The sequence below is a fragment of the Helicoverpa armigera genome, chromosome 24 (genome assembly GCF_030705265.1).
Source record: "Helicoverpa armigera isolate CAAS_96S chromosome 24, ASM3070526v1, whole genome shotgun sequence".
Classification (NCBI taxonomy): domain Eukaryota; kingdom Metazoa; phylum Arthropoda; class Insecta; order Lepidoptera; family Noctuidae; genus Helicoverpa; species Helicoverpa armigera.
Genome location: NC_087143.1, coordinates 3,491,850 through 3,636,028, shown reverse-complemented (window position 1 = coordinate 3,636,028; position 144,179 = coordinate 3,491,850). Strand labels below are relative to the sequence as shown.

Genomic DNA, 144,179 nt, shown 5'->3' with positions numbered 1-144,179 from the left:
ACCAGTCTTACCCAAGGGATATCAGGTTGACCAGGTAACTGAGTTGAGGAGATCAGATAGGCAGTCGCTGCTTGTAAAATATATTGTAATATATCATGCCCATACGTAAAAACTATACCTGAAAACTAATATAACTCCGCTATTGTATGCTTACTAATACCGTTGATGATAAAAGGCTCAAAAGTAACTAGGTCGGCAGTTTAAAACTTTCATCCACCCAGTCTTAACACTTCAAGGAAGACTGATTCGCCTGATAATACCCGCGAATGGAGGCAATTAAGTTGTTTAAGAAATATTAAGGTGAGGAAAGGTGAAATTTTGAGTTAAGAGTAAGTTACGATATTTCGTTTCGTATAGCATATTATAAACATGATTGTTATTTCGTTTTTGTGCTTTATATAAATAAACTAAAAAACTGCTCGCTTGTTTAGCCCTTTCACCATAAAATGCTGGGCTTCTAATCGTTGAGTCACAACAGTTTTTTTTGAAACATTTGGCACAAGACCATGTGTTGTGCCCTCCAAGGCACGGGCTTATTAATCACCAACCACCAGACTGTCGGTTGCTCTGTGAAAATTTCTTATAACCCACACAACGATTAGGCACAACTCAGCAATTGAAGTCGCACTATGCCAACTCTACTTTACTCTAATCGCACTATGTCAACTAGACCAACGAGGCAGTCTATACTTATAGATTAATAACTCCTCAAAGTCATAATCTAAAATGACAATATTCAAACTAGGTACCTCAAGATTAACGATACCCAATTTAACCTAAATAAGGTCACTTAAATCTAGGCCATTCAAAGACTGGATCTAGACTAATGTCTGTATTGAAAGTAAAATAGCTGTTTTCGGTGTAAGCATAATGATAATTTTCTTCGTGCCTGGTGCCGGGGCTATAAAATATCTTTTGTGAATGTTATAATGGATAAGTTGATACTGGAAGTGGTTTTGTTCGCATTTGAATTATTTGAGTCAATTGTGATGCTAAAAATAGTTACCTACATGTAGGTTTGTTCCCTGTTGCACTTTAAAATCGCAAAAAATCGCCTGGTTATTTAAAGCATATATAAAATGATCGCAATAAAAATGCAGCTCTTATATTGTTTACAATGATATTTAAAAATGTAGGTAAGATACATGTTGCAAAATAATGACACAAAATCCTAAAATAATGTATTTTAGAATTAGTTTCGAGAAAAAAAAAATCTTCTATCTAACTCAGATTGCTCATAACTTGTCTAAGTAAAGGAATATTTTAAAAAACATTATACGTAGGTAGATATAACATGAAAAGTGTCTACCTAAAAAGCTTTTTATTTAACATCTCTATTTTCAGAACCGAAGAAACCATTCACAGATCAAAAGTCAACATCCCGTCAGCTATCAATGTCTTCTAGATCATCATAAATCAAATGCCTATTACTTACTCAGGTACATAAGAAATAGATCTACATTTTTTATAGACAGTATACAATAATATTTTATTGAGTATTCTCGCATTCAAAGCACGTAAATCAATCACTTTGACACATCTAGCAAAGTATTTTCACCTGAACTTTCTGGGGCGATGTTCTATGAAAAATATATTTAACAATAGGCGCCGAGCTGGTTCCTGTTCTGATTTATGACTGTAATACAAAAGCTATTTATTATCAGCTTCCTATAAAATTGAACTGAATATTATTTTAGAATTTTTGTTTGACTATAATGGGGAATATTTGACGTGAGCCAATAAAAGAAGTTTTGAATTCGGGTTTTATTTACGAACTGTTTTGTATTGACGTGTAAATTGTTCTGTGATGCTTTTATATGAAGCTTGTAAATAATGTTGCCCTAGTTTTCTTACAATGTGATATGATGTAGAGTGGAAGTAGATTCACTTTTCACCTTTTATAATATGCTTTAATTCAAGCAAACTATTTTTGATCAGTAAGTATAAAACATACCTTATTTTTTGTTGCGTAGGCATGTTAGATAATTTATTTAGATGAATTTATAGATAAAAAGTACATATATTAAGCACAAACGAAAGGACACAATAAAAAATAAGAAACCTTCATAAGAAGAACTAGTACATACGTTTGTTGGCTTCAAAGGTAAGGAATATGCTAGTTTTAATCCGAGAGCGCAGAGTAGTTCCCAAGAGACGCAGTTTAAACCACCGATGGAAACCAGTATTCGAAAAGTAGAAAACCACCCTAACACGAGCCATTACGTCACTAGTCCCACATTCACGCGAGTTATAAATTATTATCACGTAGTATGTTCCAAAGTTTTACAAAGAAGATTTTCGGCAACTTTAGATTGAGACGTAGGGAGGTCATTACTAAAAGTACTCACACACTGGACACTTTTTAGTCGGCTGACTTTTTAGTTTGATCGGAGGTTTGATAAGTACGTAGATGTGAACTTTATAAGTAGGAAATGATCGGATATTGACCGATAACAGATCGACAAAAAAGTTGTAGTGGTCTGGTGGGTAAAGAATCAACCTCTCAAGTATGAGATATGGGCTCGATTCCATGCCGGGTAAGTACCACTGCAACTTTTCTAAGTTTGTATGTAGAGGTACTTTCTAAGTATATCTTGTACACCAATGACTGTGTTTCGGATGGCACGTTAAACTGTAGGTCCCGGTTGTCATTGAACATCCTTTGCAGTCGTTACGGATAGTTAGAAACCAGTAAGTGGCACCAGTCTAACCAAGGGGTATTGGGTTGCCCGGGTAACTGGGGTTGAGGAGATCAGATAGGCAGCTCCTTGTAAAACACTACACTCAGCTGCATCTAAATAGGCTGGATGCCAATCCCAACATGGGAAGAGGCTCGGTAGATGATGCCCAGGCCAACTGTCGGCCAACTATTTAGTCTGCCATCTGCCGATAGACTAAGTTTGCAAGATTGGATTATCAGTACACGTCACTTGAAGTATGTTATCTTGTTCCAATAGTTGCGTAGTGTAGTGGATGTGTTGGATTTATCTTTTGGGGGAAAAGGCCTTCGTAGAATACAAGTTTTACACGAGGTAAATGACGTGGAACTTGATTTTTGTGTTCACTTTGCAGGTTTCTGAAGATGTGATACCCTTTAAGTGTATTATACTGTCATATTTTTTATACTTTTAGATAAAGAATTGGTGGTACCAAAGTTGCACGCCCATGTCCGATAAAAAGGTGATTGATTTTTGTAGGAGAAAAACAGATCGCACAGATGAAAATAATGCAACACACACGTTCTACAAAAAGCCGATTAGAATGTCCTACAAAAGGTCTGACGTGGACGATAAGCCTAAGTTAATGCAAGAGAAAATCGTGCTTTAATCGCAGTGTTTCATGAACCGACTTACGAACGTAAGTCCGGTGTAAGTACTTTGGCCATGTGACACCCAGGCACTACATTCATGTTCTTGTTTTATAGCAAATGTTTTTTGGCATTATACTTTAAAGCAAAACAATTCCTCGAACACATTAAACAGGGATGTGTCCAAAGAATGCTTCAAGAAAAATCTGCTACCAATTCCGTGAAAATACTTAACTCTTGTTCCACCTTCCCATACATTTCGTAAGTAGCTGTAAATCTCAGGACTGTGACCTGGAGATCCGGGTTCAACCTTTGGCACAGAAGGCACGCTCTCTTGTGCCTTGTGCCAAATCATAGCGTAACATGGCCGTAAATTATGTCTTTGTATGAGTACATGCGAAATTTAGTGCTGGTCTATTATCAAACATAGTAGGTGCTTTCTAGGATTCAAGGAATTGAACGGATTTTATTTGAGTTTAAATGATCATTGGATCATTGTATTTTGGAACGTTAAAACAGCGATTTCACACCAGTGGATTTTCTTCCCGATATTTCCGCGTGACATCGTTCGGTACTTCCTAAGGACGGTGTCACACGAATAATAACATGAGCGACTAAAAACAATTGACAATTACCTGTGTGAGACATTTCTTGCAAGCGGATTTTTGTCGAGAGCAGCAAAACCGTTTGTATACACGCAGCAATTTCATAACATATTGAATAATATTAATCTCAACACTTGTTCAAAGTGGACTAACGATTTCTAACTATAAGTGCGAAGCTTCAGTCAGACATATATAAAGTACCAACATAGACTTTTAGACCTGTGAAAGCTAGCTCCAAATTTGTCAAGAACATCTAGAAACGGCTTACCTGGCAAGTTAAAGGGTGACTTATTAAAACTTTCTAAGTGTGTCTTGTGTCTACGTTGTGAATTCCAGTAAGTTCGAGAGAAATCCTAAGGCCAGCAACTTAAACAAAACCCGAAACTGCTGAAAACTCTAAATAAGCGTAGACCGATAACTTGGGCTGTTTTACTAGAGAAAAACTTCTAAAGAAGCACACCTCTTTTATGTATATTATTTGTACAAACTTTTAGTTCTATTTTGATTTATAAGAGAGCTATATGACAAGGCTAGCTTTCGCCAGCGGTTTTATCCGCGTCACGCAGGAACTACTCCGCGCACCTGGATAAAAGTAGGCTACAGTTTCCTCATTAAATTATGGGCTTTCTAACTTAAAACACTTTTTAAATCAATCAAGTAATGCTTGCGATAAGTGCGTTCAAGCAAACAAAGTCTTCAACTTTCTTATATTAGTATAGATTTCAGTCTCAAATCACGCATGTGAACAAATAAGACAAAGGCCCAAATCACCCCAAAATGTAGTCCCAAAATCGATAAATTAACAGCGCATAAATTAAGTAGGTACTATGTGACTCGAACAGGCATCTGATAGCAGCAAATCGAATTTGACTCGCATTGGTGTCCAGGCCTGGCACTTACCAGCCCAATTAATATCGGGCCAAATGCAAATTCAATATATCTCTTGGCTCGAACCAATCGAGTCGAGCTTTCACGACTGATATTAGACATTAGTAGTGGTTTATTAGCGTTTTATTGAATCAGTTTTCATAAGCTTATTTATTTTTAATAAAATGGTTTATGCGCTGCGGTTTTCATAGTGGTCGCTATAATGAAGTTACTTTTATTTTATGAGGCTTTATAAGTTTTCTTTCCCAATCTTTATCTCGTATCAAGCTTTTTGGAGTTCTCGATTACTTTTAAAGTACCTTCTTGACTTGAATACCTTATTATCGAGGTAAAATTGTAGTAGCCAGAAAAATGTATAACTTGACCCAAATTTTTAAATAGATAAATAGAATATGCGTCCAAAATGAATTACCTGATATTATTATACGAGTACTAGCAAGCGTAGCGTAGGACGACCACCAACAAGGTGGACAGACTACCTTATAAAGGTCGCCGGAAGACGCTGGATGCTGGTCGCCTCCAACAGGTATCTGTGGAGATCTAAGGGGGAGGCCTATGTTCAGCAGTGGACGTCCTATGGCTGTGATGATGATGATACGAGGACACTTTTTTATGGGCTATCATCAAATGACTCGCTGTGGGTGCAGCGTGAGGGAGTGTCAGACTCTCACTGACTAAAATCCATCATGTTCCTTCTTAAGCCCCTTATGTACTAGCTTCTAGATCAGACCAAATACTTCTCAAAAATCTCACAATTATGTTACAAAAATAATAGAATATGAGTACAACAATCAATACATTACCTTACCACGTTACCTTAACCCTCCATCGCTCGTCACGGCTCAAGCATTGAATTGCGTTGAACGTTCAGTAATCGCGCTGCGGTTTGCGGCCTCCTGCCATTTCAGGGTTAGATGATGGATAAGTGGTTTGATCAGGTAAGATTGTTATGGTGTTGTAAATATTGTATAGTACTGACTGCAAAGGGAACGATGATTTTGACTTAAGTGGACTAGTCTATACTTCCCAGCAAAAACACATGGGAAGTGGTGAAGGGCGGGCGTTTTGGTGGCTGTCTTTTGTTTTTGACGTTCGAAAAGTGCTGATTTATCAGCCTAATTTGAATAAACGTTTTTGTGTTTGAGTTTGAGCTTGTATACTATTACTTTATTTAATACTAGCCGGCCTATATTACTCGCCGATAATGTAGCTTTTTTATTATACTTTAAAGGCTCCGTAACTGAACCAATTAAAAAAATATTTCACTGTTGGAAAGCTGGACTATTTCTGAGTAACATAGGCTACATATATTATGTACGGGTACGGGGAGAAGGTCCTCCGAAACGTGAGCGAAACTGCGGGAAACACCTAGTCTATATTAATATTATAAGCTAATACTATAAGCAATATATTCCTATAACCTCAGAGAATTTCAAGACTTAAACTAAAATGTTACGACACATATTCATATGATATCATTAGCCTAATCCACTTCACCGCGCCAGTTCTATAATATTAGTGAAACTGCCCCAGATTCGTAGCAGAATACCCTCAAAATGGCGGAACGGAAATTTAGATAGGTATTAAATTCATAAATTAGGGTGTCGTTTAATTTTATATTAATTTGTAAGTTAAATGTGGTTAGTACTTTGTGGTGGTGTAAATTGAGTTACATAGTATCTAATTACTTACATTTTAAAATTTTGTAAGAACTTGTGTCAATTAGGGGATTACATTTAGTTTTTTCTTTTTCGGTATAACTAAAATAAATAAAAAAATACTTTATCAAAGCTGCCAGTTTTCTAATGACAGGAAAGTGGAGGAGTACATTGACCTTAAAAAATCTCAATTTAAGTACATTTTGTAAATTTTAATCATCAATAGCCTCAAATACGTAATTTTTCTTTCCAAACTTCTTCTAGCAACAAAAGATTGGTTGACAACCAGTTGCAACCAGTTTCACGCGTGTAACACAAAAACACATCACGTTGTAGCAACATGTTACAACATGGCCGTATGACGCCACTTTCATCATCATCATCATCATCATCATCAGCCTATCGCAGTCCACTGCTGGACATAGGCCTCTCCAAGTGCACGCCACTTTAAAAGGTCACAAATACTTACAACCTTTTTTCTGTACGTTCAAAAATCATCTATTATTCATTTCTAAAAACCAACTCTCAAATTGCTTTTAAGTCTTACCATAGCATCACCAACTTTCAAAGCTACCATCTTGCGACAAAAGATTGGTTGACAACCAGTTGCAACCGGTTTCATGTGTGTAACACAAAAACACATCACGTTGTAGCAACATGCTACAACATGGCCGTATGACGCCAATGTGCTACACTTTAAAACGTGGCAAACACTTACAAGCTCTTGTTTCGGACGTTCCAAAATCTATGCAGTTTGAAGTTGGCGGCTAACATTGTTGGTTAAAGAATGTAGGAAAATATTATCACATTTTTTTTTCATATTCGCGTGAATTACAGAGTATTTGGGGTAGTTTGAGACTAAGTTCAGTGTCACAAGGTCACTCTTAGATCTGTATTTTCCTACATAAAAGCTGATAAGAAATTAACACCTTTCAACAACGGCTTAAGGCTAGCTATTTGATTCAATGGCTATTTCGACCAGTTGCCTGCGAAATAGGCCTACAAAACTGTTCGGACCATGACATAGTAATTTTGATCAAAAGTTAAAATGTAATACTGCAATTTGCACTAAATGCAACATTTTCAATTCACAATCGGGCCATTTCCATCTCAACTAAGTCTATTACATAAAAAAAAACATTTAAAATTCTTCATCAAAACCCTTCAATAAAAAACATCGTACTTATCGAAACATCGAAATCACGACGTCACACATTTCAGCCTTTAATTCTGCACCATTTCCCATTCACTCAGCTTTCTTTACCGGATTGACAAGTCAAATAACGCGACGACACCTGTGAGCGGAGAGTTGCGGAATCAAATGGAGTATTTGTATGGCCTTTGACACAAAGGTTCAGGCGGATACTTTCTTCCAGTTGGTATCGAGCTTTCGATGTCATGAAGTGATATTTTTTTTGAGTGTGAAATATGTCTTCTCGAGGATCGGAAATATGGTGTGAAAATTTTGTGTAAAGTAATGTAAAACAAAATCCGTCTTTACAATGTTGTATTATGTAAAGATAACTGAATTTTAAGTGAAGATATGAGTGTTCTTCCAGGGCTGCGGGATTGTTCGAATGAGTTACCGAGGCCCTGGCCTAGGACGGAACACGACGGTTTTTAGTCAGTACGAGTCTGACACCCCTCACCGCTGCTAACCCACAGCGGGAGGAGTCATTTGATGATTATTGACGTCCGCGTCGTTAAAAAAAATATATGAGTGCTATTTAAGTTGTAGAATAAAATTAAGAACGTTACGAACGAAACGAACGAAATACTTTTAAGTCTGTCTAAAGGTTATGTAAATAAACCGAGTATTGTGTGTTAATTAGTTCAGGCGGCCATAAAACGGTGTTCTTCTAATATAAAGCGTTAAGTGAATATAATTTTATCGTAAGCAAGTTTGTTGAAAGTGCTTGTTTTATTTAAATAAGTTTAAATAAGAAGTTCTTTCTTGAAATTAGGTATGAAGTTTCTTCTTGAATAGTCGCAGATTTGTTATTCGTTTAGTTATTTAGACGTGTGAACATATTTTTATTTTACTTTGAACATTCATACGATACATTAAAATTTTTTGACACAAAAATATGCATTGCCGTCCAACGTGCCGTTGTCGCAGAATTTGAAAACGTTTTATATTCTCTGATTTTTGTAAATTTTTCTTACTACTATTTCCAGCTTTATCAATATTTAAGTCGTCGTTGTTTCAATGCGCTTAACTTTCCATTACATTAGAACCTACAGAAATAGAAAACCTATTTCCGACCTTTCTATAAATAAAAGATCCATTACTTATTGAGGTAATTCTGAAACAAATATAACTATAATAAGACGTTAAAGTCTCAATGTTTCCTCAATACAAAACGAAAATCTATATTTAAAAAGCTATTAAATGATCAGAGAATCTTCTAAAGGAATAAAATCTATGTCGTTTTGTACTAAACCCACATACATTTAACTATGTAGTAATAGATGAAACAATGGATCCATTCGAGTCCCTAAGGAAGAACCTTGTTGGTACTGTACTACGGTTGTGAGCAAAAAGGGCACAACTACAACTATTACTACTTATTCTAAACTGACTTCATGAATAAGAGGTACGATTTGACCGCTTGCTTATAGTTGAGTTCTTTGAGATTTTTAGTCTTTAAACGGATTAGATAGACTTATAAATGCAAGGTATTTATTTATGCATGTATCTCTTCAAATTTTCTTTTTTTCATTTATTTAAGCTAAACCGTTTGCAACTTCCATTGGTTTATTATTTACTAGCTTCCGCCAGCGGCTTCGCACGCGTGGTGTGTTGATAAAAAGTACCCTATGGGTTAATCCAGGGTATCACCTAACTACATATCAAATTTTAACCAAATCGATCTAACCGTTTTTGCGTGAAATAAAACAAACATACCATAAATACCCAAAAACTTTCACATTTAGGTATAATATAAGTAGGATGTACCTACTAGGCATGATTAGTGTTAGGTAAATACGTTTAAAAAAATCATGTCCTGTATAATCTAGTATTTTAATGTGTCTAGGTTATGGTAGAAAAATTATATGATACCTAATATCAAAATTGTAAAGATGATGCTTATGCCCTTTTCGCTAACGATCGTGAATACTACATAGATACTCGTATATTGCAAGGTAAGGTATACGTAAATTAATCAAGCCCTACACGATTAGATTAACCATCCGCCCTAGGGGAAGGTGTTTTATATACCTTTCTATATGTATAAGTTCGTTACCTTATTTAATTTAATTTTCTAGTCTTTTATCAGTGTTATGTACTGTTGATGTTTATAAGCCTTATATAAGATTTTTATATTTTAAGAGACAGTAAATACTTAAGTCGCAGATAATAAAATGGCTAATAGAAGTTTGGTTACATAATATAGTCACAGTTTAATTGTATGAGGGGAATGTTAATCATTCTTTCATAAAAATTGAGTAGATTTTAGCGTAGCTTTTCGGTTATTAAAGGCTCATGTATCAGTATAAACTTATATACTATTTTTATCTAAATGTGATAATTAATCTCACTAAGAAACGAGTAAAACTGCGTACAATAGCTTTTTCATAATAAGAGGGGATCAATATAATAACTACAGGTTAAGCATAGGCCTAAAAAGCCAAAGAACGAAAGAAAGACCTCTAGCTTTAAGACACTTTTCTTTGATCAGATCATTCGTATCGATAAACTAAAGTAAAACTTTTGTTGACTGAAATTCACAGTCGACATTTCAATTTGTAATTGAAAACCTAGAAGAAGGATTTACGTTTTAATTCGGAATTCTGTGACGTAATAAAACATTCCTTGGATAAATCTTTAGAGTTTTTCCCTGTTTCTAATTTATAGTATTAATCTAGTTTTTGAGATTCTATTCCGACTTTTAACACAAGTGACAGTTAAATTAATCTGCTGCACCGTAACTAAGTTATGAAACAATTAGGACGTAATTAATTTTCGTAATTTCAACAGAGGTTTTTAAATGTGTAAAAATATTTTACCCTTTTGACAACTACTAAAGATGTAAAAATGACAGCTGGGATCTATTCACATATTATATCCATGGTGCCAAGCGTTATTTAACCTGTTATCAATCGACATGGGCAGTTAGTACTTAGCCAAGGTCTAAGTCATGTAATTAAATAAGCAAGAATCCTAATTAAGCTTAAAGTCAGACTTGGACCCTTTTTAAAGTCGCCTCTAGAAAGGTTCTTCATGATCCCAAATAAAAAGCATCCTTTGCCTGAAAATTTAATTAAAATCAGGTCGTTATTGACCAATGACCATTTTGCCGTGATAAAGGCAAGTAAGTTCCTGAGTAATTATAAGTAAGGATATTCAAGAAAATATGTTACATCATAAATGCTTTTTTAGATAGGATAATTTGCCTCATTTATTCAAATTATGTAACTAAATCAGAAGCATGCATAAGTCCGCAAAAAGCGTAAGACACTTACCTACTTCCCTACCATTCAAAAATTCAGAAGGGATTAAAAAAAACTTAAATACCTACTAAACACATTCAAAGAAGACCATCCAATTCTTCAACCCAAACCATATTTCATTTACAATGACAACACACGAAAAAAAAGTCGTTCAAACCAAATGCTCACTCCTACTTTAATAGATTTTACACTTGAGGGGGTAATGGAAACCAATTTCGAAAGACCCCTGGCTAACTTAGCATCTGTCTTCTTTATTGGGATTTATCTTTGAACCAGTGAGGAGAATAGTTTCTTCTTACAGTGGCCGTGTTTAATAACGATCAGGAGGTCTTGTCAAGCAGTCCGGGAGTATAATGGACGAACTTGGACGAAACTTAGATCATCAATAACTGATGGGATAAAGTTTGAAGGAAATTTTTACTAATAATAGAGAGTAGGTGTGATGGCTTCATATTTCTTTTGTCTGATAATAGTTGAGGTTCAAATGGTTGAAGGAATTATTTAAATGTGGGTTCTTTTTACGCGTTAATGATTTACAGGCGTATTATTTCCTGTGTTACCCAATAGCCAAAAGCGTGCCATATATTGTGAATGTAATAAATAAAGACCCCTGTTTGTCCATCTGCACATATGTTAGCGATAAACTCAAAACCTGCAGCACGGATTTTCATGCTGTTTTCAAAAACATTGAAAGGATTTTCATGAGGAACGTTTTGGGTTCAATTTCTGTCCGTGCAAGCTGAGATGGCCATTGATAAAAACCAAAATTTTGTTTTGCTAATTTGGGTCACAAAGTAATCTGAAAAAAATATTTGAACAAGAACTGTTACCGAACACAAAACCATTTGTAAGGTCACACCCGAACAAATAATACTAAAATACGTAGAAACGATAACATTTGATCCCAAAGAACATTTTGGCCACTAACACCAAGAAGTGTGTCATTTTTCACATTTTATAGTCTGTGGAGAGCAGAAACTGTCAATATTAATATAGGGTTAGTGCATTATACGACTTGTTATGTCAGCACCAAGGAGAACAAAAGACTAGCGGAGACGTCATAACGGAAAATCTTCGAAGAAAGTAGCGCGCCAAAATGCGAGTATTCCGGGGACGAGAAACTTTACTGTGTCTGCCCATATAATGTAACTGTTCTCATTTAAGGAGATCAGCCAGCTGCGCAGGACATAATATTATAGTGCACAAGCATTTGCGCAGACACAGGTGCACTCCCTTTTCTTTCACTCTCATAACCCGATGGGACGGCAATCCGTCACGACCGGAAAGAGATCAGGCGCAGGACCGACATTTACGTGCTCTCCGATGCACGGGTGAATCAATCACCAACTTCCAGACTACGGGCTGCCTTGTGAAAGTTTAAGAAAAACCCACAATGCGATTTCGGCCCGACCCGGGAATCGAACCCGAGACCTCAAGCACAGCAGCCGCGCTTGCGACCTCTAAACCAACGAGGCAGTCAAACTCGCCCTTATTTGGAACCCGCATTTTTTTTGTACTGAAGATAGTTGACAGATGTCCCAAAGAATCCGAACTCTTCATTAGTTCACTCGTAACTGATTGCTTTAGTCATGCTCACCGTACATATTTGACGTCGCAGTAGGCGTCTGACCTACCTGCCTTGTAGCATCTCCGTTCATCCTTCCTTACTCCGTAGTAAGCCCATATACTGACCCATATACCGACCCATATAGCCGTTTGCTTAAGTGGGTACACAAACTAACTTGCTCTTAGTCTGTGGGCAGTTTGTAATATTCTGCCTAAATCAATTTGGTTTTAAGTTTCCTTTAGTAAATTGATTTTCGTGGTACGCACTTTAGTTTTAGTTTAGTCTAGTTTTGATTTCTGACATTTACGCGATTATTAGACATTTGAATAAACTACTTTTACAGATTTTATCGTAAAAGTTTTTAGTCTCGATTTGATAATAATTTGTATGATTCGGAGAAAGAGTATTATGAGACAGAAATATAGCCTCCTACAGATTTGATGGTATTGATATTATATTGAAGAAAGAGTATTATGTTATATTTGGTACAGCCTTCTCTCTTCCTGTATCATAAATAGAATACGACGTATTCTTTTTTCGTCGTAACTGAAACAAAAATTACTTTAAAAAAATTAATTTTATGCCGTAGTTTAGATAACGAGTGTATGTATATTTTCTTGAGTTTAACATCTAAAGAATCGGATCATTCAAAAAAGCATCAGACCGACTGAAGACTGAACTTCTTAAAAAAATTTTGCTAACCATTGGGTCAACTGCCAGCCGACTGTTTAAGCTGCAGTTTCAATGTGTACAAAAAGTAAAATACTACAGACAAACAGACCTATTGACCTCGATATATCACTGCATTTCCCGAACCCTTGTTACTTTATCTTCGAAAAGGACTACAAAAGGTCGTCCTGAATAATAAAGTAGAAAATAAAAGTTTTCGCCTTCACAACGTAGCTGAGAACTTGCGAATGAATATGTTATATCTTCTTCATGATTAGTATAGTTATCGGCACGAATCTTGAGCTCTGACCTCCACCTGCGCAGAAGTAATTTATTGGGTCCCTTTTGTGGTATGAAGTGAGGCGCGGGGGCGGGCTAAAGCAGTGATTGGCCCGCAGTGCATCGCGTCATAGCCGTCACTCGGGATTGGTTCTTTGCTAATAAATCACTTCTGCGCAGATGTAGGTTTGCGAGTGCTGCGAGTTTTCACCAGAGTCCCGAAGGAACAAGGCCTGCCGGGGCTGCGGGATTGTTCGAAAGAGATACCGCGGCCCTGGTACATAAAAGGCCTACGACGGAACACGACGGTTTTTAGTCAGTAAGAGTCTGACACTCCCTCACCGCTGCTAACCCACAGCGGGAGGGGTCATTTGATGATTTTTGACGTCGATAAAAAAGTCTTCATAAGGAACATAGGCTATATTTTAAGTATGAAGTAGTTACTTAAAATATAGCCTATGTTACCGAATAAAATGTTACTATAGTATAACTTATAGTACTTATAGTATAACTTCCCAAAAGTGAAAGAATCATTCTAAAATCTACTAAGTTACAGTCTATTTTTACATACTACTGAATTTAGTAATGTCATGAAAATGCCTCTGAATTACATAATAACGTTTTTCAGATTCTTATAAATAAATAATCATAAGCAGAGTTCTGTTCTATGTTTGTGTTTATATTGTGCCTCGTTTATTCTTATTTTTTCTTAGGTACAAACACTTAAAGTCTACATCGAATAAAATATTCATAACTGCTTAAGCTAGCTTTTAGTAACAAAAATCTGTAAAACTCAAAACTTTGTTATTACAAGCATTTTATTTCTAATGTGTAACAGAGTACCTGTACACTGCGAACTTTTAGTAGGCCGATATTTTGTTTGAACTCATAAATATGTATGAAGATGAATAGTAGTACGCGCATTACAAAGATCAGGTATTTAGCCGGAACAGTCCTACCGAAAACTTTGATTGGATTCAAGATTTTCTTTAAACAAAATTTTACCGAAAATCCAATTATTATCGGCCTACTGTTTAGTCTGTAGTGTGCTCTTAAAGAAAAATATTTAAATAAGAAACCTAGAAAATGGCAAGCTCTATTTTACAATTATTAGGTCATTAGAATTCACTTGAGAGCTCTTTAAGTAGCTCTTAAAAGAGCAGACCTACTTAAGACTAATTGACTTTCTAAGATCAATCACCGACACAAAAAATTTAGGACTAAAATTACCAAAAAAATTGAAACAAAAACTAAAGAGCAACATAATTAATTATCATGTACTTACAGGCTGGATAGAAGGTCAAAATCTAAACTGATATTAGTAGTAATAGTACCTAATAAAATAATAAAAGTACAAGTATAGTAATTTTATTATTTTATTAGGTACTAGATTGGTATCATCATCGGCAAGGATATTATTGAGCCCTGACCTTCACCTGCGCAGAAGGGATTTATTAGTTTATTGCCATAAGTGTACAGTGCGCAAAGCGATCCCCACTCTTCTGCCGAGAGCTCATTATCCGTGCCGATAAGTATATAAAGCTGAAGATTATTTTCAATTGTTTGAAGGCGCTAATCTCAGAAACCACTAGGTCGACTGCATTTTTTCAGTGTTAGACAGCACATAAATCGAGGAAGTCTAAAGGCAAATTTTAACCGGTTACGGGAGATAGTTCTTTCAGGATATGAGTAAAACCGCAGGGCACAACTAGTGATATCCTAAGATCAAAACTTGGATAACAAGAGACGATCACTTGAATGGCTGTTCGGAAAAGTTTTTTCATTAGCTACTTACTCCTCTTCGCGAAGTCAGGATATTGTATGATTCATAGTAATTGGTTTTTGTTGTAATCGTGGAGAACAAAATTACTAGCGAAGATGTCATAACGCAAAATCGCCTAAGAAACTAGCTCATCAAAATTCAGGTGTTCGGGGGACGAGGAACGTTACTAGCTTCGCCCTTAAATGCCTTCTATGGAACCGACCCACTTATTCAAAATAAAATCAGTGATCAGTCAAGACCAATTTAGTATTAATTTGACAAGGAATCCGAACGTCTCGTTAGTTCTAGTAACTGATCACGCCTACCGGACGTCCCTTGACCTACAAGAGGCCTGACCTACCTTCATTACGGCATCTCCACTGTCTTTCCTTCCTCCGTGGTGTTTGTAATAATCTATACGAATAAAGTCGTAAAAACCAATGACTAGGCTGTACTTACGACCTTATGAAAGTATGATAATCTGAGTATTTTATTCTCAGTTTGATGGAAGAACTTATATCGGCTTTTGCGGATGATTGTAATTATTTTGATTGACTTTTATTTATTGGGTAAGTACCTACTATAATAATTTGTTTTATGTTTGTTGTCTTTCAATCACAAGTGAATCTTTTTATGTACTTACAATGTTATTTTTACCCTTGATGTCTTTCACTATTGTAACTGATCTATGTCGTAGGGGATCTTTTATATGTTAATAAGAACTTCTGTAGTAGTTACACAGCAAAATTACAGATATAATTCACATTTGGTATACACATGCTGTCAATATTTTTAAAACAAATCTGTCATACTGGTTATAGGTGTATAAGGTGTACCTATATCTTGCAAGAATTATAACATTGTATTTAAGACAAGTATTAGTATTCAAGCTATCCTCACATTATAATATTTTCTGTTTCCTCCCATAAGATATGCGGAACTAGCGAATATTGTTACCATTTTTAACCGAGCACTTACGTTTATATTTGCTTTGGAGTGGTGCCATAAAAAACCTAACGTTTCACGAGTATGTAAATTGTCCTATGCATGTTAACAATACCACTCAACCATAGCCATGGAGAGAATAAAATCCAGAGATACCATAAGGCAGGTAGGTCAGGCGCCTTCTTCTAGGTCAACTACAAGACGAGTCTATCAAAACGATCTGTTTCTAGAAAGCTAACGAGGTGTTCCGGTACATTGAGACATGTGCCAAGATTCGTGTTGATAGGTGATCACATTTTTAAAAAAATATGGGCTGGTTCCAAAGAAGGCAATGAGACCGCGGCTAGTAACGTAACGCACTTTGGCGACGTTACTTTCTTAGGATATTTTCCATTACCTATGATATCTCCGGGTGTCATTTTGTTCTCCATGACTATGGTCTACAAAACAAAACAGTAATGGAATATCACGACTTAATTCCCGAAAGAGGTAAGTAGAGATGAACCTTCAATATACTCTGAATTTGTCGGTAATTGTATGTCTCATGGGACTGCTAGTTTGAGCTCGAATGAAAACAAATTCACAATTTTGGGTATTGGGTAGCTACTGAGAAATATAGGTTAATGTTTATTCGGTGAAATTAATATCGGTGATACTCAAAAGTAATAAAACGTAGTCAAATTATTATTTGGACTACCGCAAACCAAGTAGGTTCATTCTCAAAACAAGTAAAAGATTTTTTTTATGTAAAAGATGATTCCTTAGCTAAGCATTATTAAGTGCATGTTGTCAGGACATACAGTGGGTTGCCAAATTATTAGGGACAGTTACAAATACACGGTATTGGTAAAGTATTTGGTTAAAATTAATTATAAAAACACACTTTTTGACATAGTAAAAGCTTTAATATGATAACACAACTATTTAAGAATGATATAAAAAATATTTAAGAATAAAATAACAAAAATAAAAATTTATAAATAAATAAATGTACATGCAGAAAAATTAGTTAATATTTTGTGACGTTGCCTTTCGCCTCAATGACTGCTGCTATACGCCTGGGCATACTTTCTATGCAGTTTTTTGCACTTTCTTTTATTTTGGATTATGGTGCCACACATTAATAAGCTTTTCGATCAGTCTAACCTTGGTGATTATGTTCTCCTTGGCTATTTCAGCCTTGGTGATCTCCCATAGATTTTCTATGGGGTTCATGTCAGGTGAATTTCCAGGCCAAGGCAGTACTGGGATGTTGTGGTCTGCCAGGAACTTGGTTATGCTCCTGGCTTTATGGCATGGTGCTGAATCGTGCATAAACATGAATTCTTCACCGTCTGGAAACCATTCTTCAAGTGTGGGCAACAGGCGAGTTTGTAAAACTTGCTTGTACTGGTCTTGTTTCATGGTTCCCTGAACGATGTAGAGGCGCCCAACCCCTTTGGCACTTATGACAGACCACACCATTACCTTAACTGGGTGTTCTACCCTCTCAACAATGCAGTCAGGGTGGTATTTTTCACCTGGGCGTCGTCGCACAAAGCTGCTCTTGTCGGCTAAAATCTCAAAGGATGACTCATCTGAGAAACACACCTGAAAAAAAAATTTAAGTTGTTTATATTTTTTATTTATGCGTTCTTAATTTAGTCAACTATAAATATGGACCCTATCTGACCTTACTCCAGTCCTCGATTGTCTTATGCCGGTGCTCACGAGCCCAGGCTAGACGCTTCTTTTTCATGGCCTCTGTCAGCCTGGGTTTCTTAGCGGGACGATGTCCTGTCAGGCCTTCCTCTGCTAACCTACGCTGCACAGTTCTCTTGGATATCATTATTCCAGACTCCTGAACCATCTGGGTTAATAATCCAGCACTTTTTTTCCTGTTATCTAAACAGATATCGCGTATTTTCCGGTCAGTACGTGGAGTTGTGATGCGCTTTCGTCCGCAATGACCTTTTCTTTGAGGTGTTATTGGCTGATCCAGGTCCAAAGAAATTTTTATTTTGTTGACTGCTGACTTAGAAACACCAGCGATATCTGCTATCTGTCTTTGAGAGTGCTTGGTGTGTTGCAGAAGTGTTTTAATTTCGCTTTTCTTTTTTGGAGTCAAATCACAACCTCTACCCATGCTGAAAGGCAAAAAAAATATGAAAAAAATAAAAATATTGCAATATGTGCACGTAAAATGAAATTTCATGAATATTAAATAGTAATACTTACATTTAAAATAATTTTCAGGCACTAATACTGAAATATTTTTTGTTTAAAATTTTAAATTCGTCTTTCAGTAGCACACGTCTCCAGCAAACTGTAGCACTCACTTAATTTAAAAAATTGTAGAAAATAATCCAACCATCGAAATCTCAAAAACCACTTATAATATAAAGAGTAAAGAACAGGCAAACATAAATAAAACATTTTTGTAACACCTACACCACTCAAAACTGCAGTCAAGTGCATCCAACGTGAGAAATCGACAAAAAACGTAAGTGTCCCTAATAATTTGGCAACCCACTGTATATGAAGCGGTAGCGGTAAGGTTTCTTCTTTGAATTTACAATAATTCATCGTACGAACATCGCATACATTTCAAAGGAACCAATATAAAATTTTCGAAACCTCCAACCGAAATCCGCGAAAACAAAACATTTACAAAATATGAAATTACGCGCATGTTCGAGCGAAAATTACAACATTCTTATGAGAAATACCGATAATAAATTCTCTATAACCGGGCAAACTGTTCGGTTTTATCATGAGAGGGCGAAAGGCTCAAATATGTCGGCCTATCGACATTATAAGGCCGAAAGGGTTGTGCCAACCTAACCCACATTTGTTAACAAGAAAATACTATCACGGAGCCCTATCTCAATATACTTTTTAGGAACATCTGTTATAAGTAGCCCAAAGGCTTTATACAACACTTTCAACTTTGTATTACAAATTCTTGAAATTTCCCAAAATTCGTTGCTCAATTTTATTGGTAATTGTATCGACTTTGTACTAAGTTTCAAAGTTGTTTCAGTATTTTTTTAACTCCTTGTTCGAATTATGTAATTAGAGTTTTTTAGGAATAAAAATGAATAACGACTTTATGTTAGACTTGAATAAACTGAATCTGTCTATTGCTTTAGGTCGAATAATTCCTTCACTTCAGACTACCGATTCTTTTTTGTTTGTTTGGGCCCATAATCAGTACGGATATGTAAGATGATGCGCAAAGTATAACAATCAGGTGCCGGTCGAAGCAGGAGACCTTAATGTCCAATGGCACGGAAATATGACAGGAGCGGGGAAATATCAACTAAGTATAGTAACGACAATTTTATGTGCTTTTTGAAGTACTGAGGAGTCTGTGATATGAATAGAAAACTGCCACTGATAAAACAAGAATGACCACAAGACCACAACAAACGCTATTAATACAAATAAAATTGATCCCTGCGGTTTTAAAATTGAGGGTTTCAAGGACGCAAGTCCCTTGGCAGTGATTTAAATCGAAAGCATTTACTAAATGCAAATAACGGAGGTCCCCCCAACGATTTACGTAGGCAATTTGTGGCAGGTAACTACTTAAGACAATTCCACGGAACAATGCGATAGTAACAAAAGCAATAAATTAATTAAATTGAATTTCTAAAAACAATTACAAGTCAATTGAAACACGAAATTGTAATGTAAACACGAAATTGTAAACTCTGAATCGCGATTTCAGACAACAATAGGAGCTAAAGGTGAGGCCCAAAATTATGAGGTTTGTTGTTATTCCAAATTGTTTCCGATTTTGTGCTGAAAATTGCCCCTAACTTTAGAAAATCTGAGTAGAACGGAGATTAATGTTCCGAGTTTTGCTAACTAGCGGCACGGGTTGGGCGGAATTTTTTTGTCCAGTTGTAAAAGGTTAGGCCACTATGTTAAATGAAAGGCTGGGATCCGTAAAAACTGGTTGAGTGAACATTTTGTTTATAAAGCAAATTGAGGATTTAGTTCTTCTCCATAATCTACGACCTGTGTGGAATTTGGGCTTGATGAAAAATATACAGAGATATTTTTTGTGGAAGACAATTTGGGTCGTAGTTAAAAATGAAAACATCCTTTTGGATAAAGTTACGTTGTAAAATATTGTTAGTTGATAGCCTTAAATAAAAATACCGTGTTAATTATTATACTAGGTAGCTCCCTCGGGATGCAGGTGGAACCGCAGAGAGCACCCAGTTAACTTGTAAATATTAATAAAGTTCTTCAATATTAAAATTTACTTATACATATAAAGATATAACATAAGTAATCTTTTACATATTTCAATTCACTACTCTGGATCAATCCAATAATACCTACTAACTTTAACAATACCAAAGTGAAACAGAGTTATATAATTTTTTATTTAATTAATGTAGTCAAATATAGCTCAAAGCGAATTTTGACGTGGGTCCCTCAAATCGTGATTGGGTATAAAAATGTATATTTTTGTTCCTAACAGGTAGAGAGTTTAATTAAGCCTCTGTATGTCAGACTTTTGTAGGATTATGCATACAAATAAATTGGTTCTCATTCTATCATTCGTATTTTTATCAGTTGGATAAGCTTCAAGCAAACATTTGTTGGTCTGTGGATAGGTGATCGACCATCTTGTTATAGCTATTATGCCATAACGAGTTCCTCCGTATTTCGGAAAGCACTATTAAACTGTAGGCTGTCATTAGGACATCTTTGGCAGTTGTTACGGGTAGTCAGAAGCCAGAAAATCTGACATCTGGTCTTAACGGTGGGAAAGGGCTATAAAAGATGCTGATATGTCCTTATCAATATTATAATATTGAGATAAGATGGACTACCTAGTATTAATCTGTTTGGGATGTAGTTCCCTCAATGTGGAAGAATACGCAGGCGAAATCTAACCATATACTACCTCTACTTGTGAAAAGTCAGTTTAGTTCACTAGTTTCCAAAACAAAAACTTTCCTATTTATAGAACAAAAAACGAATATTCAATTACCGTTTCAACTTCACAAACAACAGTAGACTTGTCTAATACAATGTATAACACAGAATAATTTGCGTTTTGATTACACGATACAATTTAATTTAACCTCAATCAGAACAGACCAGGTCCAAAGGCCCTTATAGCGTTACAATAAGGTTGAAAATCGTTAAGCAAAATATTTTGAAGATGTAAAAATCTGTATTGATTGTCATTTAATGTCGATGTCGCGTGATCGAGTGAAGGTTATGTCAATTTGTACTCAGTTTGCACTTTGGTATATTCCTGGTATGGACAGTTGGATTAGATACTATAATATTACTGAATGCTTTTTGTTATTGTAGGTTCCGGCGTGTCATTTGAATGAACATCTTTGGCAGTCGTGATGGGTAATCTGGAGCCAGTAAGTGAGTAAGTCCAACCAGTCTTACCTAGGGGTATTGGGTTGGGTTGGGTAACAGGGTTAAGGAGGTCAGATAGGCCGTGGCTCCTTTTAAAACACTGGTACTCAGATGCATTCAGTTAGACTCCGATAGATTCGGATGCCGACCCCAACATAGTTGAGAAAAGACTAGGCAGACGATGATGAAGTTTAAGCACAGATTACTTAATAGTAACTACGGTTTCAATAGAAAATTATTTACTCATGTGAAAATTTAATTTGGCCAATGTTTTTTAAGAATTTCTTGAAAATCTTCATTGATATTATTCATGAGTTTCCAGCTATTTTATAAAACCAACACTGTTTATAACAATAAATAATACGTTTCTGTGTTTATGGGGTAAACGATTGCAATCTTTGGAAAACAATTTATTTAAACAAATCTGTTTGAAAATTATGCATAAAATTATTGTTAAACAAAACCGTTGTAGGTATATTTATTATTCGTCAAAAACGGAATTAACCATTTTCTTTAAGAAATAATTATGTTAGTCATTTTATTGCGTATATTGTGTATCAGTAGGTATTGTTTCGGGATACAGTTAAGAAAATTGAAAACTACACCATAAATTCAATCCATCAAATCAAAACCCACCGAAAACATATTATGAGCCATTTTATAAAAATGTTTACGACTCCTGTCGCCAAAGCTGTGACAGCAAAAGAATTTTTAATATAACCGTCGACTTTTAATATTTTTGGTGCTATGAAAATCTAGAACAAATGCTTAAGTAAGATTCTTTCGGGCAATTTCGTTCGTCGCTTTCAAATATTGGCTGAATGCACATTGTGGGGACTGGCTTCAATGGTTGAAATTCTAGATAAAAGGAGGTGGGAAAATGTATGAAAACCGGGGCCCGATTCTGGTAATTTTAGTTAAGAAACATTCGATTCACATTGACGACTGCGATCCAATCCCGACCCGACTACGATTGAAGCGTATGTGGCATTCCGCTATTTTTTCTTTGAAATAAACGTTTTTATCCTTTTCTGTCATTCAATAATGAATCATTTTGTCTGCAAAATGATTTACGGTTGCAATATGATTGTAGAGCAAACTACCATATAGACCAAAATCACTAAATTAGCAGACCAATCGCAAACCAATCGTTGGAATACGATTGGTCTTACATTAGTAGCAGAATGCCCGATATGGTTAAAACTGCTATTGCGAGTTTATTGCGATTCAATTTCTATACAATTTTGCCATTATTAACTTAGGAGAATCGGGCCCCTGGAGTAACTTAGGTACTACCTAGTAGGTGGATGTAGGTGACCGGTTTTGAAACTTCCCGATAGATTTGTCAGCATTCCGTAAGGACACATTCTATCGGAAAAATGTGGATTTTCAACGTAAGTATTTGTAAGTGGTCGTTTTGGAGAATACATGGATAAAGGATGGCGGTATTGCAGCGGGCTTATTTTGGAGATATTTTTAGTTTTAGCTCCTGTGTTTGTATTTTACCCTACAATAAAATTATGATACAAAGAAAATCTAGAGCTTGAAAAAGGATACAATTAGTATATTTTTATCTGGGAAGTAAATCCTTCAGGACGTGGGTAGAAGAACGGGATACAAGTAGTTTGTAATAAAATGACGCTAAATAGGACAATACCTTTCGTTTCGAAGAAGTAATTTATCACTACATAGTATAAAACAAAGTCGCTTTCTCTGTCCCTATATCCCTATGTATGCTTAAATCTGTAAAACTATGCAAAAGATTAAGATGCGGTTTCTTTTATATGTGGTTGAAGAGGAAGGTTTATATTATAAAAACATCCAGCGCCAAAGCGAAGCCGGGGCGGGTCGCCAGTTAAAAACAATGTAAGAATACAGAGAGTGGTATCTCATATCGTTCTTTTGCTAAGAAACCACCAAACAACAAATATCACTTTTCTATACACAACTTTTTTTTTAACGACGTCAAAAATCGTCAAATTACCCCTCCCGCTGTGGGTTAGCAGCGGTGAGGGAGTGCCAGACTCTTACTGACTAAAAACCGTCGTGTTCCGTCATAGGCCTTTTATGTACCAGGGCCGCGGTATCTCTTTCGAACAACCCGCAGTTCTATTCACAACTGCAGTTGATACCAAATCGTTTATCATTACCGCGACTACCCAAGGTTAATATAATTGTCATGTGTTGGATTAAAGCCTTAGACCAGCCTGTAATCAGTAGTTTAAACATTAATTAATTTAACTGGAAGGAATCCATTGATTGCTTGTTGACATAATGATTACGCTAAGTAGATTTGATTTGATTGTCATTATACCTATTGGTGATAGTTATTTATATATCTATTGTTGTATGTGTTTAATGTATTTGATTGTCACGCTATATTTAGGGTTGTTTGGCACGAGGTAGACTAGACACGTTTATGGAATGATCTAAATATGAAACTGTAGCAGCCTTTATATCGTCCCACTGCTGGGCACAGGCCTCTTCACAAATGGAGAAGGATTGATCTGGTACTTAAAAACTTATGTTGTATTCACATGCTAAAAAGAATGTTTCATTTAGCTCTTAATATCTCCTTTAGGTATATTCTCCTTGCTGTTTCACTCGTCTATAGGAAGCTACTTACCGACCCCATAAAATTTTATTCTAATGAAAAAAGCTACATTTCTGATAAGAACCTACTCCAAAATCCATTCAGTTGTGTTTGTGTGAGTGCAAGCCATCCATAGATCTGCCGTCCTTTTAACTTTAATACCTAATAGTTTACAGTGATATTTTACCATATTATTATTAGTTTTAAAACAGCATTAAATATTATCACAAATTAAATAACATCACCTTCATTTTACTCAATAAACACTTGTCCCTTTCAATTGCTTAGGAATAGTTTAATGCAATGTATATCACTTCTGCGAATACAATATTCCTATACACTACGAATAGAAAATAATAAAGTTCTACCTAGAAAACCTAAGAAGTTCTTCTAGGAAGCCTGACTGAACGGTTCGTAGAAAACTGCCATCTCTAAAAGCTTAGGTGTGAAGTAAATGCTGTATTATGACCCAGTAAACTTTAAGCAGACATGATGAGATATGAAGGAAAGTAAATTAAATAATATGTTTTGTTTATGTACAGTATTTTATTTTTAGTTCTGTATAAAGATAAGTAGTTTAAGTTTGTGTACATAGTGTGTACATATTTACTCATCATTAATAAAAGCTACAATTAAATAACATTGATACTTAACTGATTTTCTGAATTCACTGTGAAAGCACCTTTTCTGTTCAGTATTTCCTAAAATCTGTACTACTTTTTATCTGGGTACGCGAAGTTGTTAACAAGGAAGAAGCGGGAATCGGGTGAAACTGCTAGCTGTCATTATTTATACAAAAAATGTCATTAAGGACCTTTGTGCTCGAAGGACCATTGTTATCTAATTGAGGGCGAGTTGTATTATTAAACTATAATGATAACCAAACCATAACATGCCTTCTATGTGCCCCCATTGGTCAAATCGCCGATTTGGTAACTGATTTTCAGTTGTTTGGTATCGTTACAGTTAAATGGTGCAACCCACCGTAAGTTAGTAGTCCTGAACTCAGACTCATCTTAATTAGTATTATTTAAACCTCTCCTATGTATAATGTTGTTTGCTCTGCAAACATTGTTAAACGTGAAAAGTCAACGAAACATGTAGCACCTCGCTATTTTCATTTCAAACAACTGACACCCAAATATGAGAGTACGTAACTAGTTAACGTTGGTGTATGAATGAGACAAGGCATTGAAGATGGATTTATTGATTTCCAATAATAGTGTAATTTCAGATATGTATTTATTATATTGCCCGCTTTACAATCCAAGAGTTATTATTACCTAGTCAATATTTTTTTGGAGGCTTAAGTTTTTTTTTTTTACAATGATAAAATTCTACTACGATCCCCTGTCTCGGGTCGGTGGAGTGCTAAAGACTAACGTATGCCATATTGAAGTATCTTATACCTTCTTGTAACCACTACCAACACACACAGATTGTCCCAATTAGCCGAAATACCTAACTAATTTTATGAATTATACTTATTTAACTGATTTACATGGCTAGAGATACGGTGTCACTGTCTAGAGATCTTAAATACCTTGTACTATTAATACCCAAAGTTCTCAGTGTACCCATATGAACTCTTGACCCAATTGCTAACAACCTTCGCGACGGTTTCTCGTCTGACCACTCAGAACTATACAACACAAACTCAATTAGACGCCGCCATTATGACTAGGTCTTAAATCGAGACCAATTTGTTGAAGAATATAGTGTTTTAGACCTTTACATGAGACTATGGAATGCCTCGGGTGGTGATTGCTTGAGTTGTGTGTAATCCTGTAATAATGTATTTTTAAGATTTTGTAAGTCACTGCTTATATCAGGAAAGTAGCTTAGGTACATAAGCGTACCGATGCAGGTAAAACTAACACTCTCAGAATTTTTCAAATCGGCAATTAGTTTCTAAGATGCAGAAACGCTTTAGGTAGTAGAAACAAAGCCTTCAGCTTTATATCTAATATTTTATGTAAAAGTATTGATATATGATCAAGATGCTTTTTTATCACAGTATCAGTATCTGTGAGACGATTTCGACTTGTCTTACCTTTGGTGGATCTTAACGTATGGAGACGAAATAGGAGCAATTGGAATGTGTAGGCTATACACAGCAGTAGAACAATACATGGTAAGATAAAAACAAACCCTGCACCTTCGACCAGGACTTAATTGGAAGGCATTTAATTGGGTGCTACGTTATTAATTGGCTCTCTGCCCAGTTAAAAATAACAGCATAGAAAAATCCCAAAACGCTTTTAGGGATCGCATCTATCCCAATCGATCAGTCACGCGGTATGAAACTTGACAAATTGTACAATCAATTAAAGTCAGCCACTGAAACGTTACTTAAAGAAAAAACTTTAAAAGTAACTTGTACAAGAATTCGAGGTAATTAATCTTGAAAGGCTTATAAAAAGGCCTCGCAAAAAGTTAAAAAGAATGCAGGTTTATTTGTAGTTGTAATGTTATTCATATTACGTGTGTTTTTTCATACATCCACGTTAAAAGTACCCGTACACAACAGTCGGCCGGTAGTTAATCTGGCGATGGCTGGCAAAAAAATTAAATACTTTTCTTAGAAAATATTGATTCAAATCAAAGTTTTCAGTCGGTCTGATACCGGCTAAATATCTGATCTTTGTAATGTACGTACAACCGTTCATCCTCATACTGATTGAAGCGCTCAAACAAGCTATTGGTCAACTAAAAGTTTGCAGTGTGCTGGAAAGCTCTAAATCTTAAGAATTCAACATAATTAATCTTGAAAAGCTTATAAAAAGGCCTTCATCATCATCATCTCAGCCATAGGACGTCCACTGCTGAACATAGGCCTCCTCCTTAGATTTCTACAGATACCTGTTGGAGGCGACCTGCATCCAGCGTCTTCCGACAAAAAAAGGGCCCTGCAAAAAGTCCAGAAAATGCAGCTTTATTTATTTGTAGTTGTAATGTTATTCATACTTATTACGTGTGTTTTCTTCATGAATGCACATTCAGTGTATGTTTTGTTTCTCAAAGAACTTATAATGAGGCATAAGTTGTGCCTCGAGGCGAGGCGAACTGCGTTTAACACTGTTCCTTTCAGTCCTTTGACTGCTTAACATCCACCTGAAATCTTTAGTCACGACAAACGCAAAAAGACGTCATTGGTATTAAAAGTGATAAAATTTTGAAGTACATTCACATCAAAAATGATGGTGTATTATTTCTATATTAAAACTACAATGATAAAAACTTTTGTTTATACAATTAGACAATTAATGATTCAACAAAAATATGAGTCAGCAAGTTTAATGTTTTAAATGTTTTGCATCGTTTGGAAATATTAAAATTAAACCTATTTCATTTTCACTTACACACAAAAATAAAATATCAACATTCAAACATTCTAAACATTCACCAACAGATATTTCGCACCAAGAAATACCAAAATAAACTCATATTCCACATTGAACTTCCTCTCGATTTGATTTCCGCATTCGCCTCGCTTTCGCCTCGCTTTTGCCTCAAACCCACGGAGTAAAGTAGGAAACGGAGATGCCATAATGCAGGTAGGTCAGGCGCCTTCTTCTAGGTCAAATAGGTTGGGCATGACTAAAACGATCAGTTGCGAGTGAACTAACGAGTCATTCGGGTTCCTTGCGAGATCTATCAACGATTTTTGATGTAACAAAAAATGGTCGGGTCCAAAGAAGGCGTATAAGGGCGAAGACAGTAACGTTCCTCGTCTCCTGCACGCCCGCATTTCGGGACGCTACTTTCTTAAGAAATTATCCGTTATGTCACCTTTTTTATAGGAAATCATCAAAAGACCATTTCCTCTGCGGGTTAGCAGCGTGAGGGCGTGTCAGACTCTTACTTACTAAAAACCGTCGTGTTCCGTCGTGGGGCTTTTATGTACCAGGGCCGCGGTAACTCTTTTAATGGCACCTCCGCTAGTGATTTCGTTCTCCATGCTCAAGCCTCTCTTACTCGTCTCTGAGTTAGACACATGATTGACGTTCGGCCTGTGGTGTTATCGTCAAAGTTACTGGTATTGCATGCGGTTAACGCTTGAACGTTTGCAACGACGGTTTTCGGCACTGCATTCTGAGAATGAAGAAATTGTTGAAGGAAGTTTGGTTAAGTTTTGGGTGTTATTTTGATGGTTATTTTGCCAGGTAAGTACATCTTTTTTGTGAGAAATAATCAAATCCTGCTATGAGTGCAGTGTGTGAAACTCATACTGACTAAAATTCGCCATGTTCTTTCTTAAGCCCTTTATGTACTAGGGCCGCGGTAACTCTTTGGAACAATCCCGAAGCCCCAGCAGGCTTTGGTCCTCGTGTTTGTTGACTCTTCAAAAGGTATATGATACTTAAGATAAAGGTTTTATTTGCGCTTTTATCATTTATTACTTCACTGTCAATGTCATAAAATTTTGATCATATTTTAATTATAACCAACGACAAAAAATTGGTCACTAAAAACAATATTCAACAATCCGACACATGAAACAATGTTTCCGAAACACGATAGGTATAGTTCCAACTTTATTATTCCAAGTATTAAATTCGTACACTTTTGGACAATTTACACCTACCTCCGACAGTACATTACATAAATTATAGCCATAAATATAAAAGCATTTAGCATTTTACATTAATTCGAACGAACGAAATAAACGAACCATACATACTGGTAGCTACCTGAATGGGAAATTGTTTAAAATATTCGCGAGCAATTCAATGAATTTTGCAGTCATAAAGGTTTTTGGGACCGTCGACAACATAAGTCTACCGTTTTGACGCTTGACTTGCGTAAGCCTAATTTCAAGTTTCTGGGAAGCTGGCTCGAGACGAAATTGAAATTCGTACTTATATTTCTCTATTTATTAAATAGAAATTCTATGTTATTATATTCGAAAATATACGTTAAAGTCACACATCAGAGAGTTCATATTTTGCGTAAAAATGGTTGGTTTTTGAATAAGCCTTCACGATGTTTGAAACCACTTTTACGAAAATAAAGTTTAAATAAATACAATTTTCATTTTCATTTGAATATAAAAATAAACGGAAATATTACGTAAACCGTTGACATTAAATAAAATGCCGTCAACTTTTTTATAAAAATATCTGCTGATTTTTATTTACTCTGTCGCTGTCAGTTCACAATAAATAATTGTGTGAAAAAACTTTTGCTGTCACCTGTACTAACGAACAATATAAGTGCTGAATAAAACACATTGACATACATACACTCGACAATGGACAGTTAAATTCTTTGGTATGTGTATGTGAATATTTTACAAGGATTTTCTACGCTTATGGATTTTTATTTTTTTCTGAACGAGGTGATGTCAAAAATTGCTATGCAATAATTACGGTAAAATCCGATATAATTCAATGTCGTATAGTCGTCGAAGGAGTATAGATGGGTTTTCAAGAAACAACATGATTTTTTTCCTTTCCGTCTCTAAAACACATAATATGGGTATGTAGGTATCATTATATCATCTTGGTACAATCTATAGGTATAGGTAGGTAGGTCACACGTCAACACAGTTTACATACAAAGACGAGCTTAACCTAGAATTGGGTTCTCTAACAGCCAACCTTACGGTGACACTGATTCGACAGGGGTAGAGTACTTTTGTTACTTGTATTGCCTAGGAACGTAGAAAAAATAATTGACAAATAGTAACACATACATAGACGAAGTCATCATTTCCCGAGCCTTTTCCCTCCTATGTCCGAGTCAGCTTCGAGTGTAACCGTATGCGGCTGAGTAAAAGTATTTCACAAGTAGCGACTGCCTATCTGACCTCCTCAACCCAGTTACCGGGACACCCCTTGGTTAGGCTGGTGTCAGACATACTGGCTTCTGACTACCCGTAACGACTGCCAAGGATGTTCAATGACAGCCGGGACCTACAGTTTAATGTGCCATCCGAAACACAGTCATTGGTGTCCAAGATATACTTAGAAATTACATACAAACCTAGAAAAGTTGCATTGGTAACAGGCAATAATCGAGGTAGCAGGAGAAACCTAGTATAAAATATAGTGTATTTTTCCTGAGCTGCAAAGTCGGGTTATGTTATGGTTAGGTTGAAATTTAAATCTCAAGCCTCTACCAAGGATGAAAGGTAGTCATGAATATAAATAGCTTTTGCTATGGGACCAACTCTGAAATATTGAAATTACAGCCATATAAAACTTTGCCTGTTCTAGGCAGACAAGTTAATACGTAACTTCTATTTATATTGACATTGCCTTATTTTGTGTTTTTCAATACGAAATGAAGAAGAATACAATCTGTAAATAAGTAATGACTGCAAAAGTTGGGTATTTTTAATAGGTTTATCACTAGGTAACTGACTCATTACAGATATTTTTGTTTTAAGTATCAAAACTGTTTACACAGACTACATGATCAATTGTTATAGAATTTTATTGCTAAAATTCACATTTCTTACAAAACATAAGGTTAATGTCCTTGTTATTTCATTTGAAATGTATCCCACTTGCACCACACCTCTTTGACAGACTGTACCAACACAGGAATCTGTAACCCAAAAACCTTGTATCTTGAAAATAAACACAAACCTACTTCTTATGACATCCTTCTTAAAACAATTGCTCTTTCAAGCTTATTATACCTCTATACATACATATGAACCACGGGTAATTTGAACTTGATACCTCCTCTCAATCCTATAAAAAATCTCAAACAGGTAGGAAAGCCTGAAAAACCGGGTCTTTTTCCGTATCAGTGAAAACGAATTGACAATAAAGACGGCTTTACGATTCGCTTGTAGGTGCTACTAAGGTTCTAGAAGTCATTTTTATTTCACTTTACACCTGAGAACATATCGTGTCGATATGTTTGGGGAGAGTTTGACATAGTACATTGGAAATTCGTTTTTTATAGTTTCTGAACGTAGCTCCTAAATATCGTTAAATGAATGCGATAAAACCGACGTTCATTGGGTCTACTCCTATAATTTTTAAACTTTTTTTCATCTTAATAAGCTCGTTCTTAAACCACTATCTCAACTGATGGTAAGCAATTATAATCAAGCAAAGGTAAAACACGTTTGCCTAAAAATAACCTATTCACTCTTGATTTGAAGACTCCCATTATGTATCCTGTCATAACTTTTTTTTTTATATTGACATTATTTAAAACATACCTTTTACGAGATGATAAATCTAAGCAAAATAAAAAACAGCCGTATAAAGCCAGTTCTATACATATATAAACTTAATAAAGAGGGTATGGCTACTACTTTGCCTAAGAGGGTATGTTACCGCACTGTTTGAGTTATCCAGCCCTTACGTTACAAACCAAATCTGTTACTAAATTGGTTTGACCTACATACAAGAAGCTTTTCCATGTAACCGACCTTTTTAGATTAAATATCGTACAAAATTAAAATGTAATTTTTGACCTTGACATTTCACATATGACAAAAGGTCAAGGTCAAAAAAGAATGATCTTATTTGATATGAAAATGAATGGCATTCACCTCACATTTGTGTTCCTAATTATTTGAAGAAAAACAAGGAAAATACAGGTGTTATTTCCGTACGGTTTTCCGCCTTTTGTAATGAACTCAGCACTGACCTAATTGTATTAATTATCCTGGTAGGTAAAGGTCATTTCGTACATAGAAAAGTGGGACCATTGATAAATGTGGATTAGATTAAAGACCCAATTTTCATGAATAAAACACGTGGACGGTTCTTTTACCTTTCAATTAATTTGATATTTAGTAGTTTTTTATCAATGTTCAGTTATAAAAAAAAACATTAAACACAATATTCAAGCACATATGAGCCTATTATAATACCTACTAGGGAATAAAATGAGTATCATGATTTTACTCTTACCGTTTCAAACATCAACACAAGCTGCAGATTGCAATCACAAACTGGTCTACCCAAAAAAAAATTATCAAACTTGAAAACACTAAAAGACAGCGGCAGTACCTATCTACTTTAAAACAAGAAAGACTTACATGAAACAAGTTAAATGAGAAAACTTTGAAAGCGTAAAGTACACGTTAATACATTAACAAACATTTTGAAGCTCAATTACATCTGAAGGGTAAGCGTTATAAACTTCACTACAGTTGGAGGCAATTTGTTAGATAATTTTTAACCGAGTTACAAATTAGATGGTATCAAGTTGATGTGAATATGTGTTTAGTTGGTTGCCTTTTGGACTTGCGACTACTTAGAAGGAGGATTTTTAGTATATATATTTTTTTTAATTAACACTTTCCTAGTGAATAACTTTTCTATAGATTTGAAACTGGATCCAAAAATCTTCAGTTTTCAATAGTAAGGGATGCGCGTTTGCGCTTCACCAACCCAACTGGATCATTGTAAACTGTCCCATTCCTTGTTATTGTTGCGACACTCGAAATAAAAATTATTTTGAATCACCTCTCCTTTATGCCTAAGTACGTGAGTTCAAGTCTTTTTCTTTTATCGCAGGATTCTTTCTTGTGTGTGATTCTATGTTATTGGTATTCGCTATGGAATGATAATACTTAGTCTAGTTCTCCGTGTTTTGAAAGGCACGTTAAATTGATGTATCCCAGCTGTCATTTGAACATCTTTGGCAGTCGTTACAGGTAGTCAGATAGAAAATCTGTAATCAGTCTTATAAAGGGGCTTCGGGTGGCCCGGGTAACTACGATGTTGATGACGTCATATAGGCAACGGTTCCATGTACATAAAGAACTAGTACTCAGCTACATGCAGGCAGTTAGACATGAAGCCTACCTCAATTTGGGTAGGAAAAGGCTAGGCAGATGATGCATAGGTACTTGGTCTCATTTCAAGAATGATAATATACTAGCTTCTGCCCGCGACTTCGTTCGCGTGAAGTATATCCTGAATAAATTTTATTTCTTGTAATAAAAACTAACCTATGTTCTTTCTCAAGTTCCAAACTATATCTGTACCAAATTTCACATAAATCGGTTCAGTAGTTTAGGCGTGAACAAAAGACAAACAGACAGAGTTACTCTCGCATTTATAATATTAGTTTCGATATCGAGAATACTTACAAACCATGAATCAAGTTCAGTTCTTCAAGCTTTTTGTTGCTTATCAAATTTTAAACTTAAAATCAAATAAATACATGCTAAACCTACAAAAACCATCAGCAAAAAGCTTGTTCTAAACCTCCACCATTGTACCAGTCTGACCTTAGCACAAGCAAAGCTTTGTGTACACAAATATTATAGGCCACCTTCCTCAATGGGGCACTTTCCAACCAAAAATGACTTCTTTTGTCGTCAACAACAATACATGATTTATTGGGCAACGTCATCAGGTTGGCCTCAAAGGTTTCTAATATAGACTATGTATGATAGAACAGATTGGACTGCTGTTTGGTTCGCAATTTGTGATTGCAATTTAGTTTCTGTACCTAACTTTGTCATATCGTTAAGGAAGGAAAAATTTACACACATTTTGGACATAGATCAATTAAAAAATGACCTTGAATTTTTTTAGTTACATTAATTCAGTGTCTTCGCAGATTTATCATCTCTCGCTTTTTCTCTCTTCTTGAACATTTTATTTTTATAATTGATTGACGTATGTGTAAGTGCGAGTGACCTTGAAACTAGTATTAAAGAAGGTGAGCAATGTATAATGTTAGATGTTAAATAGTTTTATTTTATCTCAATATTTAAATATCTTTAAAGACTCAGAATTGTAATAAAGAACTTATCTTAGATAAACTGTTTTTATCCAATATATAGATCTTCAAATCAAATTCTTGGCAAAAAAGGACGAATATTTCTTTTAAGGTACAGGTTTTAGGCTCATCCTACTTATTTGAATTTGCGTATCCTGATGTAATTATAATTATGTTCGCAATTCGATAAATTTGCTTTAAAGGAAGGAAAAGATAATTTGGAAATTAATTTATTTTCAAATCTTTATTTAGGTACCTAAATTACGCGTCACGTGGTTCTAGAAATTACTAACTGGGTTTCGAGGAAAACAACTCGTAACAAAATAATATTTTTGGAATAAGTAAGTATTTCCTTATGAATTCCATTAAAATAACATTTATAAACGTAATGTATAATACATTTTTTTTTCGTTTCAACGAAACTTGACATCCTCCTATTTTATAAGACTGTTTCTTGTTAGCGAATTTTGTCATTATTCTAGGAAAGAAATGTACTTACATAATAACGAATGTACTTAGAATAAGATATACTTTGTAGCATACATTACAATGTTAAATATCGTGTGTCGCGTCTACACCTAATTACTCTTTGACAGTTACTAGCTACTGACTACTTAAAATGCTAAATAGTTGGCCTCAATATTTAATAATTTACAAGGTAAGAAAATTCTAGTAGACAGTCTCAATAATTTACAAGGCCTTAAGAAGTAAAATTAATATAATTATACACTGAAACATCTATAAAAGTAATTAAATTCTGTAGACGAACAATAAAATTAATTCTTGAAAAATATTTTTACTTGAATTTTCTATTAAAAGAGCAGCGCGACAGTCGTCCTATATCATCATCATCATCATCATCAACCTATCGCAGTCCACTGCTGGACATAGGCCTCTCCAAGTGCACGCCACTGAGATCGTCGTCCTATATAAAACACTGATACTCTGATGCTTTCGGTGAGAATGGAAGCCGACCCCAACATAGTTGAGATAAGGCTTAATACCTTGGTGAATGTGACCCAAACCAACACAGCCAAATATCGTCCAATAAAAATCATACATTTTATAACGTTTTAATAGATCAATCATTAACCTGAACAAGATCAACCATAATTTAAAAAAAACATACCTTTTCAAATCCACATCACCCACACATTCAGATCAAATCCTATTGTTCCCTTTGAACATTCGTTATAAAATACATTTTCATACGTAATCAACCCTGAAAGCCCAAGGTCAGACGTACTGGCTAATCCCCTATAGATTTACCCAATGTGTAAATTCATGCTGTATTAATTAATGCATAACTGGACCTTTTGACCTGATAACTTTAGATAATTAAAACAGATAAAATATTTTTGTGTAGACGGTCAATATTTTCAGATAAATTGATGTGAAGGTTAAGATATAGTTGCGTGGATGGTACCCCGTGACCACGGTCGGTGCCGGTCGAAACGTAATGTGTAGATAAAAGTAATAATAATTATTATAATAATCGTATTTAAGTCTCGATTGTTCATAAATGTAGGTATATAGGTATGTGTACAAATCGCGAATGTTTAAAAACCATCGTTATATCGAAACACCTCTGTAACTTATCGGACATTGTTATTACATTTTCCTAGTCTTTGTTAGTATACCTGTTCTATTAAAATTAGTATTTTGATAGTATTATTAATAACGGTCAAGTATTTTTGTATGCCACTATGCTCTACTTTCTTTGCAAAAAGGAAATAACTGCAAATTTTGTATCAAATCTATGTATTACACAATGCAGTATGTAAGTACGAATTTCGTATTGATATTGACATTTTTACCCGACCTAATTTGACCATCCAACAATCCTTCTAAAAGCAAAACCAAACTCAATCACGTCCTAACACATAAAACTTGTTCTATAAAAGATAAACGAAGGGAAGAAATTCAATTTGATATTTGTCGGCAAATGAGTCGAGTTCAAAGAGACGCAATCATGAACCGTTGCCGCTGAACGAAGTGCCATACACAGTTCTGATGAGTTCAAAGCTAAGTTTAATACTGAGTTTGTGAGGAAATATTAGTTGAGTGGTCTGTGCATTTCCCAATTATTTATATAAAAATAATACTATACATATATCAAACGTAACATTTGATTTATTTGTTTGGTAGCTGGCCTTCATCAAACTTAATATCGTGCTTCAGGACATGAGCCTTTTTTCAAGTAGAAAAATAATAAGCGTTAATTGCATACATGCTCAAGATGGATCAATTGACGATTTCAGACTTTTAGTCTAGGTATCCTCCATATGTTTTCCTTCAGCTTTACTAAGTCTTTGGTGTCCAAGATTTTACAATATATTTTTTGAGTAAGATTTAATAACATTAACATGTCAAGTAGAAGCTTAATATTACTTACAAAAGTTACTGTGGTACTTGCTTGATAAAAAAATCGTGTACGCTCTTACTGGAACTGCCTTCAGTATTGAAATTTCGTGAAACAACGCAATTTTAGTTCTAACACTATTTTCATCCCTTATTCGTCATCATATAACTTCTATTTCAGACTTCCTCGTTCAAAACTGTAATAAAACGTTCCATGTCACGCAACAAACGAACCAAAATAGAATCTCTTCGCACAAAATCTTTCAAAGCTCTTCCTTAATACGTCCTCACTTTGTTTATGTTTGTCTGTCCATCAATAAAAGGTTAGTATCTATCTTTACTCGTTTCGTCACTCGTTTTACGATATTTAATAGCTCTTAAAATTAAACGAACCAAACAGGATTCAAGTTGGATTGTCTTTTTATGGTTTTGTAATAAATTTAGGTTGAAGCGATTAAGTTGTAAAAAGTTTTCAACGGCCTTCGTAAGGCGGATCTCACACTGCTGCACTAATGAATGACGCTTTGACGCGCGGGCGTTCACATAAAATTAACTGGTAATGTCAATGAAACCATGCGAATGTGTTTATTGATTAACTGATACAAAAAATCTTCTTGAATTTTAAACATTGCTTTCGCAATAGCTTATGGTTGGATTGAAAAAAAAAACTAATTTATAAGTCACATTTAATAAATAAAATAATATACGTCGTATAACATATGTACATACATGGTTTATACGTTTAGTACCATTCTCATATTATAACTCCAATAGGAGAAGTCATAGAATTGTGAAGAAGCACCGCCGCAATAATAATTATATATTCTGTAACTAGGGCTACATTACTCGCTAGGCAGAGCAATGCATCTAAGAAAAAGACTCGCTCAAAAAACGCGCGTGACAGTCTGAGATCCCCCTAAAACGTAGAATGTATCATTACCCCCATAAACTTGTTGGTGAAGTTATAAAATAAACTGCTTTGGTAAGTAAATGTGAAGGTTTACGTTTCCAAGAGATTCGGATATTTCCCGAAGTGTTTGGTTTGCTCTTCAGTCTGAGCATCGGGTTGCCACTTCAAATAAATGTCAATTGAACTTTTAAATGCAGATTTGGTTTAACTTGTCTCAAGTTGAGTGAAGAGGCTTTTCAACATCTCGTTAAATGGTACTTTTTTTACAGCTTTTCGTTGTTTTAGTTTTTCAGTGGTTAAATAATTATTTAAAAGTTCCTTGAAAGTTGTACATACCTCATCATCTGTCTAGCTTTTTCCCAACTAAGTATGGATCAGTTTCCAGTTTAACCAGCTGCAGCTGAATATGACTGAGTGACTGTCTGTCTGACCTCCTCAACCCAGTTACCCGGGTAACCCCTTGGTAAGATATATTGTCAGACTTATGAATTATGTACAGATGTATGTCAGACTTCGAGCTAAGTAGCTAGAAATGACATGACTTACATCCTGTTATATACCAGTAAATAATACAGATCGAACTACAATTACTTGTATGAAAAGAAAAAAAACAAACATTGGTTTAAGAGCTTTACATAACACAAACTAACATCTATTTCAGTAGCCAATTCACAGGAAACACCCACTATAATCAAACACCACACAAATCAAGCAATAACACAAATTACGCACCCTGTATTACACCACTATTTATTTTAATTGTCAAATTGACACTCACTAATGAACCGGTGTAAACCCGTAGCAAGTGCTACGTTCGCTACGAATTGCTACGCGTTGCTACGCCGTAGCAATTACGAGCACGTCATGCGTTTATTTCACACGTTATGAAATACCTAATTAATGTCGTGTTTTATATTAAAATGGTGTTTGCAATACGTGGGTATTGTTTGTAGTAATTAGAGTGTTAACACTTATTTTATTGTATATGTAACTGATACTAGTTATTAAATTATCTGCCTAGCCTTTTCTCATAAAATAACTGGGTATTTGACGTGAGACAACAGTCTATTTGATCTCCTCAGCTCTGTCATAAGAACAACTCCTGGGAAGGACCAGATGTAAAACTTTCTGATTTCTGACTCTTGGCTTCTGTCAACAGCCAATGGTCTAGAAATTACCTTCATCCATTACCCAATATTTGATGTGCTTTTCAAAGCAAGTAGGTATAAATGGTCACCCATCCACAGAACGACCGTGCTAAATGTAGCTTAACCTGCGATCAATCAAACCATGTATCTGTAAAGCAACGAGCGTTAAAAATGTAATAAGTTTTCGGTTGAAAATAACCTTGCCTTTTAGAAACTAGGTTGGGGTTATTCTAGTAAATCAATCAATATCTTACAAAGAATTGCTTCAACCTTCAGCCCTTAAATAGTAAACTACTTAACAACTTAAAGTACGGCAATCAATTCATTTCTATTTGCCTATAAAATGTACTATGAATCGGTTAATTTGTTTCAAATTGGTCCATTTGATAGTCATCTATGCAATTATATCAATTAAATGATAGAACATAATGAATGTGTTATTTTGCTAATTTATTTGTAATGGGTTATTAAAAATTATTCAAACTTATAAACAGTCCTATTCATCCAAACATAAATATGTTCATTTAACATTGCTACATTCACCCTTTATCAAAGCTACCGTTGTAGGTTTGTATGTACTTTCTAAGTATATCTTGGACACCATTGACTGTGTTTCGGGAGCACGTTAAACTGTAGGTCCCGGCTGCCATTGAAAATCCTTGGCAGTTGTTACGTGTAGTTTAGTCAAAAACCAGTAAGTCTGACACCAGTCTTATCAAGGGGTATTGGGTTAACCCGGTAACTGGGTTGAGGAGGTCAGGGAAGCAATCGCTTCTTGTAAATCATCATGTAATCTGCATCTAGTTAGCCTGCTAGCCGACCCCAACATAGTTGTCAAAAGGCTCGGGAGTTGACAAGATGATGACACTCACCATCTATGCAAGAATCAGCCTTAAAAGTCTTAACCACCCTATCTATACTAATATTATAAAGCTGAAGAGTTTGTTTGTTTGAACGCGCTAATCTCAGGAACTACTGGTCCGATTTGAAAATTTCTTTCCAGTGTTAGATAGCCCATTTATCGAGGAAGGCTATATATAGGCTACTTTTTATCCCGGTACGGGAAGTAGTTCCTCATAAAACTCATCAATATCCATAAACTATAATCTTCCTTATCGATCTATAAAACCAAGCAAGTTCCTACAAAATAAACTAAACGCTAAACAATTTGTTTCGAACATAAACCACGTAACTTGAACTGCGACAAAAGTTAGTAACTGATAACATGAACTTGCATAGTTTTCTATAAGTTCTTAAAAGCGTACTTTGTACTTACCGCTATAACTTTAGCAGTTAACTGGAGTGTAACCGTATTGTATGATGGTTTATGAAGTTGAAAAACCGGTGAATTATGATGACTTTCTTCCTCTTCTTGTAGGTTTTCAAAATAATTTACTCATTGAAAAAAAGTAGATTTCCAAAATGATGTAGATAGATTTTGAAAAATATCTGATCATAATTTTTATTACCAAGCCATAAAACATTTTAAATCACGTTGACAATCATAGTGTGCATTTTGTTGCATCTTATTAAAAAAAATGTTAGCATTTTGTCATGGTTTTTTTAAACTTGTGTTATACAGACACAGGTAATTTTGTTTTAAAGCACAATTGATCTATCCTTAGAACTGTCACAATTAATATAACGTAAAATACCCATTAAAACATGTAACTACTTAAACAACTTAACTTAAACAACATCATCATCCTCCTGTCCTTATTTCTTTTTGGAATCAGCACAACATTTCATCATATTCCATGTCTTGTTCTACCATAGTTTTCTGTCCTACACCATCACACAATTAACATTATTTCCATCCAAATTATCTTTCACACAAACTCTGGTAGTTATCTCGATACCTATCACAAACACAAAACAACTCTCGATTCAACGAACAAAATTAAATCGAATGGCAACTTTAATCAGAGCTAGTGCACCTAGTAATGGGTTTGACCGCAAAACAGGTGCTCTTTAAGGCAAATTACTGGTTGAACATAATGGAAGATTATCGGTTCGGGCCGACCGCAATGGGACGCGAATCACCGCAACAGTATTGTGCGAATGTACACTACAACAGTATGGTATATAATATTAGGTATATTAGGTGGTAGTGTTGCGTATGGTTTTGGTCGCTTTCAGAGTCCATTGGTGCATAGTAGAATACAATATGTGGTCTTTAATCACAGGTGTGTAGGTATGTTTGTAACTTCTTCACACGCAAAAACGGATGAACAGACTTTGATGAAGGTGTACAATAATTTAGTAAACACATTGGGTACGTATATGCAATTTTTTTCTGGGTTAGGGAAATAATTACCTAATTAATTGAGTGAAACCGCTGGCAGGAGCTCAGTATGATATGGTCAAAATTACTAACTGGAAGCTAGTCTATACTAATATAATAAAGGGGACACATTTTTTGTCTGTTTGTACCCTAACGGCCCAGAAATTACTGAACTGATTTAAATAAATCATTCACTGTTGGTAAGCCACACTCTTCACGCGTAACATAGGCTATATTTTATCCCGATATGGGAAAACAGATGGTACCAATAGGTTTGTAGATCAATATCTTCTAAAAAGAACCAATATACACTGAAAGCTTTTCAAGTAGGTCTCAACACGACTCTCATTTAATTATGCAGCCGAGAGCTAATTGTGTTACTTGCTGTCCAATGCAATTGGACTCCTTGATCACATTCACAAGGCTAATTAAAAAAAAAGCCGGTAAAATGTACCGTACAATTTGATACATTTTAAGCAAAGGAAAAGAAGATTTATGAGCTTCGATTTAAGGTCTTAATTGGAGTGAAACTGATATTGGCGTGTTTTAGATGTTTAGCTGTAGAACTGAAGTAAAACAAATGAGCGTGAATGGTAATTGATCGATTTTTGTCTTCTTGAAAATTGAATACCAGTATCAAGTTACAAATAAAAGAAATTATATTAATGCTGCAGGAAGTGTTAGTACTTAGTGTCTTGAATTGGTCTTCTTCACAGCTGAGTAACATTGTTTCACTCGGAGCCTCTGCCTATCTGACCTCCTCAATTTGGTTGCCTGGATAACCCGGTACCCCTTGGTAAGAATAAGACTAGACGTACTGGCGTATTCATTGTCTATTATTTAAGGTTTTTATTGTCAAACTAGCTTCTGTCAGCGGTTTCACCCGCATCCCGTAGGAGCCTCTGCACGAACCCGGACAAAAAGTAGCTTATAGCCTTCTTCGATAAATGGGCCATCTAACACTGAAAGAATTTTTCAAATCGGACCAGTAGTTCCTGAGATTAGCGCGTTCAAACAAACAAACAAACTCTTCAGCTTTATAATATTAGTATAGATTGAATCCCGTTAGTTGACTTTTCGTTGACATGATAATAGAAGACCTAAAAAGCCCTGATGATTAAAACTATGCTTTATTATTATACATTATCCTTTTATCACGTATTTTGTTTATTATATAACAAAACAAAGCGACATAACATTAATCAGAATACCATAACAATAATCCTATACAATCTCTCACACGCGCTTCCACAATATTGAATTTACAAACGTATTAACAACAATAATAAATAGTCGCTGTGAATTCTATAAATAGATAGAACAAAGGGATAGTGGCAAATATTAATATGTAAATTGAATTTAGTAGCATATTTTAAAAAGCTAGTATTATATTTTCCAATATACATTTATTCATAGAATTAAAAGCTCCTGGCTAATTCAAAGCTTTGATATTTTTTTTGTGTTTTCGTTAATTCATGTGTTCTCAGAGCGCTTATCTCAAAAACTAAGTATTGATAAGAAAAGCTCAATTATTACATTATGAAATGTATTTATCAATCAGATCGATGTACAATACCTAATTTTAAGATATCCTGACTCAGAAACCTTACACCAATCCTGAATTGATGAATCTTTAAATTCTTAAAACCTTCAACAGTTTGTATTAAGGGACAAAAACAACAGAAATAAAACAATCAAACTTGGCACGTTAAATTCAAAATCGTTATTTATTCTTAATTTCAAATGACAGATAATTACAGTTTCTTATACATCACTTACTTACATACATAAGAATATATTTCACATTATTTTTATTTACATTTAACATTATTGTACTCAATTGGTATACTTTTTTATTAATTTTTATTTATCAACCTTGATAATTTTTTACTTTTTTTTTCAGCTGTAGGTATGAAATATTTGAAATAATATGAAATTATTTTACATACATAGTGGTTATTAGCAGTGATTACAAAATATATAAAATTTTGTTGGTACATAATATTAATATAATATAATTACTTTAAAAGCCAATGTTACCGATATTATTAGGCTAATAAAATATAATGTCATGATAATATTTGTTATTGTGAATTCATAAATGGATATCATTTGTAATAAAGTGTACAAATATAATTACAGTTTAAACAAAGCAATATTTGTACATTTCGTTAAAATCTATTGTCATTATTTGATTTGTTGAACATGTTTGAAAACATAGTTTTTTTAAATGCTTGTTATAATAAATGATACGGTTCTCGCCAAGAGCCTGAGAAAGGACATAGGCTACTTTTTAGCTAGTTCCCGAAACGAATACTCCAGAGAAAGCGAGAAACAGATGATATATATTTTCTTCATAAAAGAGACACATATATTACACAAAGCAACATAATAAATAAAGTGCAGTAAACGCGCTATTTCCTTCTCGAATGTGTCCGGAGAGGGCTGTAAACGTCATCATAATAGTCGGACAGTTTCTACCGTATTAATAATTAATACGTATTCGTTGTAAGTACAATTGTACTTACTAGAAAGTACCGTTTATATTCATATTGCATCAGGAGTAAAAGCTTCTAAACCAATAACTTAAAAGTAAAAATAAGTCTAGAATTAACCCATCTTGAACGACGGGTTAAGTGTTGACAAAATTATATTTCCCAATGATTTTTAAATGCAGCATGGGATGATTTTTGGTAGAAAAGTCGATTGTGTTCAGCAAAATATGACAATATCATCCCATATCGTCATCTCAGGGTGAAAACCTTAGAAAGTCATTTTTGTTCTATACTTCGCATTTTCAGGAAGATAACGTCACAAAGCACATCCTATTGACATATAAAACATATGTTTTATCCACAATACAGTAACAACCATCATAACAGATATGAAAACGCTTCAGTCATCTCTCATTCAAGTAAACACACAAGAAATTACAAAAGAATATAATAACTTAGTTCGTCCGACTTGTAAGGAGAAAAAATCTCATAAGAGTATTGCTTTTCGCTTCAACAAGAGTACCCACAAACTGCTAACTAAACAGTCAGCCGACAGTTTGTTGTCCCGATAGTGGCCAAATTATTGTTTAAAAAAAATCTTATTTCTAACCAAGGTTTTCACTCGGTCTAATGCCGGCTAAATACCTGATCTTTGTAATGCGCATACTACCATTTACCGTCCCATCGGCATCGGGCACTTGTGTCTGCGCAAATGCTTGTGCACTATAATATGTCCTGCGCAGCTGGCTGACCTCCTTATATGAGAACAGCCGCCGTAGCTGATAATAGGCTAGGAGGACATCACTGCCATTCGTCTTCATAATGATTTATGAGCCCAAACAAACTATCGGCCGCCTAAAAGTTTGTAGTGTGCGGGTACTCTTAGACTTTCGTCTCCCGCTGTGGTCCTGGTATTTCCTTTTACGTATTATTAACGTTTCTGATATTAATATTCGACTTGTAATGGAGATACTTACTTTTATGTTCGTCAATTCTTCGTGAATCAAAAGACGTGATTATTTATGTAAGGACTAGTTTGAGCCTGTATCTTAACGTATAGGCTTGCTTATCATTCTACTGTTGTGACTTAAATTTTGGGACAAATTAAGAAAAATACAATTATAAAAAGTATGTGCTTGAGCCTATAAAACGAGTTGCTTAAAAAAAGCAGTATTTCATTAAAATAACTGACATACTTGTACATAGTTACTTTGGGGGAAACCAGCATAATTATATTTCCAAAATTAATGTAACAAGATTCAAATAACTTAAGTGGTATCAGTTAACGCATTCTGCATAACCTCAATTTCAGAAGTTGTTAAAATGTTGATACGACATGGCATATTGCCAATTCATTGCATAGCTATAGGTACGACGGTATCTGATTCTACGAATTGGCTAAACATTTACATATTGGCATTTGGCTTCAAAATAAATACTTAAAGTCAACTATATTGAACGGTTTAAAAAAATTGTTATGAAAAGCATTTATAAGGACAGTCCGTCTTAACATTAATATTCTCATTTGTTTTCTCATAGAACAAATTGTCACTCAAGCTAAGAACGCTTTTATATTTTTAACCAACCCAAGTCCTTAATTAAAAACCCTAGCAATTTAGGACTCCTTTGAACAGAACTTAACAATATTCAAATACCTACAGCTGAAAACAATTAACATCAGAGAGTATTGTTTATACACAGAAAATTAGTTACAATTATACATACTACTTTTAATACAAGTGACGTTATCCAAACTCCTGATGATTTTGTACTGAGAGCATCCTTAGAGCAAAGAGTACCACCAGTAGATGTACGATTAGGTGAGTTTGGGAAGAGGCCCCTGATGAATTATTGCCGTGTTGCATCGCTGCTGGAGTTTCACCTGTTAACAAAGGAAATAATAATACTAAAAAACAATGTAAAAATGAATTAGTAAGGTCTTGATAAGGTTGTTGATTTTGATCAAAACAAAAAGAAGTCCGGGCTGGTAAATCGCGTTGAGGAGTTATCAAAATTGTTTGAGAAAAGGTGTTTAATATAAAGGATTAAACACCAAGAAACTTAAATTCAATAAATAAAACTTCATCTAACAATTCAAAAGAAAATCTATCCGATGTATTATCACTATTCTCAGCTCTCGAACGTAATACGGAAAGCACTTCTTCTAAGTATTTTAAACTCACAACTTCATTCGACTGTATGGCTTAAAAGTCTTCATCTTTCGAACACAGTTCAATATCAGAATCCTATTTCATAACTATAGCTTCTCCTTTTAAAACTTATCTAGAATCTATCAGTCACGTTCCATCTTTATCTACCAGCCGAATTTCAATTTGCTCACTTCAAAAGGGGAGATTATTGATTTACTTTATAGAATCATTGAATAAATTTTAGCTTCAGAGTCGAAATAAAAATTAATATAATTTTAATTTAAGCGGGAGTTTGGATTCAGTGGAGATATTTCTGTTTCTAATTGACCTAGAAATTATACTGGGATCTTTCATTTATCATGCTCCTATATTTTCTCGTGAGAATAGTATTCATCTATTTACAATTTCTAAGGTTATTTAGTTCTCTACGCCGCAAACTAATTACATTCTAATCTTTATTCAAAGTGTCTTTACACGGCTCAAGTAACTTAACAGCTTGAAGAACAAAACAAATGACAATAAAGCAATTATCCTGCCAGAGTAAACAACAAAAACTTTGTAATTATTAAGTGCCTAATTTATCCACAGAAGAATTGGGTGTACATTAAACTTGGCTAATTTTTCACGTTTTTACGAGGCTCTTAAAGAATTAAGGCCTTCCACCAAATCTAATTAAGGAAAAGGACTTTGTTTCTGTGACTGTATTCTGTCTCGAAATGTCATTTTACCTTTGTTTGTCTATTACATTATATTCATTAGCTTTTGTAGCAACGTCTCCTAAATCTTGTAAAGGCATTGTAGCAAAAACAAAATTCTCTTCACAAAATGAATTTATGCCAAGTATTTAATCAACTTTAGGATATTCGCTATTTGGGTTATTGAATAAAATTCCTGGTGGTCCAAGTTATGTTTTTAAAGATATTTTTGGCTAAATTAAATGTTAATTTTGCAAATATTCCAGATTCTAAAATAGAATCTTTCGAAAATTGAAACTAAACAATCCGTAAAATGTTTTTTGGAGAATTTTCCGTTTCTGAATTTTCCTTGTCCGTCAATGTATAATACTTTACACGTTCTAAAATAATGTTATTACGAAACGGCTTTACAATTTAACATAAGATTTTTCCTGTTTTCTAAAACAGCTCAATGATCAAAGATCCTTCCTCATATTTCTATAATTTTAATTTGATTTTTATTAACAGACTTCCTTGACTAAAGACACCGAATAACCAACGAAAACGAAATTAAAATTCAGTATCCACGCTACTTACGATGTAATCAAATAGATTTTTTCATGTCTCATCTTATAAAGGACTATAATCTTTAAATCTGTTACGCTAATGTCTGTTTACAAAGATCCCATCTCCGCTTACTGCACAGGCGGAAAATTGAATAGGAGCTATAATGTCTATACTTTTGGATACACAATCTTCTGTACCTAGTGTTAGGTATATTATTCAATCTATTTGTGGGTTAGGTTTAGCTTGCTCGTTTAAAAGCTTACGTTGCTCAAACGACGTCCATTGATAGGTTTCTCCTTCCAATGCTTTTGTTGAACCTTTTGTGTGCCCAGATTGAGTTTCTTAGAAACGTGTGGACCTGTACCTTTAAAATATTGTACCTCTACAATCCATGTTAATACAAGTAATGTTTTGTTTGCAGCTTGTTCGGTAAGGAATGAAAACAAATAGATACGTTTAATGTTGTTATTATCTGTTATTCTCGGATCATGGAACTCAGGTTTCGTGTTTGCTTAGTTTATGTGCGCTCGTGTTATTTTATTTGTATTGTCAATGTCAATAAAATGATCCGATGAATGCTGGCTTTTCAATTCGAATGTTTTATGTAGTTCATCGTTTATTTTTGTTTAAAAATACTCTGTAGTTTATCCAGCCAGTCCATTTTTAGGGTTCCGTAGCCAAAATGGCAAAAACGGAACCCTTATAGTTTCGTCATGTCCGTCTGTCCGTCTGTCCGTCTGTCCGTCTGTCCGTCTGTCACAGCCGATTTACTCGGAAACTATAAGTACTACAGTGATGAAATTTGATGGGAATATGTGTTGTATGAACCGCTACAAAAATATGACACTAAATAGTAAAAAAAAGAATTGGGGGTGGGGCCCCCCATACATGTAACTGAGGGATGAAATTTTTTTTTTCGATGTACATACCCGTGTGGGGTATCAATGGAAAGGTCTTTTAAAATGATATAAAGTTTTCTAAAAAACATTTTTCTTAAAGTGAACGGTTTTTGAGATATCAGCTCTCAAAGTCGTAAAAAGTATGTCCCCCCCCTCTATTTTTATAACTACGGGGTATAAAATTCTAAAAAAAATAGAGGTGATGCATGCTAATTAACTCTTTCAACGATTTTTGGTTTGATCAAAGTATCTCTTATAGTTTTTGAGATAGGTTGATTTAACTGTAATTTACGGAACCCTTCGTGCACGAGTCCGACTCGCACTTGGCCGGTTTTTAATCAAAAATGTTATGAGTATTGTTTTAATCTGCACGTTGAGTAGGCGTGGTTATTTTATTTTATTAAAAACAAATATTTGCACATTGTGTCGGTTTTTAACTTTTTTTTTTTAGTAACAAATAACGGGGTTTTGTTCTGTTGGTAGTAAAACATATGAAGATGATGAAGATAATATAACAATATACTTACTTTGTACAACATGAACAGTCACCGAAGCAGCTTTAGCATTAGCTGGTACACAGGTGTAGTTGCCAGCGTGACGTGGTTCTGCCTTGCCAATGACCAGCTCACTGGTTTGACGCCCATTGTGGACACTTACGCCATCTGTGTAAAAGAAAATAAATGTTAAGTCAGTAATAACACTAAGGGTGAGTTGCACCACTACTACTAAACTATAACCAGCCGTACACTTGCCGCTCATTAGTCAAATCGACGATTTGATAACTGAAAACTGTTCGTTTACTGTTGAAGTTGAATGATGTAACAGCTTATGTATAGTGTCAACTGGGTTGAGGAAGTCATACTGACTACTTATTGCTCCTAGTAAAGTATTGGTACTCAGTTGCATCTGAATAGTTCGATCCGAAAATCCGACCACAATATAGATCTTAAAAGGTTGGGCAGAGATAATTGTAATGTCATCAATAATATAGGTAATAGTACAATTGATGAGTTATGTTACCGTTAGAATATTACATAGGGTAAGTCATCAATAAGCATACCCTATGTGGTCGTTTTTGTGTTAATGGTAATGGTTTAGTGTAATGTCTGTGTATAATCATATTACTATTCTCACAATTACTATTCTCACAAAAGTTCCAGCCTTTTTTATTATCCCACTGCTGGGCTGCGGCCTCCTCTCACACGGAGAAGGATTGAGCGTTAATCACCACGCTTGCTCAATGTGGGTTGGGTCAAAAATGCAAAACGCGCTAAAACTGCAGAAAGTTTTTACACTCCCCAGTCTTTATCAAATTTCCAAAACCCTTTATTAAGAAATCTATCCCTCATACAAAAGGGAGATACATATTGCACAAATCATCCACGAACCATAAATTAATTAACATCATATTTGCCAGTTATTCAGTCAGACAATCATAATCATAGTACTCAGGAAAGACATCCACGTTTCCATTTGATCGGTAAACAAGAAGCTGCCCAAGGTTGTAGGGTACTAAATAAACATTTTCCTTAAGAATACTCGCGCACACTGGATACTTTTAGTCGGCCGATAGAAGAATAACCGGTAACCGTTGGGGTAAATGAGTTCTAGAGTGGAGACCACGCCTCGGCAAACGAGTGTAGGACGTCCTCAGGCACGGTGGAGTGATGACTTGTGCAAGACGGCTGGCAGGAGCTGGATGCGAGAAGCCGAAAATAGATCTCAGTGGCGTGCACTTGGAAGGCCTATGTCCAGCAGTGGACTGCTATAGGCTGATGATGATGATGATTATAGAAGAATAGTAGTTAGCACATTACAAAGATCAGATATTTAGCCGGTATAAGATCGACTGAAAACTTTGATTGGAATCAACATTTTCTTGGTCTTCTTTTATTTGGTCAAAAATTAAGCATTGCCATCCAACGTGGCAATGCTGTCAGCCTCTTGGGTATACTCCCACTGGGCAGCGATGAAAAGGAATTTTTTGATGCGATTTTGTAATTATTATTTGTTTTAAGCTGGTTAGGTATATAGATAAGTTTAAGAGAATATTTTTTATATTTTCTTTAAAAAATAATTTTTGACAACTATCGGGTCAACTATCAGCCGACTTTTTAGTCTGCAGTTTGCGGATGGATACTCTAAGTAAACAATATTATAATAGAAAGAACAACTTCTTCAATATTTCTGAATAAAAAATATGTGTTTTGATATTATCTGTACAAACATTCATTGTCGTTTGTTTACAACTTATGGCCGAGTTTTAGCTGTTTTCGGTGAAGATCAATATTTGTATTGTCACTAGTTTATGTCCTTGACTTTGTCTGACTTTGGGATTCTAAATACGAGCGTTTCTTTAACATTTCGGTAGGTACATGTTATATGTAGCTGTGAGCCATTTTTTATTCATATCCGTTGAGTATTTTTTGCTCGAAATCGTAGCGTTATAATCCGTCCTGAAAAAGAGTGAAATGAAATAAAAGTTTCATAAATAAAACAGTGGGAAGTAAGGACATTTAGGTCACTCTGATATTCTAGATCGTGATATAGATCTGTCTATCTAACCATAAAAAAGTTTTTTATTCAATTTGGTTTTAGAAGTATCTATATTTTTGTTATGGTTTTATAACTATTGACAGTACTATTCTCTTTAATAACAATGGCATCGGAGGCTGTTCTCTTAAACCCAGAATTTACCGCGATTTTCGACCCGACCCGCATCAAACCCGAGACCTCATGCGCAGCAATCGCGCTTGCAACCACCAGACAGACATCAGAAAGCATTTCTATTATTACCACAGTATCGCTCCCACAACCATAACTTTTATGTCTCAATGGCAAACCAGCCAATAATCAAATCTGAATCATAAATTATTTATTTCTCCAGCCTCCACTCTCGAGATTGAAATAAGACAACTGCGTGCTCTTGCGTCCACTTCGAGATCTCCTCGCAAATTAGGTCAGCACTTCACAATCCTTTTGTTTACCATTCGCTGGAATTCTCTAGAAGTTCTCGAGAAAAAGCCTCCGCGACAACGGATGTTGAATATTACTCTGGGCTTTATAAAAGTAGTCCGAGGTTTTCATGTATTTGCTATTGAAATAGTTGTGTGCGAGCAAAACCTTTTTGTTGTCAACTGGTTTTGTTTTGCGTTACTTTTTGTAAGGATTACCTAGGTTTGTTTGAATCTTTGTATTCATTTACAAAGTAATAAGATTGTACAACATAACATACTTACAGACTTTTTAGGGTTTTAATATGGGATATGTTGAGAAGTTCATTTATTAGTTTCGATGCTGTATTTATAATCAAACCACCTTATTGATTCGAGATTATGTACAGAGAATTACCGTGAGTAAACTTAGATAATTCGCACACGAACATACACAAATGATTTCAAATCGATTCTCCGCGCGGTCGGGCGGATGTTTGTGTAAGAACAACATTAGATCTGTCTCACCGCGTACCGCGGCGGAGCGCGGTGTCATTTGTTAAATACCTTATTGGTATAATATGTTGTTCTTTCTAAGTTTCAATAATCATTTAATATGGTCATAACAATATCTCAACAATTACAGCCTTTTCTCCAACTATTAACCGTCCAAAATTCATTCTCCAAAGCTATCACTAAGGCATTAAAACGAATAAGATGCCCTACAATAAATCCATTTCTACTTCCCTGCATCGCTTGGGAAATAAGGTAGGTACTATTATCCTTTTGTACATTTCTTTAGCTGTACCCACCTGACTACTAACGAAGTACGAGCCCTCTGGGATTACCTCAGCTTATAGCTTTGTAAAGAGTTCTCCAAAATGGCCGACCGATTGTAAAAAGTAGTGTTTTTCAGATATTTTGTGGATCCAGTTATTGGATTTTAATTAATTCTTCGTTTTCGGTTCGGTGGATTTTTTTGGTTTTAACGGCACTTGGTTTATTGGGAATTTTTGGTGTAAAAATTTAAAAGGTTCATTTAAAAGCTTTGAAATATTTATCAAAGTTACTGGCTCTAGCTGTTTAGGTATTTTCCAAATTGGACACGTGGAATTGTTATACGTGAAAGTTTATGGGTATAGATAATTACAAAATTTCGGTCGTTAGTCGGCTGACAGTCGGTTCGAACTCGTAAATCAGTATGGAAAGGAATATTAGTACGCACATAACAACGATTAAGTATTTGGCCAGTATCAAACTGACTTTGAAAAAAATATTTTTTATCCCATCCCATCCCATTAACCATCGGGCTGTCTGTTTAGTCGTGGATAGTAGGATTCTAACTCAAAACCTTCTTCTTCCTCCTGCCCTGTTCCTTGGTTTTGTAAACCAAGACCTATTTACTGATTTAACGCAACAGTGCGCCAATAAATCGCAAAAACCAGTACCTACTGCGTATAAAAACCCAGTGTACTTACTATAGTACAGTTGAAAAACATCTCAATAAGTGTTTCGTTTTAAGCAGAACCTATGCGAAACTCGTTCAGAAACTCGAAGTAGAAATAGCACTTATTACAATTCCACTTAAAAAGGAACGGGTTAACTTTTTATTCGTATTCGCTTGTTTATTATAGTTGCAGATGGAAATATGGTAAGTTTTAATTGAGTGCATACTGCATACGTACCGAGTTTTTTCTCGTACTGTTTTTTTTTTTATTTATTTAGAACGGCTTTGCCGATTTTTATAGAGGAGCAGAATTTTGTTGAGTTTTTGAGTAGTAATAAAAGTAAAAAATTTAGGAATTTGTTTGTTTAAAGGCAATATTTTGAACATAAATCAGTAGTTCTTTAGATTAAAATTATTTTCATTTAATACAGTCAAAGGAAGTAAGAGATGTGAATCATTTTGAAGAATAAAAATGTAAGGCAATTACATAAAAATATTTTAAAGCTGGCTTTAAAATGTACAGTATTTATTTTTGTACAAAATACATATCATGCTTGCCTATTAGTTTTTAAATTCAAATTCGTTAAAATTGAAACAAGAACCAAATTCGAGAGGTACTTTCAGCTGCGCTATTTTATTTAACTTATGCTCATATTTTTTTATGATGGTTTATTTTCAGCAATGTATTGATAGAAGATAAAATCATAATCCACCTAGGCTTTTCCCAAGTATATTGGGGTATTCTCCTTGTCTTATCGGAGGTACCTGTGTACCAGTGTGTTTTATCTCCTCAACCCAGTTACTCGGACAACGCTGTGCCTGTCGGTTAGACTGGTTGTCAGTCTTTCTCCTACCCACTTTTGACTACCCGTAACAATTGCCGAAGATGTTCAAACGCTAGATGATGAAAATAAATCGATGACAAAAATGAATTAAATCACACAAATGATAGATGTATGAAAATGAAAGACATCGAATACTCACTTAAATCATAGTTAATCATCCTGTTCTCGAAATACCAGAAGACGTAAGATGGAGGCTCCGTGGACCTCTTGACCACACAGACGAGCCTCAACATAGAACCTTCGTGGATTATCTTCTCTGATTCCCCCACTATCTCCGCGTAAGCCGCTGTTGGAAAAAGTTCGTGTTAGTTTAAATGGATCGATAGAATATATTTTGAAGTGTTAAAAGAAGTGGTAATGGGCGTAGATAATGTTGGGGTTTCTGTCTTGCGTAAATAAATGAACCAGTTTCTGGTTTGCAAACTGGTGTACGTAGGTGTACCTATATAGTTTCTACGATGTTATTTGATTAAAGATGATGAATCAATCATTGAAGCTCATTTTCCAAATACCATTCCATATTTATTTCTTTTATTGATATATTTATCTTTATATTGTCATCATATTATTATGTCAGTTTTCTCTATACATAACCTCTGATGTGTTCTAACCTTAGATAAAACAATTTCACACCAAGACAAACCCAAAAACATTAACATACATAAGCTCATTGTCATAATCACATTGAAAATAACGACAGTATAATGAAAAGGGTGAAGGCACATGAGTCATTATAAACATAGCGCTCTTAATATAGCGACGGTCTTAACCTAGTTTTGTAGTCCCAGCACTTCTTGCGGCAGAAAAATGAACAAATATGCTACAAGCTTCTTACGTAAAATATGGTGATAAAACAATGCATTTTGTCTTTTGATATAGAATTAAGATTTTGTGACTTTGTAGAAGATATAGAACTTAAGAAAGCAGATGGTACATATAGGTTTCTATGGAAGAGATAAAGATAGTAATTCTAATTATATGTAAATGTGATAGTGTCGATAATGGAAATATTAAAGGTTTTATAGCGCTCAAAATTCTTTAACAAAATCCTAAAACTGATTAGGTCGGTTTCATGGATTTAAGTCCACTATGTTTACTCTATTCAATTTAAGTATGCGAAGCTCTTAAAATAAATTATTTAATATCAACAAAGTTTAGTCAATATTGCTCTTTGGATAACCCATTCAGTAAATATTTACCTAATAAACAAATTTAATATGGCTGCTACAACAACCATCAGAAAAGGCCTTGCAGCTAATTAGCAATCACTAACAGAAATTGGTACAACGTTCACCAACCAGTGCCACTTTTCATAAATAATTAATAAGACAACAGTACACAAAATAATGGAAACAACGAACAATAAAATGAAACCGCAGAAATTAATTCTGTTGTAAAAGCTCCGCAAATTGAAAGGCAGATCAATGAATTTATAATGATAATTTTAACAAAGGTTTTAAAATAAATCAGTGTAATCAATTTAAAGTTAACGACATTTTCAGTTTTAAATGAGCATCTGGATCGGAAATTGAATCATTTAGTAGTAAATCCCCATTTAAATATTTATTGCGGCGTGAACAAACCACAGCAAAAAATTATCAACTTTTGAGTTCATAAATCTGTAGTAAAATCATGAAGAAAACATGTTATGCACCAACGTATAAACAAATACAAAAAGCAGACAAAATGATATTACATTATTAAAGACTTACACTAGCTAGTTGAAATAAACAACCCTAAATTTATCAAAGCCTACTTATAAGATGATACAAAAGCAAAAAATAAAGATAAAGAAGTTTCTAAACTAAATGTAACAAGTAAAATAAAAGCTGATACAACACTTACCAACAAGAACAAGCTTGAAGAAAATACTGGTAGGAGGGTGCGTGGGAACTTGACACTCGTAGTACCCCGCATCGGCTGACGTTGCAAATCTAATGTGTAACGCCCAGTCCTGGTGGAAATAAATCACGTTAACGGTCTCGAACAGCGGTAACTAGCAGTTATAGAAAGTTCCACTAAGGCCTTTATAAGAATCGATTCGAACAGCCAAAAGGTGGATACGTATGTTAAAGGCAAAAGATAATTCAATTTCGAAGAACTTGATGTGGGTTGCGAAAAATGTAACAACGTAGAAACAAAGGGTAATTATGTAGATAATGAACATTTAAAAGTTACAGGTGATTCCACGAAATTTGTGTTGAGCAAATTACAATCGACTGTACTCAGAAATATAGCTTCCCTAGAAAACAAATTATAAATAGAAGCAGCAGTAATCGATACTACCAGGTACTTAAATCTAATCGATACAATCGAATGAGACAAAGTAGACGAATAAACAACGACCTACGGTAATTCATGGAAACAGTACAGAAAGATCTAACCAAACAAATCCAAAACAATTTTCGATTTCAATCCAAATCCACTGAGCTGTGTTGTAATCAGTAAATTAAACAAAAACAAACAGTACAGAAGACTGTGGAGCAAACCGCGAGGAACAATTGGAAGGAATTTGACAATAATGGCTGTTCTTAAACTCAAATTCGCTCTAACGTTGAATCGAAGGGCTCGTTTACTTTATTATCTTCATGTATCTTCTTGCGGTACCTAAGTTAATATTGGACAATTAACTTTGAATTGTTTGCTTAATACTTCAATCAAATCGTATTCTACTTTCTCGAGGTTTCTATCTATTATGTAAACCTAGTCATTATCATTAACACCTGGTCTTTCTTTGTTCAATATTTTACTTCTAGTACTCTTGTTATATATCCTATCTTTTCATTAAATCAAAAGTAAGTATTACGAACATCATTGTTGCCCTACCTACATTCAGCCATATAACTTATGATTAAAAATCTCTAAATCCAGTCCCCATTCAGCATACACTTTAATTTACACCAAGCTTACGTAATACATTTCAAAAACTAAATGAACCAGAAATGTAAACAAAGACTACAAAATCCAGACTCTCTCATTATGTCGGTGCAAAGAATGGAGGCAGAAAATTCAAATGGAACGTAACTTTTGAAATGGCGCATGGAGCGAGATCGACGCAAGATTAAATTAATCGTGGGTTCTTCACTGGGATATTTCAAGAGCTCTTGAAGCCCGGGACATGAGATGTATGGGGTATAAAAAGTGTTTGTGTAAAGGCACTGGTGTTGATGATTTTAATCAGGGAAAAATAGGCATGTTTTGAGGTGGGTGTGTTATGGAAGCTTTATTTTTATGTCCTTCAACTGAATGACGGTTTACCCGTTGGAGTGAATGTGACGTTGAAGAAAATAAGTGGTTGTTTTTGGTTTTTATTACACACACGTTTAAAGATGTAAAAATAGTACCAACAATTTGTACAAAATATGACCTTACATTCCATCTGCCTATCAAAAAGACTAGAACTACTTAAACTACCAACAAAACACATTCTTACAGCTCAAAATATTCCCACTTTCACTAACTACTTCAACTGTCCATTAAACTTGCAGGCGACCCCATAATTGTGAGCCAACATCTTAATAAGAAAAGAACTCTTCTAACACACTGTAACACTTTAATAAAAAGCTAGACTGAACAGTAGGAGAACCGCAAGAAAATTGAATCAGCGGGTACAAGCGGATATTTCTTGACAGACAAAGACGTTTTATAATGTCCATGGACAAAGGAAATGCAGACTATAACACATTTATGGTACATTTTGTATGCATGCCTCGTTTTTATTCCTCATTGGTTTAGTCTAGCGAACAATGTGGATACCATTTTTCTTTTCTCATGTTTTAGAATTTGCAGGATCCGCAAATTTACCTACATAAGTGTCTCCCTACCGTTTTCAATTTTATCCCTTTCTTAGCTCGAGTGAGAAGTCTTGCTGGCTTAGTTGTAGTGGCTCTTCTCAAGCACGGGTTTGCGGGTTCGATTCCAGTCAGGCAAGTACCAATATAACTTTTCTCACTTGCAATATGTGCTTCTTAAGATGTTTTGGATACCAGACTGAGTGAATGTGAACTATAACATAGATATATATGAAACCTGGACTTTAAAGTCTGAAATTTCAAATTCGAGATGAGCAAGTATGGTGATTATTGTGTACAGTGGAATACTATACTGTAGAATAGTAAAAATGCTGTCAATGATTTATAAGCATAATGTGGGGCATAATAGAAACCAAAATGCTTTGTGGTGACTGCAATATTAAATAGGCAATATGTCAGTCGAAAATTCAGTTATGTTTGCCGCATCGATATGATCATGAACGAATTCATTTTGGTAATAATTTCTATGAATCAAAGCTATTGTTAGTTGCATGCTAATAAGCTTGGCTGTCACGCTTTGATATTGTGCATTTGTGTTATCCATGTGTGATGGTATTCATATTTCATGCAGATGTGTTTAATTTTGCCCTAGTTGATACTCATATAACTACAAAAAAGTTAATCCGTATAAATAGATATGTAAAATTAAATACTTTGGCCTCTATCTCGCAAATTAATTATCAACTGCAATGTTTCGTTGATCATTTTACGGCGAAATAAAATTAGACTGGAATTACAACCTTTTGAAATATCTTCAAGATAAGCATATCACACATGAAAGACAGACTTATACACATTTCACAAACAGTTTTTCTGATCATTCATATAAAGACCAACCAAATGATAGATCCACGCAAATACTTAATCTCCAACATTAATTCTCTCAAACTATTTTCTGTTATACATAATATTCTGCACAAAACAAACACATCGGTCATTTCCAGTCTTTACTGATGCTGAATGGAGCCCAGATCCAGTATACACGGAACGCTTAACAGCTCATGAAACGATTGACGATCGGTCATATGGAAATAGTAGTCTAGATAGAACCTAATGCTGATTTGAAAGGACGATTTTACACCACATTAGAGCTAGGCTAATCTTTTGATTAGTGAGATTAATCGATATTAAGTGTAAATATGTAGTTTGATATCTGCATGTAAGGAGAAAGCTAGAAAGCTTGTAATCACCTAATCTATTTTGAATATCTGGGGTAAAGGATAAAAACATGATTTTATGATTTGTGAACCTCCTCCTTTTTGTGAAGTCAATTAAAAATATGTAAAAGCAACACTGATGGATTCGTTAACATTAATGGTTTAAAAAATAATCTAAATAAAAATACTGAACATACAATTATAATGACCAAGTCTAAATTAAATATACAATTTTAATCAAAATAATAATTAGTAAAAAGCCTTTCCCCGAAACTGGGGTGTTTATTTGAACAAAGCTTAGTACATACATGTCGGCGTCAGGATCCGACGTCGTTAAATAAAACAAAGGGGTTCTCACACAATCACTTGGTTTATTCCAATTAACACAGTATTAGTCACTACAATTATTTATCACGAATTTGTGGGAGGTGTGCACTCGGCAACGGTCGGCGAACCAATGACCCGAGTCGTGCGCGCGCGCCGCTTTATATAAGGTCCACCGTTGACAGATCGACGATTGACACATCGACGGTGGCGCCGTCATACACATGTTGTAAGATAATATTAATATTATGTAACATTTTGTATTTCGTGTTAAAGTTACATTTGGTACCTGCGGCAACTTTCATAACTTTGACAATATCGATTTTATGGGTCTCATGAGATCCAAATTTGTTGACCTGTGACTATTGGAAGCATGTGAATAGTTTCAAAGTCAATATAATTTATTCAAAGTTGACTGCAAAACAGCACCTTTTGAACGTCAACATTTTGCAAAAGACAGCACCCGAAATGCCCACCCATCACCACTTCCTATATGTTTTGCTGGGAAGAAGTGGCAGATCAAACTTACAAGCAAAAATGGTATATTTTCTTATTCTTTTTTTCTTCTTAAATAATTAGACGGGAGTACTAGTTTCTTTAGGGACAAAAACTCCTAGATTGTATATTATTGACAGGTCTTAAATGTGACCACTCAATTTCTTTTTCATATTATTACTTTCGCGCTCAAAATAGAACCGAATTCAATCAATCTTTGATTCAATCAAATATCGACAACATCAGTACACAATACAATCATAGTTTCATCCATTAATATTAATGAAAACTTACTCTTATTGTTAGGGCCAAAACTTCGAAACCACACAAAAGATACTGAAACCCCTTACAAGACCTTTCACTTATCAGTCTTTCAGTCTGGTTATTTTGACCCTATTTTATTAGGTACTATGGTCTTATTCAAAGTTAATTTTGCAGTCGGTAAATTTTATTATAACAACCTGATTTGAAGGCACCTTTTATTGGCTACAAAACTTGATGGTAGTCAACTGTTTGTGGAGGAATCTGATTGCCTTTTGACTGGTTCTTAACCTCTGCAATAGTTTTCATGTTTGTCTTGAACACAAAGCTATTACTTTAAGGCTTATTTGAACGACATTAGCATCTGCTTATGATCGATCATTAACATCATCACAGCGCATAATTTTACAAAACGTTACTTTTGGATTTTTGCATCCTCAAACAAAATTTGGCAATCCAAGACCACACATCCAATTCCAATTTCGATTATTTTCATTAGACCAAATTAGATGACATGAATGAAGAAGACATTTTAGAATCTGCGAATCTCCATAGAGTAGTTTCTATCCAAGTACCTACCCAGAAATATAGACCCGAATAAGCAGCATAATACAGCCATTGTTCCAATAGTAATTTTCTTCAAAATTCTCCCTTGTCACCACAAACTTAATTACAGGTCCAAATCGATAACTTTCTCGCGGAATTCGTTATGACAGTTGATTACCACCCAGTTAAGTCCTCAAGTTTCACCTACTTCCAATGTCCCCATTTCTTATTATAGAATCGATACTTCTAATATCGACAAGGGCACAGCCCTCGTAAATTTAAAATTAGTTTGTGGAACGTGTGTTGTATACATGATTTCTGAGAAAAGAAAATAGGTTTTTTAGTGCTTAGGTCATTTGGAAGGTCGGAAAAAAATTGGTTTGATTTGATTTTTAATTGTTGACGTGGTCGGAATATGAGCTTGTTAAATGTTAAGATCAGGCGATCAGACGATCTGAGGCATTCATATTTTCTATATCATGTCTGTGCACTAACAAAGCTAAGATAGCAAACACACTACCAGTCTCTGGCAAATGGCGAATCTATTATTTATTTATTTATTCTTTATTGCACACTTAACAATAAATAGGTATATAAAAAGAATACAGACAGTTTATATACAATGGCGAGCTTAACCCAGAATTGGGTTCTCTTACAGCCAACCTTAAAGCCATAGAGAGATTCGATAGTGCTAGGGTACTACCTATTTTATACTTCGAATATTATCATGTATATAAGTATTTTAATACATAAATAAACTACAGTATTAACAGCCAACTTGCGTAGCCCGTAATAAGGCAAAAAATGGATAAACTTTCAGGACCCAACTCTCTGGGGACTTTCTCACATGGAAAGAACTATCATTAGTCACGATCAACGTGAACTATTAGAAGCTCATTTATCGACCTCCCAGCGATTAATTGCTTCCGCTAGCCGCAACGAACGAATATTTTACAAATTTCCTCAGATTAGAGTCAGTAGCTACGTAACTTTGAAAAGTTGCGAGCGCTCGCAGATTTTATGAATTCTGTGAAGAATTTTAGGCAGTTGTTTAAAGGTTTTTGTCAAAACAGTTATTGTGCCTATTAAGCTAAGATGTAATGTGCCTAACATAAAGTTGCGAACGTCCGCAGATTTTGCGAATTCTGCGAAAATTTTAGGCAGTGATTTACAGGTTTTGTCTAAACATTTATTGTGGCAATTAAGCTAAGATGTAATGTGAGAAAAAAAATTGTGCTATAAAAATTGTTAGAAAATTCAAAACGGTGTAATCAAGGAAGATCTATCATTTTGAAAAAAGTATTATCTGGTTGTTCAACCAGATAATACTTTTCAAAATGATAGGTACTACAGTTGAGTCAAAAATCAAGACAGATTAAAAAAGTTAGTATAAAAATAGTCATGACTTTTTTAACGTAATACAATAAAATGTATAACTATGCATAAGTAAATAGATACTACACAAACTTATTTAAGTTTTTGACCCAGTTTAACACATCCCTTATACTCATTCAACCTGAAGTAATTCCTACATAGAACAAAATCTTCTAAAGAAGAGATTTTAAAGCAACGTAGAATTTAACAGATTCTTCTTACAAACGGTTTCAGATAGCGCTGACCGGGACCGAACTCATTGACCTGTAGTCTATCGATTTGTTTTATGTTATAAATGTGGAGGCTGTTTCTCTAAAGTATGAGTAGTAGATAAACAATTAGAAGTAGAGAGATTATCACAGCATTTTAGTGTTTGTTACCTATGAAAGCGAGAAATGGGTGGGGAATGAGTATTCATTTGTTTATTTTTCAAATGCGTCTTTCGAATAACATTTTACGTCTACATATTATTGGCATGACATTATTTTGTGATCGTGTTTTTGAATTTGAAATTCGAACATATTTTATTTTGCTCGTCTTTTGTCTTCTAGTATAAAGCTATTCGAGTATTGCAATTTCAGTCGATTTTTTGTAAAATATTATTATTTTTAAGTTTTCATGGCAAGTTATGAGAATACTTATTTCTGCTTTTGTAACTAATATTTACTGTTTCTGGAACTTGCAATGTTTATATTAAACTACTCAATACATTGACATCATAAATCCTGAACCATTTTTCCCTGAATAAAAAATGAATATGGTTTCCAGCTATTAATTCCTTTACACCGAGTTACAACCACACAATGAAAGCCCAGCCCACTACCCGATGCATTCACCCATTAACAAAGTAATTATTATGAAAATAAAACCACAGCCGTGCTTTACATGGATATTAATTAGGGCTCAATTGAATTTGGGGACAATACGGATTATCTTTTATTCGTATTCAGTTGAAATCTAGATAGAGGAAAGATTTTTTGGAGAACATTGACCAGAGCAATTGGAGTTCGAAAAACGAGATTTTAGACATGTCCAAAAAAAACGAACCTACCATTACCATAACAATTCAAAATAATTTTCTCAAAGGGGACACTAATTCAAAGTACCTTCCTTCTCGTAGTCGGGTAAAAACCGTAATATTCAGGTAGGCTACTGCACACTAGACATTTGAAACATTAAAGTAATATCCTTACTAGCTCTTTAATGTACCCCAAAGGAGCAGTACAGAAAACAGGTTGCTACCATAATGGTAGCATTTCTCACGTTGTCTTACCTTTACATGTCGGCCGTGAGCTGAGAAGAATCTGCTGTCAGCACTGTACGTGACCAGCCCGACTGATAGCAGAGAGTAGTCTTTTCTTCTTATCCATGTCACCTGGGAAAGTAAATAGTTTTATTTATTTAATACTTCTTTACATTTCTGTAACTGTAGGTCCCGGCTGTCATTGAACATCCTTGGCAGTCTTTACGGGTAGTCAGAAGCCAGTAAGTCTGACACCAGTCTAACCAAGGGGTATCGGGTTGCCCGGGTAACTGGGTTGAGGAGGTCAGATAGGCAGTCGCTTCTTGTAAAGCACTGGTACTCAGCTGAATCCGGTTAGACTGGAAGCCGACCCCAACATGATTGGGAAAAGGCTCGGAGGATGATGATGACTTCTGCACATTTCGTACAAGGGCGGACTTAACGCCTTAGGCGTTTTCTACCAGTCTACCTTTGGGTGGCGGTATCAGTTTTAATAATCATCATCTGCCTAGCCTTTTAGTAAATGGCGTTGGTTTTCTGATCATATGAAGCAAAGTATATTAGTATTTTGCATGAAACGATTGCTTATCTAAACTCAACATCATCTGCCTAGCTTTTTTCTAAATTGGCGTTGCTTAAAGTTTATCGAATGAAGCAAAGTATTAGTATTTTGAATGGAGCAACTGCCTTTATGAACTCAATATCGTTTGCCTAGCCTTTTCCTAGGTTGGGGTCGGCTTCTATTCTAATCAGACGCAACTAAGTACCAGTGTTTAACATGTAGCACAGATATGCTTATCATATCTTGTGCCTATACAAGTTAATAAGTTTTCATAATTGTCTTTAAATTTTATCAAGCCAGAAAGTCTTGAGTAAGTTTTCAAATAAAAGTTTTGTATTGAGTCAAAATTTGGCGAAGTATAAACTTGTTAAACGTAATGATATTGTCACTTCGAGTTTTGAGTTGAAATCTTTTAATGATGCCTCCAAATTGATAGGTTATTATCAATTATAATGCTCAGAATTTTAGAATTTTAACAAGATATTTTATTTTCTTCGTAGTTTTTGTTGATATATAAGGTGCTTTAATATTACCTGCCAGGACTTGAATGGGGGGTAGTATTGCGTTTATAGATCACAATAGTAAAGATAAATAATTGATTATTTGTCATATTTTTTTTCATACAAAAACAAAATACGTTTAAATTTGACTTAATTTATTAGTATAAAACCATCCAGTGGAGTTACCGCGTTGCCGCTCCGCACCGAATGGCGAATTGTTTTCAATTTATTTCGCAAAAAGCGCGGCGGCGCCTTTCATACACTGTTGCCATACTTATCAGACGGCGCCGGCGCGCGGCGGCTATAGTACGCGCCAAATAAACTTGCAATAAAGGTCATTCAACCGCCCTGCCGTCAGGGGCGCATCACCTGTCCGCCATTTTGTAACAATGTCCTTCCGTCATTCCGAATTTGGAATGCGCTTGTCTGCCCATATTTGAACTAAAAACGACTGATCATAATTTTGACCAAAGGTTTGTAATCCTTTGCGACAAGGACGCCTCTTACCACGATACACTTGTATCCAAAAAGCAAAGAACCGAAAAAGCGAAAGCACCTTATAGAAGTATTTTTGTAATGCCTATGCTATATTTTTTTATCTATGTTTTAACAAGGACTCTAGAAATCAATAAATCTGATCCTATGCCTTTTCTTAATTCCGTCGTTATTGGTGCAGCCATATAACCTTCAGAGCGTTACATACATACAAACAACCATACTTTCATGTTCATTATTATCAACTTTTCCCAAACCTCATTAGCTAGATTAATTCATACACTATTTATGACAATGACATAACAAATGATAAGCCATATCGTTAAAAGCCTAAAGTGTCATATTAATAGCGTAATATTTGACCATTGCTAATAAAGAATGGTATTGAACTGCTGTAGTAAGTACCAATAACACACAATACTTTATCGACATAGATGACAATAAAATTATAGCATTCAAACAAATGAAAACAGTATTTATTATTTAAAGTGTCCAGTCAAAGCACAAAATACATAGGTACAGAAGTCAATCTACATATAAAGCGCGTTCGAGTCACGCAGACATAGGTGTCTATGTGTGCGTGTTCACAGACGCGCTGTCTCAAAACAACTCAAAACAGTGCGAGCGGGGCTGCCGTTTTCTTGAGATACGCGCGTCACACACAAGGTAGATAAATGTGCACGCGTTTTGATACCTACCTAATTGTAATTTGACTGTAATATTTTTAATTTTAATAACAAAAGAAAAAGTTATAATGGAGCAATAAAAAAAGTCGTATTATAATTGTTCAGTGGACGGTTGTTTTAATACAACAATAAACAGTGAACTGTCGTTTTTTAGCCTGCCGTATTACATATAGTATGGACCTACTTATTTTCTCATATTTCGATGGTTCTTTTAATAAACGCAGTTGGTAGGTACAGTTAGGTGGGTAGGTAAGCGCCCCGGCGGCCTCTGGCCCAATGCCGTAATAAGTTTTGCTAGTGTCGACCCAGACGAACCTCCCAACCTACCCTCAAAGATTATTACTAGTAGGAGTTGATAATTTTTGTGATCATGGCGAGAGTATGTTGTAAGGTAGACGAAATAAAACTCGCACATCAAGGTTTCTGTAGGTAGAAGCAAGCTTAGATCAGGGACTGTACCAACCCATTACATACAAAAATATTTTTTTCGCAAGTAAAGAGTAATAAGTAAGTACCTATATATGTATGAATAACAAAATTATAAATTGCGGTTTCTGAAAAAGTTCGGTATCTCGTTCAAACGAATTTCCGTTGAAAGTGTTTATTAACCTCATGTATGCCACATTAAATATTTTATTACTATTGGTTTATATTTCATTTTTCCTGTTTTATTCTCAACAATAAATCAAATAATTACGAGTACCACTACCACGTTAGTTTTATGCGCATAAAAAAGTTGACGACCCTAGCGCGACCGCCGAGTTTAGGCATGAAAAGTGAAGTACATACATGAGATTGACTTCTGTACCTGTGTATTTTGTGGTCAAAGTAATAGAACAACATTGACTGGTGTGTAATCATCAAAGTAAAACTTCTGAATTAAATCGTGAAAACTTATGCCGGAGATTATAATAATATTGACTTTCAATTGTCATTTATACTGGTAAACTACCATATTATTATATTATATTTATCTTTACGAATACATGTAGCAAAAACTACAGTACAGCAGCCAAATAAAATTTCACTGCCAACTAAATGGATAGTAGGTGCAAAAAGAAAAGGTGCATTCAGAATTGGAGTGGCATCTTAGTATAAAGAGTCCTGATCATTAGAAGAGATGATTTCATCAGCACCATTTTTAAATTAAGCTTTTGATGATACATAAAAATGACGCCGTAAATGATACGTCAAAAAGAATCATAATAAAGCCATTAACAATTTGGAAGCGCCATTTATAACAATCACGCTAATATACGCGAAGAGTTCGCAACCCATATGTGTGAACCGGTTATGGTAGTCAATTTGCCTAAACAAATTTTTGTAATTTTCTCTCAAAACGGAACAACAAACATTTTGGTCGGAGTTTTAGAAGTCATTCGAGAGTTTACAGAAGTTACGACTCAAGTTCCGTGCGTGTTTGTTGCAAACTTTTTGAAGAATTCCGTTTTGATTGTTATACTTTGTTCTACGGACGTAGAACAAAATTGTTATGGGAACTCGTAGCTTTCAATTTTGTTTTTCGATTATCTTTGGCACAACTGAATTTTGGAGTTGGTTAGTTCGTTTATGTTTGAAAGTTTTGAAATCCTATTTTCTCAGAAATCTTGAAATGAAAGCTCTACCATGCACAGATATTGCACCATATTTTGATTGACTGTGTTGCTATGCTGTTTTTTGTTCAGTTAGTATCATACATCAATTCGTAAAGGGAGAAATAGTTATTAAAAATGTTACTTACCGTATTTTCAGTGATATCACTAACTTCACAATGCAGTATTGCTGTCGTTCCTATTTGAGCTATAACTGTTGTACAGTTTTCAGTCAAAAATATACCAGCTTTACCGCCTTTCCCACTTAATTTATTAACGGTCGAACCCGTCGAATCTCTGTACATTTTCTTAACTTTATTCATAGTCTTAGATAGCGAAGTTTCTTCTAGTTCTTGTATTATTTCTTTATCTGTTATTCTATCGTGTTTAGTGTGTCTCCCTCTACCTAAAGTTACTTCATCTATAATGTTATCTATATTATGTACATCATCATTATATTCTTTATCTAATAGCGAGGAGAGGCGAAGTGGTTTCGGCAACTTCGGATATGTTGTTAGAACATATTCCGTTGTTGTGTACACTTGAGTTGATTCTTCTCCATTTGTTGTTGAGAATGTTACCGTTGTTGGGGTTGGAGAAGTTGTTGTTGTTCTTCTCCTGTGACCTGTGAAAATAAAAAGTTCGTATTAAATTTTAAAATATTCTGGAAAGGTAAATTTTTACGAGCTTCGTAATACCGCGGAATTTGTAATGGGCTCTCATATTGAGTTTTAATGTTTAAATTAAAATAATGCTTGAGTGGTATGCCGTGTATGTGGTATTTTAACGATATTGAGGTAATTTTGTTCGTTGAAGTTTAACCACTACTGGAATTGAATTTGAACGACTTGCCTGCTGCCCCTTTAAGGCCTGGGCAAGTATTAGGTCATAGTAATATAAAATTACTATATCATGAGTCATATATTTACTATAGTTCACTTAACTTATTCGCCCAGAGTCGAAATTGATACAAAAACCATCCAAACTATTCATGAACTATTAATAGCTTATGTTAAGACTTTTGATGCAAAAATATTGAATTTCATCTCAGATTTCAATTAAGTTCATTTATCATCTAAACCTTTGCCTTTAATTATTGTTTCATACGAGCTTTCAGCAAATAATTGGATACGAGATACATTTAATCATTTTTGAATGGGGTTTCAGCCGAAAATTAAATGAATTTTGAGCAGAATCATTTCACTTGTGACTGGATTTAAATTTTGATTTGTGATTTAAAAGGTTTTTAACTCGTATAAAGCATATTAAAGGAATATAAAAGTAGAACAGTATTTCGAGGAATACTTCTAAAACAACCCCAAGCATTCGGCAATCTACTTCACTTTTACGTTTTAATTTTATTTAGTCACACATCAAATTGATCAACGTTTATTCATCAGTACGTAGTATAGATTTATTTTTAACTTGCTTTTGCCTCCGCATTTTTTCGTATGCCGAGAGAACAACTTGCTGCACCAGGATAAAAGCCTTGTCCATTCAAAGGCTCCACACCAAATCTAAGTACCAAATGTAATTGCAGTCGGTTCAATAGCTTTGGCGTGAAAAGGCAACAGACAGACTTACTTTTGAATTTATTATATTAAGAACAGTAGGTAAGTTAGTATATCTAATCATCAATCTCAACAAAACAATCATACTTCCTTAATTTCTACCAACATTAATCCTAAGATTCAAAGACTGAACACAATCCATTGTTTACTTCGAATGACCTCTATAAATGACGGCATCCCCTTAATATCAGGGCCTAATAGCATAACAGTAATACAAAGGCAGCTTCCAGGTAATCCGCTTGGCAATCAGACCCGGATTACCCGGGTAAAGACGGACCAATCGCGTGACCGACTATTTGTCGGGCGATCAATATTGTGTCATCGTTGTTCGGGCTTTTTGTCAATCTGCGTGTTGTGTAAAAGTGTTGAAAGGTAGGCAATTTGAATAGCAATAGCGATGTTTTATAGGTTGAGCGACTTTTGCCGCGATCTAACTTAGATAGATACATAGATTATTCTTTATTGTACACTAAAAAAAATTACAACACAGGATATCACAATACACAGAGAAGAGTACAAATGATGGTCTTATCGCTTATCAGCTATTTCTTCCAGACAACCTTTGGATGGAGTTCATCTGGAGAATACCTTAAAAATGGGCAGTTTACGGTGACTTAAGAAATGATTGATGCTTGGATCATTCAAAAACCCGTAAGATCTGGTATTCATATGTGTACGTCACAACCTAAAAACGTCCACTGTTGGACAAAGGTCTCCTCCAAATTGAGAGTATTTGCCCAAACTCACCGCGCTGGGTACCTATGTGTATTGGTGAGCGCACTGTGTGTGTGTTTGAATTATGTAGTTACTTAATACCTATCTTATTGATAGTCCTTAGATTGAGGAGCAAGAGGCTCTGAATAATATCGAAATGAAGGTATCGTTATAATTAGAATAAGAGGTATTTATTTTTAGAACTCTTTACTTACTCTGTTACACGTGGTTAATCTCGATTTATCAGTACCTAAACCAAAGTTCATTGATCGAATCCTTAGTCTCACAAAACATGTTATTAATTACTTCACTTCTATGAACTTCAAAGTATCAAATTATGTTTGCTTTATTGGCATACCTTGTGTTACATGAGAAGTGACCTTTTGAAACTTAGTTAAGTTCAAACAAAGCTTTTTGCGCAATAGTAGTAGTACTTTAGAGAATAATTGTTTGATAGACTTTGTGAAATAGATGTGAGGAATAGGTTAACTTGGAGTCATGGTGGCATAGTGATTAAAGCGTATGCATGTCATACTAGTGTGCGCATACGATTCTAAGTATGGCAATGCAATTTTTCAACTCAAGTCCAGGTTTCATCAGGATGTTTGCCATAGAGCCTGATTTCAATACCTGATTCCAGGTATTGCCATGCCTGCAATCCAAAGCCCACACGGTAACATTATAAAGTATCCTGATGAAACTTGTACGTATCTATGTTAAAAAGTTATATTTAGTCTGAAATCGCCTTTGTCAAGCATGGCGATTAACGCTGCAGTGGGACAATAAATAAACTTATGATGATAGGAAGGATGACAGTAAGAGACACTAAGGAAACTCCCAAAAAATGTAGTTTATATTTATTAAGTTGTTGAATTCAGATTTTTCAGACCCTAAAAAATTGTAACCCTTGAGTTTATCGATAAGCGTCGGACCGATGAGCGCAGATGATTTGCATCGATAAAAATAAAAGTTTGAGGTGTACGACGATTAAAACTGACGTAGCTAGTTCTCCGATAATCTACAATTATACCAATACGGCATCACAGCTAAACACTAGCACTGTACAAGCTAGCGCATACTGTGTCAGTAGGTCGTGTTTCCCGTTGGAAATAGACCGCAGCCCCCATTCACGGGGGACTCCGGCGATGCGATTATAGGATTGTATTAAGTGGAGAGATTGCAATCAGAAAACGTTTGATTTAATTGATGTCGATGTTGAAGTGTTTACTTGGATTTACTTGGGTGTAATACTAGGTAAATGTTTTGGTTAAAGATGTCAGTGTACGTAAAACAGATGTAACAGAGTAAAGAATGAAGTGGAGCTTTGTTTGGAGTATAAAGTATTACGATTCTTTGTATTACTAAAACAAAAAAAAAATTACAATATCGGGCCACCCGTTTGGGAGCTACGATGCCAAAAATAAATATATCTAAAAAAAATGCATCCAGAATTCAAAATGGGTAAAAAGAAATCTTTGAAAACTCTCAAAACACACTCAAAACTTCCACTGAAAGTTTTAGTTTAATTGATAATTACATATTTATCCAACTAAGTATATTTTCCAACTATTCACCACTAAAACCACGTAAACTCATATCACATAACCCAATTCCACATAATAACAAAACAAAAAACAAACGAGGACAAACTTTTATCGCAATTTTCCTTAATATTCTTTTATTTGAGTTTCATTTCAAATAACTTCCACTAACGTCGTTCGCAGAGTTCCGAATGTCCATTTCTATGACATATTACCACGGAGTAAGGAAAGATGAACGGATATGCCATGATGCAGGTAGGTCAGGCGTCTTCTTCTAGGTCAAAAATGTACGGTGGCCATGAAAAAAACGATCAGTTACGAGTAAAACTAACGAGGCATTCGGGGTTTCTTTGAGATATCTGTCAACGATTTTTGGAATTACAAAAAATGATCGGGTTCAAAGAAGGCGTGTAAGGGAGAAGGCAGTAACGTTCCTCTCTCACCCGCATTTCGGCGCGCTACTTTCTTAGGAGATTTTTCGTTTTGACACCTCCGCTAGACATTTTGTTCTCCTATGACGTTCCTATTACATAGATAAGAACTGCTGTGTCAGGACCCATCGAATTTTCTCTAGAACATTTTGGAAAATTCCACAAATTCAATATTGGACTGTTGCTAGTTTTCTGGCAAACTTTGATACAGTGCAATAAAGGATTTTGGTGAAATTAGAACCTTTGATATGTTTCTCTGAAATTATTAAGTACCTATTATGTGCTTTCAACTTAATCGTTGTTGAAGTTATTTGGTAGTTTTTTTGCTAGCTTTGGTGCAGAGCAAAAAGAGATTTTGATACAGGAGCCTTTGCAATATTTATTGGAAATTATTTAGCTGTATGTGCTTTCAACTTAGCCTAGATAGAAAGTTTCATTTCATATAACTTCCACTAGCGTCGTTCGCAGAATTCCAAATGTCCATTGCTATGACGTGTTATATAGATAAGAACCGCTGAATCAGGAACGATCGAATCTTTCCTAGAACATTGTGGAAAATTCTACAAAATTCAATATCGAACTGTTATTAGTTTTCTTGCAAACTTTGGTACTATAGTGCAATAAAGGATTTTGGAGAAATTAGAAACTTTTGAAATGTTTCTTGGAAATTATTAAGCTGTATGAGCTTTCAACTCTGTCATGACAGGAAATTTCAGTATTAACGACGTCAAAAATCATCAAATGACCCCTCCCGCGGTTAGCAGCTGTGAGGGAGTGTCAGACTCTTACTGACTAAAAACCGTCGTGTTCCGGCGTAGGCCCTTTATGTACCACATATGTACCACCATAAAACTAAGCATGTATGCTTGATTAAAATTTGAAGACATAATTCAGTTTTTATATACATAAAGTTAACTTTTTCGGCTCGTACTTAAGTTACACAATACGTAATGTAATTGTTACTAAACAATAGGATATTATGTATTTTATTGAAAAGTTAGAATGTTAGGTTATTTCCATATTAGACTTTATCTATATAAATAACAGTCCTGAGGGCAGTAGGCTGGGTCAAAAGTTAAGAGTACCCCACATATTTCAAAGAAGACAAGACAAATACTATCATTAAAACTAAATTTCGTAGGCGTTAATATTGAAGCTTTAGATCGTTATTTTAAACCTTAACCTATAATCAACAAAGGCTTATTTTAAATGCATGAATAATGTATCTAACACCCAATCTTGATACTTTAAAATGAACTTTAATTTCTAAATGTTAAGGTTCAAACTCCTGTACTCGTTCTATGATGTTGTGTGTTTGAGGAGTTGCTATAGTCACCTTTAGGCTCCGATTATTTGGAAGAGCTATTAAGTTTCAACTTAACCTAAGTTGCCTAGTCATAGAATACTGTTCAATTAGCTAACGTAGACAATAATTATATGTTTCTCTGATTACTAACCACTATAACAACATGTGAAGGGGTAAGACATAATATCCTTGATTCAATTTGCTCCTATGTCTGGATCTAGCCTCACCATTATCATAAATGCATAAGTAACTCTGTCTGTTTGTCTCAATTACACGCCGAAACTAATAAACCGATGGTATACAGATAGTCTAAAGCTTCAGAAAGGATATGAGCCACTTTTTATCCAGATCTGCTAACTAGTGATTGAATGGTGATTGCATCGATACATGGGTTAAAGTTGTTCCATAACACTTTTTTCTATCATCGTGATATAAAAATATTGAGCATGAAGATGGCTTCTGATGCAAATATCAATATCATAACAATGGATGGTGCGTGATAAAGTTGTGCTGTGAACTATATGCTATGTACGCTTAATATTATAGCAAAAGACGGCTGTTGTTTTGTAAAGTAAAATCTTTCTTACCTTTTTTGTGGTGCCTTGTAAAATTTCCGAACACGCTCCCAAGCCGCTGTTGATTCCTTGTCGTGCATAATTCTAAAGACTTTAAGTCATCCGCGTTTTGCGCAACCAAAATGGAAGACCTTTTCGACTCCATAGCACCTATGTTCACTAACAACTCGGCTTCAAGTAACAGAACTATAGTGGCGTAGAGTAGTTTAAGTTCTCTACAGCAAAGCATTGTTTTGGCACTAATTCGTGGTCACATTTGTAGCACTTTACATGATATACTTAAATTAATAGTCATTTTAGGTGACTGCTATCTTCTTTTGTTGAGTTTTGGATGTTGTGGGGGGTGTCGCATTCTGGAAAGAAGAAAAATTGATCGTTAATATTTTTTGTAGATGTAAGTTCTCGTAAAGACGTATACAGTAACAATAGGTATTATACATATGTGAAATATATAGCGATACATAGAGCATTGATTAAATACAAAATGATGCCACAAACAGGCATACATATACAAATAGACATGTCAAACTTATATCAACAAACACAGAAAAAATGTATTTGGTCACCACGCTTATGCTTATATATCAAAGTTCGAAAAAAATCTAAAAAATTCATTACGTTAAGTTTTTATAGGTACTGTAGGTTTAGTCAGTTTCGTGTTACAACTAGCCATTATTATTCATTCTATCACAAGCGAAGCAGCTTATATTTTCCATAAGTGAAAGATAAGGCCATAATTTTCCAATAAACCAGATTTCCCTTCAATCTACTCGAAGTATATTTACCTTAGAAAGTCTAATCTCTTTTACTTACATTTTCCGAACGAACTTCGAGCTAACCTAGATTGAAAATCGATATATCTTTATCGCTTATACCAAGAAACGAATGTGGAACCTTCGGTGTATTACGTTTTAGAAAAATTCTATTTAGGTAAAAGTCGTGGTGGCCTAGTGGGTAAAGAACCGACCTCTCGAGTATGAGGGCGTGGGTTCGACTTCAGATCAGGCAAGTACCAATGCAACTTTTCTAAGTTTGTATGTAGTTTCTAAGTATATCTTGGATATCAATGGCTGATAAAAAGGTGAAGGAAAACATCTTGAGGAAACCTGGACTGTGAAGTCTGAAATCCCCAACCCGCATTGAGCAAGTGTGGTGATTAATGCTCAATCCTTCTCCATGTGAGAGGAGGCCTGTGCCCAGTAGTGGGACGATAACAAGGCTGTAACAGTAACAGTATATCTTCATCGTTTATACTAAGAAACGAATGTGATACATTCGTTGTGTTACGTATTAGAAAAACCTTCGTTCCATTTCGATTTAAATCGATATCATTGGAAAGTCGAGTTGTTTTTCCGTTCCGAGAATCATTTTCATTGTGTACCTACTAATTCACTTACCTACAAATTAGGTGAAGAATTACGATGCCATCTAATGCCTTTAAATTATTTACGCAAAACTTACTCTTTAATGTGTATACAATTACTGTATACAGTTCTTAGTACTTAATTAATACGTACAAATAAACCTCAATACCTGTAATGGTAAATGTATGTAGATAAATAAATTTAATAAATTAAAATATCTGTTTCGTAGGTTTTTAGTATACATAGGTATTTTACTACCTACATCATAATATGGGCTTTGGCGGTTGAAAATAAAAATATTATGAACCACAATACATACGGAGGAGAGTACTACATTAAAACACGTTGTTTCTGAGTAGGTATATTCAATGCACATAAGTAAGCAAACATGAAGAGGACTTCTCTCTTTTAAAAACACTGAATTCAGTCCAATCAGTTTTCAGCACTGAAAACAAGTCACACTTCCAGGTATCTCGTTACCGTTTTGCTTGTCGATACGTGGAACCAATTATGTATCATTCTTGAAATACGACACGGCGACGGGAATTTTGAGGATGCACTCAAAATTCACAATATTTTTCTATTTAAAGGTTTTTTCTCTAAAAACTGTCGCTCATTATTATCATCATCATCATCATCATCTCAGCCATAGGACGTCCACTGCTGAACATAGGCCTCCCCCCTTAGATCTCCACAGATACCTGTTGGAGGCGACCTGCGTCCAGCGTTTTCTGGCGACCTTTAAACCTTTAAAACTGTCACTCAATGAAAATAATTTGTAACGTTCATTACAATTTACAAATTAGGCCGTTTTTGAACTAAAAATGAATGCTAAGTGGTAATTAACTATTTTATTTTTGCTCTTTATACTTAGTTAAAAATATGTTCATGAATTTTTTAGCAAGTACGTTTAACATTTCACGATTAAAAATCATACTGATTAACGTTGATTACCGATGAATATACGGTTGAAAGGTCAATAATTATTTTTACTTTTTTTGAAAAGTGGACTATTAATAAATTATAAAGCTGTTCGGTGACTATATTATTTACATTTTTTAATTTTAAAATACCTACGGTATATTAGTTTGTTTTCCTGCGAATAAGTACCAGGAACTATTGCCCGGTCATGGACAATATAACCTATGTTACTCGGGAATAGTATAGCCACCCAACAGTGTAAGAATCTTTCAAATAGGTTTAGTAGTTTCGGAGCCTTTAAGGTACAAACAAACAAAATAATGTTTCCTTTTTTTTATTTTAGTACAGACTACTTCCCTTTAAAAAATATGTCTGTTTAATTATTAGTTCATTCATGTTTGAGCAACTTCAGCTTCTACAAATTTTATACCCCGAAGAATTTGAAGTAGAACGTGTGAATAAAAACACCCTGCGTAACTTATTAAATTGAAAATAATGACCGTGAGATCAGACACTACTTAACAAAGTTTGTAGGCCACAATGAAGAATTTTGTCGATGAAAAAATCAAAAGTTTACAGCCTCACTACAAAAACTTAAACATATGTTGAACACTTGTCTAAAAAAGTGTGGCTGCAAAGCGGAGGACCTTATTTCAACGTCATAATCTGTCAATTTCTTAGACAAGTTTTCAACAGACGTTCAAAATTTTTGTGGTACGACGGTTTGTGTTTAGAGAGAAGCCTAAATATCACAACCAGTCTAAAGAAAAGGCATCAGTCCAAATAACTGGGTTGAGGAGATTAGATAGCCAATATCAGTCCATGCAAAACTCTGGTACTCTGCATTCGATTTGACTGGAAGTCGACACCAACATGAGAAAAAGCTAGGCAGATTACGAGATGATGCTTGTGGCAAGAGAGTTAAACTAAAAATTAGGTAAAGAGCCTCAATCCTCATTTGAAATATAATTATATATTAAAAAAAATATATTTTATCTTTTAACTTATTTTTACAAGAGTTGAGTGCTTTCCACCGGACGAGCTATTAAGCGGATATAGTGACGTCATAATCTCTTAGAAGTGGCAGTTCTAGTATATGTCTGTTATTCCATTTTATACTTGCAATATTTTCTAAGCTCCTTACTATTCATAACGTTAGGATTATTGAAATAAAAGGTGCTCTTATGGAAATTCTCGTCATGTTTGTGATAGTATTAAAATTAAAATGAGCAATTCATGTAGAATGATTGCTCGATGGTTATCGGCACGAATCTTGAGCTCTGACCTACATATGCGCAGAAGTGATTTATTAGCAAACAACCAGTCCCGAGTGACGGCTATGACGCGATGCACTGCGGGCCAATCACTGCTTTAGCCCGTCCCCGCGCCTCACTTCATACCATAAAAGGGACCCAATAAATTACTTCTGCGCAGATGTAGGTCAGAGCTCAAGATTCGTGCCGATAACTATAAAACTATGATTTATATGTTTTTTGAAGAATTATTTTATCCACAATTTTCTCGATGTTTTTACTTATAAGTGCCTATATCTGCCGCCCTTTCACGCTAGAACTACTGAACAGATTTAAATGTTTGGTACCAATACATAGGGACAATCTAAAGCCTAAGAAAGTAAATTATTGTTCTACTTTGATCCGGGTATGAGATTCATTTGGAACCGACGGAAACTACTAATAACATAGACTTAAATTCAATTAAGACACCTTATTAAGTTAGTACCAGTAACTTACAAAGACACTATCATACAAAACTCCTCTTTACTTTGTCAGCTAAAACAAGCCATTTTCCCCATACTATTTCCATTCTTAACAGAAAATCTTATGACAAGCTAAAGTGCGAAGTGGCAGCTTATCTTTATGTTCAATTCCATGTAATGGTGCACTCAGGTGCAGTGCGCAGATGCACTCGTAATATCTGTATGTTCTGCTCTTATGAAGAAGTAGCTTTTGTTTTTATTAGTATTAGAGATTTTTTGAATAATATTTTTGTAATAATGTTAGTGTGACTATTTGTTGTGCTTGCCAGGTGCATAATGGTCCTATTAGAAAGAGTTCTCGCGGTCCGAGAATACCAAAGAGTTTAGGGAGGTGGGTTTCACTTAGCAAAAGTCTGACACTCCCTTTCGTTGCACCTATAGGGGATGAGGTCATTAGATGATTTTGCCACTTCCAGATAAAATATGTACTGTTTTGTGTGGGAATAGGTAAACCGATTACCATTAAATTTCGTTGGGAGAAGTAACATTGTATGTGAATGATGCTGTTCCACTGAAAAAAACCATCAATAGAAAAATTGCAACAAATACTCGTTTAAGCTAACAATTACATCGTTTTTGTAAATATTCATAAAAAAAATGCAATAAAAAACTGTGATCATCCAAACGTTGCCTCTAAAAGGGCTATTCAGCTTTTTCAAATTGACAGCGACCATGAACCATTGTTCAAAATGGCTTTTTCCCACCTGCTCCACAAGATCAAAATCAAAAATCAAAATCAAAATCTTTTTATTTCACATAGGCCTTTGCAGGCACAAATTCCTTCCCAACGGGTCCAATGCGAAAAAAACATTTCTTAAATTAAAAAATAATAAAATCCCTCCCCCTTGCTTCAAGATGTTAAGTACAGAGACGTAACTTTGATATTTTGCTGACGATATACCTACACAATTTTTGAAGCCATGTGGAAGGAATTCAAACGTGGATGGATATAGGGGAAGAGGACGACCAAAGAAACGATAGATGGATTGTGTAAAAGTCGATATGGTTAGAAAAAATGTTACTTGCGAGATAAGAGTATGGAAGGAGAAAACATGCTGCGCCGACGCCAAATAAAATTTGGATAAGGGCAGAAGGATGATGATGATGAATTTAATTCATTTATTTTGTTCTACATTTGGGATCCAAATAAAAGAAGTATAGCCAAGCCAGTAAAAGCCATATATTCGTCAACGGACAGTGACGTCATATTTCACTATTTACGTCACGCGTCTCGTTTCAGCTTTATCATATAAGCCTGCTCGAATATAATTTTGGAATTATGTGGAAGCCTTCGTATGAATTTTTGGGTGGACGTGGAATAACAATGGGTGTTGAGAAATGATGTTTCAAAACATAGGTGATTTCCGAATCAATCTATACCCTAACAAACAATGCCTTTTCGGTGCAAAAATATTTTTATTTACTCACTCTTGATGCTTTATCACTTTCTAAGAAAAAGAAAAAATAATTCAGAATATTCTCTGACTACTCAGATTGGAAATTGCTAAAAAAATCATTAAAATATTTGGTGGCTAAAAACTATAAAAAATCAAACAAATTATAAACTATACTGACTAACCAACTGTACAAAGTCAGGATATTAACCATCTGTACAAAATTTCGATACTATCTATGTAGATTTCATTGTGCCTACTTCCTAGCCTTCCAAGTTAAAAATACCGCGAATATGACGCTCAACGCCGAGCGGACATCGAAAAATTTTCTCGAAAAATAAAAATGACATGTTGTTACACTGTAAAAAAGCAAAATCTAGATTCTTATCGGCGAGGTCGGAAGCAACATCTTTGTACAAAAAATTGTCCGTTGTAAAGAATATGCTTATGAATAATTCATGCTCGGTAGTAAGATGAGGAAATATGAGTCAAACGTATTCGAGTACCATATCGTGCTAGGTACAAGTCGATTTTGTAGCACGGAGAACAAAATGACTAGCGGAGGTGCTATAACGGAAAATCTTGTGAGAAAGCAGCGCGCCAAAATGCGGGTGTGCGTGCGACGAGGAACTTTACTGTCTTCGTCTTTATACACCTTCTTTGGACATGACCATTTTTTTTAATACCAACAATCGCTGATGTCAGATGTCTCAAGGAACCCGAACGCCTCGTTGGTTCACTTGTAACTGATCGTTTTGGGCACGCCCACTGTACATATTTGACACATATTTGGTACATATCTCCGCTCATCTTTCCTTTCTCCGAGGTTTTTTACAATCGGGTAAAAAAATATTAGGCCGTTATTAGGGTATTTTTCTTTAGAGCTAAAGGGGTAAATGGGTGTTTTTGTTTTGGCTTATGTTACTGTTACACTTAAGTAATGGCTGTTTTTCTTGAAAGGTAAAGTAGGTACTTAAGTTGAACATGCCATTTCGTCAGTTTCGTTTAAATACCATTGTAACATGAGTCTGTGTTAGCACGACAAATATAAAACAACAAAAAGTACTGGCAAAAAATTGCACACCGGATTAGTAAAGCACTTTTTCCAACTACCTATAACAATAAATCCATAAAATGCACTATTCTCTTAGACATTTTCAAAAACAATAAAATTAAGTGTAGGTACCTAATTTTATTTGTCCTAAACTTATCCTTCAAAGAATGGTTGTTGTAATTTGAGAATCTCCTACAGTTTTGTTTAAAAACAATTCATTAAAGTTGTCTCTCATTAATATGAAGACTAAACAAGTAAGAAAAACAAATAAAAAATACGTAAAAAAGTTAAACTTACAAAGCGGTGGGCGGAGGTTACTTAGTTAGACAGGTTTAATCGTCTAATTGTAAGCACGACATCGTTTTGCTGTCTGAAAGGATAAACTTGTAATAAAAACAACCTATTTGTCAAAGTAAGACTTTTGTTTTCTTTTGCCAAAACAATATTCTATAGTTATTTTCGTGATATTTCAACTACTTCAATAATTATCAGAGTGACATTGGTAGGTATAAGAATTAAAAAAAAAAAAACATAATCATCATCGGCCTTATTATCGTCTCACTGCTGGGCTGCGGCCTCCTCTCAACAGAGAAGGATTGAGCGTTAATCACCACGCGTGCTTAATGCGGGTTGGTGATTTCAGACTATATAGCCTTGAGGATACCTGTATCCTCAAGATGCTTTCCTTCACCTTTCATCAGTCATTGGTATCCAAGACATACTTCGAAAGAACATACTTAGAAAAGTTGCACTGATACTTTCCTGTCCTGAAATCGAAATCACACTCATTCTTGACACATTGGTTCTTTATCTGCTAAGCCGCCAGGAATTAAATAATTAAATAGAAGCAATTATTCACCCAGTATTAAAAGAACAACAAAATTAAAAATATTCCTCAGTAATTTTGATGAAATATTTCAGTAGGTACCCACTAGGTACGTCCTGTCATTTTGATTACAGAGTAAAGCCACGGAACGACCCTTTTAATCGAATATTTGACCCAATTATAACAATACAGGGTACTCCATACATATCATTTTGGGAAGCGTACTGTCATATCACGTTGTTTTATATTTATTGGTGGGTTTTTAGGGCTTATTTTGACAGTATAACGTACCTCAATTTACCTCAATTCACATCAAAATTGATTGTTTGGGTAGTTTTTCTAGATACCTAGATAGATTTTATCAAAAAATCGTCGCAGGGAAATCCGCGGGATTAAAACAGTTATTCATATAATTACAAATATATAATTACTATTTTAAAGTATTACGGCCACTAATAAACTTAATTTTCAGAGACTAAAGAATAAAAAGATATCGAAAAAAAAAATCAAAAAGAAAATGTAGAACTTTTGTAGCTGACTGTACGTACAAATTGTACTATTTCTGCGTAGGGAGGCAAAAAAGTATGGTGTATTACCGGATAAGAAATAATAGAATTTCTCCTAACATTTTCTATTTCTTATGGGGGTTCGTTATTGAAAAACAGCTGACATTATGCTATTGTTTTCGCGATGAAAAAACTGAAATAGTGTATTGTGTATGAGGAGAGAATAACGCAGTTTTTTATCGACTATTGGGTCATAATTATAGGTGCAACATTAACCTTTCCTTATTTATAATTTGTGATGTAAGTCTACTTATTCTGTGAATATTTCACGGTAAATTAGCGGTAACGATAAAAATTAAACCTGTTTTCAACATAAAACACCAGTTTCCATTTACTTTACTACCTAACTTTATACCAATGTAAGAATAGTTGCATCAATACATAAAACAGCCGAATGTCTACTACCTAAATAGTTTACATAATGTCAAAAAATCCACATCTAAAAATAACCACCTAAAGGAAAACGAATCGTTATCTAGACCAACCGTCAACGAGTACCTACCCTTACGTAACCGATATATCCCACATCCCTAATCATACGAGATGGAAAGGCCAACAAAGAACTTTAATCATGTGGAAACGCCACAATAACGTCTAGTTTACCTTTAAAGATTTCGCCTGGAATACCTTAAAAGGTTAGGCAGGATACAACCTTCCTGGCTCAAGTAAGCCCTCGAGATGACGAAGGTCAAGATTATAATTTAACCTTATTCAACATAGTTCAATGACAAGAAAGGGTAGCAAGTGGGTAGCAACAATAATTTTGATTTGAATTTGAATCAACGTTTTGACGGCTTTACTGTTTCTAGGTGTGTAAATATACATAATTCGTTTAATTTTATCGTCATTTTAGGCTTCGAAAGATGGTTCAATTGTTTTAGGATCTAAGAAGTAATGTCTTTAATGGTTTTAAATGGAAGATAAGCTGTGCTTTATAGCTTCTCCAGGTGTAAAAGATCATTATTCAAGTAAATATTTTTGCTTGTCACGAGCATCTTTGCTACCATTTCAAAAATATTCTCTCAACGGCAGTAAAACTTATGTTGGCACAGCTGGAAATATTTTCATATTCCATTTTAAATCAATAATGCAAATTTTGCGTTTTGCAATTCCGTTTAGCTACTGGGAATAACCCAATGAACGTCCTTTTTGTTTTTATTCCCGATTAAAACCTTCACCATGTTAATTGTACATTCAAGCAGAATCAAAGCTAACCCTTAGGAGTCGCACACTACAAACTTGTAGTCGGCTGCCAGTTTGTTTGGGCTCATAAATCAGTATGAAGATGAATGGTAGAACGAAATTCATGATTAACTTTTAAATAAGTCTAACCATAGGGCCCGGCTGTTTAGGGCCGCAGTATGCAAGTACTTTTAACAGGATAGGATGTCATAAATCAAAGTACCTAAGACTAAAGAAATATGCGGAGTTGCAAATCTCATTGCAGAAATTGTAATCCCGACGGCCTTATTCCTACATCAGCTAGGCAGACCCAATCTAGATCGAAAAGGTAAGCTAACGAGTCCCTAGGCAGAGGTTTTTGAATATTCAGGTACTTGATCTATTGGCCTGAGCTTGGGTCGATTCGATTTCGTCTAATTGGCAATTCTGCTGAATTCTCTTCAGTGGAATTATTACGGAATTATTGGTTGTAAGTTTGGATATTTTGTACCTATATTTATATGTACTATATGTTAAGAGGCTATTGATTGATTGACCTATAATTTGAAGTTAATTGGGATTTGGAGTATAATGATCTTCATTACGTCATCCAAATATAGGCCAAGTTCAAAAATATTATAGGTTCTAATAAAACAGACACAAATAAAGTGAGGCCATTGAAATAATTCCTTTCCGATATCTTAAGATAAGCTCAGAATACGTTCGTCCGGGGAAGCTGACAAAAAAATGAAAATCTTACAAAGTCGCTTCAATTTCTGTATTCATTGGTGCAAAAATTTCTTATTCCGTTTCTCGTATCGGAAACTTAGCGGTACGTAGGAAGTTGTATTTTTGTAAGAGTTTTAACAGACGAGACGCTTAGGATTGAGCATTTGTTGAATATTTCTAGGTCGCTTCCTTCGCTGATTTGTTGAAATATTGAGAATTGCTGCGGAAACATTTTTGTGGCTTCATTTCTTAGTTTCGTATTTTCAATTGAAGTTTCAGATGGATTTTTTCGACGTTTTTGGTCCAAATACAGTTTATCCGTAGTAATACGACTAAAATACCTATATGTACTTGTATACTCGAAAATTAATCAGTTTATAATACATCAGTAATAACAGACATAAAAAATATCCACCCGAAACACACTTTGATGAATTGAAAAAAAATCGCATACATTTAAATGCGAAAGGGGCTACAGTAAAAATATTACCGGATACACAAATAACACGCAAAATTAAGAACCTTTTTGGAATTCGATGTAAAACATCAAAACTCGTACAGGTACGGTATGAAAAAAATATACGGTATATATTTTTAGGGTTCCGCACCCAAAGGGAAAAAACTGGAACCCCTTCATCTCGCTGTCCGTCTGTCACCAGGTTGTATTTAGTAATAAAGTTGAAATGTTCTCAAATGATGTGGCTATTATTGTAACAAAATACTGAAAACTAGGATAAAATAAAAATTTTAGACATAAACTATGTCTTATTGGCCGTGTTGTAGATATGGAACCCTGTGAATCCGACTCACACTTGGCCAGTTGTTTTAATTGCCAAAGATTCTTCCGGAATTCAATTGAGAATTCTCTGTGTGATAGCAGAAACTAAAAATCATAAATTGAACTTTGACGAAGTCCTTTGAAATGAAAACTGTCAATAGTATCCATGTTTCTATTTTGAAAGGATTTTTTCTCTTGTCTATTTTTGCGTTGTGAAAAACCTGCTTGTATAGGAGGTACAAAAAGTAACAAATGTAGCATACTTCAGATGAAGGTAATTTTCTTTTAATATCACTAGAACTCCCTTCAATTATATATTATGGTTCAAAATTATTACACTTTCAAAGATTTTTGAAATCTCCACGATAATAATTATGTTTGCAACATTATGAACCAATACTATTACAAACCTTCATACGATAAATAGATTAGGACATTTGAGTAGAGCATAAAAAGAAAACAAACACATCCTAACTGCATTACCATCCGTCCAACTCCATTACCCAAGTCAACAGTATCAAACGCCTCAGACAGATCCAAAACTTCCTTCTTCCTACGAAATGTTTCAGAATTAGCTTTACTCTCGTAAACAAGTCTTCTATTACCCTTATAAATTTCAGCACTATCCATTAGCCATATGATATCGGTTCTATTGTAGGAGTAAAATGTTTGACTCTGATCCACGGAGGAAGGAAAGATAGCGGAGACGCCAAAAAAAGTAAATCAGGCGCTTTCTGGTAGGTCAAGTGACATCCAAGGTAGTTGTGATCAGGTTCTAGAACTAATGAGACGTTCGCGTTCATTGGTCAAAGATTGGTCTTGATTAATTTTGAAACTAAAGGGTGGGTACCATAGCAGGAGGCATGTAAGGGGGGAACTAGTAACGTTGCTCGTCCTACGAATACCCGTATTTGGGATCGCTACTTTCTTAGGAAATTTTGCGTTATGACATCTCTGCTAGTCAATGTACTCCATGCTCTGATCTCATCGCCCGCCTAATTGAGAGTGGTAGTCAGATGGATTTCACTCGATACATTTTGGTTTCGGAAATGTTGAGGAATACATTGTGATGATTATTATTTATTTGTTCTGATGTTGGCATCGGGTTTTCGTTCATTATTTGTATCATTCAATAATGTCAGTCACATTTGACAAAAACATAGGTTTCATTGTTTTTTTTTTTTCAAAACTGTTTCTTGCTTAATTAGTCGTTAATATGAAATACCAAAAATTTAATAAATAAATTGTTCTCATAAAAGTTCATTATCCTTAAAAAATATGACGGCTGGTGTCATATTTCGAAAGTAGCAACTTATAACTAAGTTGGACAACAAATTATGTCAATTATATCGAGATACAAGTACATGGCAAGTTCGAAAGTTTTAAGCCATTAGAAATGACAGGGTTATTTGACACATTATCACTAAGGTTGAAAGACTAGAAAGTTTCTGAGTGACAGCGACAAGAATTAAACTTTAATTTTAGAGCATAATTTCTTTAAAACAAAGAAGAAAGTTTTTTCGTTTTGCTTGGTGAACGAACAGGAAATTGCGGAGTAGGTGCTGAGAATATTAAAATATTTGATGAAGCTTTTCAGCATGATCGGGTTATTTTTCGGAATTATGCATACGAGTATGTAATATAATATGTACGAGTTAGGCTTGTACCAAACTGGCTTAAATAAAAGCAACAAAATTATCTATTATTTACTTGCCAAGATTTGAGGCATCTAAAGAAATGTTTAGTATTTAAATTCACACAGCTAGAATCTGAAAGATTCTCTTGGTAGATTTTATACTAAAGAAACTATTTTGGTCCCCAGATAAAAAGTAGTCTTTTAAATCATCCCCGATGCATGAGCTCCCTAGCAGTGTTTTGTTTTTTTAATTGCAATATTTTAATAGCAATATTTTCCCGAGATCAGAACGCTCAACAAATCATACAAAGATAAAAATCTCAGGTCTTTCAGTTTCTCTGTGGTTACTCTCACAGACCAACTAAGTAAAACTATCTGCTATTCCTTTGATCTCTCCACGTTTTTCTAGTACTTACTTTCCAAAAAGGTCGGTAACATAAAGAATTTTGGTAACTAAATATTTATTCTACGGCAGAATAAATGAACATAAAAGACAAAATTTGGTCTAGACTAGGTACTATTTGTTCAAGGTTTCAGGCTAAAGTTACAGTAAAGTAAATTGCGTAGGGGCATTGCGTGATCTTACAAAGAGAATTCTTAGTTATTAATGTAAAAGCAAAATTTATGTTTGTTTATTGGTCTTTTGGGCTTACTACTGCGAGACCCAAAAGACTAATTCATGAAAGAATTACAAAAAATGCAATTATAAATTATGTCAAGATGTATAAATAAACCTTGGCTTTAATTGCAATGAAAGGTTTCTTAAGCTTATGATTAGCCAAATATGTTGACTCACTCAAGTAATACTGCATTTTTACATGGACGACCGCTTGTATCTCAGTTAAAAACCTTGAAGTTCCAAAAAATATTTTCTTTTGTCGGTACCAGTTAATATATGACCAGTAAATTGACCAGTTTATATATGAATTCCTAAAGCACTGCCAACCAATCATGATCCAAGGCAGGTTTTTTTTGGATTCCCACATAAAACATTTATTTGTATTCCGCTGCAAATGCTAGCAACCCACTATATTGTATTTAGTATTTAGGAAATATCTAGGTTTAGATAATGAAATAGTTGCCATAAATGCAACTAAAGCACGAACAACAAATAGTTTTGCTTTGAACTAGGTTTAGTTGTAATCAAATACCAATTTGGGGCGGTATTGGTGAACATAATAATTATACATAACAGCAAACTTGGAAATTTTGCTAAGCGATAGCTAGCAAATCTGGTGATTATACTTAACATGTGAATTTCATTGTACAGTTAATATTAGGAGCTAATTATATTGAACAAAACACGTTGTTTCAGAATTTACTACGCCATACAAAGCACTAAATTACGTAGCTTTATCATAAGGTCAAAGTCCGAGTTTGTTTATTTCATACTAGCTTCTGCCAGCGGTTTCACCCGCATCCCGTGGGAACTACATGCCGTACCGGGATAAAAAGTAGCCTATAGCTTTCTATCACTGAAAGACATTTTCAAATCAGACCAGTAGTTCCTGAGATTAGCGCGTTCAAACAAACAAACTCTTCAGCTTTATAATATTAGTATAGATAGGTAGACACTATTACAGATTCTTACGAAACATCAATAGCTAAGTGCGTAGTGCTAAGGAGTAGGTCTTATGGAGAAGAATAGGAAAAAGCTCCGTAGACGCTCTTCGGGCAATAAAATTATAATTTATTTGCTTTCTTCGTCTCTTCATTCAAACTACATTAGGTAAAAATTGTAACTACTACTCAAAAGTTTATTTTCTACGTGGCAACTCTGTTATCTACGTGTCTTCTTCTCCACTACTTTAAAAACCTTGACATCTGTCAAAAAAAGAACAATTCTAAAGATGTCGTAACCAAGTCCGACCTATTAGCAATTCAACGAGTCAAAATTCGTGACTTATTTAAGCGTCTGAGAGCAAAGTGACGGGTGCTACTTGTATTATTTATTTACTTGGGGACGACTCAGATATACCAAAGGTATATAAGGTAGACGAAATTTAAGCTTGATATATTAAGGGAATACGCTAAAGTCAGATGCGGCAAGGTGAGAATGAGGTGACAAAATATAATTTATAAGGTTGGATTTTGTGGGCAGCCATAGTTGATTATTGCTCACTTGTTTTAATTCACTATTTTGTTTTTTAGGTTTCCGTATAAAAAGGGTAAAACGAGACCTGTTTGTCGGTTCGTCTATCATATTAGGCAGTTGAATTTGTCCTGTACGTTTATTTTGCTATGGTATTTCTGTGGACTTCGAATTATTGACAACAACCCATTGACAAAGTAGGTTACCATAAAGCAAAAGCTTATTTACGTTAACACACACAAGCTCTAATAAATAATCCAACGTTAAGTCTACCACAGTAATTAGTGCCGCTAGAACGCACACCAACTTGACCTACACATTCAATTATTCATAATCCCCTCAGAATTACTCTTGTAATACCCATGTAATCCCGCAATTCCTCCAATAAGAAACCTTGGGTACATAGGTCCAATCTAAAATCTTCGTAAGTCTGCTCATATTTTGGACCTTAGGAGTACGTGACCGATTTTGTGGAGGCCTTGTGAAAATTCAAGCGAGCGCGCATTAGGGCTTAAGATGATCGTATGTTTGTGGTTTATAAATGTTACCGATATAAATATTGTTAAGGGTCTTGTTTTTATTAGATTTTAGATCTTGCTTTTATTGTAAATAGAGGTTGTGGTTACGTGTGTGACTTTACATATTGGAAATCAAAGAGTTTTTATTCTCTGTCGATTTTGAGAGGAAAAACTGCTACTTTTCTAAAATGTGTCTTTGTGATATTTTTTTCGTGTATACAATTTTACAATTACGTTGCTTGACAATGCCCAAAAAGCAATAGTTTTCTATGTTACCTAGTACTGGTGGAAATTATAGCCTCGAATAGAATAGCAGTATTTAGAATATTCACTACCCAGGTTAAAGGTATTCCTGTGCCCACATAAACCACAGTAGGATTAATTATGATGTTGGCTAATTATTCCGAGAAATATGTTACACGTTTCAGTTTTGGTCGACAAACTGAAATAGAATTTGTATTGTGAGCAAAAATAACGGCACGTGTCGTTTATATAGCTTGGAGTTTGCTTCCTTTTTTAATAAATAATGCGAAATCTATACTAATCTCGACTTCTTTCCTGATATAATAAAGCGGAAACATTTCTTGGTTTGTTTGTACCGGTTTGAAAAATTCTCTCACTATTAGGAAGCTATACTATTCCCGAGTAATATAAACTTTTTTTGTCCGCACATGGACAGTAGACCTCACAGAAGGCGGGTGAAACAGCGCGAAAACAGTATGCATTCGATAAACTGTTCTATCAATCAAATGCTTTTAAACGTCAATCAGATAGCTTAAACTACATATATTCAGCTTCATTCAATTACAATGAAAGTCCAACCGAAAGCATTAATTTACTGGTCCAAGCACAATGAATTACAAATCTCTAACACCGAGTCATTATAAAATGACAAACATCTTTACCGTAACGAGAGCCTACAATTTTAAAGGCAAATTTTCTGCTACCAAATAACTCTGGCAAAGGAAAACATGTACGAGTAAGCAATTATATTTTAATTTGTGCGTGTCTTGTCACTGGAAATTTTGAATTATTTTGTATAAAATACGGGTTTACACAGCTAGGGCTCCGCCGGGTCATGACAAAGTTGGTGAACGGATTATTTTTGTCAAGCTCACTCATTAAAATTATTCCGAAATTATTCGGGCACTTGTTTCTCATTTGTGGGGCGGTTAACAAGTCATTCTCGTGATAAGAGCTTGGGAAACATGGATTTAAAATAAAATACTTTTTGCTACGTTCTTTCGTTTTTTGATGTTCAAAAAAATTATATGTTAATATTGTTTTCCTGTGTTTAAGTAAGAAAGATATTTTTTGTGCGTATTCTTCTACCTGGCCTTTTCTTAGCTTTGATATCTGCTACTAGTCTAACCTGATGCATTTTAGTCTAAATGTTTTAACTCTCGACCCAGTATCGTGGGCAACACTTTGGGAGATCCCTTAAAAATACTGATTGTCAGCCGAAGTTCCAGTGTTTTACCCCTGGCAACCCAGGGTCCTTTGGGCAACATTTTGGGAGATTAGACTATCTAGCTTCTCTACCTGTAAACTTACAGGCATATAGACGGTCAACAAAGTAATCAAAAGGTGCATTCACTGACCCAAAAACATGCAATCAAAACAGAACTGCTGTCTCCGATCCAATTTAAGGCAAAACTGAAAACGTTTATATCAAGTGGACTCGGAACTGTAGACTATCAAAGACTTGCTTCGTTATTCCTAATTGCATAAGCTTGATGTTTCATCTTTAAATGCGAAGTCTGATTGGTCAATGTGAAGTGTATTGAAAAGGGTTTTCCGATTATTCATTTGAATGGATTTATTTGAGTGTTCGGTTTTATTTTATGGTATGACCTTTAATTGAGCATATGGACTGTAGTTTATATGTTAAATGCTTGATAAAGTGTAACATCTACAGTTATGATTGATTATTTTTTTAATGCTCGAAGCCTTTCTAAACCTGAAGAAAGAAGAAGACGACATTTTGGGACACAAATGTTTAGAAAAATCTTTGCATAAAGTAAAACTCATTATGGAACTATAGAAATAAAAGTGCTTTGCATAAAGTAAAAAATAATATTACAAAACTAGTGCGAATATTGAATTTAACCAAAAACTACAATATACATGCAAAACATATTTTGGCACTTTATCACTATGCGGCGTTCTATTTCTCTGCAATCCACATCAAGTTATATGAATGCAACTGAATGATTAATTCGACAAAAATAGATGAACTATGCAGAACGGCTGATGCACGCTGGACATGTATTATACTTAGAAATATCTAAATCAGAACGCCTGGATTTTATTATTTTTGTCTCTTAAACCATTTTTCAAAACATTCCTAGATAATTTGTGTTTTGCTTCTGTCACCTTCTAAGTTCAAAATGATTGTTTTTTTCGGAATGTCTGAAAAGTGAATAAAACCTATAAATTATTTGACCTATCCTAGAACTGTGTAACTTTTAAAGAAGAGGAACTATTGCTTTCAAACGGTTACAAATATGTATTGAAGGCTGACACTGAAAAAAAAATATAGAACTCAATAACAAGCTGCCAGATACAACAAATAGATTTTTTTACGTATTAAAGACCTCCTACTTTGGAAATCCCATATTAATGAATCAGCATTTCTAACTCCATAGAATTTAACATGATCAAAAAGTCTTCATCCAGCGTAACAGACTCGAGCCAGTCAATCAAAACCAAGCGAGACATTTCAAAATCAACCTATCATCATAAAATTGTGACTCAACTCGCTGAAATCAGAGGTCTTCAAGCCGTGCTCTGAATATATTATGAAAACGCCAGAGTTTCCCCAATACGTCTCACTTTGCTCCCCGCGTGTGGTAATCATTTTATCTTTTTCACATTACCCCGTGTTTGCACGTATCATGGCTAAAAATGCGGGTATTTTGCATAAACACCGTACATGCTTGAATATTTTACTGAAAGGATTTGTAATGTTTCATAATTAGTGTGTTTATGGGATGGATTTGGGGTTCAAATGTAATATCGTTTAACCTGAAAAGGTGAATGTGTATTTATGTTACTTTCACGCAATTTACTGTGCAAGTTTCTTGTTTCATGATAGAGGATTGGAGTTTATTTTCTGGATTTGGGACCAGGCACTTACCAACTTTAGACTGATAAATGTATTGAAAATAGTACCTACCTAGAGTTATATCTGGCCGTATTACACCTAACCATAGCTGGCGTCCTTGCAAAATTATAGTAGCCGTCGCTATAACATTTCCAAGTCATCCGGAGGATTTGGAAAAATTTTGATACCATAGAGCTTGTAAGCTGCTGCTCGCTTTAAGAAATGCCCCTACCCCTTTAAGAATCTCTTTAATAATGAATGCAAATGAGATCACATTATGTAATGAATGTATATTCAAAAATCCTGTAGTATTTTCAAAAAATAGAACCAGATAAAGACGCCTACAAAACAAGTAAATTATCATAAGACGTACAAGAAAACTGTCACGAAAGATGAGTAGCTAAAAATGCTACACTGTTAGGTATGAAAATAACTCAATGTCTAGTATTTTATCGAGCCACACAACTGCTCCCAAGGCCGACCATATTCTTTGTTAAAGAAAAACAAATGCGATACGGTCACACGTATGGTATACGTCGGCTCAATTGATGTGTTTGTTTGGTTCAAGTATAGGCTGTTTAAGGAAGGTTATTGGGTATAGATTGGACGAAGTAATTGGGGTATTAAAATAAGATTCTTTTCGTAGTACAAGAGGTATTTTTAAAGCATTTCCGAGTAGATTATAAAGATCAATGGATGCACAAAAATATACGTAGACTATGAAATAAATCGTGGTGTACGTGAGACAGTCAGAAAAACAAAGAAAAGATTTTAGCCTAAGTGGTTTACGTCCTTTTCTCTATGTGAAAATAATTTATAAATGATCCAACGAAAAAAATATGCTTTTAGCAATAATAAAGGACACTTAGATTGTCATTAATTACAGATTCTCTTTGTAGCATTTTTACTAGTTATTTAGGTATAGTAGTAGTTATAAGTAGTAAGTATGAAGTTATCTAGGTATTTTCAAGATCTGCACGAATAAGAGAAAACACAACTACAAAATTACAAACCACACTTACTGTGATATCTCTTAAATTTCACCTCTGCAAGTAAAAGTTACTTTTAAAATGAATTCATGTATATTTCATACTTTAGCTACAGTAGCAGTATTTTCGTCTTAGCTTGACTTATTAATACTTTAAGGCGGGCTGAAGACAAATTGAGTTGGGGCTGTAATCCGGCCGTTCTTAGAAACAGGTAGCATTAAGTCAGTATGTTGTATTCGGGACATGACTAATTAGAAACTTTCATTTCATAGGATTATTTGGGAGCGCTTGATATTTTCGGTGTATGTGATGCAGTTTATATTGTGTTGGTAAAGATTGGATAAAAATTAAATTATTATTTAATTGAAATTAAATCCATTTTCAAAGGATTTTTTTGCATTAGGTTGTAAAGTTTACGCAAAATAACTTTTAGTCCCGTAAGTTAGCCAGTTGGTTCCTTGCCAGAGAAAACATAATTGTAATATTTTTATATTACTGTAATTTTATGCGCATTTCTATCTGTTGTAACAATTTGATGCAAGGAAGTGTTACTGTTACTGTAACAGCTTTTTTTTTAACATCCCACTGCTGGGCACAGGCCTCCTCTCACAAGGAGAATGAAGTGTATAGTTACGTATTATTTTTTTAATAAATAATTATAAAAATACATTATACATGTTAATGTCGAAATATCACAAAGTTAATGTTGTAAGTGAACCGCGTGGTAAGCTTAAATTATGTTGAAAAAAGTTAATTTTCATGTGTCAGAAAATGACAACAGAATTAAAAATATTAAAGTAGATTTCACATAATCACATTCACTTGATTATTTATTAATGTCATGTTTATGTCAAAACTCTGTACTTATTATTAAAATGAAATCTAAATAATTACAAACTTTAAAATAATTCTAACAATGTCTTTGTTTCGCATAATATAATAAATGATTTAAACTTCGGTTTTAAATTCAATAAAGTTCTTTAAAAACTTTTAAATAATTTGATAATTTACAGAATTCTAAAGTTTTTACAACTAGAATTTGTGATTTAAGTTTTGACAAAACTTCTTTGAAACTATCTACGTGACAGTTTTGAATGAGCACTTGGAGTTAAAAACACCATTTAGAATGTTTTACAAGAGTTTTTATACAACTAGAATACTTAATATTATACGCAACGTTGTTGGAACTTAAGAGAATATAAAAAAAAATTGTGGTCGGTTGTTTTCTGCGGACACTCGAGTGTTTGTCACTCACCAATTTTATGTAGTACATATAATATGGAGTTCTCTACAAGTTCTCTGCAAGCTGCTCTTTTTTAAAGACTAATAGTGAATCCACACTAGCGGATTATCTGCTCTGTTCCGTACGGTAATATCTGGTTTGTAAAGACAGCAAACAGATGACTACTACCAGAGTAAACAATGTCACATGAAACCGCACGACAGTTTTTTTTGCCGAGTGGAATGTGTTGAACGTAGAAACCGATGTTCACGAAATAAAATCCGCTAGTATTAAAGAAACATAAAATTCTGAGTCCTTTGAGTGCTCAGAAACAACAGTTTGTCCTCCCTTGAAATGGTCCATTTATAGACAGAAATATGATAACTAAGTCAAGAAAATAAAATGACCAAGAAACGGGCCATTTACCATTTTATCTAAATATAAAGTTCTAAGGACAAAAAATTCCCCTCTTAGCAGTATTAGTACTAAATGTAAAACAACCTTCACATTTTCGTTTACTTATAAATAATTTAAGAGATTTGTATTGAGACTCGCGTCTGACGTAAGAAACAACAGAATGTCAGACAGATATTTATTTATTCAAAAGAGCCTGTTCTAATATTTAACCTAAAGTCGCGTTCCCACTAACGGGTAACTACCTACTGTTTTAACGTATTTTGCTCGTCTTGGATTGATATTCGAATAACTACTGTAATTTGGTGACAATAAATTTTCTATGTAATTTATCATCATCATCATCTCCCGAGCCTTTTCCCAAATATGTTGGGGTCGGCGTCCAGTCTAACCGGATTCGGTTGAGTACCAGTATTTTACAAAGAGCGACTGCCTATCTGACCTCCTCAACTCAGTTACCCGTAGAAGTGGTAATTTATATTACAAAAAATAATAGTTTAAAAAAAACTAAAAAACACGCTTTTTATAGAAAAACGAACTAAAAAATAGAAAATAAATTTTAATGAATTTAAATTAAGAAAACAGTATTAAAAATTTCAATGAATATAAATTAATAATAGTGTGAATGCAAAAAAAAATATTTAAAAAAAGCGTGGGGTGCATGGTGTCAATAGTTATAAATATTTTATTGACAGATATGAGTACAGTGACTTTCATTTCGATAATATCTTAAAAAGCACCCCACGCTTTTTTTAAATATTTTTTTTTTTGTATTCACACTATTATTAATTTATATTCATTGAAATTTTTAATACTGTTTTCTTAATTTAAATTCATTAAAATTTATTTTCTATTTTTTAGTTCGTTTTTCTATAAAAAGCGTGTTTTTTAGTTTTTTTTAAACTATTATTTATTTTCTACTTTTTAGTTTGTTTTAAAAGTATTATTTGTTTTGTAGAATTAAAATTCTCTTTAGTATACAAAAAATTGACAATATTAGAGAAAACGGCTAAAGATAATTATTGGAAATAAAAATTAACATCGAGTCCTGCCTTATCGACTGTAGAGAAAAATTCTCGAAAATTTTAATTAATTTTCTTACCTTATCGACTATAGATGAAAATTATATAAATTAACAAAAATCATATTTTGCAAATTGAAAAGCCTAGAAGTCGGTGTCTAATGGATGTTACTAAGTTAATTTTGCCACCGACTTCTAGGCCGATGTACCTAAAATTAGTTTTTTTTTTTGCTTTTTAGTGTTTTGGGAAGTCGGTTTATTTTTTTTGTAAAAAGGTTTTTAAAGCTTTTCAGTGATTCGAATAGTTGTCACTATCCATACAAGTGGGAAGTTCTCATCAATACAAAGAATATTAGTCCAAACGAGGTATTTTACATATTCAGTTGTCGAGTTCTCTCGACTTTCTCTGGTCTCCATCATCAGGTCAGCTCCAAACCTTCACTGTTGCATAGGTCTTGTCAATACGAATAATTTAAGCCCAAACACGAGGTAGTTTACATATTCAGTTGTCGAGTTCCCTCGACTTTCTCTGGTCTCCATCATCAGGTCAGCTCCAAACCTTCACTGTTGCAAAGGTCTTGTCAATACAAATAATTTAAGCCCAAACACGAGGTAGTTTACATATTCAGTTGTCGAGTTCCCTCGACCCTCTCTGGTCTCCATCATCAGGTCAGCTCCAAATCTTCACAGTTGAATAGTGCTTTTAGGCGTACACCTGAGTGTCAAGTTTTTACCCTATGTATGCCTACAACTTTTGAAGGTTGCCCTCGATTTCTCAGGGTTTCCATCATCAGATCCTGACCTGATGACTATGGGACCAACTGGCAGCTATTCCGAGTCGAACAAAAAAAGAATCACGTAAATCGGTCTATAAACCTCGGAGTAATCGATGTGTATGTGTAACCTCCTCCTTTTTGGGAAGTCGGTTAAAAATGGAATAATTTTATCAAATTAGTGTATTGTCATCGATCCTCAATAAATCTACAAAGTTTGAACGAAATCTGGCCGTTTAAAGTGGGTCAAAATCGCGCCCAAAGAAGTCGGTTACAAACAAACATACAAACATACAAACCTACAAACATACAGGTGAAGCTAATAAAAAGCGTGTAAAAAAAGAACCAATTGCGCCTAAAACCGCCTTTCGCACTGAATTCTATGAATCAAAGTTATGTAAAGTTAAATATCCTACATAAGTACATACATGCACGAGAAACACATTAAGCCTCTTTCAAGCGCAGTGGATTAAAAACTGACTGTCGTATCGTTCCTACCTCTATTCAAGTAAAAGTTCATAGGAACGTACCCTTAAGATTTTTACTCATGACTTGTCTGTACCTACCATTATAGGACATGTTAGTCAAACGTTAGTATACGGCGATCAATCATGTGCCTTACGGCGACGTCTGGATATTTTTGTTAAAAAACGGTAAGATTTTATCTTGATGATGAAAAATGTTGTGATTTATTTATATTATAGCGGGTTAATTCATCGTTTCTCGCGGATTTACCCGCATTCTGGGGGAACTTCTTCCCATACCTAGATAAAATATAACCTATATTAGGGGAGTGTAGTTTGCCAAAAGCGAAAGTATATTTTTAAATCGATTCTGTAGTTTTGGAGCCTTTAGGTTAGGTTCAAACAAAGAAACTAAGAAAAATTATTATTGTAATAGTAGGTTACATATTGAAAGATTCTCCCAATAAGCTTTGAAATTAATTCAGAATAAATTTAAAAAATAAATGCAATCATGGTATGAATGTCATTATTTGCAAAAAATATATATTTTATTATGCATCGATTTAAAAAATCAATCATAAATAAATTATGCATTAAATTCTGCATTTACTAAAAGGCTGTTATTTTGCCATCACTAACAGACATTTTATTTTGCAACGAGACAGATATATATTTTCAACATGTCTGAAATAATATAATCTAATCTACATAAATATTATCATACACTTGTATGAAAATATTGAAATATTATCTGTCTGAAACAAAATTTGTTTTACGTTTGTCATTTATTCAAAAGTCTAAAGATAATAACATCGAAAATATAAACACGACTTTTGATGTACCTATTTATATTTTGAATTTTTATTATCTAGCTAAGAAGCAATTCTCTAACCAACACTTGATATACTTTTATACTTAAGTATACTAACATACATATCGAGTGAAACCACTGGCAGAAACTAATCGTCAAATAAACCTCATAAAGTAGGAAACAACAATTACCGTTTTAGAACATCAGTTTAAAACTCAAGACAATCTCAACGACTCAATTCTCTTAGCTTTGACTTGACGCCAGAAACGTCAAAGTTTATAAGTCCGTTTTACACAAGCATAAAATTAAATACAGAACTCATGTTCGTTCCTCTAAGGTCCTCTGCAGACGATGTCGTAGCGTTAGCGTATTGTTACAGGATAAACTCAAGCAACAAAAAAAAAATACTGTTACAATAAAAAGGGTCGGTTCCTACGACTATTTGGATGGCATTGACACTAATGAACGTTTACCATTAACTTTTACTATCGTGTAAAGATAATTGATAAACCAATAAATATGTGTTATTTGGATCATAAGTGAATGAAAGATATGTTTCTTTAACTAAGTACAACGTTACAGTATCGTAAACCCCTTATTTAACGCTACGCATACGCTTAGTCACTGGACTACGCGTACTGACGCGTAACGTGGAAAGAAAATGCTCACAATACGCTTACGCTGCGACAATACAACACTACGCATACAAGACTACGAGTAGTACCAATATGCTTGCGATACGCTTAAACTACGCGTTCGTAGCGTCGTACCAATATGCTCACGATACGCTAACTCTACGAAGTCATGTGCGGAATGCCTAACGGCCCTAATAAATCGTAAGCGGATTCCCCGAGTATAATATGTGTAAGCTCATTACGAGATTATAAGGCTTGGCGTTTACGCATTTGTTTAGATTTCCCTATTGTGTCTGTATTGTGGTTCATTTACATACCATTTGCTGTTCAATGGCTGATTTTGTTCATAAAAATTACAGCTGGTTTATGACTTAGCGGCTTATAAAGCCAACAACGACTAAAGACATCTATGTAGGTGTATGCCAAATTGTTGGTTGGATCTTTTATGTTCATCAATAAGTCATGTTGACCTTTTGTGACCTTGACCTTTCAAAGTTATAGGTTTGCACGAACTGTGTGCAAGTCGAGCTCAGCTTTACACCCCACGCATGGTTTCATATGTTTAAGTTTGAACAATTTGTTACCTGCTTTTATTGGCCATGTAGAAGATACATTTTAAGCACAAAATAAACGTAGGATTTTGGACAAATCATAATGCCTCAAAAGGAAGCTCCAATATAAAAATATACGTTAAAAAAAATAAAACAAGCTTTTTCGATTCACCGCAAGCCTTCGATAAGTTAAGCAGATTATTAAAATGTCCGCAGTAAGAAAATATATTTACCGTTGCCACGGGATACCTAAAAAGATTTAGGGCACATACATAATTGGCTTATAAATCTTGAAAGGATCGTAAAATTCGTAGATGAAAAGGGTTATAGTTCTCAGGAGGTAAGAGGGGTAAAATAGGGGAGGTAAATAGAACTTAAGAGCATTATTGTAAACTTAAGCCTTAATTTGGTTCCGGAGGGTACGTAATCACATCAACCCCCGAAGGAAATCAATTAAGCTAAGTACTTTGTTGTTCCGATGTTGAAACTATTGAGGGTATGCCAACAATGATTGATTTGTGATAGTGTAGTAAAGCATAATTTAGTCTGTTATCAGCGCTTTTATGCTAGCGGATTTGCACTCTGTTTTCTATGCGAATCTAAAATTGGTGCAATAGCATTTATTGGAGACGAAAGTTATGCTTGTGGTAATCAGTATCTTTGTTCATTTAGTTTGTTCATTTATTTGATCCAGTGTCTTCAATTGTCAATATAATGTCAGCAACAAAATCTTCCATACTATTTCATTCATTGGTCATCCGACGATATTCATATCTGCCACTTATCCATATGTCCACATCATCCTCCAAGTCTTTTTCCCAACTATGTTGGGGTTGGCTTCCAGTCTAACCGGATGTAGCTGAGTACCAGTGCTTTACAAGAAGCAACTGCCCTACCTGACCTCCTCAACCCAGAAACCCGGGCAACCCAATACCCCTTGGATAGACTGGGGTTATCCCATATGGACATATGTCCACATTACCAATTTAAAAATTATTAAAATTCCCAAAAAAATTCCTCACCAAAAACACACAGCACCAACCTTATTACCATCCGCATGCATGCTTAATGCGAAACTCCCGACTTTTACAAACTACCTTCAGTTTTATCTTGCCTCTATTAATTTTAATGAAAATGTCACCCGACGCTCCAGCTCTGAAATATTGTCCACGTTAGTACAAGTCCGTTTGATGGCTCACTGCGATAATAAATTGTCACGGACAGCCAGTGGTAGTCAGGTAATTTTGGTTAGTATTCCTACGGTCGTATGTTTTGCGGTTTTGCAGTTGGGGTCATGCTGCGGTCGCCTTACTTGGTATAGGCTAAGCAGGGTAAGCTTAGATGGAGATTGCAAAATATGAATGGTGTAAAAAGAGAGCATGATATAATAGTAACGTTTGTTTATATAATTTAATTTTATTATAATTAATAGTTTCATTTTAAACGTATACAGTTGGGATCATCATATTACAGTCGTGTTCCATATAAAAGACAAGGATCTCAATTCGCTGAATATGTATTATTTTTGCATGACCACGCATATTTACTGAGTACATTGAATTGAGTCTGGCTTTGAAAATTATTCTTCCTTATTTTCATTTTTATAACGCAACTATAGGTGCAGTGTTCTAATCATGATTGGGTACCTGCTATTTTTGCATTTAAAAGCAAAACAAAATTCCTATTAAATATTATTCTAAATCTATCTATTATGCTAAAATGATCTCATCAAATCTTTTTAAAGCTACATACCTATCAGGTTTACGTTCAATAGACAACGGCTAGGTGTAAATTAAAACAACCCTCGCTGTCTGTCTGCCTGTCAGTCATGTTGAATGGCTAATCTCTTCAATCACGCCATGGGTTCTACACGCCAATAGCAAAACTATTATTGAAATATCACTGTCATCTATACTAATAGAGGTGTTGACTTTGTTTTTTAATCATCTTTGAAGCTTAATAATGAAGTGGAAAGTAATAATTTATGATTAAGAATTTGTTTCAGACTTCAAATCTTAGTTCAGAGGTCATAAAGATGTTAGTATGACGTCTGACAGAGAAGTTTGCAAGAAGAATACATATTGCGCCGATCCCAAATAACTTGGGAACAAGACGGGAAAAGGAGATAGCATGTATTTAATATTCATGATTATGGCCTCAAAAGTAAAAAATATATAACCTCAAAAGAAAAAAATATTCTTAGCAGTCGGGTACTAATGGTAGGCGAAATAGAAAAAAATAGTGGACGTGAAATATACCAACCAAAACAAGTAAAAAGTTTAACAAAACACTGAAAGCCATCTCCACAAATTGTATTCACAATCAACCAACGTTGAAAACCAAACATGGAATTTTTGAGAGATGTTTTTGGCCAAATTTCAAATGAGATAGCCTTATGGCTTAATTGGATGCTGGCCGAGGTAGCCCAATTAGCCCCAGCTAACTAACTTAAGCTTAACTAAGACGGAGTGTGTTTTGTTCTTGTTTGGCCTGAATGATACATCGCTAGTGTTTGCTGTGGAGTAAATATAACGTTTTTTCTTCTGAAATGACTTGGTGGAAAGAAAGATCCTTCGTGTCTTGAAGCTTCTCTTGTCGGTCGTTTTTTATAGTGTTAAATATATGCGAAACTTCTTGATTTAATAGATTTAACATGGTAATCTTGGCAATCTATGTACCTATGTACATATTATAAAATAAAATCTGACGCTGTGTGTGTCCGTCTGTTTGCAAGAAATTAAAAAAAAATACTGTACTAGTCTGTCATGCGGTTTTTACCACTATAATATTTTATTTATTACTTTATGTAAGTACAGTGATTCACGAGGAAGGTTTAGTAATCCAAATACTAACCTACATAAATCAATATGGCAATCTTAAAGATGAAGCAAACGCTACATACTGTTGGTCACGTGAATAATATCTGTTACATAGGGATTCAATACAGTCAGATTTCCCCAGTTATGTGTAAACTCGAATTCTATGGCTCTTGTTCCAACATTATTTGAGATGGTGCCGACATTCCTTTAGAAATTCTTGCTAGGGAAAACCAATTAAACTTTGTACTAACAAATAGGACCCAAAATTCAGGTCTTGTAAGGGCTTGTAGTACTCGCGTACTACAAAGACTCAGGATCAAACTGATATTTGGGACATAAGTACTTCACAAAATACAAAAATATTCAAAGAAGACAGATTTACCCTATTCTCAATACTTAAGCTCCTAGTGACCTTTTCTAAGTCCTATTTTTATCTAGAATAAATTGTCCACTTTTCCTCACAATAAGACGTAATACCTACATTAGAAAGCTGTTCCCATATTGTTAAACCTCACTTATTCTGATTGACTGCTTACGTAAGAGAAGTTTATCTAGCAGACACGGCAAACTTTGGATCAGTTACGTAGTTTAATTAAGCTTCAAATTAAGGAAGGATGCGCTTTACAGAGAATTACGTACAAAAGGAATTTTGCTGTTTTTTTTTGTTTTTGGAATACTTAACATTGTTTTGTGCCTGACCCTTTTTCTTTGAGCTTTTTATCTGTTAATTTAGTTAGAACGCCTCGTTGGAGTTTTTATTCGTGAATTGAGTTGAGGTGTTGGGTTTCAATTCCTTGCTAGAGAAAGAATAAGTCATTATTAATTTGCTTAACATAGGTAGGTAAATTTTTTACACACCAGAGAGTGTACTATGTAATACCAAAATTTAAGAAGCTAAGAAAAGTTTGATTCTTTACCTCTTGGCTTACTTAAAATTATAGAAACACATGATAAACAATGAAGCCCCAGTAGGATTTGTGTTAAATTTTGATATACCCTCAATCATTATTTACCAAAGACTATAAACCATCCTCTATGTTATTTACCGTCTAGCAAGATGACCTGAACTTCAGAAAATAAACTCCAACAGTATTAGTAAATAATATAGCAGGTACAAGGATTTACTTTCACGTTCACTGAAATATAAGACTAGTTAGATGCTTTTACAAAGTTCCGTACAAACTGTTCAACTGTTGTAAAACTGTAAGCGCTTCTGTTTAGACAATGTTTTGAATTATGCAGTGTTATTATTTATTACAAAAAAGTTAGACTTATATAGTCTTACTACAAAAACTTAAACATATGTCAAACACTTGTCTAAAAAAAAGGCTGCAAAATGGACCTTATTTCAACGTCATAATATGTTTAGATAAGTGTTAAACTGACGTTTAAAAGTTTTTATGGTAAGACGGAAAGAATATTACAAATGTTATTTTTATGAAACTCGTGTGTTATATTTATAGTTATAAAACAGTTGAACTTTTTTGTAAAACGATACATAACTTTCAACTGTAATAAAACTACTACAACGTTTTCACACTAGCGTATTCTCTGCCCACTTTATTCTGAGCGACAACGATGGGCTTGCACGGACGGTTTCGCGCATATTAGCTACAGAAAACAATATGCCGCTTGGAACACCGCGAAATTTTCTTTCCGATCGGAATTTTTCGCGCATAATTAATTAGAGGTATACGCTTGGTATTGAAACTCGCAACAAAAATGAGAAAGCACAGTAACAATTTAATTAGTGTTGAAAGTTATGCAGCGTGTTGAAACAAAAAAGAAACAGACGATTTACACGAGTTTCATAAAAATACCTAAAAAAATACTCTTGAACACGTATCAAACGTATGTTTAACTTTTTTTTGTATAATGCATAATACTGCATTATTCAATATTTTCCATTTAAAAAAACAGGAAAGTATATTTTTTTTTAACCCAAAACATGAAATATAAACGCTTCCATTGTAACATAAGTGGTGCGGTTTGTATAAACCAAATGACTATAATTTGATGGTTAACCATCATTATTATCTGTATTTTATATCAAAGTAAACCGCGTTGAATAAAATATTAAACTGTGAATCTATCAAATATAAGGTGCTTTAATATTACCTGCCAGGACTTGAATGGGGGGTAGTATTGCGTTTATAGATCACAATAGTAAAGATAAATAATTGATTATTTGTCATATTTTTTTTCATACAAAAACAAAATACGTGTAAATTTGACTTAATTTATTAAGTGCATAAAACCATCCAGTGGAGTTATCGCGTTGCCGCTCCGCACCGAATTCTTTTGAATTTATTTCGCAAAAAGCGCGGCGGCGCCTTTCATACGCTGTTGCCATACTTATCAGACGGCGCCGGCGCGCGGCGGCTAGACAGACTGTCGTCAACGCGCAGCAACGCCAGCCTGGCGCTGTGCTATCCCGTTCGTCTCACGCGCCAGCCGACCGCCCGCGACCGCTCGCTAGTCGCTTTCACCCACGTTCAATGGGAACTACTTCTCGCAACTGGATAAAAAGCCTACGTAGCTTATGTAGGTATAACACGTTTAGCTTTTTCGATAAATAGGCTCCCACGGAACACGGGTGACACCGTGGGAAAATGGCTGGTTTTAAATGTTTTAAATACACATGTACATGTACTTATAGATTGTTCTTTAGATTGTAAATAGGTTAAAAATTATTTGTTGGTGTAATTTAAGGTTCCAATTTCATTAAGAAACATCCAAAGCGAGGAAAACAGGTTTTAAATGTGTTCTATTTTATTTTCACTAAGTTAACAAATAGGAGTATTTTTGTATGAACAAAGAAATTCTTTTTTATTCGTTCTGACACGAGTAAACTGAAGAATTACCTTGGAACTATACCTACTTGGTAATTATTTCCACGCATATGTACTGAGAAGGTACCGATTTGCCATCTCTAATTTTACATGAAATCGTGATAAGTTAATTAAAAATAAATAACACAGTAATAAACATGACTAATTAAATAACATAGGATATAATGTTTCCCAATAAATTAACTACAGATAAAATCCGGATGACCACATGATTCAATTACAATTAGTATCATTATGCCAATTAATGTGATCAATATCAAACCATTAATCAAAAAGCAAATAATAAATCTACAGTACCTACTAAATTAACCAATGATTTAAATGCATTGAAAATCAAAGCTAAATTACGAACTAGGTACTTCAGAAGTTAAAAGTTCATCAAAAACTTTGTTCGTAAAAGGTGATGGTCTAATTAATTTGTCATAATGTCTCAGAAAAGGTGAAGACAATATTAAGGAGAAACAATGTAAAGCTGACTTTTCGACACAGGCAGCTGTCGCACACGGCAACTCGCGGTAAGTCAGAGTATGACTCTTTTGACATGCATGCAGTCACAGCTCGGCTACTGTACTGTGTAAAGACGAAATGTATGAGCTTCGTGAGCTACATAGAGAACTTCCACATGGCATGACCGTGCCGTGACTTTCCCATACCTACATTTCTGTATATAGTACGACAGCCGTCTCGTAATCGTATGTATGTGAAAAGGGAATGTTTTGGCGCCGTTTTCGAGGCATGCAACAGATACAAGCGGTCGCCGACACCATGTTAGCCCATATATTTCCAGGCTATGACATTGGCGCGCGCAGTCCTCGCGAGCCGCTGACCGCCGGCCGTGCGATTCTGCCACTTGTCTTGGAAGAGCAGCATAAAAGAGAAACATTCCCAATTTGTTGACCTCCTCAAGTTTCTCCAACAAACTTGATGTCTCCATTTTGAAACTTATTTTGTCATCTTTCATTTCAATGATACTTTGTCAGTCAACTTTAATGGGTCCTGTAGTAATTTATTTGTTAATTTTATCTTTTGTTTAAATGTTTTATGTTTATGACTTTGTTTAAACACTAATTAGTTATATGTATGCACCTTTTCTTTTGTGTGAAACTCATTAGCGCTTTATTTTAGTAACACACTCATAAAAAAAAACAGTTTTTTGATTAATTTCGACTACACAAGGCACAAAGATAGCGCAAATAATTACTTTGTATATAATAGATATACAAGCTCATTTCAACTTTATGAAAATCAGTATTTAATGAAAAAGTTTCGTGGCCTGAAATTAGTCAGCCATATTAATTTTGACCTTTACACATTTCTAAACATTTACTACGACGAATTTTAAAGCTTAACATTTCCACTAACAAATTATTGAACCATTAAGTATTCTTAAATGTCGGCATTCATCAATCATAGCGCCAATTAACACGAATTGAAAATAGATACCCAGAATGGACACTGAAATCGAATATTAAATTGATTACCTATAGGTAAATGTCAGTGATAATTACAAATACCTATACTAGGAACATGCCACGATTTCTACCGCGTTCTGAGAGGATTATAACTATTATTATATTCAGGGTTCCATTTAGTTAGGATTCCTACTAAAGTTTTGGGATTGGCACTGGATGTGAAAGAGTATTTACTCACATCCAGGAAGTCTTATTACCAGGAAGTTTTTGCCCGGCTTCAACGCCAAAACTACCAAACAGATTAAAGTATTTTGTTAATCATTAAGCCTAAGAAAGGATACTGCTTTTACCTAGGTACGGGAAGCAGTTCGCAAGTGAAAATGTAGTTGAAAGCTGGTAATATAAGCTACCTATGTATAAATAAATTGTAGATAGGTACCTATTACAAACTTGTATCCCCTTTTCGTTTCCTAACTTTCTAACGCCTTCCTTCCTTTAAAAAAAAGTCATAGCACCAATCTACAAAAGAAAGCTAATACAACTTAAATATTTACCAGTAACAAACCGTATATCAGTTACGCTGGCATTGATTCTCAGAGAAGCTTAGCGAACAGTTTTATAGAGGCACGTGTTCCTAACATCTGGAAGGCATTCCTGCTATGTGAGACGGATTAAGGCGATCCTACACTAAAGCGTAATTGTATTATTTTAAATATTTTTTTTTAGGGAATACGGTTAAAATATAAACTGTGATTAGACCTGAATGTCTTGAATGTATAGTAGCAGAGGTAAGAATGTTGAGATAGATGTGTGGTGTAACTTGGATGGATAAGTTCAAGAATGAGTGTGTTAGAGGGAGTCTGAGAGTGCCGGCAATGCCAGAAAAAAATTGAATCCAGGTTGTCATGGTATTGGCTTGTGATGAAAGGGAATCCAAAACAAACTTCAATGATTAAGTTAAGTATAACTGTGAATTGAAGGAAAGAGACCGAAGAAAAAAATTGCTACATTGCTTGACAGAAGACGTAAATAAACGTTGGGTAAATATTTATGGCCTTACTACAAAAACTTAAACCCCTGTTTTTCACTTGTCTAAAAAAAATTTGGCTGCAAAATGAACCATATGTCAACGCCATAGTTTGTCATTTTTTTAGACAAGGCATAAACTGACGTTTAAAAGTTTTTGTGGTAAGACGGTTAGTAGTTCATTTGGCGACTGATAGAAGGATATGAAAATAAAGCTACTTGCATCGAAACTAAACGAAACGTAACAAAATACCAACAAACAGCCAAAAAAAAAAAGCACACACAGAAAATCAAACCTGTGATTTATATCCAGTGAGATAGAACCTTTACACAGCAAGCGGAGGCATGTACTCCCTGTCATTCCGTTTGTGTTTTATTTCTGCACAGTTTTTCTGCTACAAATAATTTACTTTACGCGAAGGAATGTTCTAGCCCGTTCGGCTCGGATGCCTATAAAAATTCGTAAAAGCACCAACCGTTTTTTGGTGAAAAGAATATAGTATTTTATTGTTAGAAGCTGTATTGGTAGGTGTACCTATGTTTTATTATTCTTTTAGCTGTTTTATGGCTATAAAAATAATGGTTTTGCGTGTTAGAATTTGGAATCCAATATTTGATGCCGGTATTATTTTTATTGAAATTCGAGTAGTAAAATTAGTGGTATCCATAAAAATCTATCCATGAAAGCTTTTTCACATGGAAGTATTGTCGTGTGTAGTAGAACTAGATTCGAGCGGCAAAAATCTATTCCGCGAATTTCACCATCTCGTGCGTTGTAGAACTGTGCGACTGAACTTCGAGCGGCAAAAATCTATTCTTCGAATTTCCTCATCATTTTCGTACTGGCAGTTGTCACTTGTTTTCTGTCGCGCGTATATGCGCGACAACGCCTGAATGAATCTACCAATGAGACAAGGCTATGTATAAAACAAGAATACTTTTTTTCTTAGCAACAAGTTAAGATAAAAGAACAACTCAAAATATTTTTTACGCAGACAACCTCTTGTCTGGTTTAAAATGTATGAATGACAGACATTTCTTAAGAAATGTACAGTACCTTTGTGCTTTACTTTCTTAGTTTTTCTTGTCATATTTTCTGTGCCTAAAATAAAAAATAAGTAAATAATTTAAACCGTACCAGAATATCTAAAATGTCTTTGACAGACTTTACAAAGGAGACAAGAAAAAAATGGAACGTGTTCCGAAAACTAATTATAAAAATTAAAAAATGTAGGTAAGTGTAGGTTTTAATAAATGCCGATTAAGTTAAATTATAAAGGAGTACTTAATTAGTGAATAGGTGAAGTTTAAAAGTTTCGTGAACACTGGGTATAATAATTATAATTATCTGTAACGATGTCTGGTCACGCGCTGTTGATCTGTGGAACATTTTGTTTTGTTACAGAAACACGTTTAAGGGTTTAGGGTAAACCAATTAGTATACAGCTTGTTGTTTATTGTTGTTGTCATGGAAAGGAATAATTTACCTTTAAATAACATAACTGGAATAATAGGTATCATTAAGAGGTAGGATGTGATTGTGTGACGTTGATTTAGGTGCCTATAGATTTTACAGAACAGAAAACTTATTTCTTTCTTCACCATATATTTAACAGTTTATGTAGGTACACAGTGGATGAGACAAGAAAAAATAGAACAATTAAGTACAAAGAAACTACTTATTTCTTAAGGAATCTCTGCCAGCAGGCCCTCTATAGGAGAGTTAGAATAAAGAAGAGAAATAGATAGACTGTGTAAAATGATCAGTTCTTATTCTGATACGTATCTACTAGTGTATCTTACAACAATCATTTTTATATTTAGCTGCCAAATTCTCATAAACAGCCATCTAGTCATGAAAATGACCATTTAAACATTGCTTTAGTAGCAGTCCACAATTGGGCAGTGATATTATCATATACTTCCTTAGGCAATGTTCCAATTTTGGGACAGTAAAACTTTTCTTGCCAAAAAACTTAATTACTTTGGCTATGTCATTCTAGGCAACTTGTTAAGAAAAAACATAACCCTCGTCTGACCCAGTTGGTTAAAAAAGACCAAGTAATATCATTTGTTATATCATTGTAAATAATGTTATTTAAGTAGCTTTTGCTATTGATTGGTTGAATGATTGCCTTTTGGTATGATAATTCGCTATATTTAATAGATGAAGAACATTTAATTTAACTACGTTGAGTAAATCAAGGATTTTTTTTTCACATTTTTCGATTTGATCGGACATATTTTTAACCATGACGCAATATATTTAAAAATAAATTTTATTTTTGTACAATCCTATTTTAACCTACCTCTACGGACCTTCACCCTTAAGGAACCCTTAAGATTGAGTTACAAACAAACCCTTACCGTTACCATGGCAACTGTCCCACCATTATTCTTTTATCAACAGCAAACAATCCAGATATATATTTGTACACCCACCGACATCTTTTATTTTTATACCTTTTGAGAAAATCGGGAGGAAACTTTTAAGTGTTTGCGGAATACGATTCTTTTTCCTTTTAAAACTATTTGAATAAGAGTTATCGAATCATAAATCGATTATTGAATCCGCAAATAGTCTCTTTACATAAGACATTCTTGACAAAAATAAGAGTATTTGTTTAAAAAAATCTTACTAAGTATTATTCATACCGCTCGGAAGCGTAACATTCTTATTTATTTTTATCAATTTTACTGAAAATAGCGACAGTGGCAAAGAAATACGCAGCTCTTAAGTATAATAGGAATCGATTGTAAAATTATAGCTCTCTCGATATAACTATCTCTCACTTCAACTCTATACTATAGGTATAGATATAACAAGAAAATATTCTCTAAAAGTGCCGTACACCCACTAAAATCTCAGTCTTTTTTCCAGCCTCAAAAAGTACCTACCGATAGAGCCTTTTCACAAAACTAAAATTCTATAAATAATCCTGTGCTCCGTAGATGGGACAAAGGTGCCTCAATCATCTACCCACACGAATGTACCTAAAGGTCAAAATACTCTCTAAACAAAGAAACTAACATCTAGTCTAGCCAAATATTGTCAAACCACAAAATCCTGACTGATGTTAATATTGCGAGAGTCAAACTGCTGTTTATTTAGTCAGAAATCAATTTTAAGTCTTAGATGGTTTTGTTGTTCGATGGGTACTTTCTACTTCTTGTCTTCTCCCTGCCCTTTTCCCAAACTATTTGGTTTTGGAGCAATGAATTCTGCTTCTTTCTTCCAGTCATCATACTATCGTCTTATCCCTTTTTATGAACGTCTACTTCCTGACAATCAATTCACCTTTTCCTTACCTCTCACTTTGCTTTTCCATCAATACCTCGTAATACTAAATATCTACTAATTTCACCCAGAGATGGAAGCCTATAAAAAGTCAACGGGGTGACAGCGAGCTTGCAGCTACCCAACAACAGCTGCGCCAAGCCGTGCCGTGTTTGCCTTTCATGTGTGCCATGACCTTTAGGAAGATTAAACTAGAACTTAGTATATTCAATCATGCCTGCCGGGGCTGTGGGATTATTAGAGAGAGTTACCACGGTCCTGGTACATAAAAGGCCTACGAAGGAACATGATAGGCTGCTAACGCTGCTAACCCACAGCGGGTCATTCGATGTCATTCGATGATTTCCCATAAAAAAACAGTATGATTAAATATCATATTACTTCCAAAATAGAAGTTCAAGACCTAACAATGTAAATGGGTATTGTGTGACTTCGCCGCCCAATTACACTGTCGATGGTTATAAACACTTAGATGATTAAAATGGTTAAAACTTCCATCAAATTTCTTTGTTATCGCCTCCATTAGTGAGGCGTTTCATAAACTTGAAATATTTATAGGTGTAAACCTAATGACCTTGAACCTTAAAATGTACTGGAAAGAGTCAAATAGACATACAAAATTAATTAGGAATATTATTATTTTTTACGTAACACAAAGGTAAACCCAAAAATATATCGGACAAAAATGTATCATAACTTTCATAAAAATACCAGCTTTGCCAAAACATGACAGAAATAACCCTTTTGAACGAACAGAAACAAAAATATTGAAATACAAAATAAAAATCCTTTCAAATCAAAGCTCAACGGAATTAAAAACACACAATATAAAAAAAATACTTAATACAGAGACGTATTAAGGTAATAAAGAAACGTAAATAAAAACCAAAAGCAGGGTTGAGCTCGGACATAAATTGAAAAAGTGGAAAAAAACCAGTGATCCGTGGCAAACCGCACGATTCAATACACGACTGTGTCCGAACGAATGAGTCTAGATTATTCTTTTTTCATGAAGCAATAAATTTATTACAATTTCGGTTCGGCCCTGGCCTCAATGAATGGATGTATTGGACCGTGCGAAGTTGCGGTATCGTATATGAGTGCTGAATGGTTATGTTTCCGTGATAATATTATACCTTTGTGGTATTGTCAACAGATTATTTCATTCTGCTTAGCAGTTGGCATAAAGAAGAGACAAGACTTTCGGGTATGACTGTATTAATTTTGAGAAGTAATACAAAATCTAGCTATACCCAGTATTTTTTTGTAGTTAAACTAATATATTATCACCTGTACCATTCCTCTTGACATTGGGTAAGACCTCCCTAAATCCTCCCTGAATATGTTATGTGGAGCTGATACAGCAAAATACATTATTTTTCAAATTAGGATCGCAAAAATGTAAAATGTATCGCGTATCCGTCTTCTCAAACGTTTTTGCCTACAGTTCTGAGACAAACAAAGGCGATTAGAAAAACTGATAAGTCTACACAAGTCGATACCTACAATCGATATCGCCAAAGCTAGGGTACGACTGATAAATGAATCGAATGACACTCGTTTGTTACGCTAGATCACGTGACATTTATCATTCTATCCGCTAGCGTTCACGATAATTGGTAGCCATTTGTCTAGGTCTGCGGGACTTATATGGAATACGTACGAAGATCTAGACAAGCTTAGATAGGAGATATAGAGTAGATAGATACAGTTCTCTCATCCATTTGCTTCTCGAAAGTCTAGTCTCAAAGATAAATAAACGTCTTCACGGTCTTCAAAATACACAAGAAAAGCTTTTCACAATAGAAAACCGGGTCCAAAAACACTTATACAATTTTCGAGAGTTGTCTTCGGTTTCTCAGGGTTTTCATCATCAGATCTTGACACCACCTCGGCAGCATGAATGATGGAACTGGGATTTAATAAAATTGGCTCGTCAACAAAATGAATATAGATGGAAAAAATACCGGAGAGGTATGTGTACCGAGATGCGAAAATCATGTGGTCCAAATTAAAACAGTGAATTTGGACCCCAAGCACGAAAATTGCGTTGCGTACCACTCAAATTTAGTCCAACCCTCTCCTTTAAAGCATATTTGCTGTGTGTGTCGAACTGATGAATTTTTGAATATTTTATCACGTTTGGTCGTTAAGACCCGGTGTACTGTGTACGCGTGTTGAGGTAAACGGGTTAAGTCTGACAGAGTACCTCATTTTGTAGTAGTCGCGTCAGTTGTAAGTTCTTTAGTGGAATTTACATAGTGCGGTGTTTTTAGAGAAGCTTATGGTACCTACCTACTAGTGTTCCAATGGAACTTTAACGCAGATAAAAGTTGTTTATGTGTTATTTTGATATAAAAACTATTACTATTGCTGCCAATTCATCGAATTCGGTTTAACCGTTCTATAGATATCCACGCTCATCACGTTTGTAGTATTATCATTAATCACAGCGATAACATCGAATAATTAGGCATGGCGATATACATATATTATAGCTCATAACTTTACAATATACTTTAGTTAAATGATCATACATTTTAAGCCAGCTATTCTTCAAAGAAATAAAAATATATTATTAGCAATTTCTGAAAAAGGAGCTATCAATTCTAGAAATAGCAAAGAGACCTAAAATATTCTAGAATGGCGGTTGAATGTTTAGTGAGCATACCTAATACTTAAATTGTAAAGATCAAATAATTTCTAGCAAAAATAAATCTACCTAAACCTTGACCTTTTTAAGAATAAGATAAGCGAATAAGTGTAGGCAGAAGATTTTTATTTAGAAACGAAAATATAGGGTCGTATTTTGTAAGGACAAGTTTCATTATTTGTGGTGCTCATTTCACGTACGCTTTCTAAACAGAGTATCTTGAAATCATTTTCAATGTGTAATTTTCATTTGAATTTGGCTATAAAAGGCAGCTTTCCTTTATGACAGAACAACTTCTTGTAACCCAGTAAAAAGTATTTTTTACTCCTTTATCATGCTTTAGACTAGTTTAGACTAGGTATCTACCAATGAAAATTGGACCAGAATTTTTTGTGTGTAGGTTAAAGCTAGGAAAACTCATCATCTGCTTAGCCTTTTCCCAACTACATATGTTGGGGTCGGCTTCCAGTCTAACCGGATTCAGCTGAGTACCAGAGACCAGTAAGTTAAAGCTAGGAAAACGAACTCACAGAAAATACATACAATAGCAGCATAAATCGTTTTACAGTCATTACATTCTATGCTAGCTAATATAAAATATAAAACTAAACCTTCTACCCAGCTTTTACTACATAAACGTATAATGTACTATTTAACTGGTCGACAACTATCTGGATTGGAATCCCGCCCAATAGTTACTGAAATCAAAATTCCAACCACTGCACCGAGATTGTGTGATTTATCGAAGTAACGTGTGGTCTTACACTAATGTGTAAGTACGAAATTAATACCACTATTTTTATAATCTATTTCCGATATAATTGTGTGATTAAAAACCTTCTACAACCAATCAATGACTTTTATGGCCTTACTACAAAAACTTAAACATATGTTGAACACTTTTCTAAAAAATGTGGCTGCAAAACGGACCTTATTTCAACGTTATAATCAGATTTTTTTTAGACAAGTGTTCAACAGACGTTTAAAAGTATTTGCGGTACGACGGTTACAGCCTGAAAAGCAAAAAAAAAATAATCAATGGGTACTCACAACGCTCTATAAGACTCTTTAGGTTACAGCGGAGCTAGCAATATCTTCAAAATTCATAAAAAAAATGGCTTCGAAAATTAATCCAATGTTTCAAACAGCCAACAAAAAAAACGTTGGTACTCTGCCAGCTTCAGCTAATATTAAGGAAATAACTCGAGCAAACACTACATCCCTCACTTAATTGGTCCAGATTGGCTACTCCGCTGAATTTATATCAGGAAAAATCCGACTTACAAGTTTCTATAAAAGAAACGATTCGTTTGGCTTACGGACGGCATTTTTTTGGCGTAAATCTATAGGGAAGCATTGTATAACTTTCTCAGGCATAGATAGGAAACTATTGTAAATATTTTTTTATTTCGTTTTAAAAAGAGTGCCCATGGAGTTTCTTGCCGGTTCTTCTCCATGAGACCAACTCTTTGAAACCGTGTTGTTTGACGTTTCGAAAGAGCTTTTATTATATTAAAAAAAATTCAGCGTTTTCACACCAGTGTATTTTCCGCTCAGTTTTTCCGAGCGACATCGCTCGATTCTTCGAGTGGTGTCGCGTGTCAGCAAACAATTGACAACAAGAGGCTCTGGAACCGCATGACAGATTTTGCAATCGTAATATGTCACACGTATACGCTCAGTACCTGACAAAAATCAACTAGTGTGAACGCGACGTTAGAGTCCAAAAAACATTTTGTTTCTTGATTATATTATAATAGGCATCGTCACAAGAATAATAACATGATTATATTACTACCCACGCAACTAGGAGAGCGCGCATGACTTTTTGCTAATAACAGCTAGACTGAGTGACCTTCTGACTTTTGGCTTATTTTGTATGAAAGACGTATATTAGACTGTTATTTGACAGCGGAATATGAGGACGAAAATAATTTAGCGTTTATTGCATGGACATGGAAGATCTTTTCGGTAGTAAAAAAAGACGGACAAATTATTTGGTGTTTGCAGCTTGATTTGATATTTGGAAAGGTCAAGCTGAGATATGTCATATAACAAACCTTCAATTGTTTATTTAATTAAAGATCTAAGCCCCCTTGGTATATTTGCAGATGCAAATAAACGATTGCAATGATCCGGAAAAAATGACAATAAGATACAATTCGAGTTTCACGTATGTAAAGGAGAGGTAAACATACTTTTAAATCAGTTTGGCTGTACAGACAATTGTGGACAAATAAACTGACCCCATAAAACAACCTTTTTATTTTTAAACAAAGAACTCAAAAATATGCAATATGTAAATGAAAAGCGAACAAAAAACTCTTTAAAACATTTCATTCTTGTTGACCGAAGAACGCCACAAGGCGGAATTCTCATCAAAACTATTGAATCGAAATATTTTTTAACGTTTTTCATCTCGTGGAATATTGAAAAGCAACCGTCGTGGTCACCGCTGAACTGGCTTGCAGCCATCTGCACTCAACGTCGTATGAAAAAGCAGGAAAAACGAATAAAAAATGAAACAAAAAGATATCGTACGTTCGTATTGTACGGAATACGGAGTTGCAGTGTATTGAACATTTAAGAAAGACTTAAGTCGGTCACTTTTTTGGACGTTTAAGGTTCCGTAAAGTAAATTATTTATTTTTAGCATATCAAATTGAAATATTTCTTTATGACGTTTTTTCCTCTTTATAGCGCTACAGTCTTAATAAGTACAATGAAGGATTTAAAATAAGCAACCAAAATTATTTTTTTTCTGTGTTTGTTATGTGGAAATCTGTCATTGTACTCGTTATTACAAATCCACCATTTTACATTGATTTATATCTAATGTACGATTGGTTCTAGAATGTTGGGGTATGGATCTCTAAAAACTGGTGCTGCAATGAACTAAAAGACTGGAGTCCAATTATCGAAAGTTTTGATCAGAATTTTCACGGTACAAACATTTTCAACATAAGCAACGTAGTTTCGAAAAGCGAAACTCAATATCGAATTCCCAAATACAGATTCAAAACTCTAGCATATAGGTAATTCTTTGAGCACGAAATTCAGAGTGGACTACCTTTTTTGAGAAAGCAGAAATACAAAATTAATTTGGGTGAGTCACATACACTTCTAGACGTTAAAAGAAACAATTATTGTAAGGCCGAACCATACACAGTTAGGACAAAAAAACTGCCTCCGAGTGTACACTTTTAAAATTCACAAACTAAAACTATTTTTTTTACACCGAGATACACAGGTGTGTCGTTCATTTCCATTTAAAGAATGCATAGAATGGACCGGCCATGTAAAATAGAAGGACCCGTTTTGCTTGCACAGCAGTGTACTCCAATTTACGCATTCCATTGTTCGTTTGTTCTGCAAAATGTTGAGCGTGACGTTTTTATAGCAATATCACGTTGCAACGTGGAACGAAACGAAAACTGTATTTATGATTTTTGGAAATAATTGGGGTAATTGGGTATCGGTAAATTTTGTGGAGGCTCCACTTCATATGGGGTTTCTTTTAACCGTAATACTGTTATTTTTTCTGGCAGCTTAATTATGTATATTAATATTATACCTGTTATATCAGGTTAGGGTCAGGGTTTGAAAAGATAACTATGTTTTTGATGTACCCATACTCCACTAGTTAAAATTGAATATTTGCTTAGTTACCTGTGAAGCATTTGAAGTAAATAATTCAAACGATTTGGATGAGCAAGCTCAGGTGATAACTTTTCAAACAAGGATCGTATCAAGGCATCTAATAAGGGAGTTCTCAGAATACAGACCAAACTTGAAACCTAATAAAAAATCAGTTTTATTATAATGACGAAGAGTTTGTTTGACTGCGCAATAGGTAATCTAATCTAATTATAGAGGTAAGTATATGATATGGAAAAAATCTTTCGATGTTAAAAAGCCCCTTAACAGAATAAAGATTTTAATCTAGGTGCACGAAGTAGTAGCAACAAAACTACGGGTGCAAGCTGGTATAAAATAAATCCTATTCTTTTGCTGACCAAAACAAAAGACAGACTACAAAATATTATCTCCGCGCAGCTCTCGGGTAGTAAGTTCAAACACTGGTAGCATTGTCACGTTTGATAGCAATGCTTATCTTGTGACCAAAGCAAAAGCCTGTGGTCACATTTTATTTCTCAGTTTCGCAAAGACTGTTGTATGCAATCTACATAAAATAGCATATTAGTTAGACTAGTGTCAGACTTACTGGCTGCTGACTACCCGTAACGACTGCCAAGGATGTTCAATGACAGCCGGGACCTACAGTTTAATGTGCCATCCGAAACACAGTCATTGGTGTCTACGATATACTTAGAAAGTTCATACAAACTTAGAAAAGTTGCATTGGTACTTGCCTGACCTGGAATCGAACCCGCGCCCTCATACTCGAGAGGTTGGTTCTTTGCCCACTAGGCCACCACGACTTTCGACGAAGAAAGAAACGCACTCATCGTTTCATTAAAACAAAAGACAAACTACAAAATATTATCTCCGCGAAGCTCTCGGGCAGTAAGTACAAACACTGGTAGCATTGTCACGTTTGATAGCAATGCTTATCTTGTGACCAAAGCAAAAGCCTGTGGTCACGTTTTATTTCTCAGTTTCGCGAAGACTGTTGTATGCATTTACGTAGAACACTCTAAAGATAGTATATAGGTCTAGTATTTTATGAAATTCTGTAACTCTCATGCAAAGCTTTTGATCGGATTTTTAATAAGACGAAACGTGGCATGTGGTGATACATTATAAAATACCACAATTTTAGAAATTGGGACGTAATAAAATACCATTCATTAAAAAATTGGTCACTTCTAACTCGGGTGCAGCAAGAAGTTCCCGCATGAAAGAAATAAAAGCAGCTGGTATATAGAAAAAAACACACTCATCTTTTGATTAAAACAAAAGACAAAGTACAAAATATTATCTCCGCGAAGCTCTCGGGTAGTAAGTTCAAACACTGGTAGCATTGTCACGTTTGATAGCAATGCTTATCTTGTGACCAAAGCAAAAGCCTGTGATCACGTTTTATTTCTCAGTTTCGCAAAGACTGTTGTGTGCATCTACATAGAATACTATAGAGTCTAGTATTTTGTGATAAAGAGTTGACAAATACATAACATAAAACAGTTGCTACAAAAACTTAAACATCTATTGAACAATTGTGTAAAAAAATGTGGCTGCAAAACGGACCTTATTTCAACGACATAATCTGACATTGTTTTAGACAAGTGTTCAACTGACGTTTAAAAGCTTTTGTGGTATGTACGACGGCTACAGTCTTAAATTTTCCACGGAGTGGAATTTAAATTTAGACGTGGAAAAAAACGTAATTATGTAACCTATTGACGTACGACATAAAAGAGGGGTTGCCGATTCACATTACTTGTTTCGTGTAAAGATATTTTTGACGCAGCTTTAGAAATCTTCTGTTTTCCTCCTGAATCACAATTCTAAACGTTGGCATAATCTATTAGACGTATCAAATATTTTTTTAAACCCGCACAAAAATTAAGTATATACTAAGTAATGTATGTTTACAATATTCATAAGTATATGATGCATACAGTTTACCAATCACACTTCAAGAGGAAAACCAATTAAACAAAATACAAAATAATAAAAAAAAAATCGTATCAACTTCATTACCCAACACAGCAAGCGTTAATTTTATACATTAAAAACTGGCAACAGTACGTAATGCTCCTCTTATTTCGGCAAGAGAAAATGCAAAAATAAAATGCAGGGGCAAAAATTAATGATCCCTGAACTGGTACCAATCAGCCTAACGATCGTGATGGCGACAGCGGAGCAATTACCGAGCGACTCTCTGGTTGTGACCCTTACTGGACATGAGGGGACCAAGTTGGATAGGGGTCGGAGTTTCTAGTACCTAGTAAAATGTCTTGAAGGACCAATTTTTTTTTACATGGGATTTTTCTTTTTTGCCCGCGTAACTGGGTTGAGGAGGTCAGATAGGCAGTCGCTCCTTGTAAAGCACTGGTACTCAGCTGAATCCGGTTAGACTGGAAGCCGACCCCAACATAGTTGGGAAAAAGGCTTGGAAGATGATGATGATGGGATTTTTCTTTTGTAATTTTGAAAGAAAACAGCTATTAATAACTTTCTTATAGTGGTCTGAGGACCAGGATTTTAACCCATCTGGAAACTGTCATTGGAGATATTAGATAAATTAGACTTTATTTAAAATTAAGTATAATAAATTAAATAAACGATTAAGATTCAATCTTTTAAATTGTTTCTTTATAAAGGAAAACTTATTAAAAACTTTGCGTGAGAACGGGTGCCAATTTATAAGAATTAGTACGCGATAATCATAATTTAGTACAAGCCGTTGAACTGAAATGCCTTTAAGTAATAACTCGAACAACCAACACTCTTTTTATAATACCTTAGAGTACCAACACAGTGCAAACTTTTAGTCGGCCGACAGTTTGTTGGGCCTCACAAATCAGTACGAAGATGAATGGTAGTATGCACATTACAAAGAAAGGTATTTGGCCGGTATCAGACCGACTGTAAACTTGTAGATATTGAATTCACAATTTTCTTTTCTAAAAATCTGCCAACTGTCGGCCGACTAAAAATTTGCAGTGTGCTCTTAGGTAAAATAAAAGGTATAGGTACCTAAAATGTTAAGATGGTGTAATCACATAGTTATAATAAAAAAGTAATAGCTTCACATAGTGAAACATAAAATAGTATTAATTTTGCAAATTATTTAGCGTTTAAGTTCTTTGGTTTGCATTTTTAGTTTCCACTCAATTTTGATGGATTTATTATTTGGTTACACGAGTTATTCCGTGTTTAAAACGTTTTTTTCGTTTTATGTAGGTTCCTGCAAAACTCAGAACCATTTTGAAATCAATAATTCACGACCTGGTCAATATTGAAAACTAAATATAATAGGTATAGCGATGAAATATTCTACAAATGATTTTCAATCCAAATTTTCATGCTTCAGAAACCGAAATTAATCTCTACCGCCTACAAAAAACTACAGAGCGTAAAAACCTAGGCGTAATAATCACTATCTTCGGTAAGAAATAGCCTAAAAAAATATTTTTGAAGTAAAACCCTATTTCAATGAAAAATAAAGGTAATCTCACGCCCAAGAAATGTCACATTAATCCCTAAATTCTAGAACCAACTAAAAGTTGTTTACCTTCATAAAAAATGCTCTGTCAACGTGTCACCAGTTTTCGGCAAATGAGTACAATTTATTATTTATTTGTAAGACCTAGGTTCGCCCACGGTTGGCCTTCTAACCGACATTAAGGTATAATCTGCAAACGTATTCAATGGTCACAAATTCTGCCTGGTAAAGTAAAGGTGGACACACATTTATTCAAGGCAAATGTAAAAAACGAAACGGAGCTTAGATTTATTCACATTAAATCTGATTAATTAAAAAAGAAAGCCTGCGTCTATTTTTATCATCATCCTCCTACCTACATCCCATTTTTTTATTTGAGGTCGGTGTAGCATGTTTTCTTCTTCCATACTCTTCTGTCTGCCGTCATCTCACAGGTAATTATCATTTTTTCTAGCCATGACGATTTTGCAGCATGTCTTCTTCTTTCAAACTCTTCTGTCTGCCGTCATCTCACAAGTATCATTCATTCTAGCCATATCAACTTTCACACAATCCATCCACATTTTTACCGTCGGAATCTTAAGAAACCTAAAAATCCTGGACGAACAGACAACATCATGAACTTGACAACACCGCTGACAGTTTAAATGACAGGTAGGCAGAAAGAAAACTCTAAGGATTTCTCCAAAGACGCCCTGACTCAGATTCGTTCGCTGCGTTCGACTCAAATAAGTATGCATTCACCTTTAGGCTTATCCCTTCTTGACCTAGCCATTACAGCCGCATAAAACAGTACTACAGGCCCATTTATACAGGCTAGAGTTTTCTCAGTATGCATAAATGATATGTGAGATGTTATATGTTAGGCTTCTAGCTTATTATTCATACAGAGAATAGTCGCTCCGTGAATGTGCTAGAATGAGAATTTTAGGAACAAACATGGACGGTTTTAGACTTGAATGTTTGCTAAGTTTGCTGGTTTTCTTAAGTGGGTAGTGGTTTATTTAATAGATTTGTAAATGGGGTACTAATTTTAACGTTTTATTTAGAAATACTTTAGATGTTGACCGCGACTTCGTCTGCGTGGGCATTATACAGCCAAAGTACTATTTTATTTAGAATGTTCCAATCTATTAAGGCCTTTTCAGATGCTTAATTAAGCGTATCTAAATGAAAAATTAGATATTTGTTTTCATAGTGAATTGACTAAAGGTTTCTTTTAAAAATTAAGTATAAAAAAGTTTATTACCTACATAAAAATACCGCATAAATTGAGTCTCTATCAATCTTGACGATCAAAAAACCTATTCCCTTTTGTAACATAAATTAATAGCAGAAAATTACTATTAAAATGGTGCTTTCGACTAATATGAAAAGAAAACTGTTTTTATAACGATATTTTATTATATAATTTAGTGTTTCGGCACACGCTATATTGGAAAGTGTCGAAATTTTTGCTTCAACTTAAAATAAAAGACTATCGCGATATTGATATATCATTCTTCTATTTTTGACCCATTGCTAGATATAGGCCTCTTCTCATACAGGAAAGGAGTGATCAATATGGTAGACAACTAGTCACATTCAATTTGTTCTTTCAGAAACGGTCACTTTCGAAGTGACTAATTTCTATGAAAACGCAAACTATGACGTCACATATTTATCATGTACCTGTACTTTGTTCGCTTAATAAAAAATTAAAACAATTTTGATATAAAAAATAAAGAAAAGTGAAGTATAAATTGTGATTAAGATTTAATTTTATACCTTGTCAACTATCACCAAGCTTGGTTCTAAAAGGCAGTTCTAAAAGGTTTTGCAATCTCAAACTGAACTATCATGTCAGTAACTGAACACTCATTGTAACGGCTGTCGATTCGATAAAAAACCGCATAATTGAATATTTATTTAAAAAATATCAAGTCAAATTGTTACTCAGTAGAAAAATGTTATTTCTTTTTTGTATTGCTTTGTACCAACGTTTCCTACAAAAGGAAACACGATGCCACAGGCAATTTAACATTCATATTCCTTATTTACAATTCACAATGAAAGATATACAATAAAAAATGGAACATAAAATGAAGAGCAAAGCTACGTAAATTCATTGAAATGTTTCGTTCTAAACATAAGTAAGTATGAATATCAAAAATCACTCTTAAATTTATCCTAATCAAAACTTAAGGCAAGTCAAAAGAAACATTCAATAAACGAACATCGTTACTGGGATCTTTACAAAAGCCATTTTATTTAAAACAATAGCCCCACGTCATGACATAAAGCTAATATTTATGAAGAAAACAAAACACGATTCACTGTCAAAATCAAAGAAACATTTTCATAATTGAAGATAAAACGAAATTACAAGTTTAGGTAACATGACCAAAACACAATATCATGTACTTTTTGAAAATTCGACAACGTTCGTCCCTTTTTCTTCTTTTTTTTTTGATGGGAAATCGTTCATCCCTTGAAGCGATACACAAATGATTTGGAAATTGTTATTATTTTGAAAGCATTTCTCAATCAGTAACAAAATGTATTCGACTGAGCAAAAGATTTTCATTAGATAAAAGACGCACGAGTAAGTTATTTATACCAATCTTATTTTGAATCTGCAATCTTTTTCACAACTTATTTTTAAGTCTTTATACTCAAATTACCATTTAAACAAAGCTGCTTTACTATTAAAACTGAAAGGTTTTTTTTAATTTATCCAAAGATTTGGGATTCCAAAAGTGAATACGTTCTTCAAACTCTTGATAAGTTATCGCAATCCTTACTAATAATACTAAATGAGAAAGAAAGTATGTGTCCGGCTTTCAACCCAAAACTGATTTAAATGTTTAGTATACAGATAGACTAATTAAAATTAAGAGCGTAAGAAAGGATAGAGGCATACTTTTTATCCGGGTGTGACTAATAGTTCCTTCGGGTGATTCGGGTGACTACCTATCTTTCAATAACAGTCATGTTTTAATTTCTGCCTGAGACTAAAATAAATAAAATATTCATCACTTAAAATTCTTAAGGTGAAACTAAAGACAAAAGGTTATAAGACTCGAAAATATCAACAATATGTCTCTATTTTATAACTCTTTTTTTAATGGCGAATCCATAAAAACCCAGTTTGCAAGCAATATATTTGCAATTACCGTGCAATAGCTATGTTCATTAGTTCCACTAGAGGCGGCTTCTAAGCCAATTACTGCAGGTCTAGACAAATCTATCTTGATAGCGCAGTAGAATAAAATGTAAGGAGTAAAAACGTAGGACAATTGTGTCACCTTATACATATACCTACACCTACCAATAACAGTATCGTATTCAATTGTTTTATTATCATTTGTTTTTTTGTCGACTCTCTACAAAGTGCTATCGGGGACACACTCGCTTGACCACCACTAGGTTCCTTTTTGCTTATTTATTTAAAAAAAAAACACTTTTTTATTATACGTACTTGAAAGGATAGCTCTAACCACTAGGCTATCGAGAATTTTCATGTCTATACTAATACAATAAAGCGGGAGAGTTTGTTTGAACGCGAAACTTAACTTTAATCTCCTGGTAATAAATATCGAGAGCTACAAGACTGATTAAAATAATCTATCAATCTCGGCACCAGTAATTCTAACAACCCATTTATCGAGGAGTGCTATAGGCTACTTTGTTTCAGGACACTTGGTGTAAAAATTTACAGTTAGTAATAATGTATTTTTTCGCTTATTTAATAATTCTTACTTCAACTATCTACATATCTTACGATTTGTTTCATTAAACACCGTTCTTCAAGATTCAACCCCAGTTAGGTACCTTATTTTTTAAGTCCATAGAGGAGCGGAACGAAGTCAAACATGGTAAGTTTGATGGTTATGATGCGCAGTTAAAGTACCACCTTACCTTCAAGGTTTACAACCACATCAGCTTTGTGACGTCATATTATTATAACTGTAGGTACATCATGTTACGTAAGTACCTTCTCGTTTTATTGACGAGTGTTGCAAAAACTATTAAAAAAAAATGATTGAAAATAGGAGTAAGTCTGACAAATAGTTTGCCAAAAATCGCAAGAAAATCGGATCAGTTAAACATGAGATAATCGCGCACAAATATCCTTTTTTTGAAGTCGGTTAAAAACGGATAAAGTGAAATAATAAAATACGTCGGGATAAATAAAACCGCATCAAAACTGGTACAGATGAACTTAAGATAATCGCGCATAAACATCCTTTTTTTTGATGTCGGTAAAAAACGGATAAAGTAAAATAATAAATAGCTCGAGATAAATTATTACGAAAGAGAATTTATAACTAAAAGTTTAATAATAAGAGCTGGACCCGTCAAAATTCGTGATAAAGAAGAGAAAACTCCTAATTATACAAAGGACGACCTTAAATTGCTTTAAGTTGAATTTAAGCACGACGGGAAGATAACAGATTAATTTACGCGTTCCTACTTAAAAATTAAGGCTAGAATTATTTTTCTTCTTACATGTCTTGGCTGAAAAAGTTATAGTTTATTTTTTTATTTTTATTAATTATATTTTAAATTTTAATACGCTCATTTATATTTGAGTAGTAAGATATGTTCAATAAATAAATAGGGTTTTAAAAATATTAAAACTCTTACACCGATCATTATTACCTCTCCATTCAATCATGAAAATCAATCATGAAAAATAAAAATAATGGTCTTCTTTCGCTTCCATTCTTTTCGCAAAAACACGCGAACGATATAAAAAATCATTAATTGTAATAGACAACAAGCACATTATCTGCTTTTATATAAAAAAAATAGGTAAATTATTATTAAAAAAATATTTACCTCTGAAAAATCCACTAGAAAAATATTATTCCACTAAACCACTATCCTCTGTCACTTCACTTGCAATTAATAATTCAATCAAAAATCTTTCTCAATCAATTATTTACACGCTTCACAATTCATTAAAAAAAAAATAAAGAAAAAAACCATTCTTCAACAATCACAATAATAAATTGTTCCGCAAAAAAATGGCTCGCACACTCGATGTAAAAATTTTATCGCGATCTCCCACAATTCGGGGCGACGACCGTTAGCGTCCGTTCGCATTGAGCTACGAAAACGCACTGGGGTGTCTTTACGTAGTAGCGTGGGACAGAGAGAACATTACTAAAGCAGGAGGGGTAGTCGTGAAATCTATATGGGCTTCTAAACTGGCCACGAAAATACTACGGAAGTCTCAGGCCATTCAGTATGGACATCAATAGGTTCTTAAAGAATATTCTGGACTGTGCTAATGGTTTCTTACATTATGGTATGCATGACTTGTCGTACTGCTAATGGCGATTTTATTTACTTTTAAACGCTATTGCATACTAACGTTCCTGTTGAGTTAGCTTAAGAATTATTTGTAGAGGTTTAAACCTCGGAAAAAATCTTTTTCGCAACTCTAAAAGATGAACTGCTCCGATGAAATTTTATACAGAGTGATATTTTACAGAAATCCCGATTGATGTTTTTTGGTAATTGAAATTCAAAACTGTCACTTCTTTGGAAAAATATTAAGGAAAATGCTTTGTGGCGTTTAATATCTTTGACCAGTTGAGGAGTGCACTTAACTCTGTCGTGTTTCGTTTTCTCTCTTTGATCAAGGGTTAGGAGAGCGCTTAGCGAGAAAGACAGTGCACATTTATGTTGTTCCTAGACAAGTTACTGCGTTTACCTGTCTAAAAGCTTTCTTACTAGTGTCGACTCTTTTAATGGAAGATGTTCACTTAAAGCCGGCTTTTGTTTTCGTCAAGTCACTTCACAAACTGCTTCAGCATTAAGTATGAACATCATGATTTTTTGACGTAGTTTGTAATTTCACATTGCTCCGTAATTTTTTTTATCAAGGGGTTTTTTGTGCCATATATGTATTTTGGTATTATTTTTATAGCAACTACAATGTGTTTTTCGAAAATATCATTTATCAAACTATTGCAGTTTTTGGTACGTTCTACATGTTTTTGCTCTCTAAACGATGTTTGTATTACTAATGCTTTTGTTCCGTCATTTAATTCTAATGGATGGTGTTTATTTTATTGGGGAGAGGGTGCAATGGGCCGAAAACGTTATATTTTTAGGGGAAAGAAAATTATCTTTTCTCTGAATGTTTTCTTCAAAATATTGCAAGAATGAATAAAAATATAACATTACAAGGTTTTGCTTTAGTTACTTCATGCTAAGCACTGATAAAACACGACTAGACATTAGACTCTAAACCAAAGCAACAAAGTATTGAAAATCTATGTCGATAAAGATGAGGTTGAGCGTTATGTGTATACTAAGAGTGTAAAAATCTAAAATTAATTTAAAAAAAGATTTTTCAAATCGCTTAGCAACATAAACGAATACCAGCATCAAAGGGGACCTTGACAAAATCTTTCGAGTAACATCTGAAAAAACGTTCCAAAATGGCTGTATTATTACTGAAAAAATAAACATATTTTTATCTCCCAGTCTACAGAGAGCATGGTTCATTAGAGCCTTTAGCAAAATCTCCAACAAAAGATTCTGTTGAACAATTTTTTTCGTCTCCGCTCCGGAACTCAAAAAAGACCTTCGTACCTACAATTACTTGGAAGCGGGCCTTTCTTGATACAATTTAATTTTTTACTTTTATTCTTGTATGGCAAATGTTTTTAAGGGCTTATTCTGTCTCATGGCAATGAATTTTCTCCATGGAGTTTTCAGGAAAGCATTTTCCTGTTATGATAATTTTAATGATCTTTTTTAAGTCTATTAGTGGAAGAAATTGTGATGACAGCCGGTTTAATAAGGATCAAATTAGGATTAACCCATCAGGGTCAATTTTGGGCATCCGTTATTAAAAATGGGTTTATCGAAATTATTAATTCTATTTAGAAGCTCCTTGAAAGGTCTTCTTACTTGGTTTCTTAAAAATAGGGTCTTAAGATCGTGCTTTGCAGTCTATAAACCGTAGCTTAGACTCTCTAGGGATATTGTGTTTCATGTTAACAAAACCATTTATGTAGTAAATTATTAGGCAACTTGATACACTGATTTTCTTGAATAACTTAATAATAAATAATACGAAGCTAAAGTTAATGCCTAGAAGGCTATATTTCTAGGACCTGGAGCGTGGAAAGTAGATAGATAGAGATTGAGAAGCAGACCGAAGAAAAAGTAGATAGACTGGCTGAAATACATGAATAAAAAGGAAGTGAATATTAGTATGACGGCTGACAGAGAGATATAGAAGCGGAAAAAGTGCCCAAATAAACTGGGAACAGAACAGAAAAATACTGCAAGAGCAAGTTTGAGTGTATTCATGTTTCAATGCGCAGATCCTAGCATAAAACCCCTTTGTCTTCGAGTGCGTTTTAAGTGCATGATGATTATTTATAATTCTGAGAACATAGTGTGAGATCTAACTCAGCTTATGGGTCTTATAGAGTACCCAAAAATGTGTGAATACTAAAATTATTGTGTTTAGGAACATTATTATCCAAATTTATATAAGAAGTAAACAGAACAAAACCAGGAAAATATTGTCTACGTATATTCCAACAGTCTGTTTTTCTTTGAAGAAAAACGAAAACTTTTTCGTATAACACTTTATTTATCAACACAACTGTCAGAAAAGTGAGATATAGGTACATTTATAAACATCAAAAATATATGGTTTTAGTACTTGAGTATGCCCAAAAAATCTAGTGAAATAACAAGCGGGAATTTCTTCCAGGGAATTGTTAGAAAGTTTCTGAAACTTTTTTATTGCTTTCCACGAACAAGTTTTGGTCTCGTTTATATATTTTTTCTTTTTACTTCTAAGTAAATATTGATGATCTGATTGATTGATTTGGGTATGGTTTCTGTTATAAAAAAGGTTTTTGTTTTTATTAATGCGATCGTTTTTTTTCCGGTTTTATATTTCTTTTGTCAATATGAGTTTGTTTGTTTCTTGTTGTAATAGTATTAAAAATGTATGGGAGCATAGTTTCTGGCACATAGTTATGTACTACTGCGGAGTTTTCCGCCGGACCACTGTTGAATTTTTGGGTTTAAAATCTTAAGACGCTATTCAAAGAAACCCCTTTCATAGATTTAACCTTCTCGGAAAGCATTATACTGTATATTTACGACTAGCTTCTGCCCGCGACTTCGTACGCGGATCCTGTCCCTTATGCCAGCAACTACGGGGTCAGCAAAATCAAAGATCTGAATCGTCTGATATTGAATGTTAAGGGCCCGTTGACTTGAAAACAATGGAATACGCATTAGAAACGTTCCATATATTTAATTTTTGTACTTCAACGGCAAAGCACAGCAGACTAAACAAAACGCTGAGAACTGAACCGCAATAGACGCGACCATAGGGATAAAAGTAGTGATTCTAATTAGTCCGCATTTAAGTTGTGTGTGGCAAAAATATTACACGTATTATTACGTTAAAAAACATTAAATAGATGACAAAGTCGTGGTGACCTAGTGGAAGTCGTGGTGGTTTAGTGAGTAGAGAACCAATCTCTCAAGTATGAGCGTGCGTCTTTGATTCCAGGTCTGGCAAGTACCTGCCAATGCAACTTTTCTAAATTCGTATGTAGGTACTTTCTACGTATATTTTGGATACCAATGACCGTTATTTGGAAGGCATGTTAAACTGTAGGTTCCGGCTGTCATTGAACATTCTTGGCAGTCGTTATGGGTAGTCAGACCAGTAAGTCTGACCAGTTTTACCAAGGGGTGTTGGGTTGAGCGGGTAACCGGGTTGTGGAGGTCAGATAGGCAGTCGCTCCTTGTAAAACACTGGTACTCAGTTGCATCGTGACTGGAAGTCGACTCTTACATAATTGGGACAAAGGCTTTTGAGATAATAACGACAATAATAATGAGATATAAGCACCGCAGGATATCTGAGGCTGATGACGGGGAGTAGCTACCCCGCGGGGCTATATATACTGAGTTCTCTAGGTAGAGTATACTGTCCCCCATCTCCGGCCGGTCGGAGTGAACCATGACGGGGGTAGGTCTCACGCCTCTGGCTTGGCTTGGCCGTCCAGAGTGGAGTCGCTAGAGCAGGGTTAGTAGCCCTGCTCGGAGGATAGGTGCCTCGTGGTAAGTGACCCACAGGGAGCGCGTAATCTCCATTTAAAATCCGCCGAGGTATTCTCACACTTCAGCCGCTCATGTCCCTGTTGCCCTCTTGTTGCTATTCAGTGACTGATTCCCGGGGGCCCAGTAAGTGAGTTGGCGAAGTCTCCACCTGCAATTTTTACATGTATCTAATACATTGTCATCGGCAGGTGCTATAGTTCCCGTAGTTTCCCCATTCCTAGTCCATTAGCATCCCATCACAATAGCCCAAGTAGTTTTCATCCACAATTAGCAATGGTATAGCACAGAACCGGGGATTGTCTTTTTTTTAACGACGTCCACCGGGGATTGTCCTTGAGTTCATATTTCTATAGTGTATAAAGGGATAATCGTCGGTTTTGTGTCACCATACCTACTTCATAACATTCGTTTCTATACATTTCAAGAGTAGTATTGCTCTTGAAGTTCCACATCAGGTGTTCCAGATCTTCGATGTATATACGTCAATAGAGAGTGCTTATTAGATTGAACCACTTTTGCAAAAACGTCATATCTTTATATGCTATAGTCTAGCTGGGCCCCTGGAGTTCCACTTCAGGTGTTTAGATCTTCAATTTGTATAAGTCAATAGAAAGTGCTTATCAAGTTGAACAACTTTTGCTAAAACGTCGTAACTGTATATGGTACAGAGAAGCTGGGCTCTTGGGGTTCCACATCAGGTGTTCCAGATCTTAAAATTTATTATCTCAGCTGAAAATGCTCATCACATGAAACAATTTTTGCTATGGCACCATTTTGGTATCTCTTATAGTTTTGTTGGTCTGTTGGTGTTCTGCATCAGGTCTTCAAGTTTCGAAGATAAATTATAGCCTATATGTTGACCAGGCTGAATACTGATACAACAAAGAAAAAATCATTGAAATCCGTCCAGTAGTTCCGAAGATTAGCGTGTACAAACAAACAGACATACAGACATACAGACATACAGACATACAGACATACAGACAGAATTTTTTTTTTGGATTTGTGCTCCATTACTGTTTCTAAACCCCACCCAATTATTATTTTTTTTATATATTCAATGTACAGACACAGTTTTTTTACAGATTTATTATATGTATAGATTATTACGGAAAAAGTATATTTTTTTCTAATGAATAAGCAAAAGGAACCTACTGGTTTGTAGACAATTTAGAATTATTAATTTCCTAGTATAAAAAATCTTATAAAAAACTAGTATAAAAAACTTTCAATTTATGCTATTGTACTACAAATTGCGTGTCTCCAAAGTTTCCAAGTCAATGCAACCAATTTACGTTGCAAAATCGCACACGCTGCATTTGACCGCAAATTCAATTCAAAGCAAATGCAATTACTAATGTTCCCAACTTCTAAGATCCATTTGCACGAAAATCATGGTAGTTATATAGCTCCCACTCCATTGGGAATGTGAACTCTATTAAATTAATCAGAAACTTTAATAGAAACTAGATTCCGCCAGCGGCTTCGCCCACGTGGAGTTCGGTTATATCGCGTTTCCAAGAGAATTCTTCAAAAGTCCGGGATAAAAACTATCCTATGTTCTTTTTCAAGGTCAACTCTATCTCTGTACCAAATTTTATTAAAATCAGTTCAGTGGTTTAGACGAGAAAGCGCGACAGACAGACAGACAGACAGACAGACAGGCAGACAGACAGAGTTACTTTCGCATTTATAATATTACTAGGGTTTGTATGAGAATCTTCGAGTCATACGTCACTTGAATATTTAATAATTATTCTCGTTAATGTTGCTTTAATTTTGTAACCTTCACAGGTGATTCAATTTTGGTCCTTTGAACTTTTTGGTCCTTTTAGATTGCAGTGTTTATTTTTGGCTTTTGGACTTTCTTTTTCAATTATTCCATTAGTGAATTTCGTTGTGTGTTTTATTAGTTGTGGCTTCGATGTTCTTTTTCTATCATGAGAGATTTCAGATTAAAATCTAAAAATAGTCTATTTTATTTTATTACCTTAGAATAACTTTAGAGTTAAACCGTCTTACCACAAAAACTTTTAAACGTCAGTTTATGCCCTGTCTAAAAAAATGTCAAATTATGACGTTGACATATGGTTCATTTTGCAGCCAAAATTTTATTAGACAAGTGTTAAACAGGGGTTAAAGTTTTTGTAGTAAGGCCATAAATGTCTAAAAATGTCATGAATAATATTTGCAAATCGTAACAGCCCTTTTTAAATATTTATAAATATGACACCATATCGATTATTTTGAAATCGATATCGTAGTCACTAATTCGTCTGTACCGTGTCATTTTCCAACCCTATTTTGGTCTAATGATAGCAATCAAACGTGTTATTTAGAACTGTGTGACAGTAATGGAAAAATACAAACATCAAAAGCCATTTATCATATGTATAACGTAACATCATACCTTTATTTTTATAGTACACTCAAATGTCATCAGATATTTTAAGTGTTGTTATTACCTCTATAGTGGGCCAGTCATTCTTCAACTTAGCACAAAATCATTCAGCCACGAAAACGGGTTAATTTTCAGGGACTCAGTTTCTACTCTTTACGCCTATCCTTTACCGGTGCGCTTAGGGTTAAATTCTACTACTAGCTACTTTTGACTACCTGGAACATAAAACAATTTACTTGACCTTCAAATTCTTTCAACAGAATGAAACGAGAAGTTTCGAGCTATCAACAGCCCTGTTGATCTTGTGGTAAGAAACTTATGTTACGACGCATAAGCAAGGGTTTTTTGGGTAAGGCTAAGGATAGAGTAGATCGGAGTCTGGAAGCTCGTGGTGTTCCCCAGAACTACGAGGGTACTTAAATCAAGCGTCCCGACTTACCCAGTAACCATTGATCGAGGCTGTTAGGCGAATTCGAGAATACTCTGAAACTCAACAAGATAGGAGAAGAAATAGCTTCATACAGTGACAATGAAAGGTCTTAGGAGGACAATAATATGAAGGTCATTTAAATAAACTGTTTCAAAATGAAGAATCAAATACTGGACCTGCCAAAGACAATCGAATCCCTTCTTAAGGAACTGCTGTATGATTCCATTATAATACCAAACCCATTATGAATACATTTGAATGATCACACTTTAACAACTACGCATCTATACGGAATGAAGTAGGCGATGAAAATAGACGATATTTCGATGGAGAATATTATCCTCGGTCCTGATTCATGAGTTTACCCTTGAACGAACTTGGGTAAGGGTAAATAAATCGTTTTAGTGAATGAATGGTATGTGGAGTAATAATACCTGGGTTTTGATAGACTGTTCCAATAGTTCGTGTGAGTAATAATGGAGTTGGTATAGACTGTTATTTGTAATGAAACGTTAGAGTTAGAATTATTGATAATTTTGATGACGTTGAATTTAAAAATAGCTGTGGTCATTGTAGAGTATGTGTCAATATAAAGAGTATTGTTGTTCTTATCATAGGTCGATCGCTTTGAGTGCCTAATATATCAGAAGTGTTATGTCACTTTATATATCTAAGTGCTGTCCAGTCTTACTTTTTTCGCGTCTTACGCACAGCATTCATATCTAGGTACGTCAAATTTTTTCAAAAGCACTTCAGCACGTGTTACACATGTAATTAAAAACGACATAAATTCCCCCTATTTACGACAACACATTATCCCCTAATCACACTACACTACACGCCAAACAAATTGGGGTAGCAAAACTACACCAAAAGCCAAAAATAACTTCCTGACGAAACCCTCAACAATACGTACAAATAAAGGTATTTTCCAGTAATTACTTCAATCGTTAGCCGTAATCTCGAGATTCAAGAGAAAACATCTTTCGCAGCTGTCGTGTGTACGAAAGAGATATTTGAGTGTAGATTAGGAATATTTATGTGTTCCCTCAACGATCTTGATTTTGTGGCCATAAGATTGGCGGGTTGGTGTGAACGTTGGATTTGGTATAATCTTCTTTCGAATACGTACTTATTTGGAGCATTGTTGAGCTTGTGTTTGTGGTGTCTTATCGGTTGGGGATATTTTTAGGGAACGTTTTGTTGATGTGAAATTGTCAGTCTTCTTCCTCCTGCCCTGTTCCCGAAATTGTCACAGTAAATGGGTGAATTCCTATGTATAGGTACCTATCTATGTTTGGAACGGTTTCAAACATATTTTTTTCTATTATTTATATACCTATCTATGGTGTGTTTATTTCATTTTTGTAATCAATTAGAAAGGTGTAATAAAAAATAAAATTATATTTTGGTTAGTGTTAGACAGTTTCAATTATGACGAAACATTTTTTAAAGTTAAAGAAAATATTAAAAAAAAATCTAATTGAAAAATGAATAATTTAATATATCATTTGTTTTTAACTACCCAACTTTCCGCGCGTTTCAAAGCCCCAACTGCCACGCTTCGTTTAAAGTGTAAAAAGTAAACGCATCTTTACCAAACCTATACCTTTTATTACTTTTGACCGTGAACGAACGTAAATTCTTTTTAATGGTGCGTTAAATTGCAGTAAACCTATTTTGTTCACATGTTTCGAATCCAAATGGGAATTTATTTTTTAATTTGTCTTTAAAATGGCTTCTGTAGATCATAGTTTACGACGATTTATTTTAAAATTTTGAAGGACCAAAAACTATTTTTTTGTTTTTCGTCTTGACTTTACAGATATATTGCCAAATAAAAAAATATTCAAAAAATTCTGACATAATGTAGCTATGTAAATAGCATAATAATATAGTAAACATTTACGAGAGAAAAAGACACACAACGACTACCATTTTTTTTTATTCAGAAAATTAGAGTCTTATCAAACAATAATACATATCCACAATAAATGAACTAGATAAAAAAAAAACATAACGTCCAAACTGTGAAAACGTCATCCTTCTATTTATTTTTCTCTCTTCGCATTCACTCCTTACCTTGCCAAAAATATATCCACCCAGTTTAAATATCAAACCAAATAAACCCACACAATTCTAGTAGCCAAACGCAAATAATATTGGTACACGCATTTGTGGAAATATAAAGAGGGAATAAATTCTCCTCACAGATGCTTGTAGGCATAATCTACGGAGGATGGAAATATAGCAGAGATACCATAAGGAAGGTAGGTCACGCGCTTCTTTCTAGGTCAAATACGTAAGGTGGCAATAACTAATATTATCAAAACACGAGTAAAGTAACGAGGTGTTTGGTTTCTTCGAGACATCTGTCAACGATTTTTGAGACCACTTCCTATGCGTTCTTCTTCCCAGCAAAAACACATAGGTAGTGGTGGTCTTTTGTTTTTGTTATTGACATTCGAAAATTGCTGATTTATCAGCCTTGAATTTTAATAAACGTTTTTGAGTTTGGTATTACAAGAAATGGCTGGGTCCAAAGAAAGTGTATAAGGGCGGAAACAGTAAAGTTCCTCGTCTTCCGAGCACCGGCATTTTGGATCACTTCTGCACAGATGTAAGTCAGAGCTCAAGATTCGTGCCGATAACTATAAAATATACATCAAAATATTGTTAGGGATACATAGCAATACAAAACTTTGTAATTAATGCTAATATTAAACTACTTAGTCTACATATTAGGAGATTTTCCGTCACGGCATCTCCGCTAGTAATTTCATTCTCCATTTCGTAGGCATAATCGAATATCGCCATTCGGAACCCAAACATAAGTAAGGAAAGATGAATAACAGATGCGACGCTAATTTGATGGATGTCGTTTGCGGGTGTTTACTGATCTGTGGTGGAAGTTCGCCAAGATTGTGATTGGTTATGTTTGGCAGTGACTTCTTATTTAGTTTGGTTATGGTATTTATTGATGGTCAGTTTTGTAGGGTTATTAGCTGTTTCATTCGTATCTGTGTGGTTATTACACTCTTGTCCTCATCATTATATCTGGCCTTCCCTTAACAATGTTAGGATTGGCTTTCAGTTTTCATTAGATGCGTCTGACTACTATTGTTTTTTAACAAAGTGTCTTCCTATGACATCTTAATCCCAGTTATATAGCGAGCACAGTAAGCTTTTAACTCCTTTTAAGGCAAACTGTCAGAGTTTATTGGTTTCTGATCAATCATTAGAATGTTACTAATAAATATACATATATATTGTGGTTTCAATAAAGATTTATTATTATTAAAAAAAAAAATGGCAACCGCGATCTACTTTCCTGTATGTATATGGCCACGAGCCATCCAGCTAACTAAAACCTTACTCAAAAGTCTCATTTTATTTAAACTGTAAATAATGCCTACTAAAATATAATTCTGATTTATTATTGGCTGCTTCAATAGGACCAGCCGTTTTCCACCTAAAGTGATTCCGCTTACCTCTCCCACAAACGGAGATGTAACTCCGAACTGCTTTGTGGAACTTGGTGGGCTTACTAAAACCCTCAAAAGCCCGTCCCAGGAACGAAACCCAGGCCCACGCAACCACGCTTGAGATTTCTGCGAACAGTGCAGTTAGCTATTTTAGTAACGACTATTCACAAATCGTTGGAAACACTTCACGTGGAGAGACTTCCAAATAAAAACGGCTTCGTTTGAACGCAATCGGGCAGAGTGCTGTATTCCATCGATAGCACCATGGATGTTTTCTATTAACAGTACAATATTTCATAGAATTTTTGATCGATGATCTGTAAATACATAAGAAACAAATATTAATTTATTGGGTCTTTCTTTTAGTTTTAGTGGACGTTATTGCTATTTTTCTGTTATTAACAAATATCTGGAAGTTTTACTGCACAGGCTAATTGTATTTTTGTCAATCCATTAACGTGCATAGACCCTTTCACACAACTGTAATACAAACTTTTTAGTAGTTTACTTCAGATTTTGGCATACATTAAACAGTTTTCCCGTCAAGGCTTTAATACTTCAAAGCAAAAAAACACCCTCCAAACTCAAACTTACCCACGTTCCTTTACTCCCAAATCAAGTACCTTCCATAATACTTCCTCAAAGGAGTTTCTTTCCCAAGGACTTTTACTAACACTACCTACAACGGAACGTAAACATATTTTGCTTTGACAAAACTGAAACCGTGGGGAAATCAAATGCAATAAATCATATGACTGTCACTTTGTCATCCCCTTAGTATTAAGTTTCATAGATAGAGGGTTCTGGCTTTTGTTATGGGAATCTGATTTCGGAAGATAGATATGCCATAACATATTTTTGGTGAAGAAATTGGTGAAGAAATCCGTGTTTAAATAAAAGTCGAAAAAGCGATAGATAAAACAACGCTTGGCGCGGCAGCTCCCAGCTTTATTGTAGGTATATATCTTTGACAGTCGTTACGGATAATTAGATGTCAGGAAGTCTCGATATCAGCTTTACCAAGGGCTGTCAAGCTATCCATGGTTAAGGAGGCATGATAAGTAGTCACTTCATGTAAAATTTGTATCATAATAGAGCTTGTCTATGCTGAAATGATGCCCCACCATAGAAGCACATAAGCAATGTGCAAATGCGGTAGTAGAGCGCTATATTCATCTGACTGAAAACCAACACCAATAGAAGTAGTTGGGAAAAGGCTAGGCAGATGATGATGCTTGCATAGGTAGTTGTTACTTTACGTAAGAACTTTAAAAAGAGGATATAACTACAATCGAATTATCATAACCAAACCGTAGACTTAATTCCATCCACAAATTCAACATTAATAAGCTCGCATTTGTAAAGCTCCTTATACCGATAAATTTTGTTTTAAAGTACAAAAACAGATGTGTATTTCTGTGATACAGGGGACACCACAGTATCGTGAGTAATTGACGATGCGGTGGCGTGCAATGAGGCGGCTTGTGCAATGCCAGAAAAAGAGTGTCAACTGTAAAAATATTAACCAGTCTTACTATGGAGTAATCAGGGTTAAAAAGGTCAAATACATAGTCGCTCCATGTAAAACGATTGTGCTCAGCTATATCCAGTTAGATGCGAGAAGCCGAAAATCGATGGCGTGCACTTAGAAAGGCCTATGTCCAGCAATGGACTGCGATAGGCTGATGATGATGATGATGATATCCAGTTAGAGAAGGAACCGGCTACAACATAAGTAATTGGCAAAAGGGTAAGCATTTGATAATTGCATAGACGTAAGTTCAAAACGTGTGCTTCGAGAAGAGCCGAACGACCCAACCGAATGATCAAACCACACCGTAGATTCCATAATTATATTCCATTCAAAACTTAAACAAAACAAGCCTATATTTTTAAAAGCTCCTTGTGCCGATAAATTTTGTTTTAAAGTACAAAAACAGATGTGTATTTCTGTGATACAGGGGACACAGGAGTAATTGACGATGCGGTGACGTGCAATGAGGCGGCTTGTGCAATGCAATTGGGGTACGACCTTGAGGTGCATTCAGCATTAAATGCATATTATGGGATGGGAGTGTTTGATGTGATCAAAGTCACAGTTAGGTATTTAGGAAAAGTGATTTTTCAGTTAGATATCTCGTACGATAATAGACTTTCATAAAAAAACGTATTTAACTATCAAATTCGAAATAAATTCAACCGAATTCTAAAAATAGTCAAAAGCAAAAAAAATCTATTAGGTGCTTCTCTCTAGGATTCTATATGACATAGCAGTGTTTATTTCAATAAACTAAAAAAATTCTCAGCAGATTGTGACACTTAGGTAGTTATTGTTACTCATGAAATAATTCTGTACGTTACAGTTTGAAAACAACCTAATTTTGCAAACAAACCAATAACCCCTAGTCACTAGTTCGGGAAACACCATAAAATATTAACGAACGAAATCCTAACGCATCTATATTTCATAAAATTAGGAACTATTTGGGACAACTCTGGTGACCGCGGAAAGACAGTGAGTTCGATCGATCTTCCCTGACCCAAATAAGTGACAAACTACAGCCAAACTAGCTCATACATTTGTGAAATATTTGCTAGTTTTACGTATGTTGTTTAAAAGCAAAAATATGTGTTAACTAGCTGGTGCCCGCGACTTCGTCTGCGCAGGTTTAGTATTTCGAACAATATGTTTACAAATTGTAGCCTATGTGTTATTCTGATGTATAAGCTATATTATTGTAAAGTTTCATTAAAATCCATTCAGTAGTTTTTGCGTGAAAGAGTAACAAACATCCATACATCCATACATACAAACTTTCGCGTTTATAATATTAATATTATTATAGTAGGATTGACACTCGACATAAGGCTACTGTTCCCTATAAACTAAAAGGCATACTTTTCTTTCAAATGAAGACCAATTACTCCTGCTTACGTATATCTTTGGGTGGAATTATTATTAGAACAGGTCAATCTCAAAAAGTATATTTAAGTAGCTTTTGATTAGAAGTTCGGTTAGTAATTTCGTATTTATTATAATGTGTGTATTACCTACTCACTTCTGGCTGTTATGAAAATGATGATAATAATACTTCAAGCGTCTCTGTGTTGAGCATATTTGGAATGTAAGTTCATTGGTAATACCACGAGCTTGTGCTGTCATAAAATGTCGTGTAGTTCATGTGAAAATAAAACTTTTTCTCTATCTTTTGTCAAAGCAAAAACATTTGCTCGGTCCGCAGGTTCGCGCCAAAAACGGCACGTTATTACGTTCTAATGGGTAAAGGTAGGGTCATACTGAAAGAACAGTGGCGAGGGCGATCTGAAGATATTTTATTTGATGTGGAAATATTATGTCTATCATCATATTAGATGCTAGTAGAATAAAATAAAATAAGTGAAGATGTGGCTATTTAAGTAATGCTAATGAGAGAATAGATTACTTTTATGAAACTAGCATTACAACCAAGAGAAAAATAAATGCCGACAGATATAAATATTCCCAAATACGGAGTATTTAATAAAATATCTACATTGCTCTAGTTATTCTATTTAACAATATTTTCAAACATTTACTATACAAAACAGTTACTCTGACGTCATCTCACAGCAACTATCCAGCCTTGTCGTTGACTACAAGATTTTTGATTTTTAAAATGAAAGTTCTCCGCTAATAGCCACGCTACATCTCTCACAGTATGCCTAGACCCTTAAGGGTCAGAATTTTAGATAATTTTGTTGAATACATGGAAAATGAATGTTGCTTTTGTTTGGGGTTTATAAAGGTTGAGTTTAAAATCCTGACGTTGCACCAAGCTTTGTTATGAAGATTTAATCAGATTTCCGGGAACGCGAAAATTATTGTACACCTACTTATTTATTAATTTTACGCTGAAGATACAATGGTCGGTTTTCATAAATTCTGAGTATCATTTTCAATTATTCAATTTATTTTTTGCTGGCGACGTATTGAAGATCCATTTTATTTCAAGGTATACTTGATTCGTAATCCTTAAATTTTTAAAGGCTTCGAAATAATTTTTGAATGGACACAGTATATTTGAGTCATGGCATATTTTGAGGTAGTATTGATTTTAATAATAAAGTTCAATTGGTTCAAATTTATATTTTTAAGTTTCTTACCAATAAAATGTTATTCACGTTGACGTCACGCACACTCAGAAATACTGTTTTCTATATTGTTGAAATAAAAATAACCGAACTGGACTTTTTGCGATTTCTCTGTTACACAACTTCACGGAAACTAGGCTTCAACGGTAGCGTTACATTTCAAAATAATCTTTCTTTATCAAATCTACCTAAAATCACAGTATAGTAAGAAACTATAAGGCTGTCTTACACTGTTGAATATTGAATAACATAATCAAAAATATTGCTGCAATTACCATATAATTTCCACCTAAATACCAACCATTTACTCACTCACTTACTCAGATATTATCCACTAATAAAAAATACCACCTTTTCAATAATAAGAAGTGGAAATGCCGATGACTTAAGCATCTCCATTATTGCTCACAAAAAGTAGGGGAGGAACTCTAAACTTAGTGTGAGTTGCATATTCAATAGAATCACAGAGTAAGGATAGTTGAGCAGAGATGTCATAATGCAGGTAGGTCAGGTGCCTTTTTCTAGGTCAAAGTTGTACGGTAGACCGCAATTCAGTGGTAACTGTCATGCACCTTAACTCAATAGTAATAAGTACGATTTTCCTATAAAACTGCTACCACCGACCTGAAGTAGACTGTACGGTGGGTATGACCAAAACGTTCAGTTAAGATTGAACTAACGAGGCGGATAGTTCTTTGAGACATCTGTCAACGATTTTTGGTATAACAAAATATGGTCGGGTCCCAAGAAGGCATATAAGAGCGAAAACAGTAAAGTTCCTCGTCCCCCGCTCACTCGCATTTTCGCGCGCTACTTTCTTAGGCGATTTTCCGTTATGGCACCTCCGCTAGTCATTTTGTTCTCAGTGACTAGGATCTACCCACTTGCCTAGACGTTGAAGGAATACTAATATCGTTTTTTATGAGGTGCGATATTGATCATTATAAAAGTTTCCTGGCGCCATGCTTGGACTAGTTAGCAGTTGTTTTTCTGATGGAAATTAAAAAGTATAAGGGTGAATTGCCCCTTTTTACTAGAATGATAACCAAACTATAACCAGCAGTGTACTTGTCGCTCCTTGGTCACATGAGTGTTTTGACAACTGAAAATGGTTTGGCTATCGTCGTAGTCAAATAAACCATGACTGCTATGCACGAGGTTTCTGGTTCGATTCTCGATTTTACAGAAACTTTCACGAAGCAGCATAGTCTGGAAGTTGCTTTTGATACACACACGTGCTTCGAAAGCACATGATTTTCGGTCTTGCGTCTGATATGTTTCTGCAGCCGTATCGTGTCGATTTGTTACAAAATGTTTGTAATAAATTAAGGTTAGCGAGTACTCATTTCAGCCTATTGACACTCTGTTTCAACGATTACATAGATAATAGTTATGTATTTGACTACATAGAACAATGAATTCATTATAATCAAGCCACTGACAATATTAAAACCACTTTTATTCCAAAAGCATTATAATGAAATTGCTGTACACAAAAAAAAAATATCAATTTATTCCGTCTGCAATTAGTTCGCTACGATTGGATCCCACCTGACTAAGTTGGCAATGCACCAACTATTGTTAAGGATACACTGCAGTACTTTTCGATTTTCACTTAATAGCTTTCTAGGAATTAAGAAGTCTACCGTTGTTCGGGCTTTGAACTTTTAGAGTACCACACTGCAAACTTTTTGTCGGCCGATTGTTTAGGCACATAAATCAGTATGAAGATGAATGGTAGTACGCACGTTACAAAGGTCAGGTATAGGGCTGGTATCAGACCGACTGAAATCTTTGAGAGATTTTCTCTAAAACAAATACCAAGTGTCATGTAAATACCAAATGTCATGTTGCCCGGGTAACAGGGTTGAGGAGGCCAGATAGGCAGTCGCTCCTTGTAAAACACTGATACTCAGCTGAATCCGGGAAGACTGGAAGCCGACCCCAACATAGTTGGGAAAAGGCTCGGGCGATGATGATGATGATGTCAACTGTTGGCCAACTATTCAGTCTTCAGTGTGCTGTGTGTGGGTACTTTTATTTATTACCTACCGTACAGTTTACGAAAGAAAACGTGGTTGTTTTGATGTTAAGGTGCCTCCATTTTAAGTGCGAATCAGTGGTAACTGTCATGCACCTTAACTCAATAGTAATAAGTACGATTTTCCTATAAAACTGTTACCACTGACCTGAAGTTGACTGTACTCTTCAATCGTGAAAAGGTTTGGTAGCTTTTTCCAGTAAAATAATTGATTTTTTTTACTTTAAAAGGTGGTTTGAAAGAGACCGTCGCAACCTACACCTTTTAGCCGTCTGCAGAAAATAGTTTCTCGAGACGCTAGACGCTAGTAACTAATAAAGTACATGACTTTGCAAAATCCACACATAGTACAGTCAACTTCAGGTCAGTGGTAACAGTTTTATAGGAAAATCGTACTTATTACTATTGCGTTAAGGTGCATGACAGTTACCACTGATGTGCAGTCTACTGTACCTATACGGAAAATAGAAATGAATATTGTGACGTATCTTCTAGCGTTCGGAAGATATTGGTTTTATTCGACTATGTATTTTCAATAAATGTTGTAAATAAATAATACTTAATTATATTCGATGTAATTAAAATGGAATTGAATTAATTAAATTCGAATTTATTATTGAAGTAGCTCTCAAAGTGATTATTATTTTTGCATAAAATATTATAAATATTGTTTACCTATATTTATTACGGGTTTGTCGGTCGACCTATTTTACAAAGTAAATTAATTAATGTAAATTCGGCAATCGGATGTATGTCAATATAGTTATTACGTGATATAAGTATTTTTTGAAAATATAATTAAAGTAGTTTTTATTACTTCAGAAAAAATATGATAATGGTGAAAGGAGGGCGTTTTGGGTACTGTGTTTTGTTAATCATGTTCGAAAAATAATTTAAACAAATTGATGAAGCAACCTTGACCGTTACGCCCGGGTCGTATCCACAAGGAAAATACCAGTAATTGTAATTTCACGTGTTCACATTTTCTTTTTTAAACATAATAATCAAAGTTCATGAAAAGTTGCCTATTTCTGAGAAAAGCTGAAGTAATTACACTCAGGTGCATTATCAGGGAACACTTTACACTCGAGTGCAGTATTAAGTAGAACACTGATTACTTCGTGCAAGTCAACGGGAAAATGCGCACGCGACTATATGCTGTCTAGAACTTCAAATATTTTGTATGCAAATGTTTTAAATCAATTCCCCTTAGAGATGAGTAAGTTTTAGTACTTGCTTTTTCATCTCACTGTCAAAGACTACGTCATAATTAAAATCAAGTGGGAACATTCTGATTAATATTTAAAAAAGCATTTCTATAAAAGAATGTCGTTACAGCCTAAAAGCGTCCACTGCTGGACAAAGGCCTGCTCTAAGCTGGAGAGACTTACAGCGTATACAAATTACATCATCCAATTAATACATACTAAATTAACTAATTATATACATCATCCAAGATAGGTAGATTCCAAGCTTGTAGTTTAGATACCCTCACCCTTTATACAAAAACTTATGCACACAGTTCTATTTTTCCACACTCCCAGAAACAGCAAAACTCTTTACCCAAAGTTTAAGACAACTTCAAAAATATTCACAACATCATCATCTTAAACAATATACCGCAAATACACGATCTTCAAGACAATGTTTTGCAAACATTATCGATTTTCCGTAATATGATTACTAGTTCAGCATGGCAGTATACAATCTACTTTAGTATGCATATTCTGATGCATCGTCAAAGGCGGAGCGGTGTATTAAAATCGTAACTTGTGATGTTGCTTGTCTTAAGTTTAAGTTAGTATAGTGGGATGTTTGGGGGATAATTTTGGTAGTTTTTTGCGCTATAAATAATCTAATTTTGAGAATGTAAAACAGAACCCTTGATTTAATTCATTTTGTAGAAAATTGTGAAATCAAATATCGACTGGAAAATAAATATGCTGCTTCTTTTCTTCGATTTCAAACGTCCATAACCGAAGGTATCAGACAATATCCTTACATAGCTGTTTTTCAGAAATTGTTATTTCTAGAGGCTAAACCTTTAAATCTAATTTTACCTCGGTAATAGCTGCGTTTGCCTTTTACTTAAGAAAACCAACCACATGATTGATTTTTGAAATTCTGAAACGATAATTTACCTAAACCATTAAATCTACCATTGTAATACACGCCCAGTCTTTGTTACAATTTGAATTCGTTTAACGGTATCTACACTAGTAGGTATTATAAAGAGAAGAATTTGTTGGTTATTGTTTATAATGTCAAAAAATTACGGATTAAAAAAAAGCAGCTAGTTTGATGATAGTTTGATCAATTTTACCGCAAGAAAAATAATTATTTCGATATTATGTTGAAGTAACAATGCGCTTAAAAGTATGTGATAATTAAACCTGGTAAATGAAATATGAGACAGGAAAATTCTGTAATTTAAAATGTAACGCATATTGGACTACTTATTGGTATTTTAATTTAAATTATTTAAATTTCAATCCTGGCGAAAACGTTAACTGGCCAACATATTTTTAGTCCTTTACTAACAAAGAAAAAAGAGTACAATTAAAAAACTATAAAACACAATCTAACGATTTATTTTAAAAAAAATGTTCATAGATGTTCAATAAGCCCTCGAACTATGACGTAACTTCAACTCCCACGCAAGCCAAACTTAGTATAGTTATCGGCACGAATCTTGAGCTCTGACCTTCACCTGCGCAGAAGTAATTTATTGGGTCCCTTTTGTGGTATGACGTGAGCGCGGGGGCGGGCTGAAGCGGTGATTGGCCCGCAGTGCATAGCCGTCACTCGGGATTGGTTCTTTGCTAATAAATCACTTCTGCGCAGATGTAGGTCAGAGCTCAAGATTCATGCCGATAACTATATCAATAATGACCCGCCCGCGTTAAACAAAAACATCAAGTACTGAATAATATAACAAGAATACCCAAAATAGCTGTGACAAGTATGTATACAAAAAGGTTCCTTGTTCCCCGTCCCTTGAGACACGATATGGACAGACATGGGAAAGAAATTGTCTTAACTTTACATGGGTTAGGAGTGAAAATGTTTCTTCGGCTATATTTGTTTTTTGTGGGTGATAATAGGTGTGTTATGTATTTTTCAAACAATTTCAGTAATTTTATCGGTGTCTTTTGTTTTTTTGAGTATTTTATTGCCGGTCACCTATACATTTAACCGACTTCCCAAAAAGGAAGAGGTTATCAATTGGTATGTTTTTTTTTTATGTTTGTCACCCATATCGTTCATTTACCAACCGATTTGAAAAAATCTTTTTTTATCCACATACCGTAATGGAACTATAAAAATAATACATATATGCTTACGTAAGAATATTAATGTACTAACACTCCTCAGGTATTTATTAAGTTGGTAACTTTAAATATAGACATAACAAATTCCAATATCTTTCACCAATGAAATACTATCAAACCCACAAACATTACTATAATAGACTACCAATTGAACCCCAGAAATCATTTCGCACCAAACTTCGAATGAACACCGAACCCCGCATCTATCACTCTAAAGTACTTTTAGAAACAATAAAAACTCCACTAAGCTTAGAATTCCCTGAACTGGGATCGATGGGGACATAATTTAGGATTAAGGTACGTTTTGAATGCTAACCGCCTACCGCACATGCCACGACTGCATGAAATTAAGTGATACCAGAGATTCGTCTATCGATAGATATTCGATCGATAGCATAGTTTGGTTAGGCTCATAAATCAGTATGAAGATGAATATTAGTAAACACGTAACAACGGCCAGGTGTTTGGCCGGTATCAGACCTACTAAAAACTTTGATTGAATTCACGATTTTCTCATGTCGGCCGACTGTTAGTGCGTCTGCAGAGTGCGGATAGGCTAAGGGCTACTACTGCACGTGCTACTGCCGCTTCTATCCAAATCTTTCTTTATGTAAACACATACAAACTAGTAGTGCAGCTGCGACCGGCTTCATGCGGCCGCGGTAAGTGCGGCCGGTAGCAAGCATTCAAGACGTACCTTTAGACTTACGATCGTCACTTACCATTCGTCATAATAACCACAAAATGGCGACTTTATTATGCACAGACAATAAAACAATAAGGTGTGACCATTACTTTAAGAGGAGTCTCTATTGGCTAGAATCTTCGCAAATGGATTTTACTTACGCGTTTGATAAAGTTAGCGACCCAGTTCTGGGTAGAATTGGCGTTGTTATGAAGTATTGCGGTGGAGTTGAATGGTTGCAGCATTGTAGGGGTTGAATTTTAAGGCTGTTTGAGAAGTAATAATAATGGCGAAAAATCTTGTGTGATGTTCGAGGTCATTGGGTAAGCACTTTTGTGAAACTAAATATTTTTTGTAGCTGTAATGTTGTGCACCATTTATTAATTGTTCTTAGTAATGAAATATAAAAAGTGTTGTGATGATTTTATAGACACACTTACTTATGTATTTTAAAAGTCTACAGTCCTTCCGCTATAAAAATATTAAGTCACTAAACCCAAAATTTGTACTTACTGCACTTTTACCCTCTATAAGTAATGTTTTCATCTAGAAACGTATTTCTTTTTAAATGTTGCGAATTTAAAAAGTTATGAAAGAAAATCTCAGAAGACTGGAGTTAAAATTTACTCATACATAAAATTTGGGCGTGCTTAAAAATATGGGTTAAGTGGCAATCATCATTCAAGTAGCTTGTCGGAGCACCTGAGTGCTAAAATCATGTTTATGATAACTTGCCGCGTGTTATACGCATAATATCCGTGTATTTTTCGAAATGGGGTTTATTGGGGCTTAATTTTTTGATGAATATTAACTGGGGGTTTTGATATTGTGGGCAAGAATGGTGGGAGAGTTATTGTTGCAAAAT

At 34.6% G+C, this 144,179-nt stretch overlaps 1 protein-coding gene across 1 annotated transcript; it reads right to left on the bottom strand.

Moving 5' to 3' along the window:
- Window positions 1-44,597: 44,597 nt before the first annotated feature.
- Window positions 44,598-122,811, bottom strand: LOC110377291 (uncharacterized). The gene is made up of 8 exons (XM_064041049.1): window positions 122,532-122,811; window positions 71,726-72,066; window positions 65,725-66,200; window positions 61,771-61,872; window positions 54,374-54,482; window positions 52,668-52,814; window positions 47,831-47,965; window positions 44,598-44,895 (listed from the first exon to the last, which is right to left on the bottom strand). Exons 2-8 carry the CDS (start codon window positions 71,940-71,942, stop codon window positions 44,759-44,761), a joined length of 1,323 nt encoding a protein of 440 aa, XP_063897119.1. The 5' UTR covers window positions 71,943-72,066; window positions 122,532-122,811; the 3' UTR covers window positions 44,598-44,758.
- Between the last annotated feature and the right edge of the window lie 21,368 nt (window positions 122,812-144,179).

Coding starts and splice junctions, on each gene's coding strand:
- LOC110377291 (XM_064041049.1), bottom strand. CDS start 71,942: ATGCTTTGCTGTAGAGAACTTAAACTACTCTACGCCACTATAGTTCTG. Junction 52,815..54,373: donor CTTCAAGCTTGTTCTTGTTG/GTAAGTGTTGTA, acceptor TTTTTCCAACAG/CGGCTTACGCGGAGATAGTG. Junction 44,896..47,830: donor GACTGTTCATGTTGTACAAA/GTAAGTATATTG, acceptor CTTTGTTAACAG/GTGAAACTCCAGCAGCGATG.